This window comes from Lepus europaeus, chromosome 8 (genome assembly GCF_033115175.1).
Source record: "Lepus europaeus isolate LE1 chromosome 8, mLepTim1.pri, whole genome shotgun sequence".
NCBI classification, from domain to species: domain Eukaryota; kingdom Metazoa; phylum Chordata; class Mammalia; order Lagomorpha; family Leporidae; genus Lepus; species Lepus europaeus.
This window is the reverse complement of record NC_084834.1, coordinates 91,287,407-91,431,585: the sequence shown is the minus strand read 5'-3', so window position 1 is coordinate 91,431,585 and position 144,179 is coordinate 91,287,407.

The window sequence follows — 144,179 nt, the reverse complement described above, 5'->3', positions numbered from 1 at the left end:
TGAAAGAACTCAGTAGAAGCCCAACAATTCAACTAATTGCCAACCAAGCACTCTAACTTTGAATTTTAGGTAAAACTAACTCCAACTCAATACCACAGTCTATACAAGTCCTGGTGCTCTGGCTCTGAGCTCCTTACCTAGGTACCCTCTAGGTTTAGCTCTGCCACAGCAAGACCAAAGCCTTCTTCTATAAAAAATTTCAAGAAGCATACTCATAAACTTTTGGGGTTAATACCTTTACTGAAGATCTGTGGGATTAAGGGAGACACCCTATTGCTATATGACAGTTGTCCACTACTTACTAATTTTTCCACATCATTTTTTTTTGTATTTCAAAAAGTCCGTGCTCCCAACATGTAGTCTCCCTGGCCACTAGCATTCTAGGAGTTCTGACATTCTTCATGCGATTATTGCTATCGGCAAATCACCACCTCCATCAGAATTTCAAAACATTTGAATTTTCTGTTTTATTACCAACAAATCTCTGGGGGAATATGATGTGGTATCTGTCTAGGGCCTGAGTCCAAACTATAGAATAATCACCAAACTACACTAAGATTCTACGGATTGCATACAAGAGTTATGCCCCATCAGACTCTCATAGTTTACTACAAACTTCATATCTGGTCCAAGTGAAGGGTGGTCTCCACATGGTCCAGGCCACCACACATGGAATTCTGTGACTCCATTAGCCTGGAGTAGGCAGCCCTGCAGTGGGGTACAGATGATTGAGTAACTTCCTATTTTTTTAAAGATTTATTTATTATTCAAAAGTCAGAGTTACACAGAGAGAAGAGAGGGAGGGAGAGAGAGAGAGAGAAAGAGAGAGAGAGAGAGTCTTCCACCCGCTGGTTCACGCCCCAATTTGGCCACAACAGCTGGAGCTGAGCCGATCCAAAGCCAGGAGCCAGGAGCTTCTTCCGGGTCTCCCACAGGGGTGCAGGGGATATCTTCTACTGCTTTCCCAGGCCATAGCAGAGAGCTGGATGAGAAGAGGAGCAGTCGGGACTAGAACTGGCACTCATATGGAATGCCGGCGCTTCAGGCCAGGGTGTTAACCCACCAGGCCATAGCACCAGCCCTTGAGTAACTTCCTGATTTGCTTTTCCTTGCACCCATGTCCAATATTCAGATTGTAGGATTACACTAAGAAATGAACAGAGAGAATGCTTTCCCTAACAGTGAATATGAATTGAACTTGATCCAGCCAAATTATCATTTGATCTCTTAAGGCAAAGGGAAAAGATGATGGGAGGGGGGTGGACTAGAAAGAGACCCTGCCATTAAACCAAAGTCCCTCAAATATCCAGAACAGAGTCATCTCCTAATAGTTAATGTAAACAGAAATGACATTATTCAAACTAAAAATTTACTGTCTCTTTTCTGTGAAACTCACCATCATAAGAATGAATTTGTGGAGAATAGGATTTATAATTGAAATTCAAACTTATTACTATTTTGTGGAGCTAAATTGGTCACCGTGGGTCATTTATTAAGTCAATACATTTTCTTAAGAAACTATTGTGCTTAGTAAAATAGCAATTTTATTGAGTGCTTTTCATACACTGGCTGTGTTAAGCATTGGATATATAATTGGTGAAGAAGACAGACATTGTACCTACCAGTCTCATATGTAAATTTCTAAGGAAATAACAAAATAATTCAAAATTGTGAATAAGAGATAGAAGAAGAAAATTAAAAAAAAAAGAAATTGAGATAGGAAGAAAATGGGATATATATATACTTTATAGCTAGAATACAGAGGCCTTTCTAAGGAGGCTTTGAAACTGAGACCCAAAGACTGGGAAGAGACATGCCATGCAGCGAAATGTGGGGTGGCAGTGGCCCTGAAATCATGAAACTGAGAGGCCAAGGAACTGGCTGAAGCAGAGTAAATGGGCCACTGTGGTCAGAGATGAGTGTGGCCAGATGGGGCTTGGGAGGCCATGGGGAGGAGTACTGGGCTGTGTAGAGGGTGAGCAAGAGAGGTACAGGGGTGGAAGTCAGAAAGCCAGTAGGAGCTCTCTAGCTGCTGTGCATAGTTTATCTAGTACAAAGTCTTAATGTTGAATTTTTCACAATCAGCCGCAATTTATTCTTTCTAGATGTCTTTCCTACTTGACTACACTTTTTCAGGTCAAGGACTGTGTGTTAGAATTGACTTAGCAGCTTACAGGGAGACATTTAGTAAATCTTCGTTGACTGTATGGCTGTCTTGCATGTTCATCTAGCATGAGATGTAATTGTTCTGATTCCCTAATACCTAGAGAGTTTCATGCACAGGGTACCTGTGCAGGACTAACTTAGGGGTTTTGCAGAAGGAGCATATAGGAAAGAATATTTCATCTGATATATTCTTTTATTTGAGCATAGAATGTTACCTGAATGGAGTTGGTGGCATTTTTCTATGAATTATTTATTTCGGCACATACCCTGTAAAATATGCAATATTTCTAACCTTTTGGGACCATGGAGCTCCCCCAACCTGTATTGAAAGTGAAATCTCTGTGGTAGCACTTTGCCAATCTATCCCCTCAGCTCTTTTTCAGTTCTTGGCTCATGTGAATAAGGAGGCCAAAATGCTCTTCTGGGAAAGCACAGCATGGATATATATTTTTTACTATCGCAGCAGAATTGTTTTGAATACACTTCGGCCATGAGGTTAAAGCTCTCCACAAGGAATACTCAGCAATAATTCTACTGCCCTCTAGCCGAGCACTGAAATCCCTTTGGAATGCAGGCATTACACTTCAAGAATGGCTCTGAAATGACTTGACTCTCTTCCCGTCCTTTCTGTTCCTATTGAAATTCTTCCAGAATGCTAACAGCAACCTTCAGCCAGATGCCAGGATAACTTTTATGTTCTAGAAAAGGTTTCTGTAACAATTTATTATACAACACAACACAAGCTCTCTTTGCAGAAAAGCTGTCTGATAGGCACAGCTGGTCAGAATTGTCCCCGTAGATGGCCTGTGGCTGGTTGTTTCAGTTTCACTGAGAAGTTGAGAAGTTATTTAAAGGGACTATGAGAGGGCTAGCGTGTATGAAGATGAAAGGATTGGATTTGCTTCTTAGGTTCTGCTCCCACTACTCCCACTGCTGCTATTCCGTTTCTCCCCCAGTTACTATTTTCAGAGAGATTTAACACTGAGATGTGGCGCTCACATTTACATTGAGTCAAAGCCAGTGGACTCTGTCAGAAGCAAAATATATTCTTGTAAACTGGCCTCCAATTTGAACAACACATGAAAATCAAATTATTTTCAAAATTAAAAATAATGGGACTTTGTATGTCTTCTCTACTCATCAATTCATTCATTTATCCTAATGCTATGTCAAGGGCTAGAGACACATTCAATGGACAAGAGAGACATGGAGTTTACAATATAGCAGGGGTTCTATTGTTGTATAGATGCTCCCTGATTTATAATGGTGTTATATCCCAATAAATCTATTGTAAGTTGAAAATCATTCAATATATCTACCCACTGAAAATCATAGATTAGCCTAGCCCACTTTAAACATAGTCGGAACACTTACATTAGTCTGCAACTGGATAAAGCCAGCTAACACAAAGCCAATTTTATCATAAAATGTTGACTATCTCATATATGCACGCAGATAGGTATTTTGTAAACATGAGGAAACACAAAACACAATATCCAAAAACACAACACAACATGGCAACACAGTGCATGGTAGAGTATCAGTTGATTCCTTTGTGATCACAGGACTGAGTGGGGACTACGCTGGCTGCTGCTGCCCAGCACTGAGAGAGAAGATCAGACAGTGATTTCAGTCAGAGAAATTTGCATTTTTTTTGTTCACAAAGAATTTTAAAACATCAGTTGCCAATTATGGAATTAATACTAAAGATGTTGACAAGATAAAATACTAGCAGAACCACACCAAACAGTGTTGTTATCAGTAGTTTCATTTTGTTTTCTTATAAAACTCTCAAAATGTAAACAAATCAGAACTGGACATGGCTGTCATACTGGCCCTACCAGGCATAGCTACATTTGCCAATGACTCATTATCCAGGATTATGTTCAATGAAATTCAAGTAATTGTATTTCCAACTAAAAAGTGTTTTTAAAGTAGTATGTGATATTGTTACATTGAAAATACAGTATACCCTGTAACCTGCAGTTTTGATTTCCACAGTTCATTAAAGCTTGAAAATATTAGATGGAACATTGCAGAAATTCACAAACTTTAAATAACTTATGCTACAGTATATTGGTTATAGTTGTTTATTACTATCCTACTATGTCTAAGACATAAGTTAAACTTATTTTGAGTACATATGTATAGGAAAAAGCAGGGTGTATATGTAGGGCTGTGTCCACAGTTTCATGCACTCATGGAATATCTTGGAATGTATCTCCCAGATAAGGGAAGACTACTCTATTCAAGAAGGTGCTCTTCCTACCCATTTACATAGAAGCACCCAAAGTTTAAATGACTGGCTCTTGCACCCATGGCTTGGTATGGTATACTACAAGCACAAGATAAACAAGAGTTGACATATTACTTTTTGAAAGATGAATTTTACTTTTTTTGAAAGGCAGAAAGGAAGAGGGAGAGACAGAGAGGAGGAAATAGTCCATGCCCTGGGTTACTCCCCAAGTGGAAGCAACAGCTATGCTTATGCCAGTCTGAAACCATGAGCCCAAAACTCCACTGGAGTTTCTTATGTGGGTGTTAGGGGCCCAAATACTTGGGCCATCTTCCACTGATTTCCCAGGTGCATTGACAGGGAGCTGGATCAAAAGTGATTTATCCTGGACTCCAGTATGGGACCCCAGTATCATATGTGGCAGCTTGTCCAGCTGATCCACAATGCTGGCCTCAAGTTGAGTAATTAATTAAAGAGTAGGGTATTCATAAAACTTTAAAAACAATGTATTAAAGAAGTAATCATCATATCATACATATATTTTAACTATAAAAGTAAAATTTTAAAATCCAAACCATATGTACAGACAAAACAATAAAAAGTTACCTTCTTAAAAAAAAAAAAAAGTTACCTTCTCTTGCTCACACACACAAAAAAAGGCCCAAATCAAAATGTAATAATTTAAGTTCTTCAAACATCTTTATGAGTTCTATTTTTCTGCATCTTGACAGTACTATTTTTTTTCAGTGCAGTGCTAAAGTGCTGCCTTTTGCTCACTTTAGTTTGCATTCAGCTGACTAGTGTGAAGATTGCTTTAATGCTGTATCAGTTGCCCATTTGAACTGGTCCATCTCTGATTTGTCTCATTTTGCCCTGTGCCTATTTTTCTACTGGGTTTTAATTTTCTTCTTACTTATGTGCTGGAGTCCTTGTTTATTAGTGAGTATTATACCTGTGCTTGTTTTCTGTTTTGTGTATCTGCCTCCACCCCCAAACTGATCATTTGTTCATTGACTTTGTTCAAAGTTTCTTTTGCCACACAAAAGTGTTACATTTTTCTGTCATCAAATATTTTTGTGTTTTCTTTTATAGCTTCTGGATTTCCAGGCTCAATTAAAGATCTTCCCTGGCTCTACATGGTATGTGTAATATCTTAAATATTTCTTATAAGAATTTCATTTCTTACAGTTATTTGATTTTTCTGTCTGATCATCTTAAGTTAGAATAACAAAGAATTTTTAAATCTTTTGTTTTATTTTGATGTGGTCATTTTCTTAGTTAATCAGCACATAGTTAAAATCCACAATGAATCAGCCTCCTAAGACTATCCAACTCTGGTTTGTTCTCTTTACACAGAGTTCAGTAAATCAGCATAAAATATTACGGAAGAACGTAGTTTTATATTTTGCGTTACAAGGTGTATTCACAATGCTGATCTTAACTAGGAGCTTTACGAAAGTGGTAGTCTCTTGAGGAATCCATTATGCAGTCTATCAAAATATAATAATCTAAAAGGAATTGTTAACATGTCAAATAAAAGAATCATTTTTAAATTCTATGGATAATGACTAGGAATTCCTAAAAGTGTAATTTTATCTTATGATTATTATCATTATTTTTAATCAGTGACAGGAGACAACATTGTTCCATAAATGCGGAAACTGGAAACTGTAAAATGAAGGTTTTGAGCAACATTTAGACCTCTATCACCTTTGAAATGCAATTCTCTTCTTAATGGCAAAAAGCAATATGCTTGAAATAGTTTATATGGCTTATCCTTCCTCTGTACCAAAAAAATAGTCACAGATGATGGCTGAATTAATAAGAAGGGGACGTATATTTATGGCAACTAAGATGAATTGGACAATCTTAATTTTAAATATTTTGACCACTTGTTAAGCCATGTAATAAAATAAAAGTTACAGTTTTGGAAACGTGGTTGTTGGAGCAATAATACAGAAATCACTGGATCAAGACCCTTGGGTTCGGGAGGCAGTCTTTAGTCTTATTTGCTAAATATTTGGAAATAGTTGTGTAATTTGATCACAAAGCATTGCTTTGTGGTCAGTCAGAGCTAGATTCAGAATTTACCTGCTTGACTTTAGAAAAGTACATTTTTTAAAAGTACCTGAACAATTATTCTCTTAACCAAAAGCTTCATGATCTTATGAGATTTAAGGATAAAATGAAATAATAAAGATAAACTATCTGGCCTGGAGCCTGGCATATAGTAAATATTTAATACATCAAGGTTCTATGCTTCAGTTTTTTTTTTCCCCAAACTGTAGCTACAATAGCTGCTGTGCATTGCTATGGCATGATGTTTGAGAACATGAGATATGAGTAGAGAAAACTTGGATCAAAGCCCCAGCTGTGCCACTATACAGCTGTGCGATTGGGGCCAGTTATGTCTGGAAAAGCTGAAGACCAGCTTTGGCCTTGGGATTTATCTTTAGTCTGCTATCTTGTTTCAGTTTTGACCTTAGATTTTGGAAAATTAGCGATTTGTCAATTTCAATGCCCCTTCTCTTATTCTTGCATTTTTACTGGATCAAATAGGTTGCCATTTTATCCAGCTAATGTAACAATCTTATGAACCTAAGAAGGTGTGTCTTTCAGATGCATTGCAAGTTTATGTGACAGTTTGGATTATAATTCAGGAAATTGTTATTTCTCTTCCTTTTCATGTACATGGATTACATTTCTTCTCTATTGATGTTGGGGTAGGCCATGAAAAGTGCTCTGGACCATAGGACATAGGTGTTTTTGATAGAAACAAATGCTTGGAATGTACTTGTGTAATTGGGCCTCCTGTGGTCCAGCTCTGCCTGTGAGCAGCTCTTGCTCCATCAGTCTGGCATCCAGAATGTCCACCTACAGAGTAGACCTGAGTTCAATCTGCAGGAAGGACCCAAGTCCAACTAGTCCTGCAGCTTGAATCAGCCCCATAAGGAAAGAGAAAAGAACTACTGGTGATCACTGGGGAATTGTCATTTCCCTAAATATATCAAGAAGTAGTAACTTTATATATTCCAAGTATTTCCCTAAATATGTCAAGAAGTAGTAACTTCATATATTCCAAGAAGGTGGAATGGATACTGGGCAAAGGTTATGAGTTCACCATTGATTTATGTTATTATTGCTATGAATATTCCTCACTATTTTCTTCTTTATTCTCCACTGCTAGAAGTTTCAAGATTTATACAGAATCCTATCTCTACTAAAGAAAGATATCAGAGCTTATATGAATCAAAGAGTGGGTAGTACTTGGACAGAAGTAGAGATTGTTGTGGAAAAATTTGGCACATCTATTCAGGTAAATAGAACACTAAGAGTTAGGACTAGCTTTCTTAGTAGTTGGTCGATGTATAACCCTAGGTTTCTCTAAGGGAATTTTATGGCTTCCTCTGAGGTCTTTACCCATAGGATGAGAAGATTCTTCTTTATTATTGAGTATAGTCTGTTTCACTAAACATTTTGCCTTGCTCTAGTTAATATCTCCATATTAGTATCTTATTCTTTTTTCTCTATATACTTAAAAAGTACTTTAATTTTCTGATATGTGCTATAATATACTATTTGATATATATATATATATATATACATATATATATATAACATCAATTACTATGTTCCATGTACTTTGGATTAAGACAGAATAGAGAGATGGACATTCTTTGGAGCTTGATAGAGAAAGTAGATTAAACAAATAGTTATTCAAATAATCATAGTTTTGATCAAAGTGCCTTGAAGGAGACATGTAGGGCGTGATGACAGTGTATATATTATGGAGATCTAACTTAAACATGGAGGATCAGGGAAAGCTTCCCTCCAGACCAGAGTTCAGGCTGAGACATAAAGGTTGGGGTTGTTAGGGAAAAGAAAGGGGGAGATGGGGGTGGAGGGGCAGCAGCAAGTATGCAGGCCAAAAGATGGGAGAGCACTCAGCTGCCTGGAGCAATCTTAACAAGACTCTTGGTCATGGATTGCAGTGAGTCTCAGGGAGTACTTCCCTCTCTTTTCCTAGATTAAGGCCAATAGTGTTCAGTATTCGAAGATATTTCATGTCATCAAAGGTGTCAGTCATGACAATATTTTAGGGAGGGGCTGAGGGAGTAAGAGAAATACCAAGTGAAAAAGATGTTGGCTGATTTTGGGGCATACTCCTTCAAAGCGCTGGAAGACCATAATTGTTTCAAATCCGTGTTGTACCTCCTCAACCACAATGACTAATCAGACAGGCAAATAGCATCCAACATTAGAGTCATCCTCACCCCTTTCAAAACCCAGTTGATGACTGATAATTTTTGCTATGTTGGAAGCTTGGAAAATTTTCATAAAAACAAATCAGGCAGAGAAGCAAACCCTGCATGTGTACACATTCCCTCTGGCCTGGTGTTTCCAGTTCAGCGGGCCAACTCTCACTTGTCATATTGAATCCTTTATTACAACAAAATATTATTTTAAAACTGCACTAACAGTAATTAGAAGCAATTGAGTTTTATCAGCTAACACAAACTGTGGGATTTCAAACTTGGATTTTAGCTGGTATTTTAATGAAGTGTGTGTTAACAACCCCAAATCTTCTGTCAGTTGAGCAGCTGAGTTGCATATACAGACCTTTGATGGAGGGACCATGTGTTAACGCTCAGAGGCGTCAGGCTCATGTGCTGGCTCTGCACATCCACACTTCACAGCTCTGTCTCCCAAACCCACTTCATTTTCTGCTTCTCCTAATGAACATTCTGATGGTCCTTGCTTTTATCCTTAAAAAATTTTGGAATTTAACGTGTAATGATAACTTTTACATTTTCTCTTTGCTCAAATGTCTTCTCTCAGCTTGAGATGCTTAAGGGACATGTGATCCAGAGTACTAGAATTAATTTAATAAGAAGTAAATTGGGGAAGAAAATGGAAAAAAAGAATGTAGGATAGAGATATTCCCTAATTTGAAGTGAATGCTTTCAGTGGAATAAATATCCAGAGAAGGCATCATGATTTCTCTTTTGAAAAGAGAGCCTTATAAACATTGGCCAAAGACATTTTTGGTTAAATATTTCCAAAGAATAACCTGCAACTTACTAAAAAAGTTCACATAACCAGTGCTGGGATTGTACCTACCATCATGTCACTGTTAACCAGTTTAAAAGATGAAAGCCAGGCTCCTATGGAGACAAACTTGAACTAGAGAAAAATGGGTCATAAACTTACAGATAAGCTTTATCCAATCAGCCCAGAATTCAGAAGGAAATGTAATACTGTTAACTTTCTTTTTTTTTTTCTTTTCTTTTCTTTTTGACAGGCAGAGTGGACAGTGAGAGAGAGAGAGAAAGAGGGAGACAGAGAGAAAGGTCTTCCTTGTGCCATTGGTTCACCCTCCAATGGCCGCTGTGGCCGGTGCGCTGTGGCCGGCGCATTGTGCTGATCCGAAGGTAGGAGCCAGGTGTGTCTCCTGGTCTCCCATCTGGGTGCAGGGCCCAAGGACTTGGGCCATCCTCCTCTGCACTCCCGGGCCACAGCAGAGAGCTGGCCTGGAAGAGGGGCAACCGGGACAGAATCCGGCACCCAGACCGGGACTAGAACCCGGTGTGCTGGCGCCGCAGGAGAAGGATTAGCCTATTGAGCCGCGGCACCGGTCACTATTAACTTTCTTTTAAAGATCTATTTATTATTTGAAAGACAGAGCCACCAAGAGAGAAAGAGCAACAGAGAGGAAGGGAGGCAGAGAGGGAGGGAGGGAGGGAGCAAGGGAGAGAGAATCTTCCATCTGCAAGTTCTTTTCCCAAATGGCTGCAGTGGCTGGAGCTGGGCTGATCCAGAGCCAGGAGCCAGGCACCTCCTCCAGGTCTCTCACGAGGCTGCAGAGGCCCAAGAACCCAAGCCATCCTCCACTGCTTTCCTAGGCAGATCAGCAAGGCTCTGAATCAGAAGTGGAGCAGCGAGGACTCAAACTGGCCCCCTACTAACTTTCTATAGGACCTTTCCATCTTCACAAAATGTCAGAATTGTATGGTGACCGTACATGGTATTTACCTAAGAAAGGTAATACAGTTATTCAGTTTCTAGTGAATTTTATCCTGACAAGGAAGATTTCCCAGGACTTCTCTAATGCTTTTAAGACTGTGCTCAACACTTAAGCATATAGTCCTGGAAGTATGAGGAGTTTAATGCCATGGGGCTAACCTTAAACATCAGGAAATGGGAATGACAGATATAAACTTCCACCTTTCATCATCTAGGCAACATATTTGAGATGCATTTTAAAGAATTCTTCAGACAGTCTCAGTGAAGTTGAGGACCAGTAGCATGTAGTGGTGGCTAATATAATAATACATCATTGTATGGTCTGTTCCTTCCTTTCCTGTTCATTCACTCTGACACACCTGATAGCCCGAGTCATATTCTTAATGAATGGCCTGTCTCAGCCTCTGCTTTCAGGGAACATCAAGCTAATGTCAGCTGTTTTCCCAGAAAGTAGAAGCTTAGGATGGAATTTTAGAACTGGATCTCCTAAGAATCAGGCTGACTGTGAGTAGAGATAACACAAGCCTTAGCATGCTTTAATGTCATGACTACTTGGACAATCTATAGTGGATTGAGATGAGATGCAGGCTTACATCACCCTGTGGCATTTGAGTGGTATTCTGTCCCAGTTGTTCCTCTTCCAGTCCAGCTCTCTGCTGTGGCCTGGAAGTGCAGTGGAGGATGGCCCAGGTCCTTGGACCCTGCACCCGCAAGGGAGACCAGGAGGAAGCACCTGGCTCCTGCCTTCGGATCAGTGCGGTGTGCCGGCCACAGCGGCCATTGGAGAGTGAACCAATGGAAAAGGAAGACCTTTCTTTCTGTCTCTCTTTCTCACTGTCCACTCTGCCTGTCAAAAAAAAAAAAAAATAGAACCATTATCGTCATTAGTCAATGAACATCACATCCAGGATCTAATTGTAAGGGTAGCTTAGCTGCCAAGAGCATTGAATGCACAGCCTTGACAAGTCATGTGACAATGGCAAGGCCATGATGGTAAGAGTGGAATCTTGAGCCCTGACTTGGGAATATTTGAGTAGCAAAAATGTAAAACCTCCAGATTCTCCTAATTTTCCTTCTTGCAAGAAGTGCCCCCAACTTTTCTTCTAAGAAAAAAATGTCTCCTTGCCTGGAGACCCTGTGAAGAATTTATCTGAGTCAGTCATCTTGCAAGTCGCTGTTGCTCTGCTCATGATCTAACCTTGCCACCGTTCATATTTTTGGGACAGCTTCAGTAGAGAAAAAAATATCCCTTAAACACAAAAAGATCCTCTTGTCTCAGCTAATGTTGATGGGCAGGAATTGGAATAACAAATAACCCTATTGGAGAAGATCTCTTATTGGAGCAGGATGGTGAGGAAGGGGGTTGAATCTACAGGAAAACGTATTGATGTTGGAGTACTCACTCTTGACACAAGGTTCAGGGTACTGCCAAGAATGCCTGGAGCTCGTCCTAACATGATTCTGTGATAGCTCCTTGAACATGGTGATGTTGTTGGAGACACTGACCTGATTCGGCAGTGTTCTGAGAGAGGTCTGAAGTCCCAGAGAGGTGGGAGTATTGGGAGGGATTAATTATGGGAGAACATAGGCCGGCGCCGTGGCTCACTAGGCTAATCCTCCGCCTTGCGGCGCTGGCACATCGGGTTCTAGTCCCGGTCGGGGCACCGATCCTGTCCTGGTTGCCCCTCTTCCAGGCCAGCTCTCTGCTGTGGCCAGGGAGTGCAGTGGAGGATGGTCCAAGTCCTTGGGCCCTGCACCCCATGGGAGACCAGGAGAAGCACCTGGCTCCTGCCATCGGATCAGCGCGGTGCGCCGGCCGCAGCGCGCCTACCGCGGTGGCCATTGGAGGGTGAACCAACGGCAAAGGAAGACCTTTCTCTCTGTCTCTCTCTCTCTCTCTCACTGTCCACTCTGCCTGTTAAAAAATTAAAAAAAAATTATGGGAGAACATAGACCATACTCCTGACTCTGGTCCTGGCAGGCCACAGAGGACACTGCCTTCACTGAGACAGGGTGGAATTCATGGGTGAGAGGGCACCATTGGGAGGCTCAGTGATAGCTTCATTTGCAGGCTATGTGGAAAATCAAGGTTGCTACCATGAACTGGAGTGCCTGGAATAGGTTTCTGTAATGGCACAAACCAGGAGATAACATTTAGTCATTTTAAGCATAGCAAATCATCCTAGTGGATGCTAAAACCTTGAGTGCCTAAGATAGCAGAAACCACAGAGAACTCTTCTGATGGCAGCTATGTCATGGCAGATAAACTCCTGGGTGCTGTAAAAACAGACTTGACTAATCCAAACTAATTGATAACTGGTGATCAAAACCCCCAAGTCAGCCATTACAATGGCAAATTGCAAGCCTCATCATTTCCAGACATAAAACTATGGGCATTTACACTCTGGAAGGTCTCTTGATAACCAATTGGTTTTCCCCTGGAGGCATCCTATCTGGAGCATTTTTTCTTTAAAAGAAAAACCTTAAAGGCAGATGTTTTCTTGGAATACAATAGCTTGAATCTAATTAAAAGGTACTCCCAGCAACCAAACAGAGTATGTCAAAAAGTTAACAGTATAAATGTCTCCTGAGCTTTTATATTTCTAATATAGGCCATACATTAAAACATTTATTTATTTATTTACTTATTTTTGCTTAAAAGGCAGAGAGAAGGAGAGGACAGAAAGAGAAAGAGAGAGAGAGAGAGAGAGATTCTACACGTGGCTCATTCCCCAAATACCCTGATCTTCCCAGGCTGGACCAGAACTCAATCTGGGTCTCCTGATGGAAGAAACTCAAACACTTTTTTTAAATTTTTAGTGTATTTTGTTTATTTTATTTTTATTTTATTTTTATAGAGATTTTATTTAATGAATGCAAATTTCACAGGTACAACTTTTGAAATATAGTGGTTCTTCCCCCCATACCTACCCTCCCACCCCCACTCCCATGCCCCCTTCTTTTCCCCCTCTCATCCTATTATTCACTAAGATTCATTTTTAATTAATTGTATATACAGAAGACTAACTCTATACTAAGTAAAGATTTCAACAATTTGCACCCATACACTCACACAACATATAAAGTACTATTTGAGAACAAGTTTTGCAGTTAATTCTCATAGCACAACTCATTAAGGACAGAAGTCCTACATGGGGAGTAAGTGCACAATGACTTCTGTTGTTAATTTAACAAGTAACATTCTTATTTATGATGTCAGTGATCACCTGAGGCTCTTGCCATGAGCTGCCAAGGCTATGGAAGTGCTTTGTGACCACAAACTGACAAGGCCATAAACAAAGTGGAAGTTCTCTCCTCCCTTCAGAGAAAAGCACCTCCTTCTTTGATGGCCCCTTTTTTTCCACTGGGGTCTCACTCACAGAGATCTATCATGTCGGATATTTTTTGCCACTGTGTGAAACCCAAGCACTTGAGTCATTACCTACCACCTCCTGTGGTGTACATTAGCCAGAAGCTGGAACTGGAAGCAGATCTGAAATCCGATCCAAGGCACTCCACATGCAGGTGTGCCAAGCAGGGTCTTAACTGCTACTCCAAATGGCTGCTCCCTAGAAGCTACATTTTAGAAAGATCCTCCAGATTATTCAAGATTTTGAAGCATTGTTTTGTAGGGTTCAGCTATAGCTAATGGAGTAAGAAAGAGAAAACACACACACACACACACACAGAGAGAGAGAGAGAGAATAACTATGTACATGAAATGAGATGTTTCAGCCCAACTGTAGTATGGGGTGTGAAATGACACTAGGGAGGTCCCACCAATGTATTTCTGAATGATTTGCAACAAGGAATTGAAATAAACCAGACAGCAAAAGGTGAGTACAAGAACAAAATTCACTATTGTACACAGATAAAGAATGGATATGTAAAGGTTTAATATACACAGAAAAAAATTAAAGAACTCCTAATTTAGTATGTAGTGGGACACAATATTTTCAGTTATCAAATAGGCAAAGCTTACCAAAAACTGACTGTGTACAAGGGTTTAGTAAGATGGCCATTCCAACATTGCTGAGGGGCATACATTATTACCACATACATGAAAAAGTTTCAGAGCACGCTTTAAGAAATCCAACAATGTTCAGCTCCTTTGCCCTTTTAAAGTTTTTTAAATTTTGATTTCTAATTATGTTTTAAGATTCAATATAATTTTTAGATACAATTCTAGGAATATAATGATATTCCTTTCCTCCCTCCCTCTCTTATTTCCTCCCTCCCTCCCTCCCTCCCTTTTCCTTTCTTTTTTTTTTTTTTTTAGTTTTATGGTAACGTAGTTTAAATTACATTACAGTAAAAAGGCTAAATACTTCACCAAATAAGAAGTTTAACAAGTAAAAAACTAGAAGAACCTAGTTTAGTGGGAACATAGACAATGGCTATAAATAATAATTGAATGGAAAAATGACAGTTTCACCCATATGCAGTAAAATTTAAAGTAATTGCAGATTATTAAAACTATAGTCTTCCCTAAAGCAATAATGTGAACCAAGAACAATAATTTTTATGCATATTCTTGTCATCAATAACATTTATTGTCTACTCTGTACCAGGCAATGTACTAAACTCTTAACAAGGATTGTTAAATGCGAGCTTCTTTTATTTATTTATTTATTTATTTATTTATTTATTTGGGAGGTGGAGTTACAGACAGTGAGAGGGAGAGATAGAGAGAAAGGTCTTCCCCCCATTGGTTCATTCCCCAACTGGTCACAACCGCTGGAGCTGTGCTGATCCGAAGCTAGGAGCCAGGAGCTTCTTCTGGGTCTCCCCTGCGGATGCAGGGGCCCAAGGACTTGGGCCATCTTCTACTGCTTTCCCAGGCCATAGCAGAGAGCTGAATTGGAAGAGGAGCATCCGGGACTAGAACTGGCACCCATATGGGATGCTGGCACCGCAGGCAGAAGATTAACCTACTGCACCACAGCGCCAACCCCTAATTCAAGCTTTTTAATGTTGAGGCTTTCAAGGTTATATTAATTTTCTAGATTTACAAAGCTAGCAAGTAGCATGACATATACACCCATATAGTTTTCTTAAATATGCTAATAAGGTTGTATTCTACTATTTAAAATAATATTTATGTATTAAATATGTAAAAAGAACACAAAATAAAATATTACCAGGTATGTTAAAAATGCAAATGAAAAATTTGGAGGTTATATGAGATATTATTAACACAGATACTGTTGGTAACAACTGAGTAATTATTTCTTGTCCTTGATGATTTTTTTTGTATTTTTCCTTTTCCCAAAAGTTTGCATTACTTTTTTTTTTTCTTTGACAGGAAGAGTGGACAGTGAGAGAGAGAGAAACAGAGAGAAAGGTCTTCCTTGTGCCATTGGTTCACCCTCCAATGGCCACCGCGGCTGGCACGCTGAGACCGGCACACCGTGCTGATCCGAAGCCAGGAGCCAGGTGCTTCTCCTGGTCTCCCATGGGGTGCAGGGCCCAAGGACTTGGGCCATCCTCCTCTGCACTCCCGGGCCATAGCAGAGAGCTGGCCTGGAAGAGGGACAACCAGGACAAAATCTGGCACCCCGGCCGGGACTAGAACCGAGGGTGCCGTCGCCGCAAGGCGGATGATTAGTCTATTGAGCCACAGCGCAGGCCGCATTACTTTTATGAGGATAAAAACCCTTTAATGAAAACCAGGACCGGCATTGTGGTGCAGCAGGTTAAGTCAATGCTTAGGACAAACACATCCCATATTGTAGTGCCTGGGATCAAGTCCTGTGTTTATTTCTATTCCAGTTTTCTGTGAATGTACACCTGTTAGGACTAAAATACTTCAGTCTTGTGGGAGACTCTGATGGAGCTCCTGGCTCCTGGCGTCAGCTTGGCCCAGCCCTGACTGTTGTAGGCATTTGGGGCATGAACAAACAGATGGAAAAATCAATCAATCTCTCTCTCTCTCTCTCTCTCTCTCTCTCTCCCACACACACACCCACACTTCTTCTCTTTCTCTGACCTTGTATCTCTCTCTGCCTTTCAAATAAATTTAAAAAATTATAATGAAAACTAGATATGGTTGCATATTCCTCTTTTTTCTTCCAAAAGTTGGAGGTATCAGTCAAGAGATTGTGCAACATACAATGACATAGTCGAGATGAAGTTGCTTCTGAGGTCTTCTGAGTTACTTCTGAGCTCAAGCACTTAGATTCAATACATCAGTTTCCACAGCAAGTCTTGATTTATCAAAGAGCTAGGCTAACCCTACTTATAAGAAATCATGCAACCTATTAACATCACAAACAAACCAAAATTCACACCATACGAATGGGGGGTGGATGGATTGTCCAGGACATGGAGCTACTTATAGGTTATATATTTCCTCATGACTTTGAAATTACCCATGCCAGTTTCTGACGTCACTGGTTTTTCCAAGTCCTTAAAAATCTTTTTAATACTTCTTCCTTCTTCCTTCCTTCCTTTCTTCCTTCCTTCCTTCCTTCCTTCCTTCCTTCCTTCCTTCCTTCCTTCCTCCCTCCCTCCCTCCCTCCCTCCCTCCCTCCCTCCCTCCCTCCCTCCCTTCCTTCCTTCCTTCCTTCCTTCCTTCCTTCCTTCCTTCCTTCCATCCTTCCTTCCATTAAGCCTGTGAAATTCTGTTATACAGGTTTCTATCACCATGTTGCATTGCTAAGCTGAAATAAAACTTGAGAAAATTCTGTCAAATAAACTACCTTTTAGAGAAAAAAATCAGACTAAAATAAGGATTTAGAACACAAGAGTCCATGAGATGTCTGCGCTATCACAGGTTATATTATTTAAGCAGGGTGCTTTTCTTTGATGCTGTTTCCAATAACATTATCATAGTCTTTCATGGAGCACTTCAGAGGCCGTTAACTTCTCTCTCATTTACACACAGCTTCTCTCTCTTTCTGGGGTATTTTGCATCACTTAACCCAGTGGAGTGTTTTCAAACAAAGGCTGACTAAAAGCTGGGGCCCACATTGTGCCTCTGTGGCATTCATGGTCAGTATTGTTTTTGAAGACCATCTGCCCATCATTTGTTTGCTGATTGAGTTAGTGCACCTAATAATATTTTTTTTATTGGACTGTGCTAGCCAATGAAAAGGAAATTAGACACTCAACAGATGGGTCACAAACCTTTCTATGCTAGTGCATCTACTCCTCAAGTTAGTTAAGAGCAATTGGGAAAGCAGATTATAAATGGGATAATAGCTTTCTTAGAAATGGTTTTCACAGTGGTTACTGATTTCAGAGACAAATGTGATGGTATCAGGTTTTTCTGCCTTCGTGTATAGGTTTGTCTTGCAATAATAATCTGAACAATGAGGAAGATGGGAATGAAGAGAAGAAAACAGTTGGTGATCAGGAAAGCCAGAATGGCTCCATACAACATGTGTCCATCTTACAGTGGAGGAAGTAACAAGCCTACTTGGTGGTTTCGCTTTGCCTTGTGAGTAGAGAAACTAAGGGTAGCAAGGCTGTTATAAAAGAAGCCTCAAGTATTCTTAGTGTATGCAGGTAGGACGAAGGAGAAACTGGGGCACCATGTGAATTGATGGCAAAACTCAAATATCCTGAACGTGGCGTGGATTCTCTCAGAGATGTTTGTTCCTTTCTGAAGCTAATAGCATCCTCTCGACACTCTTCTTGTTCTTGCACCATGAAAACTCACCTCATTTTTAAAAAAAAGATTAATTAATTAATCAATTTTTTTACTTGAAAGGCAGAGTTATAGAGGAGAAGAAGGGGAAGGAGGGGGTGGGAGGGGGGAGAGAGAGAGAGAGAGAGAGGCCTTCCATCCACTGGTTCACTCCCCAAATGGCAAAAATGGCTGAAGTTGTGCCCAGCCAAAGCCAGGAGCTTGGAGCTTCCTCCAGGTCTTCCCACACGGGTGCAGGAACCCAAGGACTTGGGCCATCTTCTACTGCTTTCCCAGGCCATAGCAGAGAGCTGGGTTGGAAGTGGATCAGCTGGGACTCGAACTGATGGGATGCTGGCACTGCAGGTGGCGACTTTACCAGCTACACCACAGTGCCGGCCCCATGCAGGCAGATGCTTAACCTGCTATGTCACAATGCTGGCCTCTCACTAGCAATCCTCCCTGAACAGGAAGCAATTAAATTAGTCTGAAGCATGTTCACAGCCCACTGCAGCAAGTCTCTTCTGCAAGAATCATGATGCAGAAGATTATTTTATTCGCCTCTGAACAATTAAGTTGCATCTCCTGCTGGGGATGTAAACTACAGTGACAGACTTTTAAGTGTTGCAGAGAATTAATTTTGAACCTTGTTGTATGTGAGAAAGCATGTATTATAAAGAGCTGACTTATTCTTTGGGATCAGATTCCGCTTTCCTGGGCCAAAACCCCAGGAGCACAGTCACTGCTCTGTGAATCACAGTTGAGATTCTTGGGATGCCTGTGGAGAACCAGCGCATCCCTTTTGTTGTGCGGTGGGAGAGGGCAAGGAGTCTTGCCTCGTCCTAACTTCAAACATCAAATGGACTGTTAGCAACATGGTGATTTGATTTTAGTGCAAGAACACCCAGGAGTGTTTGCTGAGGGTGGTGAGGTGAAAGTGATGGTAGTCAGGGTGTGAATGGGAGAAAGTATGGGGAAATAGGGTCACCAGGAGCATGGACAAGAAGACCAGGTGTTGCAGAGAAAGTCTCATCCTTCTAAACCATTGTCTTTGCTATTTTTTCCAGTTGAGCGATGTCCATGGAACATTCAAATTCTGCTCACAGGTTCGTTCAGCATTCTGAGCAGATATTAGTGACTTTCTGGAGCATATCAGATTCTGGGCTTCTCAGGGAATTGTTTCTTCCTTCAGGAGAATCTGGGGCATTCTAAGGAGGTGCCACTGTGATGGGCAACCTAGAACTGTGTCTCTTTTCCTGATGGGGAAGCAGTGAGCATCACGGGATCAGTCCCTGTGATTCTTGGTCACTCTCATTCTCTGGATCAGATGTGCTTTGGTGCAGCCAGATGTTTGGGCAGGTGCAGCTTCACTAAGCAACCTCTGGAGAATCCCGCCAGCCTCCCACTTGTCTCCCTGCTACCACTGGTGTCAGAATCCGAGTATCAGAGGTTTCTTCTCTCACTGGCGTGGTTTTCGGTTCAGATGTGTGTTTCCGGGAGTGTTTTCACATCAAGCTTCTGCGTCTAGATGTAAATGACTTTTGGAAACATCCCTGATTTTTATTAGAGCAACAGATGATTTCATGAGCACTTTGGAAGCCTAAAAACAGAGGAACTGCCCTTAGAAGGGGGAAAGCAATGGAACAGGAATGAAAAAGTATTAAGACTCAGCAGGCATTTTAAAGCCTGCTCTCCAGTTCTTATTAGGACCTTCAAGGGAATTTAATTCTAGTATCATCACTTTCTAGGGACTATTGGCAAGTCAGCCCAGAAGAAAATTTTGACTATGATCCCTTAAAATCCCCAAAGCCATCTGAATTGGTGATGACTTTCTTTCTTCACAAAATCTGCGTCCTGACCTAATTACACTGACAGGTGACAGGCAGACAGATGTGTCCAGAGAGAAACCAAAAACAATGAAACTCCCACCTGCTTCTGCCTTCTCCCCTTAGGTGCCTGCAATCCCATCGGGGCTCCTGGATGCCTCCTCCCATCAAGGCACTCAGCAGTCCTCTCACTGTGCACCATTTCAACAGGACTTAGCAAGTTAGGAACCTGCTTCCCGCTCCATCTCACACCTGGCTCTCCTTTCAGCTTGATGCTGCATGGATTTAATTCTGTGCAGGATTTAAATAAAATAGGAATGTGTCTGTGCCAGAGGAGACGTGCTTGCACAGAAATGGAATTCGTCAGCTGGGTTAGTTGGTTGTTAGCCCCACTTTCTGTCGGTGTTGAGACCTGGGAAATGATATGCTAACTGCCTCCTCAGCAATGGCTCACGCAGTCTCCAGAGTGAAAAGTTGGGGGATTATGAGGGTAGAGTGGAAGGAATAGAGATCCTCTCTGTTTATCAGATTTGAAGACTAAATTTGCTACTTGTGGGTCTTAAAAAACACCTGTACTTCTTAAGTAAAAAAGAAATGTTTCAGGGTTACATTAAAAATGAACACTGGCACATACTTCAGTCAGGGTACAATTGCAAGGAACAAAAGTCTCACACCAAAGAGCTCAGTGAGAAGGGGTTTGTTAAAAGGATATAGGGAAATAGCAGAGACAGTGCAGGTGGAGCTCAGGCAGGCTCTCACTGTGTCTCTCATTCTGCCTGCCAATGCCAGTTCTGCTTTCGTCACTGCCAACTTGCTTCCTTGAAGGTTCTTTTTGTTTTTAAAGATTTTTATTTTATTTATTTGAAGGACAGAGTTACAGAGGGAGGTAGAGACAGAGAGAGAGAGAGGTCTTCCATCTGCTGGTTCACTCCCCAGATGGCCGGAGCTGCGTTGATTCGAAGGCAGGAGCCAGGAGCTTCTTCTGAGTATCCCACATGGGTACAGAGGGTCAAGGACTTGTGGCATCTTCTACTGCTTTCCCAGGCCATAGCAGAGAGCTGGATCTCAAGAGGAGCAGCTGGGACTAGAACCGGCACCCATATGGGATTCTGATGCTTCAGGCCAGGGCTTTAACCCACTGTGCCACAGTGCTGGCCCCCTTGCAGGTTCTTAATTCCAGCTCTCCAGAATTTTGTTTCATGCATGACCTTGGCTTTTCTTGCCGCACACTCTGGAATTGCCACAATGACTCTGTCCTTGACCCAGCAAGGTGCCTGGCTGTAGCCAGGTAATTAATATCCACTAACTAGCAGCTGCATACAACTGCAGTGCAAGCAACTTCTTCCTCTGCAGAAAGGAAGTGGAATCTCTCACTGCATAGGCTGCTCTTTTAGAAGAACCAAAGGACTCTAACTGAACCCTGATTCAAGTACTCCAACAAGGACGCTGGTGGACTCAGGCACCTTTCCGAAAGTAGTGGAAGAGTCCAAGGGTGTGGATAATAACCGTGTTCTTTCAGAAACAAATGACTGAATTCACTCCAATCTTATAACAAGGAGGTGATGGTAAAGTAAACCTCACCCAAACAAAAGAAAACAAAATGTAAATGTCCATAGACATGGACATGAAGCTATGTTCACTTCACAACCGTAGATCCAAGAAACCTGGTACCTCTCACAGTAATGAATGTTTCAACAGAAAGGGCTAAAATAAACATCACTGTACGTGAATCTATTTTTTCCCATAAGAGTAGGAGGAACAAAAGTCAATGAAATGGAAGCAAGAGGACGTTAACAACAATATAAAGATAAATATGAAAAAAAGGAATTCTATTGTTTTTGTTAAAGGGTGAAAGCAAAGAGGGAAGAAAAGTTCTTTCCTGGCCTGAAGCCATGGAACTTGAGATAAAACCTTTCTTTCTTCTGCAGAAAAAGAAATGCTCATTAACAAAGAAAAATGTCACCCAAAGCTGAAGAAAGAGCAGTACGGCCATGTTTATCTTTGGCTTGGGCTGCTGACATCAACAACAGCGTCCGCATGTTAACCCAGTGCCCTTATCAAAATAGAGGACCACTTTAATCACTTTGTTCCCACTTTTATCTTGGATTAACCCCATTTCTTAGCTTTGGTGAACTTGAATTAAAGAAAAATTTAGCAAGAGTTATGAGTACCTTTTACAAGACCAAAATCCATTAGGCAAATCCCGATTTGGGCATCCTGTCAAATATCTTTAGGATTCTAAAACTATTCCAATAGCATCTGTATACTGTGCTTTAAACACTAAAGGGCCCAAGAGGTGATTGAGGGTTAAAAGAAATACTCAAAACAACTCTTAGCTTGTAATATTGTTGTCAACAGCTAACAAAATGCAAATGTTTGCTTGCTTACCCAGAAAACAAATATGAGCCAAACAAACAAATGAACGAATGTTCTTCTCTTGAAACTGTGAGTATGGCTATATGGAAGCTTCAAATATTTTCCCTTTCTTAAGTCTCAGGAGAGTGAATAGTGCTGTAATAAAACCTAACAAATTGGTGTTTTAAGAAACAAGCTGTTGCTGCTAAATGTCCTACTGCTAATTTTACACATTTCAAACTGAAATCAAGACAATATGATTTCTTTTTAAAATTTTAATTCATTTGTTTGAAAATCAGAGTTACAGAGAGGAAGAGATAGAGAGAGAGCGAGAGAGAGAGGAGAGAGAGCGAAAGAGAGAGAGAGGTAGAGACAGAGAGAGAGATTTTCCACCTGTTGGTTCACTCCCACAACGGTCAGATCTGGAGTAGGCTGAAACCAGGATGAGGAGCTTCCTCCAGGTCTCCCACATGGGAGACAGGGACCCAAACACTTGGGTCATCTTACATTGCTTTCCCGAGGCCATTAGCAGGGAACTAACTGGGTGATAAGTGGAGCAGCTGGGACACAAATGGTGCCCAAATAGTGTGCTGGGGTTGTGGGCTAGCTTGACCTGCTTTGCCACAACACCAGCCCTGAGACAATATGCTTTCTTGAGCTGTGCTGATGTGTCTCCTAACATCCCTGTGAATTCTTTTTAGGCTTTACTTAGAAGTTTCTGGAAGAAAGCTGGCTATTGGCTACGTTCATCTACTCACTCTATAAAAAGTCAGATTTTAAAATGCATCAAATGTAACAAGAACTCCTAGATTTATCGCTCAATAAATATCATTGGATAAATAAATGCTAAATCACAGAACACTGAAGGTTTTCAATGAGTTAGCTCTATTTGCCTCACAAATCTTAATAATTTCCAAAAATCTCTTTGTGCAGATAACAGTTTATTCCCTACAGTTCATATAAGCGAGGATGCATGTGTTCAGGCGGCCTGACCAAAAGCACTGAAAGGATACAGCAGAGAAAAGAATTTGACTTCTGGATTCTAGCTGTCTACAACTTCTGTGGCATCGTCTGCCTCCAGCAAGTAGAGAACCCCTCATACACGGTGGCAAAGCATCATGAATGGGATTCAGCTCTAGTCACCCCCTCCAGTACATTGACGCGTGGAGGACACAAGGTCACCTGGAGGAGCTGGGTGGCAGTTTTCTAGCTTGTGTGATCCAACTGAAGGATCAGTTACCATTCAGCACTTGAGCGCATTACTCATTGTTTTCCAGACTGTGTGTTAATTCACATTCAGAGGTCTGTTTTCCTCTAGGTACAAAACAGGGCTGAAAATGATCCTTGCCTTATCTCGTCAGATGGAGAGGGAAAGCCACTGTATCAGTAATTTCCGATTCAGGATCTACTTCTGTGTATACCCAGGAGGTGCACGCACCTCTGATTCAACACCTGCAACTATGGCTTCATCCTTGAAGGAGAGAGAAACCTCAGCAGGGCCCCGTAGCACTGCCTGCAGCTGGTTTGCTATTGTTGCTGATCCTTTGGTCCCTCTGATTACTTACTGACGCCCGTGACACACCAGGTTAGCAGGGCAGGGCCTGCACAGGCCAAAACAGTCTCGACTGCAAAGCACACAGCCACATGTGCTTCTCCTTTTCCCTGGTTCTAGGCAGGAAAGGGCTCTCCTCAAGTCCTGTGTTGATTTAGGCTTCAAGGTGAAAGAAACTTAGCAGCTTGACAAATCTCTAGCCATACCCATGCCAGAGCTGGGAAGGCAGGGAAGGTGCTGGCGAGGAAAGCTCTCAGGAATCAGTGCTAGAAAGAAGGGGCAGCTGCAAGGCCCCTGCATGGATAAGCCTTGGGCTTAGAGGGACAGGGAGTCAGCCTGGAGCTGATCTGACCAGAAAACAGACTCTCAGTGATTTCCTGGAAGTGAACATGTGGGGTAGAAGTGCAGTCATGTTTTCAGTCAGTGCAGCCAGCGCCTTGGAAGTCCCGCACAGGGCAGTAACAGATGGAGGGGTTTCCGCAGCAGTCTGCCTTTATTTACGTATGAAGGCCGCCTCTTGTGTGAGTGTCCACCAGTCATCTCCACTTAAACAATCCCTTTGCAGTGAATGGTTGTACTACACATAACACCTCCTTTGTCTATGAGCCTTGGAAAAGCTCTCTGCCTGTCTGTCGTCTGCCTGTGCGTTTTTATAGTGACGATCGCCACAATTCCAGGCTACAGAGACACCTTCAATTGGCTGAAAGGGTGGCCTTTATCCATTGAAAACTGCATTTTCTTGGGTAACTGAAAACTAAAGAGAATCAGAGGGAATTGTTTCAGCCCTGAACAATGAATTTCATTTATTTATGACTTTAGAGAGTTACAAATTTCCTCAGTATGGTGTTATAAAGTCTTGCTAAGAAAATGAACATAAGAAAAAAGGGAGAATGAAAGAATAAGAGTTTGCATAAAACTCAAGAGGTTCTTTAGATTTGCAATTATTTTTGTATCCAAATTGAACTTTCCCCTCGTGTTCTGTATTGTTTCTCTGGAGTGGTTTGAACATCTCCTGGTACTTTGTCCATTCATGGGGATGCCATCTTAGCAGGTCCTGGATCTTGGGTCAGGGTTTCTGGGGACAGGAGAAATGATGGTTCTGTTGTGTTGGGGTGGCACAGGTGACAGACTGAGGTAAAAGCAGCACCCTCCCCCAACAGTCATAGTCATTCCACTGCTTCAGCCCCCAGCTGCTCTTGGGGGCCCCACACAAGGTATCCCCTACCAGAACATCACACGGAGCCACACATCACGCTCACAAAGGCTGATTCCATCAAAATAGCCTGGTAACAGCTTGGTTTTTAGATTCCAGAGAGAAAGATAGTGAAGGAGGGCCTACTGTCTGTCTATTGAAACCAACATTGTCATCTGAGAGTAAATGAGACAATCCACTCAGTGGCCCGACGCAACAGACGTCCCCCTCCCCGTTTTTATAGGAAACTGAGGCTCAGCTCAGAAGTTCAAGTGCCTGCTCCTACCTGTATAAATGTAATATATTAAATGTCCCCTGGAATCCCAAGTCTGTCCTTTCCACCTTAAATCACTTTTTATATAAACACATCATGAGCAAATGAACAAGCACACATGTTCATAAACAAATACATTTAATTTATTCAATTTGTTTCTGCTTTGTTTTTGTAGTAGATGAAGTCAGGCTAATGTAAACCTTAAATTGAGACTTAAAAAGGCAATTGATTTAAACACTCACTGTCAACCCCCCTCCTGGTTTTATTGAGGAAACTTTACATAGAGGAAAGTTCCGTGACCATTTTCCATTTATTTATAGCATTTCCTCATTCATCTTCGGACCTAGGGTCTTCCCTTACTGCCAGGACTGGGCAATTCCTATTCTGCCTGTTAGAGCTTTAGTTTTGTTACCAATCCTTTTCAATTTTTCTATCTTGCCTCAGGATCTTGGTATGTGCTGTCCCCTCTTTTAAGAAAATGCCCCTTCACCCCCCAGCCTTTCTCCCTCTAGGTAACATTTGCTAATGTTTCATGTTTTAACTTAAATGCCACACCTTCAGAGAAGCCTTCCTTGATCTCCGATCCCTATCATCTTCAAACTAAAAGATTCCTCATACTCCTTTAATTTATTGCACCTATTTCTTTCCTTTCATGTTACATATGACAATGTGTATGTATACTAAGGTTGTATTTATGTGTTGATTATCTGTCTCCACCTTTGTAGTTTTAGGTTACATAAATGTGAGGAAATATCTATTTCACTTATCAATATAGTCTCATTTCATCAATATTATCACTTCACTTATTCATCAGTTATATCTTGAAGCATGGGTTGTGGACCTTTCATATTTTTAAAATGAGGTAATTGAGTGAATGGGTGTATCTATGTAAAAATTCTAAGGCTTTCATAGTACCAAAGGGGGCTCCACCTTCTTGTCCTCTCCAGCTGTTTATGTGAATCCTGGTGCCACTCCAAGATGCAGCTCACAGTCCAAATGCCCTGGGGTGCAGGTCACTTGAGATTTTTAACCAATACAACCAAGAAGGAAAATTATGCCATTATCTAAGATATATGAGCAGTATGTTCATCAAAATTAAACAGTTTACAAAGTGGCAGGATGTGACGCAGGAAGGTAAGGGACAGGCCAGGACCATCTCCTTGATTTTGACTCCTCCTTTTTAGCAGGAGTCTGAGCATGGCTATGGGGAGGGCAGGAGAGGATGAAACAGTGGGAGGCTGTGGCCTATGCTTCTGTGCATGCTGTGAAAAATCACCGGTGATGATGGCAAAGAGGATGGTGCTGATGGAGATGATAGAAGCAGTGCTGGTCTTGGTAGGGCCAGTGATGCACGTATGTACTTGATCAAGTAGCCACTCTTCATGCATGACATCCCATGTGTTTCATCAGCTGTCACACCCCATAAACTGGGTGTTATGACCACCATTTCTCAGGCTCCCATAAAGAATCAGGCTGGTAATAAAGTTGGGGTGACTACCCTGTGACTTCCTGCAGAGAGTTTCTCTCTTTCATTTGGTTTATGACAGTTTGCCCTTTGGTCATGGTCAGAGAATTGGGATCATTGTGTCCATCATCATTATTATTATGATCCAGGAGCTTTTAGGAATCACTGAAGCTGAGTATAAAAGCGGAAGGATGTGGTTGAAGGAAGCATACACATAAAATTATGCACAGAGCAGTAAATCAGCTCAGCAGTGAATTTAGCACTGTAACTCACGTAAGGCCTTTGGTCCTGGAAGAGACTTGAGTCATTGATAACGGACAGCTGGGCCACAGGAGTTAATTTGGTCATGCACTCTGTGAGTTTAACTATGGCTTTGGAGTTTGTGAGCGGTCGTCAGACCCCTGGATGATGGCCCCTTGTGACTCCATTTCCTTCACCTGCCCATTGGAGGTCCCTTCCCTCTGGGTAAGCTATAATGCAGAATTATTATTTTGTCAGTTTGTTACCACTGTTAACCCTCTCCTTTTCTTCTCCACCACATCTAAGACATTTTAGTTGCTAGCAGCTGCCATTCCCATGCTGACCTCATCCAAATTCATGGGTAAAATTCTAGCTACATCCTGATGATTCCAAAATGCAAATCTCTAGCTTAGACCTTGCTTCTGAATACAAAACTTGTGCATCCAACTGCCTCACTGACATTTCCTCATGGATGTTGTAATGGACTGGATGTTCAGGTCCTGCCAAAATACAGCTGTTGAAATCTTAGCCCCCAATGTGAGGGGATTTGCATGTAGGGCCTTTGAAAAGTAATTCAGCCCTCATGAATGGAGTTAATACCCTTCGAAAAGGGCCTCCAGAGAAACCTCTTTCTTTCTTTCTATCATGAGAGGATGACATAAGAAGTCAGCAGTCTGCAGTCCTGATGAAGGCGCTCAGTAGAAAAAAATTAGCTGACACGCTAATGTCAAACTTGCAGCCTCAAGAACTGTGAGTAATAAGCCATCAAGTCTGTGCTTCGTTGTAACACCTTAAATGGACGAGGGCAGATGCCAAAGGATCATTTGAGGCCGAAACCCAAAATTGAGCTGCTGCTGACTGTCCCCAAACCTACAGTCTTCTCCGTTTCAGTTGATGACCACCTGTTTCCCAAGTGCTCAGACCTCAGCTCTTTATCTCACACCACACATTTGATCTATCATTAAATTTGGCTATGTCTACCTTCAAAATATATCCAGAATCTGCATGCTTCCCATCAGTGCACTGCTACTAGCCTTGTAGAATCCACCATAATTTCTCACGTGGTTTATTTTGACAGCTTCAAACATAAATTCTATGTTTATTCTTTTGCCCCTCTAATTTTCAACATAGCATCTAGAATAAACCTGTCAAAATGTAAGCCAGATCACATCACAACTCTTCCTGAGACCCTCTAATTACCTCTCACCTCGGAATGAGAGCCCTGACCTCACAATGATGTGCCTGCAAGCAGGTTGTGCGATGGCCCTTGTTACTTTAAACATAGCTTCTGTCCTCCTTCTCAACCCTCTAGCCTCATGACTCCAGCTTGTGTGGCTTCCTTGCTATTCCTGTACTATTGCTTCTGGGTTTTGTATTTGCTGCTCTTACATCCAAGAATGAGTTTCACTCAGATATCTCTTGCTTGCTGGGGGCAGCACCTTTGGTATACAATATGTATTTGTTTTAGATGAGGAGGCTAAATGACAAGGGACTAAATGGAGATAAAAAGGATGCTCAATCCCAGTGGAAAGAACAGATCATCAAAGAAGGAGGTACCTTTCTCTGAAGGGAGGAGAGAACTTCCACTTTGACTATGACCTTGTCTAAATAAGATCAGAGTCAGCGAACTCAAAAGGCCTCCATAGCCTTAGCAACTCATGACAAGAGCCTAGGATGATTACTGATGCCATAAACAAGAGTGTCAATTTGTTAAGTCAACAATAGGAGTCACTGTGTACTTACTCCTCATGTAGGATCTCTGTCCTTAATGTGCTGTACATTGTGATTTAATGCTATAGCTAGTACTAAAACAGTATTTTTCACTTTGTGTTTCTGTGTGGGTGCAAACTGTTGAAATCTTTACTTAGTATATACTAAACTGATCTTCTGTATATAAAGAGAATTGAAAATGAATCTTGATGTGAATGGAAGGGGAGAGGGAGCAGGAAAGGGGAGGGTTGCAGGTGGGAGGGAAGTTATGGGGGGGAAGCCATTGTAATCCATAAGCTGTACTTTGGAAATTTATATTCATTAAATAAAAGTTAAAAAAATTTTTTAAAAAAAGGATGCTCAAAGAGTATAGCCAGTGCCAAGGTCCTGAGTTTAGATCATGCTTGATTCGTTCATAGAAGAGCAAGTTGACTGCTGTGGCACAGGAGAAACTGGCCGAAGGTGAAGTCAGAGTTGGTAAGGCCAATTCATGTAGCACACAGGAAGACTACATGATGGAAAGCCATTGAGGCTTATTGAACTGGTGAATGACTTGGCTTGCCTTATTTTTTAGGAGGATCCCATCAGCTTCTCTGTGTAGAATAAACTATAGGGTCAATACTGGAAACAGAGAGATCAAACAAGACAGTTAATATAGTCCAACAGAGAAATTATGGTGGCTTAGATCACAGTGTAACATTAGGGTTGGTAAATGGGTTCATTTAGACTCAACCAAAGGGTTGCCTAATGGACTAGATGTAGTATGTGAAAGAAATAGGTTATATAAAGAGGATATGGTATTTACACCATGTCATCCTTCAGTCTTCCACCTGTGTCTACTCTTTGACCCTCACCAATCTGTTCTTCACACTCCAGTAGAATGATCATTCCAAAGCACAAAACTCATCAGTAAATTACTTCTTACCTTAGGAAAAAGAACATTCTCTTTTCTTAAAAGATTAACTCATTTATTTGAAAGGCAGAATGACAGAGAGGGAGAGAGAGAGGTCTTCCATCGTGCTGATTCACTCCACAAATGGGTGCAATGACTGGGGCTATGGCCAGGCTGAGGTCTCCCACATGGATGGCAGGGGCCCAAATACTTAGGCCATCACCTATCGCTTCCCAGAATCATTAGTAAGGAGCTCAATTAGAAGCTGGAGTAGCAAGGACTGGAACCAGCACTCTGATATGGGATGGAGACATCCAAAGTGGCAGCTTAACCTTTGCACCACAACACCTACTCTGACAGCACTCTCTTACATGGTCCATGCAATTGAGGACTCCCTTCCCTCTCTGGTATCATTTTGTGCCTCCTCTCCTCTGCTCATTCTCCACACTCTAAGCATGGTGGATTTTGTGTATTGAATTGCCATGATTCCTCCTACTGAAAGATCTTTGTTCATAAGTTTCTCCTGCCTTCTATGTCCTTTTCTTTCTTCTTCACTGAATTAATTCTTACATATGCTTCCTATCTTTGTTAATCATCATTTCCTCAAGGAAACTACCTCTGACCTCCATGCTAAGATCGAATTCCTTCTCTCAGGGAACCATGTTCTTCTCCTTGGTAGAAATGTTCATAGTTGAATTTTCCTGTGATTTATTTATCCTCTTCTCTAGACTCTAAACTCAGAGAGGAGAGACCATATGTATTTTTTCTTACCACTGAGTACCATACTGATATCACCTAGCATTATGACTAGGATGTGGGAAGTTTATCTAATGACTGCATGAATGAATATTTTTCTGTGCTGATCAGGATATTTCTTTTTGATCTTTTCCTGAACATTGATCCTCTTGCTCTCGTATTTCTTTTCTTTAAGATTTATTTATTTTAAATGCAGTGTGTGTGTGTTTGTGTGTGTGTGTGTGTGTGTGAGAGAGAGAGAGAGAGAGAGAGAGAGAGAGAGAGAGAGAGATCTTCCATCCATTGGGTCATTTCCCAGATGGCTACAATGGCCAATGGCTCGGACTAGGCCAGGCTGAAGTCAGGAGCCAGGAACTCCATACAGGTTCCCCACCTGGTGGCAGGGGCCCAGGCACTTAGGCTATTTTGCACTGCTTCCCAGCAGGAAAGCTGGATCAGAAGTGGAGCAGCCAGGACTCAAACTGACACTCAGATATAGGATGCTGGCATTGCAGGTAGATGCTTAACCTGCTGAACCACAATGTCAGCCTGCTGTCATATTTCTTTACCCACAGTTAATTGTACTGTTCAAGCTTCCAATTCTCATGTACAGTAGCCCCGTCCTGCTATTTTTGCTATTTTGTGAGAGCTCCCAGTTGTGCTGAGCATATGAGCAGATGTATAACTATGGGATAGTGAGAAGAACCTTTTGGCAATAAAAGTTTGGTGAGTCTTGAAGAGACCATACAACGATTTACATTTTCCAAAGAATTTCCTTAAATTAATCCTTCAGCAATTCTTTTTTTTTTAAATTTTAATTTTTTATTTTTGACAGGCAGACTGGACAGTGAGAGAGAGAGACAGAGAGAAAGGTCTTCCTTTGCCGTTGGTTCACCCTCCAATGGCCGCCCCGGCCAGCGCGCTGCGGCCAGCGCGCCGCACTGATCCAATGGCAGGAGCCAGGTGCTTCTCCTGGTCTCCCATGGGGTGCAGGGCCCAAGCACTTGGGCCATCCTCCACTGCACTCCCTGGCCACGCAGAGAGCTGGCCTGGAAGAGGGGCAACCGGGACAGGATCGGTGCCCCGACCGGGACTAGAACCCGGTGTGCCGGCACCGCAAGGCGGAGGATTAGCCTGTTGAGCCACGGCGCCGGCCATCCTTCAGCAATTCTATGGAGCAGGAAGAAAGGACCTATACTCATGTCATCAAAAGAAAATATTTGAGTTAAGACATTTTTGTTGAGGAATATCAGAAACTACTTAGCTTTGAGCCAGGAAAGAAAAAAATGTTTCATGAGAAACATAAAGCATTCCTTTCAGCATTATCCAACATAGTGCCCATATGTGGCTGCTTAGCACTTGTTAGTATGAAAAAAACCCACAATGAACTAAGCATAGAATTTTTTTAAAAAAGAATTTATATATTTATTTGAAAATCTGAATTAGAGAGAGAGAGAGAGAGAGAGATTGAGAGAGAATTTCCATCCACCGGTTCAATCCCCAAATAGCTGCAATGGCCAGTGCTGAGCTGTGCCAAAGCCAGGAGTCAGGAGCTTCTTCCAGCTCTTCCACGTGTGTGGCAGGGGCCCAAACATGTGGGCCATCTTCTACTGCTTTTCCAGGTTGTTAGCAGGGAGTTGGATTGGAAGTACAGAAACCTGGGACATGAACTGCCACGCCCACAGCTGTGATACCCGCGTGGCAAGATGTTGCTACGTCGGGGGTCTAAAGCTGCAGGGTTTTGGGGTGCGCGCTCTGTTGGAGTTTAGCCTCAGGCGATTCCTGTGCAGTCCGCGGTTGTAATGACCCCCGACTCACAGTAATGGAAGCCAAGACTGTCCTTGCTAAATTCTGGGGGACACCGTGTCTCTGCTCTGCTGATGATCTCATTATGCATTATCTACCAGCTGTGTTTACACTTTACTGCTTACCCTCATAATTCTCAAAAACTAAAAAATCAAAAAAAAGAAGTTTCCCGTAAGCCAGGAATACAAGTCAAAACATATCATTAGGTTCCCATTGTAGTAACAGAAAAATGTTAAGGTTACTCAGAGGTTATCTCCAGGTACCTAGAGGGCAAGCAAAACCTTGGACAGTTATTCCCCTAAACAGTTCAGTAAATGAAACTAAGTCAAAGGTCAATTCTCATCCTCAGTAACTGAAACTAAGTCAAAGGTCAATTCTCATCCTCAGTAAACGGAACTAAGCCAAAGGTCAATTCTCATCCTCCGTAAATTGTCTAAAAACAATGTCCCCACTAAACCACTCATATGACATCATTGTTTTAACTCATTTTGTCAACCTTTGTGATAAAAGTTTTACATTTGCCTGCAGCATTGTTCTTTACTATATAAACCCAAGCCTTACTACAATAAATCGCAGCAGTAACATACACATAACGTGTGTGTGTCTGTCTGTCATTTCCCCGCCGATTTCTGACTCTCCTGGCTCTTCGTTCCCTCGTTCTCCCTCGGTCTGAGACTCCGCGAGAGCCGGTCCGCGGCAATGAACCAGCCCCTATATGGGATGTCAATGTTGTAGATGGCAGCTTCACCCACTATGCCACTATGTTGGTCCCTAGTGTGGAATATAGATTACATATTGAAATGATAACATTCTGGATGTATTGAGTTAAGCAATGTGTTATTCATAGTAGGTTGAGTAATGGTTCTAATAGATATCAGGTCCTCATCATTGAAACCTGTAACTGTTTCCTTACTTGGAAAAGATTCTTCACAGATGTGATCCAGTCAAGGATCTCAAGATGGGGGTATTATCTTGGATTATCTAGTTGGAGTATAATTGTAATCACATATATCCTTATCAGAGAAAAGTAGAGAGAGTTAGACCTACACACAAAGGAGAAATCAACAGGAAGATGGTGGCAGAGACTGCACTGATGTGGCCACAAGTCAAGGGATGCCAGCATCCACCAAAAGCTGGAAGAGGCAAGGAGTCACTCTCTCTAGAGCCTCCGGAGGGAGCATAGCATTACTGATTTTGGACTTCTGGCTCCCAGAACTCCACAAGGATAAATGTGTTGTGTTAAATCATGAAGCTTTTTTTGTGATTTGTTACAGTAACCACAGGAAATTAATATATTACTAAAATTAATTCCACCTGTTTCATTTACTTTTTAAAAATGTGAGTACCAGTTAATTTAAAATTATATATGTTCTTGCTTTATATTTCTCTTGGACAGTACTGCCTCAGAGCATATGAAGGATAATTAGAAAGATGGCAATGACCAGCTGTTCTCTAAATCTGTAGTGGACAGAATAAAAGCTAACGAGTTTAGCATGCAAAGAGAGTTTGAATATATGAAAAAGAATAAACTAGGTTTAATGGCTATTAAATATTGATACTGGCAAAGAGTGGCCCTGGAATGTGTCTGCCTACCATTCTTAGATAATCAATCGGCAGCCATAAGTCAGTCAGCCTTTCAGTAGAACTCTCTAGAAGATGGAAGAGGGATCAGATGAGTGCTTGAAACCCTGTCTACACCTTAAATCATGCTAAATTGTAGAAATTATAAACTAAAGCATTTTCAGTGGTCAAATTTAAATTCTACCATTTCTACTTCTCTTTGGAACTGTCTTGCTCCTCAATGATGCTGAAAAGGCAGATCAAGGATATTGAAGCCAAGAGCAAATCAAAGCTCATTAAAGGCATGATGTGAACTGAAAAAGGAGTGGAAAAAGATAGAACTAGGGTATTTCAAATTATGAAGCGATAGTGAGACTTTGAGTGAATAACTTGATCTCCTCATGCCTCATAGATATAATAATATCTACCTCAAAATTGTACTAAGCATTAGAATAAAACATGTAAAGAATATGAAGTAATAAAAGTATACTAAATGATCATTTTTATTTATAGTTTTTATTGGGGCTTTTCACATTGATATCAGTCAACAAATAGAGGTAACGATTTCACACCAGATTTTCTCAAAATGTTATCATGTTATCTAGTGTGGTCACAGAAGTAAACATATGGCTTGGAAAAAGTTATAAATTGGAAAGTTTCTGGACTTATAATAGACCAACATTGCAGCTAGACCTGACAATTATAGGTATTTTACTTGTGGAATTTTAATTCTTCCTGCAGTAGATCATGTTCCAGAGGAGAGAAGGTTTAATCTATTTAGGAAAACAAGATAATAGATAAAATTTATTAGAATCTATTATTAATGCACTTTTCTAAACACTTTTAATGAACAGATCAGTTCATTTAACCCATATAGTAGCTCCATGTGATGGATACTTCTATTATCACTTATATTGAACAAAAGAAGAAATCAAGAAAAAAAGTACTTTGACTAGTACAAGCAGTTATTAAAGACTGGTAAGGGGATTTGAATTCAGGCCTACTTGTTTTAATAGCCTAGTTCTTATACCATTATGCTGTACATATGGTCTTTCACAGAATATGGATGTTTCTGGACATTTCAAAATATTTGCAAATGCTCTTGCTGATGCTTGAGCTCATCCATATATTAACAAGGCATTCAGAACACATTCATTGGGCACCTATTTTTTGCAACATATAGTGCAAGAGTTTAAAGGAATATAGACAAGTAAGACAGCAACCATCCTCAAGGCATTCATAAGTTACCAAAGAAAATGATTACACTATAAGGAAAAAAAGGTTGAAGTCCCTGTAAATCAGAGGCATAAGCAAGTGCTATTGGGGAATAGTGTCTTCTCAGAGCTCCCAATTTTTTGTTCCATGTATGTATGTTGTTTGAATGAAAATATCCATTTGGTACTGGAAAATTAGCTATGGGTCTTTTCATTAAACTGTGATGATGGTGACTATGTCTTATTCATTTTTATCTACTAGGAATCTATCAATTCCCTGGCATTTAGCAAATTATTAATAATTATTTATGGAATGCATGAATAAATAGAAAATGGATGCAGAGAAAAAGTAGATTAAATTTGAGTGGAAGCAGAGCAAAGCTTGAATATAACATTGACTTCTGAATCAGTTCTTAAAAGACAAGGAGGATTTTTGATGGGAGAAAATGTGAGATGGGGGTGCATTAAAATGTAGGATGGATCAGAGAGAAGGAACAATATAAACAGAAGCTTGGAGTGTAAGTGGTTCATTGAACTAGTATATTCTTCGGTGAGAAAAGCCTAAGGCTGTGTTGACCCATGGCAGAACTGGTTCAGTTCCCCAGATAATTCAGGCAACTTGGCATGAAGAAAAATTCCACGAGAACTGGAATTGTTCTGAACAATAAACAACTATCATTTATTGAGTCCTTGTTCCATGTACAATGTTGCTTAGACATTAGTTCATGCCCACAGTACCATGCATTTGCCTACTTTACACATGAGAACATTCAGTACTGGTAAGTGACTTGCTCACAGAGCTCATAAGACATAGATTCAGGATTTGAACACAAGTTCTTATCAGTCCAAGGTCTTTGTTTTCTTTATCATGCAGTCCATGTACATTCATCAAACGTGAGTATTTGCCTTATCTGGCATTTTTTTTTTCTTTCACAGGTATCTAAATTCTGCATTGGTTAGTAAAGGATTAAAATGCTTGAAGTTGTATCAGGGAGGCAAGCTTTTTTGGTATCCCTTCAGCACAGCAGGAGCCTGCAGCTCATTGGAACTCATCTTCCTATATACTCAAGTGCCTCCAGAGAATTCTGAAAGCTGGGCATGAATATGTAGACATGCAAGAAATGAGCAAGGCAGATGTTATGCTGATCTCTGCTGGGCCATTTTACATCATAGTAGCTAATATACAGCACCTTTTTTGGCTGCCAACATTTTTTTTGTTCCCGTTTATTAACCTCCTTTCCTTCCTCTCCCACTGCCAGACCCCTGCATTTACATATTTCTCTCTGACATCAGAAAAAGCATACTTCTGATTTTTATTTTATTCGTGTATTTTGCAGAGCAGGTTCATTCAAGACTGTCCAAGGAATGAATCTAGTTGACAGAAGAACTCACTGGGTTTTAAATTTCAGGAGCAAGTGAACGCTCAGCTCTCCCTGCCCTCACCCATTACTATTTCTATCGACCCTGAGGTGTTTCCTTTGCAGCTTGTACAATGCCAGGGAAGTGCCAGTGTGTGGTGGCTTTGCCTTCATTTTCTCTTCAGAGCTGAGGAACATCTACCCTACAGGCTGTATGAAGCCCACTTAATCTTTTGGTCTGGCCCTGCTATGGCTACCACAGGCAGCTCTCAAAATTCAATAAATCTATAGCAGTCTAATTTTTAATTTAGTAATTTTGTATGGCCCTTGAATGATGTGATAAATATCCAAATGTCCCTTGGTAGTGTCCCCACCCTTGCGTGACACCACAGAACTAGTGCCAGAAGGTCAGGTTCCCACACTTTTCTTCAACAATAATGATGAGTCACACATCCAAGGTGTGTATTTGAATCCTTTCATTATTCAAATATTTATTGAATGCTACCTATGTGCAAGACATTGTATACAGCTGGTGTCTTATTAAATGAACAACTTATTTGAATGTCTCCTTTTTCTTCTAAGCTACCCAAATAATGCCAGCAACAGTCCTAAAGTGTGTATCAAGTACCTAGACCTGATTCCCATGGATCAGAGACTACCAGTTGTTCACCAAAAATCAGATCTGATTTGGGCACAGAACTGGATTTTATTTCCCAGCCTCCTGGCAGTTGCTTGTGGGTCCATTTTCCCCTAGAAGAATGTGAGTGGAAGTGATGTGTGCTTTTCCCATGTGTTCCTCTCCATGTACTACTTTGCCCATGTGTCCCTCCATGTTTTTTCTCCTTTAGGATTGTTTAAAATGAGGCCCCCTAGGATGAAGTCAGAAGTTGAAAACAGCAAATCAGCCATAATTTGGGGTCCTGAATGACTTCATGGAGGAGCAGCTGCTGTACTGAGAATTCCACTAACCAGGAACAGTCATGGAAACAAGAAGGTAAAATAGTGATAGACAGTAACTGGGCTGCTTGAATTAGATGCTCATGGAGGGCCTTTGTGGTGAATCCCAAGAAGAAGCCAAACATGCAAAGGGCTGGATAGGACACATTGTAGTCAGAAAGAGAATTTATGCAAAGGCTTTAAGGTGGGAAGGAGTTTGGTGTGTTGAATATAACAGGAGGCCAGAGTGGCTGGAACATGTAAGGCAAAGATAGTGAAATAGGCTATAGTGAGAGAGGTACGAGGAACTCAAGTCATGAACCTTTGATTTTAGTCTAAGTTTGAAAGCAGTTTTGTCTGTTAATTTGTTCATTATTTTACATGGTGTTCACGGCTATTTGGCTGTTGGGAAATAAATTGTTGTGGGATCAAAGAGGCCAGTGGTCTCATTAGGAGTCTGAATAGTTGGCCAGGGGACTACTGATGGTGGTATATTCTGGCTGGTAGTCATCAAGGTAGAGAGGAGTGGTGACTGGCATTGTGGACTGTGGCACCAACATCCTGTATCAGAGTGCTGGTTGGAGTCATGGCTGCTCTGCTTCCAAGCCTACTCCCTGCTACAGTGCCTTGGAAAGCAGCAGAAGATGGCCCAAGTACTCGAGCCTTTGACTCCCACATGGGGGACCTGGATGGATTTCCAGGCACCTTACTTTGGCCTAGCCCTGGCTGTTGCTGTCATTTGGGGAAGTGAACCAGTGAGTGGAAGATCTCTTTCTCTATCTCTCTCATTCACTGTCGTGCTGTTTTTCAAATAAATAAAATAAATATTTAAATAAAAGGTGGAGAAAAGTGAAGAAATTTGCAACATGCTTTGGAAGAGATGTGAACAGGACATGTAGATTAGGAAGCTTTAGGAGAAGGAACTGTTGATGTGGCACATGCATTGTTGTGGTCCACAGGGTCACACACAGAATAGAGTTCTGCAGGTTTTATTTAGAATTTCACAAGGGAGGTTTTATCTATTCTGCTCCATTTGTTTATTTATTTTGTCATTTATAATAGCATATACTCATGGATATTTCTTTTATATTTTGGGTTATATTACAATGGAACATTATTCCAGCTTTGGCTCCTGAGAATTCTTTCAGTTGGCTTCTGTGTCCATCAAAATATCCCTATCATGAGGGTCTCATGTGAGTTGTGTGTGTTTTTAGCATTTCCAAAATTTATTGGACTCCAGGATAATCTTGAATATGTCATGCCATTGTTCTACAATCAGCCATTTTTCCAAGGAACCCTCATTCCTTTTATTGGAGATTCATATTGGAAACCCATGTCTGCATTTGAGAGGTACTTGTTGCTATCGAGGTATCATTACTTCTGAGCCCTCAATGGCCTTTTACCTAATTCACAATTCAACACTCCCACCATGTGAGCTGGGCTCAGCTCGGTGGTTCTCCTGGTCTGGATTGAATGTAATTGATTTCAGCTGGGCTTGCTCATACATCTAAAGCCATCTGATGCATTGTCACATGGCTTTATAATAGCTTCAGCTGGGATAATAGGGGTGGCTCTGATCTTTTCTATATGGCTTTCATCCTCCACAACTCTAATTTCATTACATGAAAGCAGGATTTGATAGTAACAAGAGCAAAAACATACAAAATATTTTGGATCCTAGGGTGGAAACTCACTCAGTAATGCTTTTTCTGTATTCTGTTAGCTAAGGCCAACCCTGAAGATCAGTCCAGATTCAAGGGATAAAGAAAAAGATTTCAACCCTTGATAGAAGGATATGCAAAGAATTATGGTTATACAAGGGGTTTTCAAAAAGTTTATGAAAATGAACATATGAAAAACTATGCATAAATTTCAATTTTTGGCACCAAAATAAACTTCATTCTAGTTTTCAATGAACCCCTTGGAATGTCCTCACATTTAGAATTTTTTACATAGGAGTTACATATGTGAATGGTAAACACTGGAAAAACCAGTCCTAGGATCAAAGATGAAATATGATCAGAATGGAAGTTTTGTGATATCACTGCCATATGGAATAAAGCAGGACTTCCAACATTGAAGACTCCAGCACTGAGCATTATTCCTGATAACATTAAAATGATATTGGCTGCTTTTTAAGCTTTCCAACTTAATGTGGGCTGAAAATTCAAATTTATAGATGGGAAGAAGAGAAGTAAAAAAAGAGGTGGGAATGACCCTTTAACAATCTGAAATGCTAGAAAGGATATCATTCAGTCATGTGAAGAAATGATCAAGATTGGCAAAATGAAGGAGGAAGGGAAAAAGAACTTGATATATATTTCTGGTCCATGGGGCCATTTCAATATTTTCAAGATTTTTTTTGTAGAATTATTTGAAGAATTATCTCTCTTCTTGGATGACAATCTAATTTTCACACTTTTTTTTTTCACATTTCATTGCAAAGGTTTTACAAGGTAGCTTATGATACACTTGGTCATATTTATGTCAACAAGAAAGCAATCTGAAATGTAAGTACACTGTCTATCTGCAGGCCCCCGACTCTGATGTGAATTGTCATTTAATATTTGATGCATGTAACATTAACTTAATGCTTGCTTCTAAATAAGACTTGCTTCTAAACAGATGACCTGGCATACTCAAATCATTATTAAACCTTCCTACCCCTCCTTCTCATTATTTTTTTCCTAAAGAAACTGTATTTCAAGGAGAATTTGTCCTTGAGATCTCATTGAACCTACCATTATGTAATTACTCCTAAGAGAATACATTATAGATGATTATTTGTGGTGCATATTGCTCCTATGGAAAACCAATTGTAAGGTTTTACCAGTGGTGTTTTTAGTATTACCGCTGAAGATGTACTTGAATCTCAGATATTTGAACACACTCAGCCATAAGCCACTAGAAACCCTTAATTGCCAACATTTGAGTTGGAACAACATGAACTCTGGTTGTCTTTGTGTGAATTCAGTGAATTTCAGGCATCCTGGGGCCTCAAAGATAATAAGTATCTAACCAAAATACCAACCATATTTTTGTTGTATTAAGAGCCATTCTGCATAATTACATGTTTATTTGAAAGACTCAATAATCAAACAAGACCAGTCCAGAGATCCTCTATATCTCCTGTACTGCCTTAATCATCCCTACTATTCAATTTTCTTTAAAACATATGATTCTAACTGAATTTAAATTTGAAATCTTCAAATTTTACAACAAAGTATAACCAATTTAAAAAAAAATACTCTTAGAGGAGAAAAATGAACGCACATTTGCATTGTTAGATTTCTGGATTAACATAACAATAGACAACTAGATTAAATTCTGCCTCCCAAATCCAAATAAATGATAGTAGAAAAGTCATTAAAAAGAGGACATGAGAGGAGCCGGTGCTGTGGTGTAGCCGATAAGCTGCTGCCTGCAGTGCTGGCATCCCATATGGGCATTGCTTCGAGACCCGGATGCTCCACTTCCGATCCAGCTCTCTGTTATGGCCTGAGAAAGCAGTGGCAGATGGCCCAAGCCCTTGGGCCCCTGTACCCGCATGGGAGACCTGGAGGTAGCTCCTGCCTCCTGGCTTCAGATCAGTGCAGCTCCAGCCATTGCGGCCATTTGGGGAGTGAACCAGGCGGATGGAAGACTTCTCTCTCTGCCTCTCCTTCTCTCTCTGTGTAATTCTGCCTTTCAAATAAATAAATGAATATTTTTTTAGAAAAAGAGGACCTGAGAAAACTAGAGCTGAAAACAAAATTTTAAAAGATGTAAACTCAATAAAGTGGAAATTATGTTACTTTTCTCAGTTATTTATTTTAACATTGCAAACTATAAATCCAAAGACTAGAAAGTGATTAGAATTATGATTTTTTATTAGAAACCCAAATGTGTAAAATTACCTATAATATAAATAAGAAAATTGAGGCACAAAGAGAATAAGGATTTATAATTATAGCATACAAAAAGTATAAGACAATTACATAAGTAAGATATTCAATATCTGCATTTTTTACTAATGTTTATATGTAGACATTGAGTAGGTATGGGCATAATTAGAACTAGGATTCAAGTTTAACTATCAAAAGCCATAAAGAGAATATCTAAGTGAGTTATTATGTGGTTGAGAGGTTAAACTTTATATTTGTAGTGATATTAACTACTAATTTAACATTAAGAAGAACTTTTTAACCACTGGAGTGGCCACGTTTTGGAATAGTAAGCACCTAACCACTGGTCAGGACTGCATGACCCACAATACCCTTTACAAGTTCTTTAATATGTAATTCTAATTTAAGTACTCTCACCACGAACAGAGAGCCAGTTGTGTCAAAACAAGTAGACAAATTTAGAGGTTCTAACTTCTATTTTAGGGCTTTTCTGTTACATCATTCTGTCTCATGCTTAACCATGTGGTTCAGTTAAGAATGCTAAGAATTGTGGTGTGGAACGTATTCTCCCAGCCTTCTGTATCTGTGTTATGATGTGATACTCCAGACTGTGTTCTTCTGCATATTTTCTTCTTCCATCCATCTCCAATCCCAGAAGTTCAGAACAGAGACCTGTGAGATGCTCTTGATTCTTCCATTTGCCTCATTCTACATCAATCCATAAGTATTAGCTATTTTTCTTACTTCTAAATTAGATTTCAAATCCATTTACTTATTTCCATCTCTATTCAAATTGCCATCAGCACTACTAAAATGGTTTTCTGACTCTCTTTATTTTAACTTTCCTGCTATATAGTGTATTCTCCATATAGAAGAAAAGTGATCTTGTGATAGCATCAATATGCTCATCTCCTCCAACTCCTGGATTCCAATCAATTTGACAAAAATCCAGTTTACAAAGTTGTGTTTGAACTTGCTCTTACCTTCCTCAACATCCTTCACTCATGATGTGCTCCCTATTGGGCCTCGGCTTGGGTCACATGGCCCTCCTTTCAGTTTTTCTAAACCTTCCCCATCTCTTGGCCTTTGCTGGCCTTAGCATCTTCTCTTCCATCTGTCTGTGACAAATCACTGCTCCCTCTCCCTTATACTCCTCCCACCTCTCCACATACTTGATCATTCTCATTCTTCATCATTTCTTCCCCATCTTAACTCAAATGTCTCCTCTTCTGAGAAGTCTTCCTTCATCGCCTGTCATAACCTCCTTTAGTTATTCTACTTCATCATTTGATTCATTTCCATCCTGAGGAAATATATGCATATGGTTGTCCATTTATGTGCATATTTGACTAATTTTCTCTATCACTTGAATGTGATTTTAGGAAAACAGTGATCTTGTCACTGTACAATTCCTTTGTTTCAGTCTAATTGCTTAATTCTTGATTTAGCAAAGTTCCTGATATATAATAATCACAGAAATACTCATTTATGATGTTTATATGTAGGCGAGATAATTTACTAAATTTAACTTTGTAGTCCATGCCTGGCCTTCAACTAATAGTGATACATTTCTGAAGAATTCTCTACTATCTTCCAAAAAATGACACTTCCAAATTCAACCTTGATGATTATCAGATTCATTTGAACTGGGTAAGAGAAGAGAGAATGAAAATAAAGAAAAAGGCTGTCGGCCCATATGATCTACATGTTGGTAATAACCACACAGCTGAACTATCAGTCATTCTAAAGATCTTGGATCCACAGATGCTCCCTCTCTGTATTGTATTCTTCAGTATTCTTTCCAGCCTGATTGATTTCACCCTGATTGCTTAATTTTCATCATTATCGTTACTTGTTGTCTTTGGACAGAGAATGGTATCAGCACAGCAGTTTGTACAAGCTGCTGTCTACTGTCAAATTTGTTAATGTTGTTATTAGAGGCAAATAAAAACTTTCTTCTCTGCCGAGCTATCAAAAGCCTACTATCTGTCAACATGTCATCCAGCACAAAGTGGCAGTCTTCATTCTTGTCTTGCAATTTGAAAAGTCATTTAGTATTGAACAACCCACTTGGCCTGTATGCTTTGTTTAAAATCTTATTTTTTGCTCTTTTTTTATGCACATTCCCAGCTTATAGATATAAGGAAACTTCAGTAAGTTCCCCAAGGACAAGATGCAAGGGAAATTAATGCCAATAAACTCTCCTTCCATTTGTTTAAGAATTCCTCTAGAGATTTTGATTTACTAATGATTTCTGTCATTATATATAGATAATGCAAATGTAAACTTCAACCCAGTCTCTGTGCAAATAATCTAACAATGCATTTTGCTGGGTTACAATTTGATGAAGTTTCACAAATATACTCAGGAGAAATGGATATTCTAAACATAGGCCTTTGTGGTCCTTTAGCATTTTTTTTTTTTAGGTGAATGCACTTCATATATCTGAGCAACTCCCAATAAAAGGAAATCTTGAGATCTTGAGTCCTTTCAGGGAGGGAATTATGTCATTACATTACATTGTTTCCTTTAGCTTGTAGAGAGTTTGCCTAACTATGCATGTTATATGTTTTAATGTTAATTTAAGTTTATCACGTTACAAAACATATTAAATATTTTGTAAAATGGAACACACTGAATGTATATTCACTTTTATTTGTGATTTGGAATCATCTTATCATTGATGCATAAATTTCTTACAGCACAATGCTACTTTTAGGAGCCACTAGTGAATTTAGGGATATTCAACTTGATAGTGAATAGGTATTGGGGTATTTCTGAGTTTCTCTGTGATTTGTTATTTCTTTGCATTCACTATGGTTGGACTGCATCTTCCATTGCTGTCATTACGATTTTTAGTAGTAGAATTCTTCTTCATTCTGTTAATTGGTGATCTGTTTCTGTTTCTAAGAGCTTAGACACTTGATAGCAAAGGAGTCAAACTGAATTCCCAGAGGAATCTGAGGCAGTGCATGAGGACCTCGCCTGAAACAATAGCATGTAAACATGAGTAGAATGTGCTGATGAAGTGAAATACTGGCTGTGAAGTGCTCTCCCATAGACAGTACTCAGTAACTGTATGATGTTTGATGTTTCTTCCCTGCCTTTACCTCTACTTCCTTAACTCTGTTTGCGCTGTATCTTTTTTTTTTTTTTTGGACAGGCAGAGTGGACAGTGAGAGAGAGAGAGACAGAGAGAAAGGTCTTCCTTTTTGCCATTGGTTCACCCTCCAATGACCACCGTGGCTGGCGCGCTGCGGCCAGTGCATCTCACTGATCCGAAGGCAGGAGCCAGGTGCTTCTCCTGGTCTCCCATGCGGGTGCAGGGCCCAAGGACTTGAGCCATCCTCCACTGCCTTCCCGGGGCCATAGCAGAGAGCTGGCCTGGAAGAGGGGCAACCGGGACAGAATCCGGCACCCCCACTGGGACTAGAACCCGGTGTGCCGGCGCCGCAGGTGGAGGATTAGCCTATTGAGCTGTGGCACCGGCCTGCATTGTATCTTAAGCCCTTATTGAGGCCACTGAACAAAACTAAAATGAGAGGCTGTTGCTTCAAGTGTAGTACAAATTGTCTCCATTCTGTTGACATCAGTTGGTATAGAGATGTGAGTCTGGCCTTTCTGCTCTCCCAGAGAACTTGCCCAATTATCAGCTTTATAATTTAGTCCAATTATCAGCTTTATCCAGAAGCAGATTGGGATAAAGGAGAAAGAAGGGTAATAGCTTGTTCTGGTCTTAGGCATTTCCACACTTTCTGTGTTAATGGAAAAGATAATGTTGTTCCTTGACAAGGTGCTGGTATATTTTTAATGCTTATACATTATGATCATTGTTCATTGCACTGTGAAAATGCAGCACGTAGACTCTTCTTAAACATTTATTTACCTATGAGTTCAGTAAATTCTAAGTGCCAGGTGCTGAGCAATAGCCACCATGTACAGGGAGATAAGACACAGTCCATGTCCTCTTTTTTTTTTTAAGATTTATTTATTTATTTGAAAGTCAGAGTTACTCAGAGAGAGGAAAGGCAGAGAGACAGAGAGAGGTTTTCCATCAGATGTAAAAAGTAAAACTCCCCAATTAGCCGCAATGGCTGGAGCTGCGCCGATCTGAAGCCAGGAGCCAGGAGCTTCTTCCGAGTCTCTCATGTGGGTGCAGGGGCCCAAGGACTTGGGCCATATTCTACTGCTTTTGCAGGCCATAGCAGAGAGCTGAATTGGAAGTGGAACAGCCGGGTCTCGAACCAGTGCCCACATGGGATTCCAGCGCTTCAGGCCAGGGTGTTAACCTGCTGCGCCACAGCACCAGCCCTTCCATTTCCTCTTTGATTCATGTTAAAATGGGAGAGACATAAAAACTTTGTGGAAAATTATAAAAAAAATTTCATACGAAAAATATGCATGGATTTCAAAAATTTTAGCACAAAAATAAAAGTATCCTTTAATGACATTTTCCATGAGCTTCTAGAATTCCCCTCATATAAATCAACATTTACAAGTGTTGGAATATGGGGAGGTAGAATTTGTTATGGGAACCCAAAGGAGGGTTACTTGAACCAGACCATACAGTGGTGAGATATGTGTATGTGTGTGTGCATGCATGTGCACACGTGTGTGTGTGTGTGTGTGTTGAGTCAATTAGGAGCATGACTTGACCTGAATATTAAATGATGAGTAGGAATTATTTGGACAAAAGAGAGATTATAGAAACATTCTGCCTTATGTTCAGAGTAGATTTAAGAAGTTCTCACGTTGGGCCGGCGCCGTGGCTTAACAGGCTAATCCTCCGCCTTGCGGCACCGGCACACCGGGTTCTAGTCCCGGTCGGGGCACCGATCCTGTCCCGGTTACCCCTCTTCCAGTCCAGCTCTCTGCTGTGGCCAGGGAGTGCAGTGGAGGATGGCCCAAGTTCTTGGGCCCTGCACCCCATGGGAGACCAGGATAAGCACCTGGCTCCTGCCATCGGAATGGCGCAGTGCGCCGGCCGCAGCGCGCCTACCGCGGCGGCCATTGGAGGGTGAACCAATGGCAAAAAGGAAGACCTTTCTCTCTGTCTCCCTCTACTGTCCACTCTGCCTGTCAAAAATAAAAAAAAAAAAGTTCTCATATTGAACATATGATCTTTTGATACACTTTGCATTTTGTTTGCTTGTTTAAATCTTCCTGTGTCTTTGAGTTCTTCCTTCCTTGTTTTTGTTTATTTCATTTTTAAGTTTCTTAAGAAGATGCTAGATTTTCTTAGTTGTGCTTGGAGAAAATTTTTAAAATTAAAAATCAAGGGAGATGAATCCACCTTTACTATAGAGGCAACCCAAGTGAGAGATACTTATGAGGCAGAAATACTTGGCAGCCCTAATACAGAGTCCATTTTTACATTTGTAAAGGAATAAGGGGTTAGGTTTTGTAGACAGACTCATTGGTTTTAACTCTAGCAGCATGTCTGATCTTTGGAACATTACTTAGCACTTTGCTTCTGTTTCCTTACCTATAAAACAGGAACAAAAGCCTAAATAAATTTTATAAAATTTATCATAAGAGTTAGATGAGCCAATATTTGTCTCTCAAAAAATAAAAGAATTCAGTTATTATTGGGTATTATTATGCTCAGTGTGAATTTAAAAAATGGCTAAATGGCTAATGTATGTAAAGAACACATCTAGTTGCTAGGACAAAGTTATGTCTTGGCAAATTGTCTTTCCTCTTCACTTTTTCTTCTGTATTTCTGATTATTATCCTCCTTCTAATGGGTATTTTCAGACAGTATCTTGTCCTGCTTTTTTGGAAAGGAACCATAATCATGAGTCAACATTTAGTTAAATAACAAATTGTTCTCTGTTTCTTTGTTGTGCTTCTGTGTCTGCCTCCTCACAAGAAGTCACTTGAGGATAGGAATTGGGCTTAGTACCTACAGTATAACACTGAGAACATATCAGATGCTCTTGTAAATATTTGTTGAATGGATTATCAAATAGTTGGTAGTGATCAAATTCTCTTGATTGTTCAAGAATGGGAAAGTAATCTGTCATTGATGAAGGTTCTTTAATATTTTATGTGCTAACTGAATACTTATCTGAGAGTTAAGAATGTTTTAGGACTTGATGGAAGATTTCCAAGGTGATAGCTTTAGTTTTTATCTGAACCTGACGGAAATATTGGTCTTACCTCTAAAATGTTTCCATCCATTCCTAATAGTCTTATTTAGGAAGTAGATATTAACCTTCTTCATCTGAATCTTTGATCATGTTTCAGATACTAGGCTCTTAGGAAACATTTAAATTAATGTACATGTTTCAGTGTATTTTTTTAAAGGATTTATTTATTTATTTGAGAGGCAGAGTTATAGAGTTACAGAGTTTCTGACAGAGAAAGTGAGAGAGAGGTCTTCCATCCTCTGGTTCACTCCCCAAATGGACGTAATAGCTGGAGCCGGGCTAATCCAAAGCCAGGAACCAGGAGCTTCTTCCGGGTCTCCCACGTAGGTGCAGGGGTCCAAGAACTTGGGCCATCTTCTGCTGCTTTTCCAGGCCATTAGAAGAGAACTGGATTGGAAGAGGAGCAGCTGGGACATGAATTGGTGCCCATATGGAATGTCAGCACTGTAGGTAGAGGCTTAGCCTAGTATGCCAAAGCGCCAGCCCCGTGTTTCAGTGCATTCTTATTTTGTGTGTTGTTAATACTACTAAGTTTATGTGATATACAACTTCTTCTCTACCAGTCAGTACTTTCTCCTCCTCCTTATTCTTATTTTGAATTCAGAATTACAGAGAGGGGAAGACACACACACACAGAGAGAGAGAGAGAGAGAGATCTTCCATCCACTGGTTCACACCCCAAATGACCATAATGGTCAGGGCTGGGCCAGGCCCAAACAAGGAACCAGGAGCTTCATCCGGCTCTCCCATGTGGATGCAAGGGCCCAAGCACTTGGGTCATTTTCTGCTGCTTTCCCAGGTGTATTTGCAGGTAGCTGGGTCTGAAATGGATCACCTGGGACAGGAACCGGAGCCTGTATGGGATGCAGTAGATGGTGGCTTAATCTACTGTACCACAGTGCCAGCCCCAGGTACTTTCCTCTTGTAAAATACAGCTCTGTCATAAGAAGTATCTGTAACTACTTTCCACATTCATCTGCATGATTCCTCATGAATTAAGACAGCACTAACCATTCCTACTTCAATTTTCATATGATAACCAGAAAGCATGATTGACATGGAAAAATTGCAGTGTTAGGTGCTAAATGTTTTCTTATTCAATAGCAATTTGCGGCCGGTGCCGTGGCTCAACAGGCTAATCCTCTACCTTGCGGTGCCGGCACACTGGGTTCTAGTCCCGGTCAGGGCGCCGGATCTATCCCGGTTGCCCGTCTTCCAGGCCAGCTCTCTGCTATGGCCCGGGAAGGCAGTGGAGGATGGCCCAAGTCCTTGGGCCCTGCACCCGCATGGGAGACCAGGAGAAGCACCTGGCTCCTGCCTTCGGATCAGCACAATGCGCCAGCCACAGTGCACCGGCCGCGGCGGCCATTGGAGGGTGAACCAATGGCAAAAGGCAAGACCTTTCTCTCTGTCTCTCTCTCTCTCAGTATCCACTCTGCCTGTCAAAAAAAATCAATTTGCCTTTGTTACCAGATTTGTGAACTTAGACTTAGCTTTGATGGTTTGCATTTTCATTACTTCCAGATAATCATTCTGATTAACTTGGATTTGGTGGTTGACTTTTCTTCCTATGAGCTTTTATTTTATTGTAGGAGAAGAAAGATTGCTTCCAGGTGATTCAAGCATTACATCCCTCAGATCTTGCCAAAAAATTACTCAGTTGTGCCTTGCCCTCATTCATTCAATACAACTGAACCATCCCCCCAGATACGCAAAAGTCAGCCAAGGGACATGTTTCCAACGCAGTATCCCAGGTCCAGTCTTTGCTTCTTCACAGCCTCATAAGGATCATCCTTGTTATCTTTTCTTCGGCTTCAAGGTTTGGCTTCCAATTTTTGTTTGGAATCTTCTCTTGAGTACCTTTGTATACTTTTCACTGCTTTCGATTTGGTTTCCTTTATCTCTTCACATTTGGCTCTTGTCTTTGTGTTCTTCTTAGGATTTTGATTGTCTGCAACTTTAAAAAGAAATGTCCTCTCCCAAGCTCTTCCCAGGTGACATTACCTGCACTTTCAACCATTGATTAACTCTTCTTACCCTCTTTAGAAGGGGGGATTTTGACACATACTTTATTTTTCCTAATTGGGTTTCAGAGTAGGTAAATGTGAAACACCATCAAATAGTCATAATCCTTTTAGACTTAGCTGAAAAGTTTCTTTATAATTTATTTTATTTTCTAATTATTTTCTTTATATATTGACTAAAAACTATGTCCACATATACAAATAGTTTAAGTGGTTTGGTAAGTCGGTAAAATCACGCAAATCAGGAAAGCGATACTCATATTGGTTCTATGATATTAAAATGATAAAACAACCGACATTTTACTTATTAAAAAAATAGCTTGGTGAGACAGCCATCAGTATTTATGTTGGATTCCATCAGCTAACAATACAACTTTTTGGGGGCTGTGTTAACAATAGCTTGTGAGATTCCAAGACAGCAGAATAGGGAGGGAGCTTACTGCTGTAGTCTAGGGTGAGCTAGTTTCAAAATTGTGGAGAGAGTGCAATCTCAGGGAAGAGTTAGGGAGAAAACTGTAAAGGAAACCCCATGCAGATTAGAGAGACACTGTGGACCTACATGGAGGGTGTGGATGTGCACAAATCAGGACCCCAGCAGCTGATAGCCTCAGCACCAGCTTTGGAAAGTGAGGTGAGACCATACTGCAGCAGCCCAAGGCATTGGCAATCAATCTGTGGGAAGAAACTGGCTTGAGTCCAGCTTGGAGCCCTGGGGGACAGTGTATCTCCCAACCTGGAAGACAAAAAAGGGGGGACATGATTCTCTCTTCCTGACCACTTGACACCAATGTCCTATAACTAGCTGAGAGAGGGCAGGTGCCATGTTAGACATACATGTTAGACACCATTATGTCTGCATGTCCAGCAACCAGCTGAGAGGAGAATTGACAGGGGGCTGGGCACTCATGACCATGGAACTTTGTATGCTGGCATGGACTGTGAAAACATTGTGGCTGCATGGGAGGGTGCAAGGTGTGGCTGGATCTCTGAGCAGTTACTGTTGGTGGCTCTGTACACTCAGGGCTCCCTGATTGCCTGGTGAGAATCATTGCTACGGGATCCATGCTCACACTGAGGACTGCATGGATCCTTAGTGTTGTTCTTGTGGCAGTGCAGGTGAATACTGCACCTCCTGGGGATAGCGCCCAGGCATTGTCTCCTTGGAGGAGAGGAGGTGAGCAAGATAGTAAGCCAACAGAGCTGATCAAACTCTCCCTTCTGATAAAAAAATTTGAGGAGATTTACCACAGCCAACTTGTGTGCCATCTTGTGCACTCTGCTAACCCTGGAACACTGGATAGAGCCCTGAGGCCACACCGAGCTCATGCCTCTGGGTATTCATTGAAAGAGTAGATCCTCCATTAAGCCACAGAGGCATAGTCCAAAGATAAAAGCCATCACAGGAAAAAAAAAAAAGAAACAAAAAATAACTTCACAAATGCCAAAAATAAGCACAGAAATTCAAGAAACAAGAATAAGGAAGACATAACAATGTCCCCAAAGCTACACAACAACTCTTCAATACTAGAATGTGAAAATGAAAAGATTAAAGAAATGCTGGAAATGAAATTCGAAAAATTGATCATAGAATTACTTAGACGTGATCACAATTGATCACACTGATAGATCTAAGAGTCAAAGGGATCACACAAACAAGACTAATGTCTGCTAATACTAAATGATAAAACCAAAAAAGGGAGAGAAGGATCCTACATGGGAAGGGGGAGAAACAGCAGACTCATAGAATGGCAGATGTCCTAAACAGCACTCTGGCCTCAGAATCAGCCCTTAAGGCATTTGGATCTGGCTGAAGAGCCTATGAAAGTATTTTAGGCATGGAAAGCCAAGACACTCTGGCAAAAAAAAAAAAAAAAAGAAAAAAAAAAAAGAAGAAGAAGAAGAAGACGACGACCTAAATGAGACCTAAATGAAGGATCTTAGCGAGTGTGATCCCAGTGGAAAGAACGGGGCCATCAAGGTAGGAGGTACCTTTCTCTGAAGGGAGGAGAGAACTTCCACTTTGACTATGACCCTGTCGGAATAAGATCGAAGTCGGCGAACACTAAAGGCTTTCATAGCCTCGGCAACTCATGACTAGAGCCTAGGGAGATTATTGATGCCATAAGCAAGAGTGTTAAATTGTTAAATCAACATCAAGAGTCACTGTGTACTTACATCCCATGTGGGATCTGTCCTTAATGGGTTGTCCAATGTGAAGTAATGATATAGCTAGTACTGAAACAGTATTTTTACACTTTGTGGTTATGTGTGGGTGCAAACTGATGAAATCTTTACTTAGTATATACTGAAGCGATCTACTGTATATAAAGATAATTGAAAATGAAAAAAAAACTTGGTGTTAATTTGGAAATTACATAGAAAATTAATCAATCTTTAAAAAAACTATCATGCAGGATCTCTGTCATTAATGTGCTGTACACTGTTATTTAATGCTATAACTAGTACTCCAACAGTATTTTTTCACTTTGTGTTGCTATGTGAGAGCAAACTGTTGAAATCTTTATATATACTAAACTGATTTTCTGTATATAAAGAGAATTGAAAATGAATCTTGATGTGATTGGATGGGCAGAGGGAGTGGGAAAGGGGAGGGTTGCGGGTGGGAAGGAAGTTATGGGGGGGGAAGCCATTGTAATCCATAAGCTGTACTTTGGAAATCTATATCCATTAAATAAAAAAAAGAAAACTATGTCCAAAAAGAACCAAAGGAAAAAAAAAAGAATTACTTAGAGGTAATAAGAAGCAAATCCAGAATTAAAGAAATTCACACATGATATGAATGAAAATTTTTCCCATGAAATAGAGATTTTTATTTTTATTTTTTTAACTTTTATTTAATAAATATAATTTTCCAAAGTGCAGGTTTTGGATTACAGTGGATTTTTCCCCCCATAACCTCCCTCCCACCTGAAACCATCTCACCTCCCAATCCCTCTCCCGTACCATTCACATCAAGATTCATTTTCAATTATCTTTTTATACAGAAGATCAGCTTAGTATATACTAAGGTAAGATTTCAACAGTTTGCACCCCCACAGAAACACAAAGTGGAAAGTACTGTTTGAGTACTAGTTATAGCATTAATTCACATTATACAACACATTAAGGGCAGAGATCCTACATGGGCAGTAAGTGCACAGTGACTCCTGTTGTTGATTTAACAATTAAAACTCTTATTTATGGCGTCAGTAATCACCTGAGGCTTTTGTCATGAGCTGCCAAGGTTATGGAAGCCTTTAATAGAGATTTTTAAAGAGAAATAAAAATGAAATATTCGAAATGAAGAATTCAACAGATCAAATAAAAAATGTAGTGGAAAGCCTTAACAACAGACTCAGTGAGGCAGAAGAAAGAACATCCAAGTTTGAAGACAAATTTCTGGAAATTTTACAGTCAGAACAAAAAAAAATGAAAAGAAGAAGAAATTAGAAAACTAAAAGAGGAAAACAATAACATTTCAATATTAGAATATAAAACAAAAAGATTGATAAAATGCCTGAAGTGGAATACAAAAGATTAATCATAGGATTAATCAAAGGCAATTAGAAGCAAACTAATGACTTAAAGAAATCCAGAAATGACATGGATGAAAATTTTCCCATGAAATAGTGATTTTAAAAAGAAATCAACCTGAAATATTAGAAATAAAGAATTGAATATGGCAAACTAAAGATACAGTGGAAAGCCTAAACAGCAGACTTGGTGAGACAGAAGAAAGAATATCTGATCTTGAAGACAAATCTTTGGAAATATCTCAGATTAAAAAATAAAGTGAGAGAGAAGAACGAGACATTATTTTCTTTTTTCCCAGAAACCTTTTTTTTAAAGAATACAGACTTCATCCATTTCATAAGTACAACTTTAGGAATACAGTGATTCTTCCTACCATACCTACCCTCCCACTCACACTCCCACCCCTTTTCCTCCTCCCTCTCCTATTCCATTACTTATTTTTTACCAAGATCTATTTTCAGTTAGCTTTATACACGTACTATTAACTCTGTACTAACTAAAGAGTTCAACAAACAGTATGAAAAAAAAAAAAACCAAACTGTTCCTCACCAGTTGAGACAAAGACTGTTCAAAGTCATTGCATTTCAAAGCATCATTTTCACTTCTATAAATTACTTTTTAGGTTCTCTATTAATTATCACAGATAAGGGAGAACATAGGGTATTTGTCTTTTTGGGACTGGCTTATTTCACTAAGCATAATGTTTTCCAGTTTCATCCATTTAGATGCAAATGACAAAATTTCATTTTGTTTTACCACTATGTACTATTCTGTGGTGTACATATCCAATAATTTCTTCATCCAGTCTTCAGCGGACAGACATTTGAGTTGATTCCATATCTTAGTTATTGGGAATTGAGTGGCAATAAACATCGTGGTACAGATAACTCTTTCATATGCTGATTTCATTTCCTTTAGGTAAATTTCCAGGAGTGGGATGGCTGTGTCATATAGTAGGTCCATATTAAGATTTCTGAGGTAACACCATACTATCTTCCACAGTGGCTGTACCAGTTTAAATTCCTACCAACAGTGGAATAGAGTACCATTTTTTTCCATATCATTGCCAGCATTTGTTATTTGTTGATTTCTGCATGAAAACCATTCTAATGGGGGTGAGGTAAAACCTCATTGTGGTTTGATTTACATTATGCTTGATGGCTAGTGATCCTGAGGATTTTTTCATGTTTCCATATGAATTTCAGCTTTATTTTTTCTATATTTGAGAAGACTGTCCTTGGTCTTTTCATTGGTATCCACTGAATCTGTAAATTGCTTCAGGTAATATGGATATTTTGATGACATTGATTCTTTCAATCCAGGAACATGCAAGGTTTTTCCATTTTTTTGTGTTTTCCTCTATTTCTTTCTATAATGTTAATTAATTTTCATTGTAGAGATTTTGATTTCCTTGGTTAAATTTATTCCAACATATTTAATTTTTTGAAGCTATTGTGAATGGGATTGATCTCAGAAGTTCTTTCTCAGCCATGGCATTATCTGTATAAACAAAGGCTACTGGTTTTTGTGTTTTGACTATATATCCTGCCACTTTACCAAACTCTTTTATGAGTTCCAATAGCCTCTTAGTGGAGTCTTTTGGATTCCCTAATGTAGAATCATGTCATCTGCAAATAGGGAGAGTTTGACTTCCTCCTTCCCAATTTGTATCACTTTCATTGCTTTTTATTGCCTAATGGTGCTGGCTAAAACTTCCAGGATGATATTGAATAGCAATGGTCAGAGTAGGCTTCCTTATCTGGGTCTGAATCTTAGTGGGAATGCTTCCAACTTGTCCCCATTCATTAGGGTATTGCCTATGGTTTGTCATAAATTGCTTTGATTGTCTTGAGGAATGTTCCTTCTGTACCCAATTTACCCAATTTGCTTAGTGTTTTCATCATGAAATGATGCTGTATTTTATCAAATTCTTTCTTTGCATCTATTGAGAGAATCATACGGTTTTTGTTCCTCAGTTTATTAATGTGATATATCACATTGATTGATTTGTGGATATTGAACTATCCCTGCATGCCAGGGAGAAATCCTATTTGGTCTGGATGAATGATCTTTCTGCTGTGTTGTTGGATTCGATTGGCTAGTATTTTGTTGAGGATTTTTGGATCTATGTTCATGATGGTAATTGGTCTGTAGTTCTCTTTGTCTGTTGGATCTTTGTAATGTTTAGGAATTAAGGTGATGCTGGTTTCATAGAAGTTTGGGAGGATTCCTTCCCTTTCAATTGTATTGAATAGCTTGAGCAGAATTGGAGTTAGTTCTTTTTAAATGTCTGGTAGAATTCAGCAATGAAGCCATCTGGTCCTGGGATTTTCTGAGTTTTGAGGGTCTTTATGAATGATTCAATCATTTTCTTGGTTATTGGTCTGCTTAGTGTTTTTTTTTTTTTGTCTTCATGGTTCAATTTTGGTAGGTTGTATGTGTTCAGGAATCTATCCATTTTTCTAGGATTTGTTGGTATACAACTCTTTGCAGTAATTTTTGATGATTCTTTTTAGTTCTGTGGTAAATGTTGTTACATTTCCTTTTTCATCTCTACTTTTATTTAGTTGGGTCTTTTTTGGTTAGTTGGGCCAATGGGATGTCAATTTTCTTTATTTTTTAAAAAAACAGCTCTATTTTTCACTTTTGTACTTTTTTTGATTCCAATTTTGTTTTTCTTTCTTCAATTTTAATTATTTCTTTCCTCATACCAATTTTGGATATGGTCTGCTGTTTTTTCTAATCCTTTAAATGTGCTGATAGCTCCTTTATTAGGTGCCTTTACAATTTCTTGATGTAGGCACCAATTGCTGTAAACTTTCCTCTTTCCTCTTAGCACTGCTATTGCTGTATCACATAAATTTTGATATGGTGTATTGTCATCTTCATTAGTTTCCAAAAATATTTTGATTTCTCTTTTCACTTCTTGTATGACCCACTGTTCATTCAGGAGCAGGTTTTCCAGTCTCTATATGTTTGCATATATTCTAGAAATTCTTTTGTTGTTGATTTTCATCTTCTATGTTCTGTGTTCATCTTCATGTTCTATTGTGGTCAGAGAAGATGCAAGGTATGATTTGATTTTTTGAATTTGCTGAGAGTTACTTAATGGCATAACATGTGGTCTATCCTACAGAAAATTCCATGCACTGATGAGAAGAATGTGTATTTTGCAACTGTAGGATGAAGAGTTCTGTGGATATCTGTTAGGTCTATTTAGTCTATAGTATCGATTAATTCTGTTGTTTCCTTGCTGATTTTCTGTCTGGGTGATCAGTCCATTGCTGAAAGTGGGATACTGAAGTCTCTCATTACCATTTTATTGGAGTCTATGTCTCCCTTTAGATCCATTAACATTTCTTTTAATTAGCCCCGTGCTCTGAAATTAGGTGCATATATGTTTATAATAGTCACATCTTCCTGTTGAATTGATTCGTTAATCATCACATACTTCCCTTCTTAGTCTCTTTTAACAGCTTTTGAATTAAAGTCTATTTTGTCTGTTATTAGGATGGCCACACTAGCTCATTTTTCAATTCTGTTAGTGTGGAAATATTTTTCCATTCTTTCACTTTCAGCATGCATGTATCTTTCTTGGTGAGATGTGTTACTTGTAGGCAGCAAATAGAAAGGTCTTTTTTTTTTTAATCCATTCAGCCAGTTTGTATCTTTTAATTGGAGAGTTGAGGGCATTTACATTCAAGGTGCCTATTAATAAATAATGATCTGGACTGTCATTTTCCACAAATATTCCTATTGTTTACTTTGGATTTCCTTTGTACTTTTACAAGTAGATTTTTTGCCTTCACCTTCTTTCATAGTAAGGACGATGTTCATGTGTTTCTATTTGTAGCATATCCTTAAGCATCTTTTGTAAGGCTGTAGGAGTGGTGACAAATTCTTTCTATTTCTGTTTGTTATGGAAGGTCTTCATTTCACCTTCATTCATAAGTGAGAGGTTTGCAGGGTACAGTATTATGTCTGACAATTTTCTTAAGATTTGTAGTATATCTGCCATTCTCTCCCAGCCTGTTGGATTTCTGATGAGAAATCTGCTGTCAGCCTAACTGGAGATCCCCTAAGGTAATATGACATTTCTCTCATGCACATTTTAGAATCTTTTCTGTTTGTTTTACTGTTGAAAGTTTGACTACAAGGTGTCATGGTGAAGATCTTTTCTGATCATGTCTTTTAGGAGTCCTATGTGCTTTCTGTACCTAGATATCCCTTTCTTTCTCAAAATTAGGAAGCTTTCAATTACTATTTCACTGAATAGGTTTTTCTTTCTTTCTAACCTTTGGGAAATCCCAAGATCATATATTGGGTCATTTGATAGTATCTCATAAATCTCAAAAACTGTTTAATTTTTCAAATACCTTGTTTAGGACATTATTCTCAGATATATAACAAATTATGCTGAAAATCATATGGAAACACAGGAGACTCAAAACAGCTAAAGCAAATAAAAACAAAGCCAGAGGCATCAAACTATCAGATTTAAAGACATACTACAGGACAGTTATAGTCAAAACAGACTGTTACTGCACAAAAACAGATGGATAGACAAAGAGAATATGACAGAAATGCCAGAGATCACCACACACACCTACAACCAACTTATCTTTGACAAAGGAGCTAAAACCAATCCCTGGAGCAAGGAGAGCCTCTTCAATAAATGGTGCTGGGAAAACTGGATTACCACATGAAGAAGTATGAAGCAAGACCTCTACCTTACACCTTACCCAAAAATCCACTCAAAATGGACTAAAGGCCTAAATCTATGGCTGGATACCTTCAAATTATTAGAGACCATTGGGGGAAACCCTGAAAGCCATTGGCATAGGCAAAGAATTCTTGGAAAAGACTTATGAGCCACAGGCAGTCAAAGCCAAAATTGACAACTGAGATTAAATCAAATTGAGCAGCTTCGACACTGCAAAAGAAACACTCAGCAAAGTGAAGAGGCAACCCACAGAATGGCAGAAATGATTTGCAATCTATGCAACTGATAAAAGACTAACAGCCAGAATATATAAAGTGATCAAGAAAATCAACAACAGCAAAACAAACAATCCAGTTAAGGAATGGGCAAAGAACTTAAACGGGCCTTTTTCAAACGAGAAAATCCAAATAGCTAACAGACACATGAAAAAATGCTCTGGATCAAGAGCCATCAGGGAAATGCAATGAATAAATTATTTATACCTTAAATAAAAGGTTTCTGGGGGAAAAAAGCATCAGAAGATGGCACAAATCTTGGGCCCCTGCACCCACTTGGGAGACCAGATTAAGCTCCTGGCTACTGCCTGGCCCAGCTCTGGCCATTATGGACAGGTGGGGAGTGAACAAACAGATGGAAGATGTCTCCCTCTGTATCTCCTTCTCTCTGTCTCTGTAACTCTGCCTTTTAGATAAATAAATAAATATTTTCTAAAAAAAACCCCACAATAGCTTTTTAACCTTAGAATTGGAAATAAATTTAGTATTTATGCTTTTAATAGAAGAGGGCTGAATATTATTTGAAATTTATTGTACCATACAGAATAGTAAACCATTCAAGGTAAACAGTGGCATATTTTTTTTAAAACTTTTATTTAATGAATATAAATTTCCAATGTACAGCTTATGGATTACAATGGCTTCCCCCCATAACTTCCCTCCCACCCGCAACCCTCCCCTCTCCTGCTCCCTCTCCCCTTCCATTCACATCAAGGTTCATTTTCAATTCTCTTTATATACAGAAGATCAGTTTAGTATATATTAAGTAAAGCTTTCAACAGTTTGCACCCACACAGAAACACAAAGTGAAACATACTGTTTGAGTACTAGTTATAGCATTAACTCACAATGAACAGCACATTAAGGACAGAGATCCCACATGAGGAGCAAGTGCACAGTGACTCCTGTTGTTGACCCAACAAATTGACACTCTAGTTTATGGTGCCAGTAACCACCCTAGGCTCTCGTCATGAGTTACCAAGGCTATGGAAGCCTTCCAAGTTCGCTGACTCTGATCATATTTAGACAAGGTCATAAAAGACAGAGTGAGGATAGTAACCAATGATCCTAAGAGTGGCATTAACCAGGTCTGAACAATTATACAGCATTAAGTGGGGAAGAGGACCATCAGTACACACAGGTTGGGAGTAGAGCCATTGGTGGTAGAGTAGAGGTTATGATTATGAAGGAATGAGGCCCAAGTGTGCTAGACAGGGTCTAGAACAAAGGACAGAGTCATTATTAGAGGAGCTAAGAAAGATGCTGTCTAAGCTACAATTAGGTTTTCTGATTGAGAGGCAAATAGAACCTGACAGAAGGGGCTTGATACTAATCTGTTGGGCTTTAGGCCTTCTAAGTTAAGAGGCCCAGACCTATCTATCTCTTCACATGGGGTATATCCTAAGGGAGGTGTGAACCTCCTAGGGGAAGGCACTCTGTTGACTTTCATTACTTGGCTGGCCTGGGAGGAGAGCTGGCCAGGTAAAGGCAGGGGGCATCTATAACAAGAAATTTACAGTTCTGCCTGCAATGTTGCTGACCCTACTTGACCATCCCCTCAGCTGCAGTGGTCACTTTGGAAGTTGGGCTGAGTGAAGGGCTTTTCAGCTTAGAGCCAATAAGATCTGTGGCTCTGACCTGGGCATCCTTCGACTCCAGAGCAGGTCCATTTCCAGTGATCCAAGAGCTGTCAGGGCTCTTCACAAGCTGACTTCTGCTGGAGCCCAGGCTTACCACATTGAAAGCCACTGCAGTGGACTGGCCTGTTGGGTCTCCTTGAGGGCAGATCACTGTACAGATCAGCCATTAACAGGCCTGCCACTCATTGCTTCTGATGCCTAGCTTTCTTTTCCTCCTGGTTTTTGTTGAAGCAGACCAGAGGATGCAAGTCAAGGGAGTGCTCAAGTCCCATCTCCAATCTTCGGTGGCCTGAACTACAAGTCTATAGTCACAGGCATGTTCTGTAGTAGTTTTTCTAAGGTAGAGAATGCCCATGAGGAAAATTATATTCTCACTTTAAAACTTTCTTTCCCTTTGGTCTGAAAGGGAGGTTTTTTCTACTTACTGCTTACTTCGATGATGGCAAAGTAAATCTAGCTATGAGATTATAATTTAAGCTCTTATTTTGGCTATGCTATTACAGAAAAATGTTAGCCATCTCTTTTATAACGTCTAAAGATTAAATTGTGTGTCCTACAGATTCCTTCTTAATAGAATTAGTTTCCTACCTTGAAGAGAATAGAGAAATGAAAGAACAAGTTGGGCTTAGAATAGAGAAATGAGGGAGCAAGTCCTAGATCGCTAGCTGACAATAGCAATATTACATGAATACTTAGCAAACCGTTTCAACCACTAGATAACAACTTAAGAAAACATTTACCAGAAGGTCCAATGCCTTCTATAAATTTTAAGAATCATGTATTTGGAAACACCTCTTAAATATCTAATATGGTGTAGTTTGTTTAACACATATAACATAACATAATAGACCAATATAGCAATTTTAATAATAGCTTTTAAAATCTTTAACTCTTTTTGTAGATTGCCAATTGATTTGAATTTCTTTTTGTTTTTAGTAACCTCAGTTAACCATACTTTCTCTCCGTTGGTACTGTTAATACATTATTGGCTTCATCTGTTTACAGAGCCGTCCCAAAGTACTGAATACAATAGAATTGGCTGGAAAAAGTCCATAGGAACCTATAGGAGGACAGCTAAACACAGAACCAACAACGCTTAATTTTATGAGCAGCAAATCATATATAACTGTGGATGACAGTATTTTTGAAAGCACCTGTAGGATTTTACGAGTATGTAACCCTTTAGGCCTCTGGGGCTTTCTCATTAAGATAACTATCATGTCTAGTAACACAAGATCATTAGACTTCTTAATTCTCAAACATTTGTATTAATAACATTTTCCATTATAGAAACTTAAAATTTAGTACCACGTCACATCTTGACAGTACTTCTAATATAATCCAAATAGCCTGATTAGTTGGTGTCTCTATAAGATGAGAGACATAGGTCCTTCGATTTTTTCAGTTGGGCCCAAACTGGAAAAACCAAAGTCCAAGATTTACTGGAAATTTTAGAGTCCAGATTGTTTGAAACTTTGATTTTTTGAATGCCTGTCAAGAATGCCAAGAAGGCTCAAAATCCAAAATATCTGTGTGAAATAAGATTCCTTAAAATCATAATATAACATAGACCAAATTTGATCGTTATTACAAGGCGATTATTCAAATCTTTGAAAATATGCACATATTTAAATAACCCATAGCTCTTAATAAAAATTCAGCTGTTTTTGAACAATTAGAATTTAACAAACATTGAGAGAACATAATAGATTACTTTAACACATTGCTTTAACAGAGCATCAGATTTTAATTCTATGTCAAAGAGAAATTGAGCTTCCTGTGATCTTTTGCTGTGAGGTTTCCTTCCTTTACCTTATTTCATATTGATGACCATGTTTCTGTGTGTAACACATCTTTAAGCATCTTTTGCAGGGCACGACGAGTGGCAACAAATTCTTTCAATTTCTGTTTGCTGTGAAAGGTCTTAATTTCACCTTCATTCACAAATGAGAGCTTTGCAGGATATAATATTCTGGGCTGGCAGTTTTTCTCTCTTAGTACCTGGGCTATGTCTCGCCATTCCCTTCTAGCTTGTAGGGTTTCTGATGAGAAGTCTGCTGTGAGTCTAACTGGAGATCCTCTGAGAGTAATCTGACGTTTCTCTCTTGCACATTTTAGAATCTTTTCTTTATGTTTCACTGTGGTGAGTTTGATTACAATGTGTCGTGGTCATGTTTATTAGGGGTTCTATAAGCTTCCTGTACTAGGATATCTCTGTCCTTCTCCAGACCCAGGAAGTTGTCTGCAAGTATATCACTAAAAAGGCCTTCTAATCCTTTCTCCCTCTCCATGCCTTCAGGAACTCCTAGAACCCGAATGTTGGGTTTTTTAAATAGAATCCTGTAGATTCTCGACAATATTTTTTGGATTTCTAATTTCCTCTTCTTTTCTTTGGTCTGACTGTATACGTTCCTGTGCTCTGTCTTCTAAGTCCAATATTCTCTCTTCTGCTTCACCCATTCTGTCTTTAAGGCTCTCTAATGTGTTTGTCATTTGATCTATTGAGTTCTTCATTTCGTTATGATTTCTCATCACTATCACAATTTCATGTTCTACTAGTTGTTTCATTTCATTTTGATTCCTTCTTAATATTTCATTTTTGTGAGAGAGATTTTCTATCTTGTCCATTAAGGATTTCTGTAGTTCAAGAATTTGTTTTTGAGAACTTCTTAATGTTCTTATCAACCTTTTGAGATCCGCTCTTGCATTTCTCCTATCTCATCATCTTCATAATCTTGATTTGGGGTGTCTTTTTCATTTGGGGGCGTCATAGTGTCTTCCTTGTTCTTGTTACCTTGGTTTTTGCGTTTGTTGTTTGGCATGTTGGAGATATTTGGTTTCTTCACAGTGGTATTTTTTCTTGTCATAGTATGAGTTTAGATTAAGTGGACTGTCTGCTTTTGATGGAACCTTAGAGGCTTGAGATGGGTGTGGCCTGAGAGCTCTGTTTGGTTCCTCAGGGTTGAGGGTGTGCCAAAGGTGACACTCCCAGGTTAGGCGTGGTAAATCTCTCTCTCTCTCTCTCTCTCTCTCTCTCTCTCTCTCTCTTTTTGATTCAATAGGGAAGTAATTCCACACAGCTGAATGTAATTGGAGGTAGTTAGCAGGCAAATGATATACCCACAGGAGCCAGCGATCAGAAGCTCTTTCCCAAGGACCACACAGGGAATTTGTGCTGCCCTCAGTGTGGGCTCAAATTCTCCTGCAGTCTCCCACTGGGTTGAACAGTGGCATATTTTAAAAGAATATTTATTTAAGTTGACAAAATAGTTGAAGAGTTAGGAAGATATATACTAATATTTTTATTCTTAATAACAGGGGAATATGTTCTTTTGTGACATACATTTAAAGTGGCATTCTTTTTATATATAGATTCTAGATAAATATATAGTAACTGGGCTTTTTCCCCCCTTGCTTGACTAATTCACATCAGATAATAATTCCAGAAGCTAGCATTTTGTAACTCATTTATCTTATTAAGAAAACATAATCTAATTGTTAATGCAGATGCTGTATTTTTCCTGAATGAGAAGGAAGAAGTGACATCCATTGAGATTTACTACCAACGGGAACTTAGAGAATTGCTTTATCTTTTGATAGAAAACTAAAGGAAAAATCAAAATATCATATAATACCTGAGCTGAAATGGGCCCCAAAAGATCTTTTAGTTTAAATTCTTAACCATATTTATTGTTTTAAAAAATATATTTTCCAGGCAGAGAGACAGAGACAAAGAAAGAAATAAAGAACTCTCACCCACTGGTTCACTCCTCAAATGCAATGGCCAAAATTGGGCTGGGGCTGAAGCCAGGAGCCTGAAATAAAATCCAGGTCTCCTACATCAATGGCAGAATCTCAGTTATGTGAGCCAGCACTGCTGCCCCCAGTGTCTGCACTAACAGGAAACTGCAGTCAAGAATTGAAACTTTGAATTGTACTCACGCACTACAGTGTAGAATGTAGACATCTTAAACAGCATCTTAACAACTAGGCTAAATACCTACCCCTCTTAACCTCCTTTAGATGGAGTTTTTTGTAGTTAAATGTGTATACCTTTCACATACATAATCATATATGGAGATATTTATAGATGCATGCATATGTGAGTTACTATAAGTGTATATATTTCCTTTGTCAGATGAGATAGACTAAAGGAAGTGACATTTCAATAGCAATTAGCACATTTGGTACCCAAATCTTGGTTTCTAAGAACATTCTCCAATAAAAGTAATCAGGGTTCCTTGGAGAAATGACTGGTTCTAGGACTCTGTGAGAAATATATCACATTCTCCTGTAGCATCTAGTGGTGCCATAAAGTAAGGAAGTGATTGAGAGAGAGAGACTACACATTGATGGGGGTACAATTAATGCACAGGAATGAACTGAATGAGCACACAGGAGCTAAAGCTCAAACAAAACAATCTGGGCAGCAAAATAAATAATGTGGTATTGAATTATAACCCAAAGTGTAAAATATACATCTACATATTCATGCTGATAAAAACAAATTATCAAGGATTAATTACCAGCATTATGGGTTAATGTTAAAGCTGCTGCCTGGGATGCTGACATTCATATAGGTGCTGGTTTATGTCCCAGCTGCTCCACTTCTAATCCAGCTTCCTGCCTGGATAAAGTAGAGGAAGATAGCCCAAGTGTTTGGATTCCTGACACCCATGTAGGAGACCTGGATGAAGCTTCCGGCTCCTGGCTTCAATCTAGCCATCTGGGGAGTGAACCAGCAGAAGGAAGATCTCTCTGTAACTCTGACATTCAAATAAGCATTTTTTTAAAAAAATAAATGATCAAATACATTATCAAATGTAAAAGAAGAGACAAATTTTTCATGAATAATTCCAAAATTATATCTCTCTTTGTATCTATTCATCTCTCAAATAACTAAATAAACAAATTTTAAAAGAAAATGGGAGTGGGCATTTAGCCCAGTGGTTATGATACTTGTATTCTTTATTGGAGCACCTTCCTCCCATTGGAGACATGCACCCATGTGGGAGACCTGAGTTGAGTTCCCAGCTCCCAAAGCTTCAGGCTGGCTTAGCACTAGCTATTGTGGGCATCTGGAGATGTGAACCAGAGGATGCGAGTTCTCTATCTCTCCGCTTCCCAAATAAATAATCTTTGTGTGGATACTCAATCCTCTAGAAGAGGAAGCAAAACTCACCCTTCCTTCAGAATGGGTTGCACATAGTGACTTCCTTCTATAGTGTACAATATGAGAAGGAAGAAAAGAGTAACTTTACACTGGAAAAAGCTAAAAAAGTTTCCCTCAGCAAGGTGATCAAGGCCAACATCTCCAGTCATCAACCATGCTGATACCATGTATCTTTGATATTACGTGAGAATAGCACCATCCTTCTTCTATTTTTGTCTTTCTCTCAATAACCCATAACATCAGTCTTATAACTAAAAAAAATTAGACAGGGGCCGGTGCTGTGGCTCACTTTGGTTAGTCCTCCGCCTGCAGTGCCAGCATCCCATATGGGCGCCAGGTTCTAGTCCCGGTTGCTCCTCTTCAAGTCCAGCTCTCTGCTGTGGCCCAGGAGGGCAGTGGAGGATGGCCCAAGTATTTGGGCTCCTGCACCTCCATGGGAGACCAGGAAGAAGCACCTGGCTCCTGGCTTCAGATCGGCGCAGCGCTGGTCGTAGCGGCCATTTGAGGAGTGAACCAATGGAAGACTTTTCTCTCTCTGTTTCTCTCTCTCACTGTCTATAACTCTATATGTCAAATTAAAAAAATCAGACAAATTCCAGTAGTGGGGCTCCTTACCAAATATCTGACTTGTACTCCTCAAAAAGAAGCAGGGGCAGAGAAAATGGCACAGCCGACTGAGGCGTGAGATGTGATAATGAAGTACAAGGAATGCCCTGGATGGGACATTAGGTAAACACTAAAGAAATCTAAATAAGCAAAAAGTTTTAGTTAATAGCTGTATATCAATATTGATTCACTAACTATAACAAATGTATCAACAAGTAACCAGATAATTGATAGATTTCTCTTTCATTTTGTGCATTCTTTTTTTTGTAAAATTATTTTTTAAAGCTTTATTTATTTATTTGAAAGGCAAAGTTACAGAGAGAGGTGGAGAGACATAGAGAGAGAGGTCTTCCATGTGGTGGTTCACTATCCAAATGGCTGCAATGGCCAAGACTGGTCCAGATTTGAAGCCAGGAGCCAGGAGCTTCATCCAGATCTCCCACAGGGGTGGCAAAAGCCCAAGAACTTGGAGCATCTTCTGCTGCTTTCAGAGATGCTTTGGCAGGGAGCTGGATAGGAAGTGGAGCAGCAAGGTCTTGAACCTGTGCTCATAGGGGATGCCAGCCTCACAGGCAGCAGCTTAACCCACAATGCCACAATGCTAGCCCCCATTTTGTCCATTCTTAACAGTCTTGAGACTTGTTTTTACCAAGATGAGAACATCCATGAAACCTGGAGTATTCAGTCACATTTCACACTATATTTCTTAAACAATGTACTGATAACGATATCTGGAAATATTTAGATGAATGAGCTTTTCTACTTTAATTCACTTGGCATTCTAGAGTTACAGGTTATGTGTACCGGAGGAAATTTCCCTTCTCTGTTATACATTGCTCTCTAGATATGTTCCCTTCTTTTCCAGTGCTGCTGTCCACAGAAATTTTTTATTGGCCAAAATTCTAAGGCCTTTCTCTTGCTTAGGTTCTTTTTCAAATGTCCTCAATGTTCAATTTTGGCTAGCCCAGGCTAGGACAGATGCTCTCATGGATAGAAAGAGGCAAGGTCAGGCAGAGCTTCTGCAATGTCCTTTCTTTCTGCCAGGAGAATAACAGAAAATCCCTGAACTCTCATCTGCGCTACTCAGTTAGAATGAGACCTCTTGATACTATTAACGCCTTAAAAATGATGTGACCTGGAAAGCAAACAAAGAATCAAAGCTAACAATGGTTTGAGGAGAAACTAAAGGGAAAATATTGGTTTTTAAACACAATCTCATTCAGTCAGAGGAGAAGTTGGGCAAGCCAAAATAGATCTCTCTCTTCCTTATGCCTCTCATTGGTAGAGTCTACTCACCCATAAATATCACAGGGACTCTTGTGACACAGTGTCTCAGCAGTCCTGTAATGAGATGACCCTCATAAGCTGGCTTTAATTAGAAGATAAAGTAGGATAATATTTGAGAAACATCTTGTTCAAAAGTAGGAAGAGAGTATATTTTGTTACGAACTCTAATGTTATGACTGGTGGTGGTACATACAGTTGTCATCAGAAAGTAGACTTGTTGGACTGCTGACACTCTGGTAGATTCCTTGGACGGAATTTGACAGTTTTGTAGCATTAAAATATGCTCATTTGCATCTTCCTCAGGAACATCTGGAGAGGGAAAAAAAGTGGCTTTGGAAAGCTGTTCAGCTCACAGAAAACTGAGTCAGAGCAAACATTCCAGCTTTCCCTCGCTGGCCATCACTCACCGAAAATGTATTTATTCGCTTTCCCTGACAAGAGAGCAGCATTTGGAATAGTTCAAACTGCAGAGTTTATCATTGAGATGCCATGGGGATGTTTTAAGCTGTGAACCTACCCAGTTCTTGTGATTTGGAATCCACACAGCCACCAGGCAGAGTAAGGCCAACACTGCAGATTATCCAATGTGGGTAAGAGGACAGGTTTGCCATTATTTAAATTTCCTGCCTCCATTTAGAGAATCAATGCGATGGGCAGGAACTTGCTAGTATTTAGTCGCTGGCTTTGACATAGTTTCATCCCAAGAAGATTCTTAGCTAACATGGTTCCACAAGATTCCTCTTCTCTGCCTTTTATTTCACTGTGCAGTTGTACTTTGATTTCTTGTCCACTGGGATGCAGAAGCTGGCTTTTAATCTGCTGTTCCCAAGTTGGGGTAGAGCCTCTTGAAGTTACTCTCTAGACTCAAAATTGCCCCCATCCTTCCAGACACCTACCCAAATGCTCTGACATCAGTAGCACTTCACCTCCAAAGAAATCTAAACTCTCATATGGTCCCAGGTGAATATAGGATTGATGTCTGATACTCTAAAGAAATATATACCTTTGATTTGCTGCACAGCAGCAGTCATTGCAAATTTATTACATACAAGCGTACTTAAAAAGGTTTGTGGAAAGTGTGTATTATGGAAAACCTGAGCATGGAACACAAAATTTTTTGCACCAACATAAACTTATCTTATGATTCCATTTCCATGCATATATTGATATGTTGTCATATTTACACTTATCTAGAAAATAAAATTCAAATTAAAATATAGGGCATGAGCAGGTAAGTAAAGTCAGCATTGTCAGCAAAGTCTAAAAGATAGTGTAGATGGGGTAAATCAAATAAGATGCTTATTTGCACTAAGTTGACTGGAAAGTTATCATAACCCTATCAGGAAGCTAAGAAATAAAAAATCTAGGTACGAGTAGGAAAAACACATTGCATGTTGTATGGTTGGGACATATGTTAAGTGCATGCCTTTGCACTTTAGATCGTAAAGCAGAATGACAGTAATAGCAATAATACCGATTGGGGCTGTGATTTGAAACAAACTCCATTTATCATGGGGGCAATTATTGATAGAAATGAATGTCAGCACTTCCAAAAGGTCTTGGTAGACTTCAAATAGCATAGCTTGAAGTCCATGTGTGGGGGACCTGAGTTATCCACCTAGTTGCTTTCACTTTGATGAGACAAAAATTAGCCTATGTTTCTACCAACAGAGGGTGGTCAGGAAGACCAAGATAGCTGGAGTGTCACAAAAAGAGGGAAAGGGTTTATTTCTACTTTTCATTTCTTGGGGCAATGATATTATAAAACGTCCCTTGAAGTATTTTAAGAAAATCTCAAAAGTATTTTGCTTTTCTCTTGTTTATTTGATATCTCAGTTTCTATGATTATCTCAGATTTCTCCTATTAAGACACTGATGCTTCATGTATTAGAATTAGAGTATTAGAATGTATAAAGCTGTGCTGGCCTTTTGCTTTTAAAAAATGGTTTTTCCTGTTTGGTTCATCTCAGTTAACTGAAAAGGTCCTCACCTAATCATGTCCTCTTGTCATTGAAAGGCAGGAAAGAAACTAACACTGCAGAGGAGACTATTTTCAAAATCAATCCCTCATATTTAAAAGAGAGCTCCATGCTCTCCAGGAGGTACGAGCGGTGTCATTAGAACTGAGACCCCCATCTTCTCAAGTGCCCTTCCATTTTTTCCTACTGAGAGGAGCTTTCAGGTGCCTGCTGGGCTAACATAAATAAATGACTTTTTTCCTTTAATGGGGTTCAGTTTGATTTTCTGTCATTGTGGTCAATGACACAAGACCTGTTCCACAGTCTGAATGCGAGAGGGACATCATTTTCCCTCCTAACATTTGAGCTGCATTATTTTCACTCACCTGTCAGCTCAGCATCCTTCTTTGGAACTATTCTTTGATCCTGGTCCTAACCCGATACTTCTCCTCATGGGATCCAGGAGGTAGAGGTATTTCTCATTTCTGAAACTCTTCTAAACTGTAAAAGAGAACTGTGAATCTATTTATTTGCTTATATTTTTGATTATTTATTTATGTATTGGAGAATGGAGAAACAGAGAGACAGACAGGCAGAGAGAAATGAAACCTCCATACACAAGAGTGAAATCATGAAGTATTTGTCTTTCTGTGCCGGGGTCATTTCACTTAGCATAATGTTACATCCATTCTGTTGCAAATGACAGAATATTCTTCCTTTTTTTGAAGATTATATAGCATTCAATTGTATATATATATATATACATATATATATATGTGTGTGTGTGTATATATATAAAATCACATTTTTTAAAATAATCAACTGTTGATGGACAGGTTGATTTCATATCTTGGCTATCATGAGTAGTGCTGCAGTAAACTTGGGAGTGCAAATGTTTCTCCAACATAACTGACTTCCTTTCTGTTGGATGACATGGCAGTTCTAGTTATAGTTCTTAAGAAGTTACAGGTTTTTAAGAACCTGTAACTAGAACCTGCAACTAGAACATGTAACTCTTTTTTACATAACATCTGAACTAATTTACATTTCCACCTGCAGTGTGCAAGAATTCTTTCTCTGCATCCTTAAGAGCATTTTTTTATCTTTTAGATTATAGCCATTCTAAGTGGAATGAGATGATATCTTTGCCAGACTGAACATTTGAATTGTTCATTCTCCATCTTAAAAGAAAATTTCCACACTGCCCAGAATTTTCAAGCAGCACACAACCATCCTTAGAAATGGTAACAGCTGTGAATCAGATGCAACTCTTGAGCTTACCAAATGAAATAACTCAAGACAGGTGCCTTACAGATACACAGCAATTGAAACCACACTCACAAAATCATAGCCTCTACATCCATAGTAGCTCATGTGCCATGTACTGAGCATGAAGCTAAGTGTTTCACATAGTTTTGTTCCACTTTAGCCTCACAATAAAGCAAGGTGCAACCATGTTTTAAAGCTTGCTTTATGGAAGAGAACATTGAGACTCAATTGGGGGATAACAGTAGCCGCAGACCTGGTTTTAAACTGACAATTTCTGACTCCAAAGCCAATGCTCTTATGCGATCTAACAGGCCACACTCCTTCCTCCTCTACCCATGTCCTACAGATAGGAATGAGGCTTGACTAGTGAGGGATTTGAATATTGAATGCTTGGGAGAAAAGCATATAGTTTAGATTCTGATTTTTTACTTACTTATTTATTTTTTATTTATTTGAATGCAGAGAGAGAGAGAGAGAGAGAGAGAGAGAGAGAGAGAGAGAGAGAGAAATCCATCTGCTGGTTTACTCCTTAAATGTCTGCAGCAACCAGGTTTAGGCCAAGCCAGAGCCAGGCGCTGAGAACTCAGTCCTGGCCTTCTATGTTTGCAGCAGAAGTCCAACTACTTGAGTCATCACCTGCTACACCCCAAGGCATGGGTTAGCGGGGAGACAGAACCAGGACTTGAACCCAGGCACTCTGATACAGGATATGCGTACCCAAGCAGCAACTGAACCTGTTGAACTAATTTTTCACCCTGGTCGATGATTTCAGTTTGCTTTTTTTTTTTTTTTTTTTTACAGGCAGAGTGGATAGTGAGAGAGAGAGACATAGAGAAAGGTCTTCCTTTTTGCCGTTGGTTCACCCTCCAATGGCCGCTGCAGCCAGCTCATTGCGCTGATCCGAAGCCAGGAGCCAGGTGCTTCTCCTGGTCTCCCATGCGGGTGCAGGGCCCAAGCACTTGGGCCATCCTCCTCCAGTTTGCTTTTAAAACAGGGTGAAAGAGAAGAGAAAGGGAAGAAACAGCTACTTTCTCTCAACTCTCTAGGAAATCACTAAGCAAATGTTCAAATATCCTCTAGGAGTATTTGACCTCAACCTTTACAAAGAAGAATCTGTTCACTAAGTCTCTGGTGCTGTCAGTGTTTTGAATCAAGCTTGTAACCTTTATGTCACAACATCAAGAGTATGGGGATCCTATTCATCATGTGTCTCCCTCGAGTCTCTTCCATGGGTGCATATGCCTGCTGGCTAGGTGCAGCAGGCATCTTTGCTTTTTAAATGATTCTGAGTAATGTTGCCAAGAAGAACACTTATGTTATTTAAAGACCTTTTAAAAGAGAACCCTCCCCCTCTAGCACACTCTTGGCTGGTAAGCCCCATTGAACAGTCTGCTGCTATATTTCTTGGAGACATTATTTAAAATCCTTTTAAAGTGCAGTTCTTCCTACTTCCCGACGATTGATACCTGTGAGGGGCTTAATAGTATTGAGGAGGGAATGGGGAGGATGACTGCTACTTAAAAGGATTTAAAAGAATGTTGCAGCTATATTTCATACGCATGATGCCTAAAAGCGCACAGTAAGGTGGAAAAAGAGCTGCTGCTTCCTTTTCTGGGCATAAATTGGAATACATTCTTCCTGAGTTTTACTTCACCTGGTTGAAGAACCATCAAAATAACTGAACACAAGATCTCTCTCTCTCTCTTTCTCATTCACACACACATACTATACTATATATATACACACATATATTTACACACTTTACATATACATATACTATATGCATGCATGCACACTACAAATATATAACATAATAGCACATTAAAAAGTTCATGGACATGGAATTAAATAAGTTTATTTTGGTGCAAACATTTTTGAAATTTTGCATATTTTTTCATAATCTGCATTTATTTCCCATGAATTTTTTGAACATTCATTGTATGCATGGATTTCAAAATTTTTTGCACCAAAATAATCTTATCTTTACATTCCATTTCCACAAACTTTTTGAAGTGCATTCATTTGTACACATGCACATGTGTACTTACATTTATATAAATATACACATACCTAGCTTTTGATAGCTTAAAAAAGTGATACGTATGGGGATGGGTATGTGGTACAGCAGCCACCTTGTTGCTTGGGATACTCACATCCCATCTTAGAGGGCCTTCTTTGGGTCCTAGCTATTCTGTTTCCAATCTGGCTTCCTGCTAATATGCACCATCTAGGCAGCTGATGATGACCCAAGTGTTACGGTCCTTGCCACACACATGGGAAACCCCAGTGGAATTCTGGGCTTCTAACCTCTACCTGACCCAGCCCTGGCTTATGTGGCCATTTGGAGAGTGAACCAGTGCATGGAAATTCTCTTTCTCTCTTTATCTCTTCTTTTCAAATAAAATGAAAATAAGCACTGTTTTTTGAGTACTGTGTCCAGGCAGTCTTCCTAAGTTTTGTGTGTAGTCTGTAATTTAAGGCATCAATAATATGAAGTCTATACTTTCAGTGTCCTCCTTTTATAAATGAGAAAACAGAATCACTGAAAGACCAGTCACTTAGTGAAGGGGAGAGCCAGAATTCCTACCTGAGCATCTTTCTGGGTTTTCATTCTAGGACAGACATTTTTTTTTTTTTTTTTTGACAGGCAGAGTGTACAGTGTGACAGAGAGACAGAGAGAAAGGTCTTCCTTTACCGTTGGTTCACCCTCCAATGCCTGCCGCGGCCGGCGCGCTGATCCGAAGCCAGGAGCCAGGTGCTTCTCCTGGTCTCCCATGCAGGTGCAGGGCCCAAGCACTTGGGCCATCCTCCACTGCACACCCGGGCCACAGCAGAGAGCTGGCCTGGAAGAGGGGCAACTGGGACAGAATCCGGAGCCCCAACCAAGACTAGAACGTGGTGTGCCGGCTCCGCAGGCGGAGGATTAGCCTATTTATTGAGCAGTGGCACCTGCCAAGGACAGACATTCTAAAACATTACATTATTCTGAGTGCCCAGCCATCCGTTGTTAGAGTTACAAGGCAGCCCATGTAGGAATTGGTAAGTGAGCTACTATCCTCTTGATTTCCCTTCCTGCCATGATTTGTTTCTATTGTTATCTTTGCTACTCACCAGCATCTTACAACCTCAACATACTAACATGAAGCACTTATAAGAATGGATTTGGGGTTTTGGTTGTTTTTGTCATAGTATTGTTTATTTGCCCAGTTGCTGCAAATGTCATCTGGCCTTCCAATATTAAAGATTCTTGAGAAATTTACAGCTTGAAAGACATGTATGAGTTGTCTAGTAAAGGGACTTTATCTTACAGATGAGAATATTAAGACCCATAGAGAGTAAGTGGCATGCCTAAACTATACTTTTGGCAGCAAATGCAATACTGAAATCCAGATATGTTAGTTGCTACTCTTGCAAAATTCTCCTTGCCCCCATCTCTGATTCTATGTCCTATGGTACAAATTTACAATTGTTTCAGAGCAGACAGACCATACTTCCAGTGTTGGGCTTAGCCAAGTGACTTACATTGGCCAATGAGATATTAGCATATAGGTTCTATGTAGAGTTATGGAAAGCATTTGCATCATGGAGCTTATTGGCTCTTGTACCTATGCCATTTCCATGGTAAGGAAAGGCTGAGAGAAACATGGATTGAAATCTATTTAGATAAACCCAGTTTAGATCTGTTAGCTTTTCACTGATCCAAAGACTCATGAGAGATAAATTATTGCTGTTTCAAGACACTGAATTATGATGGCTAATTATGGTTCAGTAGATAAAATTAGGTTGTTTTGTTGCTGTTAAGGTTAATGGAATATTTTAGGAAATAAGCATGGGAGCTTTAAATGATAAAGACTCACTTTTTTCTTCTAAAATGTTGTACATTAATAGCTGAAGTCAACAAAGCAAAACTGACATTGAAAGACATTGCCTTGTTATTTGGGTATCAGATCATATATTTCCTTCTAAGAGAGGCCTCCCCTTGATACCTAAATAAAATGCCTCTCATCTGCCTAATTACTCTAGCACATAATTATGTATACGTATTTGAAGTTACCTATTTTTCAATTATTTAATTTCTCCAGCTCAATCAAACTTTCATAAAGTCACCTTATTTGTCTTGCCCCTTCTGTATTCCTAGCCTGATGTAGTTGGCTTTCACTGTTTTTTGAGGAAAAAATTATAACATATTTTCAATTTGTTAGATGTTTTTAGGTCTAAGAGCTGCTTGAATAAATAATTGTTGTAAGTAATTATGGAAGGCTTCAGAGAGGAGGTTGCACTGGTCTGAGTCTGAGAGCTAGTATTTCACCAGGAGAAGGTATGGGATGACTGAATGCAATGGCATTCCCAAATTTACAAAAAGAACACAAAAGCATGAACATTCTCAAAATAACTAAATAAGCTTGGCTAGATCTTAGACTCTCAGATGTATAGTAAGAAGGGGAAAGATGAGCCTAAAGTTCCTTGACTTCTTGGTTCCAAATTTGAAAATGTCTTGATTATCACTCTAAGGATTTCATACTCTGTTTTTTATATCAGGAGGTTTTAAACAACAGAGTATTTTGAGAGAGGACTTCTGCTGGTAGTGTGTAAAGTGAAGGAGGTAAGACAGTTGAAGACACAAGATTATGTAGAATTCATTGTGAATAATTCAGGAGAGAAATGATGACTAGTATAGCAATGACAGTGGAAACAATGAGAGATAAAGGCTTTTACAGGCCTGTAATGGAGAGAATTGATTTTTGTTGACCAACTTGGTTATAGGTAAACAGTCAAAGAAAAACTTGAATTCTGCAGCTTATGGACACAATGGATACAATGCCAAGCTGGAGAGGACAAAAGAGAAGGAAGTTTACAAGAAGATAATGAATTGAAGACATGTTGAACTTGAGATATTGAAGACTTCACTTCAAAGATCCATTATAGTTAAGGTTTATATCTGGAACGATCCCTCCAAATATGCAGTAGATGTGAATCTTTGGAATGGTCATTTGTGCCCTTTATTTTGTAAATATCTTTTTATGCCTGTGTACTATCTACAAATGAACACCATCGTAAGTTAAAATAAGCATTCTTCCACTGGTTCTCCTGCTTACACTGTAAGGGAAAACTGGCCAGTGACAGGATTCAAAATACTCTGCATTTAAGTTTTTGACAGTGGAGGGAGATGAAAAGAAATGGATCTACTTTCTGGTTGTTTTACCACTCAGCATTCTTGAACCAAATCATTAAGAGTCATACAAAATGAGCTGATTGGTGATGAACACAAGATGTGAAGATAAACTTGGGCCTATAATGTTAAGGGTCCCCAGAGAAGAGACAAGAGGATGTTGACTTTTGCAGATACCAGATGGACTGAGAGGTGGGATGTCAGGAGCATATGATCTATGGCAGAGTTTACAGCAAGCGACAGAGCTACCTGGCTGGAATGGTGTTCCTTGACCTGACTCTGTTGGAATATTCAGACAGAATTGATTTATATACTTAGAGCCATATGCAATTTAAAAAAATATTTAAATGCCCACACATTTATAACCCCACTTGATAATCTATGTCATTATGTTATAATCCTGAACTATCAAGAAGTTCACTTGGGAATCTAATCTTATTTTTTAGGCTCTGACCCACCCAATCTAAGTTATGTGCTGCTTCCCTCCCCCAGAGCTTTTAAATAGTTCTAACTTGGTTAAGTTTATCTTTTCTTCCTTTCAGTAAGCTACAATTTTCATAGTTAATGCACATTTTATGTTAATTGGCACATAATTATTGTTCATAATTATGATGTACACTGTGATGATCCATATATATAGTATGCTATGATCAAGTCAAGAGAACTGGCATATCCGTCACATCAAGCATTTGCCATTTCTTTGTGTTGGGGACATTCAAAATCTTTCCTACTAGCTATTTTGAACTGTACAATTGTTGTTTACCACAGTTACTGTAATATGCTATATATAGAACATTAGAAGTTATCCCTCCTCTCCAGCTGCACTCCTGTATTAATTAATCATCCTGTCTTCATCTCTACCCTTGTTTTGGAGGATCTGGGTTCGATTTTCTATTTTAGTCTTTATTTCTATGAAATCAACTTTTTTGTTTTTTATAGAAAACTTTTATTTAATAAATATAAATTTTGAAAGTACAACTTTTGAATTATAGCAGTTCTTCCCCCCATAACCATGCTCCCACCCATAAACCATCCTATATCCTACTCCCTCTCCCAGCCCATTCTTCATTAAGATTCATTTTTAATTTTTTTATTATTTTTAACTTTAAATATAAATTTCCGAAGTACAGCCTTTGGATTACAGTGGCTTTTTCCCCCCTATAACTTCCCTCCAACCTGCAACCCTCTCATCTCCTGCTCCCTCTCCCATTCCATTTTTAATTATTTTTATATACAGAATATCAACTCTATACTAAGTAAAGATTTCTACAGTTTGCACCAACACATACACATGAAGTATAAGGTACTGTTTGAAGACTAGTTTTACTGTTAATTCTCACAGTATAACATATAACGATAGAGGTCCTACATGGGGAGCAAGTGCACAGTGACTCCTGTTGTTGATTTAACAATTGATATTCTTATTTATGACGTCAGTAATCACCCCAGGCTCTTGTCATGAGTTGCCAAGGCTATGGAAGTCTCTTGAATTCACAAACTCCGACCTTATTTAGAGAAGGCCATAATCAAAGTGTAAGTTCTCTCCTCCCTTCAGAAAACGGTACTGCCTTCTATGATGGTCCGTTCTTTCTGCTGGGATCTTACTCACAGAGATCTTTCATTTAAGTCATTTTTTGCCAGTTTCTTGGCTTTCTATGCCTGAAATAGTCTCATGGGCTTTTTAGCCAGATCCTAATGCCTTAAGGGCTGATTCTGAGGCCAGAGTGCTGTTTGGGCATTAGTGATTCTATGAGTATGCTGCGTATCCTGCTTCACATGTTGGAACATTCTCTCCTTTTTAATTCTATCAATTATTATTAGCAGACAGTGGTCTTATGTATGTGATCCCTTTGACACTTAATCCTATCTTTATGATCAGTTATGAACTTAAACTGATCACTTTAACTAGTGAGATGGCATGCAATCAACTTTTTAAAACTTCCTCATTTAAGTGAAAATGTGCTGTGTTTGTCTTTTTGATTAGTTATGAGCTTCTTAACGGCAAGGACAATAACTTTGGTATACTTACATCAGAGTGTTCACCACTGAGGGGTCCTCAACAAATTCTGATTCCAGAATGATAAGTGTTAGTCTCTTGTGGTTGCTGTTATGGCTCTTCATATGAGCAAAGGTAGTCATAAATCATTTCTAATTTACATCTAGGTATTTTTTTCAATTCTTAAATATTTTTTTTTTTATTTGAGAGGCAGAGAGAAGCAGCAGCATGCTCCCATCTGCTGGTTCACTACCCAAATACTTGTAACACCTGGAGTCGGACCAGGTGAAAGCTGGGAGCTGGGAACCTGATCTGATTCTCCCACAGGGACTTGAGCCAACATCTGCTGATCCCCCCAAATCTAGAGTGTGCTCCAACAGAAAACTGGAGTCAGAAGTTGGAGCCAGACAGTGAACCAAGGTACTCAAATGGGATGTGTGTATCTTAATTAGCAGCTTAACCACTAGATCAAATGTCCTTTGCTATAAATTTCAGAATTTCATTCACTTTAGTGGAAATGTAAAGGCATGCTTCTCAACATAGTGCAGGATGGAGAAGGAGTTGTGAGAGGAAAGTTTTGTTACTTACAAATTTATTGTGAAAAAGACTATGTTAATAAAAATGTCATCTATTTTCTTTAGCATGAAAGAAAAAAGTCATCTCAGTATAAAAAATAGAGAAGTACATGTAATGAGATAGAGGTTTTCCTTAGGGTGAACATGTTTGAACTTCTATTGAGTGTAGATTTGTCAAAGTAACATGAAAGGTTTACTTACAACAACAAATCATATCCACTCTGTGCCAACAACCATTCATTGAGGCCTGCTCTTCATGCCAAGACGAGATCCCTATGGGATAAACTCAGGAGGAACAAAATCAGCAAAAGTTTCTTCTGAATGATGGAAAACAAAAAGAGTAGTCTAATCTTTATTTCCTTAGACCTTTATTTGTCATCTTCTTGAAGCACAAATGCCTTGCATGAAATATGTTTATAGTGTATCACATCTTAAAGTCTTCATAACAAAGGTACAGAGAGGCCCACAAAATGTTTTCACAAAACTGTCATTCTATACACAAATCTTAAGCCCACACCCTCCCAAATGGCTTAGCTTGTTTTCATTTCTCAAAAAAAATCTAATAAATACTGCTCATATGACATAATAAAGACTTCATTGAAACTAATGATTTAGTGCATGTGAGCATATATTTTTAGTTAAACTTAGGCTTTATAATTATTTTATAATCATTCATAACTCAGTATAATGCAAGCAATGCCACAGATCAAGATACAAAGGGTTCTTAAAATGCATATTTAATATTTTGATTAGCAACAGTTCTCTTTTCAAAATTAGATTATTTAAAATTATTTATATGTAATCAATTTAGTTTAACTGCAATATATGCTGTTACAACTAACTATAGCAACTTTTTATAATTAAATTAATAAAATTATAATATTTTATATTAAAAATTTTAGGAATAAAGGCCAGTCTTTTCTTCAGGTACTTTGATTTTAATATTTGTCAGGGTCAGAATGTAAATCTTTAGAAATGGAAGGGTTACTGTCAAGGGGACAGACTCACACCCACCATATGTATTCCATTGTACCTGATGGCTGGTGACCTCAAAGAACATCATTAATGCTTGTTTTCAATAGAACAAGTACAGAAATTTTTTCTCAAAACATGACAGTTTCAATAGCTGCCCTCAAATAGTGGCTTTTTAATGAAAATTGTTTTCAATGGGGGACCTCTTACATAGTGATAAACATTTTATAAATACTCTATATAGCAAACTGCTTCCAATGGTGCCCCAGCTAAAAAAAAAACCTGGTAGCCAGAGTGAACCATAGTGTTCAATAACTATAGATGGATCTTTTTTTGCCCCCTACTCTGTGATTCAGTGTCACTCCCTAGAGAATGGAGAGGAGGCAGTGTTGGCCATAATGTATTTAGCTAGAATTACTGGTAAAGGGCAAAAGGAGGAACAAATCAAGGTGACAGTGGAGCCAGTCTCTGGTATTCTACAAGCTTCTTGGCTCTCATCTACAGTCTGCAGTAGCAACTGGCAAGATTCCCCAGTGTGGGGCTTCTATGATGGAGAAGAGCCTCACCTTCTTTTCATAGTTGAAGTCCCAGACTGCTGCATGATGGATTCTTCCCTAATATCATTAGCTGCACATGCCGCTAATTGTAGTGGCTGCTAATCCATCTGAGCAGCCAAAATGATATTAGCTTTCAATAGGATTTACATATATCCAGGCTTGTTTCTGCATCAGCTAGCAATTAAAGTTTAAACTGTTGAACATGCAGCTTGCTGTAGGCTAAGTAATATTTAATAGCATTAACAATGCATTTCCCTATTTGCCTGCGAATCTCCTTACAGGCTCATCAATGTGCCATTACCTTTGTGTGGCTGGTCCATATTAGCTCTTATCCTAACAACTTCCAGAGGAGGGCACTGTCTTAAGAGACAAGACAATGTGTATATCAGCTGCATAGAGTATTAACACTGCAATTTATGTTTCTATGCCTATCTTCCCTCTTTTACACACACACACACACACACATTGGAGGAGGTAAAGGTATAGTAGTTTGCCTTGTCAGGTTAGGCTTCAAGAAACTGCAAAGTAACTTATTTGGATTCAGGAGTCCATAGAAGATGAATATTAACTGAAGGCTCTTCAATGATTCCCAATAACGTATGGGATCCAATTCATTCAAAGTTTCAGTGTAAACAGGATTAGACTCTCTTGACTGGCTTATTTAGTAAAGATTTGTATAAGATTATGTGAGATCAGTCGAGAACACAACCTCCATCAGTGTAGCTTCTTTTGTCATATTCAAAGCTACATCCTCAAGCATCTAGTGGAATGACTAACACACAAAATGTGCTTAATAAATATCTCTTGGAATGAGGATTGTGGGATATAAATTATAAACAACTGAAACTTTCTGATCTTACTCACTTGTCCCTGATCTATCCTCCTTCATTCACTATTCATACCTATCCACTGCTCACTAACTCCCTGTTTCTAGACCACTAGAACCACTCCCTGTTTCTATCCACTAATAGATGGGCAAGTGAGGAGTGGGAGGCAAGTCAGACTGGGATGGCTAGGAGATGCTGAGGAAGCACTCTGAAAGAAAGCTGTCCCTGTCAGAAACAGGAAACCGATGGCTTAATACAAAGATATTTTTCTGGACTCTGAGTATTCATGCCTGGTATTCCATGTTGGTGTTATAGAGTTGTTAATGTTGTACAACTTCAGGATGAGGGAGTATATTTATATATTGTATCTTAGGGCTGCTAGAACAAAGTGGAAAAAGCTGAATGGCATAAAAAACACAGGATTTATTGTCTCACAGTTCTCGAGCTGGAAGTCTGAATTCAAAGTGTTGGGAACATTGATAGACTAAGGGAAAGTCCTTCATTACCTCTTCAAGCTTCTAGTGTTCGTTGGCAATTCTTGGCATCCTTTGGCTTACAGATTGCATCATTTCAGTCACCTTTCTCTGCCCTGTGTCTTCACACTGTCTTACCTATGCATGTCTATCTCTGTGTCCAATGTCCCCATTTTGGAATGACACAAATCACCTTGGATTAGGGTCCACTCAAATTATCCCATTTTAACTCAACTTCCCCTTTATAGATCTTATTTCCAAATAAGGCTATGTCCTGAGGTACTACACAGGGTGAGGATTGAAGCTTATCTGCTTTGGGGACACAGTTTAATATAATTGGGAATACAGTAAGGGGATATTTCCAGGCCTGAAAAATCTTATTCTCTAGATATAAAAGACAGTGATAATTGGATCAATTTTTGAATTTCTTGAATTCTGCCAACCTGTATTTCTCACCACAGTTGACTTTTTTTAAAAAAGGATTTATTTATTTACTTAAAAGGCAGTGATAGAGAGAGAGAGAGAGAGAGAGAGAGAGAGGTCTTTTATCCGAGGGTTCACTCCCCAAATAGCTGCAACAGCCAGAGCTGGGTTGATCCGAAGCCAGGAGCCAGGAGCTTCCTCTGGGTCTCCTACATGGGTATGGGGCCCCAAGCACTTAGGCAATCTTTTACTGTTTTCCCAGGCACACTAGCAGAAAGCTGGATTGAAAGTGGAGTAGCCAGGACTTGAACAGGTGCCCATATGGGATGCCGACACTGCAGTTGGCGGCTTTATCTGCTAAGCCACAGCATTGGCTCCCACAATTGACGTTTTTTAAAATATTTATTTGTTTATTTGAAAGTCAGAGTTACAAAGAGAGAAGGCAAGGCAGAGAGAGAGAGAGAGAGAGGGAGGAAGGGTGGGAAGGAGAGGTCTTTCATCTGTTGGTTTACTCCCCAAATGGCTGCAATGGCAAGAACTGGGCTGATCCAAAGCCAGGAGCTTCTTCTGGGTCTCCCACGCAGGTGCAGGGGCCCAAGGACCTGAGCCATCTTCTACTGCTATCCCATGCCATTGAAGAGAGCTGGATTGTAAGTGGAGCAGCCAGGACTAGAACCCATGCCCATATGAGATGCTGGCACTGCAGGTGGTGGCTTTACCTGCTAAGCCACAGCACCACTTCCTGCATTATTGGCTTTTTTTTTTTAATGTTTATTTCTTTATTTATTTTTAAAGATTTATGTATTTATTTGAAAGAGTTAAACAGAGAGAGCAGAAGAAAGAGAAGAGAGAGAGAGAGGAGAAGGAGAAGGAGAAGAAGGAGGCGGTCTTTCATCTGCTGGTTCACTCTCCAAATAGTCGCAATGGCCAGAACTGGGCTGATCTGAAGCCAGGAGCCAGGAGATTCTTCAGGGTATCTCATGTGGGTGCAGGGGTCCATGCACTGGGGACATCTTCCACTGTATTTTTAAGCCATAGGAGGAGAGATGGACTGGAAGAGGGGCAGCCAGGACATGAACCGGTGCCCATATGGGATGGCAGTGCTGCAGGTGGAGGCTTAGCCTCCTACGCCACAGTGTAGCCCCCCACACATTGACTTTCAATTTTATAAAGTTCTTCAACTACTTCCCTGATCATTCTTTGTGTTTAGTAATTTCTCCTTCTCATCCATTCCCTCAATGTGGCTGTTGATCAAGATTCTCTAGAGAAACAGAATAAGAAAAAGAGAGAAGGAGAGAGAGAAAGAAGTGTATTTATTATGAGATATCATACAATTATAGATGCTGACAAGTCCCATAATCTGCTATTTGAAAGCAGGAAGATGGTGGTATAGTTTTAGTGGAAACTGAAGTCTGAAACCTAGGAGAGTCAAAGGTATAAGTGCCACTGCAAGTCAGGAGAGCCAAGAACCAGGAATGCCAGTATTCAAGGAAAAGATAATAGATGTGTCAAATCAAGCCAAGAACAAACACCCTCCCTTCCTCTGCCTTTTTGTTGTATCTGGGCCCTGCACTGGATTGGGTGATGCCTCCTACATACACTGAGGAAGAGGATCTTTACACAGTCTTCAGATTCAAATGCTAATCTCCTCCAGAAGCTCCCTTATCCAGACTGATCAAAAATGTTTTAGCAGCTATCTATGTATCCCTTAGCCCAGCTAAGGTGACATAGAAAATTAGCCATCACAGTGGCATTTTATCCAAACTGTCAATGGCTCACTAGTCTTTTTGCTGTGTCTGGCTGACGGGCGACTGCTTTAAATTACATTTGCTCTTTGGTCCTATAACATAGGGATGAGTGAGTCTACTTTATGTAAAATTGATCTTGTGAGACAGTCAGGCCAATTCATTTTAAGAGTTAGCTATTTTATTAGGAACAACAAAATCTAAAGGTCATATTAATTTTTGGTTTATTTTATTTCAAAGTAACCTATTGTTTTGGCATTCACATAGAATAAGAAATAAAGGAAACCATAGCTCTTATTTTCATAGACATTGCATATTTTGTTTGCAAACACAAAATCCTGGAAACATTGAGCATTCTGGTGTTGGAGTTTATCTCTAGGATACAGCCAAGGTGGATTGGATTGAGATGAATGAAGACATTTACCTTTTATACCTCATTTCTTCCTCTTTGAACATTATTTAGTGTAACTGTAATAAATTTAGCAATTTTGATGGCTTGCAAAAACATTGGAGTCTCATATTAGAAAAGCAGAATATCCCTTGTAATGATAGAGCGTGTCTCCATGACCTTTTCCAGTATCCATAATTCAACTACACAAGAAACGCAGAAGAAATATTACTGCTGTTGATCAAATTAAAATGTTAAAACCCATAGCTTCTGTTGTTTTGTTTGTTCCAGCATTAAAGAAGAGTCCGCCTATAGATGTGCTCAGGCCTAGAAGAGGAACAGATGAATGGCTTTCTTCTCGCTCCTGGTTGGCTGAATCAGACATGCTCCAGGGTCATGTTAAGCTTGCCATTTTTGTACAAAATCACTTAATAAATTGATTGGCACCTTATCTCTGTGTCAATATCACTCCACTTTTAGGGATGTCCAAACTGTTTAAATATCAAAAACAAACCATGGAGGACAACTTAGTGAGAAAGGGCTTGTGTTAGCTGAAGATCAAAGGAAGCCAGATGACTGCTGTATATATCTGGTGTTCCAAGAGAAGAAGTATGGTGATTTAGTTGGTGCATATGGTCAACGCTCCTCGGCTGGCCTTAGCACACAGTCATGCAACTGGAGAATAAGCCAGGACAAGCATCTACAGACAACCAGAATGACATTTTCTAAGGAAAATAGCATTTTATGCTTTAAGAAGGTATCTATTACAAAGTGGTTTCATGTAAACTATATTTTAGAAAATTAATGAACCTAATTCTGGGTATGCTATAGGAAAAAATAACCCTTTGAAGTTAGATAAATGTTACAAAACACAAAGCAAAATGTCATCGCATTAGCAATATGACACTTTGGGCATAGGCATGAATTTTAAGAAAGCCATCAATAAATTGCCGATTTTGTGGCTGAATTTTAATTTTTGAGTATTTTATTATCTTGGGTTCAGGATCTGAACTCAGCATTAATAGTCAGTTAATGAATGTGTGATGTATTTGGTTGTATAACATGTTGCAAATATGTGTGGAAGATGAGGTAAAGCATTAAAAAGAGGCAATATGAGAAACTATATCCTTATGTGGGTCATTCTCTTGAATGATTTCATTGTAAACCATGGTGCATACAGAGGAAAATTTCATGACAAAAATGGTATTCACACTAAAAAGCAATATTTTAATTTTCAGAAGTTTCTTGATTTTTCCCTTTTGTTTTGCTTTAAATATTTATTTATTTATTTTCATCAATTTGAAATGCAGAGCGACAGAAACAGACAGATAAAGAGAGATCAAGCTCTTCCATCTGCTGGTTCACTCCCCAAACACCCACAACAGCTGGGGCTGGAACAAGCCAAAGTCAGGAGCCTGGAACTTCATCTGACTCTTCCTTGTGGGTGACAGGTACCTTAGCATATGAACCATCATCTGCTGCCTCCTAGGAAGCTGGATCCAAGTATAAAATGAAGCTTTCACTCCAACCTGCACTCCAATATCTGATAGTGACATCCCAAGCATCAGTTCAAGCCACTACAGCACATGCCTACTCCCTACCATCCCCACCTTTTTAGTTTTGTTTGGACACTGCTTGATAAAGTAAGATAACATCATGCAATTTCTCTCTCTCTCTGCTTTCTCTCTCTCTCTGCTTTCTCTCTCTCTCTTCTTTCTCTCCCTCCCTCCTTTCCCTTTCTCCTTCGTTCCTTCGTTCCTTCGTTCCTTCCTTCCTCCCTCCCTCCCTCCCTCCTTCCTTCTTCCTTCCTTCCTCCCTCCCTCCCTCTTTTCCTCCCTCCCTCCCTCCTTCCTTCCTTCCTTCCTTCCTTCCTTCCTTCCTTCCTTCCTTCCTTCCTTCCTTCCTTCCTTCCTCTTTAAAGCAGTCACTTTAAAAGCATAAGGCACCTGTTGCGAGAAACTCAGTTGTAAAAGTAGAGATCGGGCAGTTAACTTCACAGCAGGCTATACCCATGCTTGTCTAAAGAGGATGATTGGGGCCTTGGTTAGGGAAAACTGGAAGTCATATTCTTTGTTCCCAAAGTTATTGTGTGTTTGATTTTGACTTTCATGTTCATGAACTCCCAGGATTCATTTGCAAAATAGCAAGCCAGTTTTGTGTTTTAAATAGAACAAAGCATTGAAAGAAAAGAATCTTTAAAAGTAGCATGACGAGGAGCCAGCCTTGTGGTACAGCAGGTGAAAGCCTCAGCCTGCAGCGCTGGCTTCCATTATGCCCAGGGTTTGAGTCCTGGCTGCTCTACTTCCAATCCAGTGCCCTGCTAATGCTTCTGGGAAAGCAGTCCTTGGGTCCCTGCACCCATGTGGGGAGACCCAGAAGAATCACCTGGCTTTTGGCTTTGGATTGGCTCAGCTCTGGCCACTGCAGCCATTTGAGGAGTGGACCAGCAGATGGAAGACCTCTCTCTCTTTCACTGTAACTCTGTCTTTCAAATAAATACAATAAATCTTAAAAAAAGAAACAATAGCATGACATTATATGCTATATGATCTCAAAAACAGAAAATGCTTATGTATATATTATCCTGTACACCATTTAACTTAAAATAATTCTTTTAATGATATTGTTATTCTTCAACAGCTATAAGGGCAAGAACTCTGTCTTATTTACTGTAGCCTCTAATGCAGTGTCTGGTACACAACAGGTGTTCAAATCACACTTTGAATATTCCTCTTATCAATAATTATAAGTCAAGATGGTGTTAGCGTTTGAGCTAATTGATTTCTTTCCCTTTAAATCTATTTTTCTGATCATTCTTGTCTTAGTAAATGGTTACACTGATTACCAACTGCAAAATCCAGAAGCTCGGGTGCTCTTCGTGAATCTTTTCTCTCATGCCTCATGTTTAACAAGCCCTGTTGGTCACAGATCTGTCCTCTACTCTTCATCAGTGTCACCACTGTACAAGTCTCATTCTCATTGTTGCTTGCTGGACTCTACAGTGGCCTCTCAGCTCATTTCTTTGTTTTCATTCTTGCCTTTCTTTAATCTGTTCTCTTGACAGTGGCCAGAATGATATAAAAGCCCAAATGAATCATGACATCCTACTTATTAAGCCCTGTAATGGCTTTGCTTATTCTTCAAAGAAAACCCACTTCCTTACCATGGTCTACATATCTGGTTCTTGCCTGTCTAATTTTGGTTTCTCTTCCATTCATTCATTATGATCCAGCTATGTTTGTTTTCCTTCCTTTCCTAGAAAAGGCCATATTTTCCCAACTCTTGGCTAATGTTGCAATTTCCTGTCTGGAATGAATCCCTCCTGACCATTGCATGGCTAGCATCATCTCACCTTTCTAGACTTGTTAGCCCTCTGAGAAACTTTCCTAGACCCCTCTACTTTATAGGTTTCCTTCATAACTCTTCCTTGAATGTTCCAACCACTTTGCTTGTTTTCATAGTCCCATGACAATTTTTTTTGACAGGCAGAGTTAGACAATGAGATAGAGAGACAGAGAGAAAGGTCTTCCTTCCATTGGTTCACCCCCGAAATGATTTCTATGGGTGGAGCTACACCGATCCAAAGCCAGGAGCCAGGTGCTTCCTTCTGATCTCCCATGCGGGTGCAGGGCCCAAGGACTTGGGCCATCCTCCACTGCCTTCATGGGCCACAGTAGAGAACTGGACTGGAAGAGGAGCGACCAGGACAGAACCAGCACCCCAACGGGGACTAGAAACTGGAGCACCAGCACCGCAGGCAGAGGATTAGCCTAGTGAGCCGCAGCGCTGGCTGTCCCATGACAATTTACAAAGAGTAAATTTGCTCATTCTCCCTCTTTCCTAGTACTTTGGAATGTCTATTATCTTTACTATGTCAGCCAGTACAATATCTGACATATACAAATAGTATTGCTCAGTAAATATTAAAATATTGATTTACTGAGTGATAGAATTTCTAAATATTGTGCATATATATGTGCATAAGGAAGGTAAATGGGACAGCTTCAATTTGACTTAATCACAATTTTTTTTTTCCTTTAAACTATTCATTTACTTACTTATTTTGTACCACATACGTGAAAGTTGTTCTGGAATTGTCTTGAATTCAAAGAAAGAGACCTGGTTCCCATCCTCCTGCACTTTTACCATGGGAAAGAAGATTAACGTGTATACCAGTAACTACAAGTATAACTCAAGAGATGATTGATAAAAGAGGTGTTCTGGAGCTTTTGCGTTTATGTACTATTTATATTCATCCCACTTAAAAAAAGAATTTGCACTGGACTATAATTGGGATTTCAAGGAGAAAAATGACTTCTCTCCAGTTAAATCATGGAAGGCTTCATGAAGGACCAAATGTTTGACTTCAACTTGGAGAAGTATAGAATTTGGAGGTGTAGCATAGTAGGAAAGAGAAGATCTGTATATGAATAAAGCACGAAAGTGCATAGCTGAAGCAGAACAGTTACAAGGGGTCAAATCTTCATGAAGAATGGAGGGGATATGTTTGGAAAGTGAAGTCAGGCTGGTGGTGCTTGCAACTGCCTGGATAAAGAATTTGAATATTGTTTGAATATGAAAAGTGATGCCCCTAAAAATTTTGGAGCTGTAATTAGCACATTGTATGAGAGGAGCCATCTGGAAGATTCTTGTAGGATAGATTAGAATAGAAGAAATGGAATTAAGTGCTCCAGGTGGGAAGTTTCCAGTCCTAAGACAGAGACAGACATGATCTATAAGGTCATTGTGGGCCTGAAGTGGAGGGGTGAGTTGGGGAGGTCCTGTGGAGGAGATTTCCTATTTGTTCTGAAAACTCAGCAACAGGTTCAAGGTATGGGCAGGAGAGAAAAAGGTAGCTGTGGAAATAATGATGATAGAATGGAGAATAAGAGAAGAGCTTGATTTTGTACAGTAATTGGGAGAGGAAAATTGAGAAGATGTGTTCAGTTTGAATGAACCGAGCTTGACATGAGGGATTGAACTTGGGGTTAGGGTTGTGATGGTGAGATTTTAAACTTAATGTCCTGTCTTTGTCATTGCACAAAGGAAGGGGTATCTCCTAATTCACTCCCCTTCAACGGTATTGTGAGAAGTAGCCTGGGCTGTCACTGACTTCTGATTTCTGTTTAAGCCTGAGCGAGGTAAAGAGAGTGATTTTTGATATTGAGTCGGGTGACTTAGGGCAGACTCCAGACTTACTGTCCACTGGCTTGTTCTTCTGCAAGCATGCCAACTTTCTAACTGACTTCACATGGTTTGTAAACCCTTTTGTGGAGGAAGAATTGGCAAGGAAACTCTGGAAATGTGTCTTTGATGGGTGTTGAATGTTGAAAATTGGATATAGCATGTATCAAAATATTGCCTTAAGGTAATATTTGCCATTTTTGTTGCTTTTATAGTGTTATTGTCCCTGATCAAACATTTGCACTGTTATTTTAACTTTCCCCCCTGTTTTTGGTTTGTGTTTTGATCAGGTAACGTGATCTTTGTCTTTAAAATTTTCTAGTTTGGGCCAGAATGTTGGCACAGTGGTTAGGACACCATTTGCAATGCCTACATCCCTATTGGAGTGTCTGATTTTGAGTCCCATCTTGGCTTCTGATCCAGCTTCCCGCTAATGTGCACCAGGCAAGGCAGCAGGTGATGGCTCAAGTACTTGGGATCCTGTCACCCACATTGGAGACCTGGATGGAACTGCTGGCTGCAGGCTTTGGCCTTGCCCAACCCTGGCTGCTGTGGACATTTGGGGAGTTAACCAGGGAACAGAAAGGCAAGCTCTCTCTCTCTCTCCTTCCCTCTGCCTTTCAAGTAAAGACAAGTAAATTAAAACATTTTTTTCATCACCTAGCTTTTAATCAGTGCTTTAAAAATATAAAAATAAAATTCTAGTGATGCAACAAGCACCTGGGGGACTTGAGAACTTGATGGGTAGCTGAGGCAAGTCATCTCAGCAGCCTGCCTGCCTGCTGCTGTGCTGTGAAGCCAAGCTTTCCCACACTGCCTCCTTGTGTCCATCGAGGGAAGCGCCTGTGAGAGTTCACTTAGCAAAGGCGCAGTCCCTGCTCAGTTTGCATTTACAGACCTCTAGGGACACTGACCAGGGGATGGACTTTGGATACTGGCATCCAAATTTCACACAGTTCCAGAAACCGATGTTGCTTCTTACAGAGAACTACAAGACTGCTGGCAAAACCACCTTAAAGCTCTGGCAGAGCATGGGGGTTATTTTATTAAGAGAAAAAAAAAAAACAGAGCATTAAGTAAACAGCCTATTTCTAAACATATTTTACCATCACAAGAAATTTAACTTCTTTTGAAGTGCAAGCATTCCAACATGAGAGATGTGAAGTGTTATTGCAACCAATAACTATGTAGCAGTCCCCTTAAAACAAATAAGCACCATGTCCACTCCCAAATAAATGACTTTTGTTTGAGTATTGGATGGGTTTGATAAGGCTGGTGTTGCAACATTTAATGAGGTGTAAAGGAAAAATGGGTTTCATAAGTTCACATGGCTGTCATGACATTCTCCTCTGTTTTCCCTCTCCCCATAACTCCATCTTTACAAACTCATTTCCCGATCCTTTGACATCCACCACAGTAGAAGACAGGGGATGTGCTGCCAGCAGCCTGCGAATCTACTTGTACACCCCAAGACAGCAACAAGCAAGGAGGCAGGGGAAGGACAAGGAGGCATTTGGACTGTTCTTGTTAGCACACTGCAGCCTGCTCGAGTCCATACAGATTCTTTTGAATCAACTGAACATTAAGACAGGCATGCACGCACGCACACTCACGGGGGTGGGGGGAGAGTTCCTAGAACCATGATCTCTCTCTCTATCTATTTCTTTGATTCTCAACTCATGTAGATATTAGGGCTTGGTCATCTTTTTTAGATCAATAATCATCCTGTTAATTTCTTTTTGCTTTTTAGGTCAACGCCTTCTGTGGCAACATTAGTGACACACATTCCCAATTCTGTTTTGCTCATTAGTATTAGTATAATGCAGTAATAATCATTGCCTTCCTTGGCTCCTTAGACTTGCTCCAATATTTACACATTGGCTGAAGCTGATTGAGCAGGAATAATGAGCCTTTGACACCCTGCACTGCCCTGGGTGGGAGGAGGACTTGTTTCCACAGGGCGGAGTTCATGAGGAATAAATCATAGGCCATATAATTATTAATTAAAAAAACAGACAGTGTCCCCTTGACTTGCAACATTTGCCTAGCACTGTGTGGTGGTTACAGCATTACCCTGGCGTCTGATTCCCTGCCTCTCGTGTGAGCATGAGAAATGGAGTGGCCCCTTAGCCTTCTCTAGCCTTCCCCTGAATGAGTATTTCATTCTTTTTAAGGAAAAGGGCTGTCTTTGGGCAGAAGGCTTTCATGCAGGCTTGTCAGATTGGGAGACCTTTTATTCCTCCTTTGCACTTCATGAAAGTACAGCTCTAAAGGTAGAAGCTTCTTTTTTTCCTACATACTTTCTGGTAAAGTAAACAAATCAACTTCCCTGTTGTCATCAATGCAACTGTCATATTGAAGCACTTTCTAGCTATTTGGTGGGGAGCTGAGCATGTCCAACAAATTATATCATTCCAGAATAACATTAAAATAAAACATTAAAATAAATAGGTGCTGTGGGCAGAGTTTTAAAGCATGGGGAAATTTTAGATAGCACGCATATAAGAATTTGCTTGACTTAATTTCAGAGAAAGAGAAAAATTAAAATCTCTTTTTATCTCTGACAGTATCTTTGTCTGCTAAGCCAAATCACTGAAATTTGCTGAAAACACAGACTCATTTCTGTGACAATGAGAGCTCCTTTGGACTAATATTTGCCCCCTACGGGTAGGATGCTTGTATATTTAGACATCTGTGCTTCCTGTCACAGAACAGCTCAAAGCTTTTTCTCTTGCTCCAGGTTTTGAAGATGTGTTGTTTTCCCTTGACAGTTGTCTCCTTTAGCATTGGACCTTCAGAGAGTGGGGGTGGGGGTGGGGGTGTCTCCTTGCTGTGAATTCAAAATGTTTCCCTGCCACACAGCACCATTTCCCAACATGGTATGCAGCCTCATGAAGTCTTGAGGATACATCTATTTTCAGGGGTGATTGTTGTGAATCCTGCATTTGTTACCTGACTCTGGCTACAGCTCTTGCCTATTTTTGTTTGTCAGCAGTGCAGAAAAGGAAGTTTCCGGAGTTAGGATAAATATCACTTATCAAACATGGAATGGACAAGGAGAGGGAGAGCTTCCAGCTGATGATGCCGAGCCAGAGGAGCAAAGGGATTGGTGAAGCAGTTTTGGTCACAGAACTGGAACAGGGCAGATATGAAAAGATGGGAGTGGCGGGGGTAGGAACGGTGAGAAACCAAGCAAAAGTTCTGTGGGATTCCCAACACCAGAGTTAGGGGACCGGGACCCATGGTAAGAAGCGATGGAAGAGCTCTGCTGGGCTCCCCAGAGGGAGAGCAATGGAGCTCTGCACAGCTCTTCTCAGTACCCTAATATTTTAGCTTCCAGATGATGACTCAGTAGAATAATCATAAAACTTTAAAATTAGAAGAGATACTAATAACTGTCCATGTAAACCATGTTCTTTTTTGAAAGCTAAGACTAGAAGGACCTAAAAAGGTTCACAAAATGTGCAATTTTGCAATGCAAACAGAAGAACTGGATCCTCATCTCTCAAGTCAGGGCAAGTTAACTGTTGGAGCCAAATCATGGATGCAGGCTTCTGTGAGGTAGGTGAATAACCTGGTAGCTTGCAGAGGAGCTCCAGGAGTAAAACTTCTGAGTACAATCCTACTTCCTGGACTAAGGTGCAGACCATGATCAGAATAAACATGAATCATGAGTACAAACAGAAAAGAGTTGTCTTGAATATCTTCTTCAATGTTCTCAAATTTCTGGCACTACCTTTACTAGGGACATGAGAAGGTGAGCTTTTATGTTTTCCTGAGAGAATAAAAACTCTTCTCTGGTCTTTGGGAAACACAATTAGCCACCTTGACTGATAGTATTTATTCAGTCATTAGTTACATATTTATGGAATCTTTGCTTTTGTTGAAGTTCTTCTATGATAGAAATCTATTCTTTACAAATGTCATAATTTCAACATAAAATGTATTCTCAAACAAATGCGGTTCATGAATTTCCATGATGAAGTTGAAACTGGCCTATGAGTCACATTCTTCATTTTAAGTAGCTTAGCCCATAAAATGTTTTCATTATTTTTTAAAAGGAGAGGGGTTTGGGGGCCAGCGCTGTGGTGTAGTAGATAAAACTGCCGCCTGCAGTGCCAGCATTCCATATGGACGGCGGTTCAAGTCCCGGCTGCTCCTCTTCCAATCCAGCTCTCTGCTATGGCCTGGGAAAGCAGTAGAAGATGGCCCAAGTCCTTGGGCCTCTGCACCCGTGTGGGAAACCTGGAAGAAGCTACTGGCTCCTGACTTCGGATCGGTGCGTCTCCAGCTGTTGCAGCCAATTGAGGAGTGAATAGTGGATGGAAGACCTCTCTCTTTTTCTCTCTGCCTTTCCTCTCTCTGTGTAACTCTGACTTTCAAATAAATAAATAAATATTTTAAAAAAGAGAGGGGGTTAGAAATCTCCTGCCTCCCCTTCCAGAATGTCTTAGTGGAGAAGGTTCCTGCTTATAGATGATGTAGTATTTATTGAGCACCCATTGTGAGCTAGGGAACATGTGAAGGAACATGTTATTTCATTTAATTACTCTCATTGTCCTCCAAGTTGCTCTATCCCATTTTAGTGATAAGTAAATGAAAGAATTGAGTAATTTTCTCATGGCCTTTGACTTCAAATGGCAGAGTCAGAATTCTGGTCTAACAGTCGCCACTTTCTTTGTCCAGCACTAGATCTTGGGGGTAGGTTGACTGGTGTCCTGTTGGCTCCATGAATTAGGTGGGGATTGTTGTTTTTCCACTTGATGGGCTAGGAATATTTTGGGAAATAAAAAATTGCCTAAAATTAGTTTTTTCCTTCTATGTATTTACTCAATAATTAACTGCCTAAATTATGCCATTCCTATAATATGGATTAATAATTCAAAGGAAAATAAGTTTTTCTTTTTTTTCTTAGAGGCTATGGTGCAAATACATGCATCATGGGGCCGGCTCACTTGGTTAATCCTCCGCACGTGGCTCCAGCATCTCATATAGGTGCCGGGTTCTAGTCCTGATTGCTCTTCTTCCAGTCCAGCTCTTTGCTGTGGCCCGAGAAGGCAGTGGAGAATGGCCCAAGTGCTTGGCCCCTTGCACCCACATGGGAGACCAGGAGGGTGCACTTGGTTCCTGGCTTTGGATCGGCATAGCTCCAGCCGTAGAAGTCATTTCGGGGGTGAACCAACGGACGGAAGACCTTTCTCTCTGTCTCTCTTTCTCACTGTCTAACTCTATATGTCAAATAAATTTAAAAAAATACGTGCAACATGTGTCCTGCAACTCTGTGATAAATCAATGTGAATGGCATGGTGGGTGATCCAGGGGGGCACTTGTCAATTCTGCTAGGGAGTGAAGGAGGGTACAAGGATGATTTTTATCGAAGCACTTGAAAATGTGATGAGACATTTGAAAGTACCATTGACAGTCCCTAGCCCATAAGTGCCTACATTCATCACTTTTGTTGTGATAATCAGAAAGGATGGAAAAATATATATTACATTTATCTTATTCTGCTGCTTAACTTTCGTTAGTTCTGCTCCCTAATTTTTGTCTTGGCTTATACTTGTTTCTATTTGAAACCATGGAGATGTGTTGTAGGTCTTTTTTGCTGGACACCATTATCCTCTTCCAACAACTTAGGCATCAGAGGAAACAGAAAGCACCAATCTTTCCCTGAATTTGAATTTTGGAAGTCTCCTCTCCTTCTCTCTTGCTTTAACTAATCAGCAATCTCCTCTGTATGTTTTATAACCTCTCCCTCAACCACAACTACATGAGATTCTTGGAGAAGAAAGCAGGTTTCTAAAGACAGAGAAAGGACAAGCGTAGTAGAACTGCACTAGTGACAAGCTCCAAGTGTGGGTATGTGTGTGGCTTCTTTAAGTTACTGGGAAAGTTTTTAGTGCTCCTAGGAGTCAAACAGGCCTGGAGAGTTACAGAAAACCCCAGCGGTCACCAGCTGACACTTGAAAGGAACTGAAGCTATATATCCACCTCAAAACGAGATGGGGAAAGGAAAACAGCAGGGGGGCAGCTGCACTGGGTATTTTTTGTTTTTGTTGTTTCTTCCTCTAAAAAAGTACATGTCATAGACGCATCCTCATCAATCATCCTCAAAACACAGTGACACAGGCATGTTGGTAGCTTGCATCGATATTTTCACATACATTTCTCATGAGATCTCTCTCTCTCTCTCCCCCTCCTCAATTTCTCTCCATTTACTCAGTCACTGCCAACTTTCTTAACTTTCCTTATGAGACTCCCTGTCCTTTAACAATTACTTAAAGCCATTGCAACATAAAAGCAGAAGCGTCACCATTGTCAGGTGCTGCAGGCATCTTGGGATGCAATTCAAGACTGAATCCACTCTGGGAAACACAAATCTTGGACATCATTTGTCACAAAAGATCTCCTCTGTGGAAATCAAAGTGGGAATGAAAAACGTGCTGTTTAAGGGCACAGAGACCCAGTCTAAAGGGTGTCTGGTAGAGGATGATATACATATCTGTACATATGTGTGTTTATTCAGACAACTCAAAACACACACTTTTATTTCCTTCTTATTTATTTTGCACAAGGTTAATAAAATAATCCCATTTGGTTTTCAGAAGGTAGATGATTATCTACATTTGAAATTTCTGCTCTTTGTTAAAAAATACCATCTTGGATAGAACTTCTGGGTCCCAATTCCAGATTCTTTTTTTTATTTTGATAGGCAGAATTAGACAATGAGAGAGAGAGACAGAGAGAAAGGTCTTCCTTCCACTAGTTCACCCCAAAATGGCTGCTATGGCCAGCACGCTGCGCCCATCTGAAGCCAGGAGCCAGGTGCTTCCTCCTGGTCTCCCATGCAGGTGCAGGGCCCAAGGACTTGGGCCATCCTCCACTGCCTTCCTGGGCCACAGCAGAGAGCTAGACTGGAAGAGGAGCAACTGGGACAGAACCGAAGCCCCAACCAGAACTAGAACCCAGAGTACCGGCACCGCAGGCAGAGGATTAGCCTAGTGAACCATGGTGCCAGCCCACCAATTCCAGATTCTTATGGGATAAAATGAGAAAATTTTTGCCCAGGTTATTCTGATAGCCTTCTTTCTCCCACTCCGCTATGGCCAGAGGATTGGGCTGATAAGGAAGAAGGATAGATGTCAAGTACACAGCTTTGTACATTGAGGATGAAGGAAGTTCCTAATGGGTGGCAGTTCTTTGAAACACAACCAAAAGGCATATGCTACAGGTGCATAAAAAGAGCATCTTGCATCCATTGCTGTGGCTTAGTGGTTAAAGCTGCTTTCTGCAATGCCAGCATCCCATGAGGGAGCCAGTTTGTGCCCCTGCTGTTCCACTTCTGATATATTTGTGACCAATGGCCTGGAAATAGCAGCTGGTATTGCCTAAGTGTTTGGAGTCCTGTGCCCACATGGGAGGCCTGGATGAAGTTCCTGGCTCCTGGCTTCAGCCTGGTCAGCCCTGGACATTGTGACCATCTGGGGTGTGAACCAGCAGATGGAAAAACTCTCCTTCTCTCCCTGTAACTCTCCCAGTGAAGAAACTCTTAAAAAAGGTGTAAACCAACTTTGTTCAAAATAACCTAAGACCCTCTTGTAATTCATTATTTTTTTCTATGCATTATTTCTCTATATTCATAGCAAGAACTTGAAGATATTTAAAATACTTTTTGCTACAATTAGTTATGAACATGTGTTTTGATATTTTATTATAATTGCTCTTTTTCTGTTGTTACTGTGATTTCTGGTTAAACAAATCAAACTAAATCCCAGAGCTTACCTCAGAAAACTCCTAAGCTGCTAGGAAAATGATAATGAAGAAAAACAAATGTGTAAGTTCACAAGAATTAACCAACAACAACATTAGAAAGGAAAACAAGTGAGAGATGCTAACAAAACTCTAGAAGCTGGAACGCTGATGGATAATTGGTTTGCACAGCAGAAGACACTACCTCAGCCCAAAGAGAGAGGCCAACAAGAAGGTAGGCAATCTGGCAATCTATTCACAGCATACCCTGACATCTCAGGAATTACAGGCACTATTTAACTATAAAGAAGAGAGTGCATATAAAGGTTGAATATATGAACAATGGTTGAAAATCTTTAGACTGAGTAGTGAGACCCAAGTGTCTTATCATTATGAATTTGCTTTTAAAAAGTTCTTTATTCTCTGATTATTAGAATTAAATAGGAAAATTATTGAAACTTGTGTATTTAGTTTGCAACATACCATTTTGCTGAATTATTTCTTTTTTTTCTTTTTTTGTTTAAACTTTTATTTAGTAAATATAATTTTCCAAAGTACAGTTTATGGATTACAATGGCTCCCCCCCCCATAACTTCCCTCCCACCTGCACCCCTCCCATCTCCCGCTCCCTCTCCCATTCCATTCACATCAAGATTTATTTTCAATTATCTTTATATACTGAAGATTGATTTAGTATATATTAAGTAAAGATTTCATCAGTTTGCACCCAACAGAACATAAAGTGCAAAATACTGTGTCAGTACTACTTATAACATCACTTCACATTGGACAACACATTAAGGACAGAGATCTCACATGAGAAGTAAGTACACAATGACTCCTGTTGTTGACTTAACAATTTGACACTCTTGTTTATGGTGTCAGTAATCTCCCTAGGCTCTAGTCATGAGTTGCCAAGCTATGGAAGCCTTTTGAGTTCGCCAACTTCGATCTCATTTAGACAAGGTCATAGTCAAAGTGGGAGTTCTCTCCTCCCTTCAGAGAAAGGTACCTCCTTCTTTGATGGCCCTGTTCTTTCTACTGGGATCTCACTCACAGAGATCTTTCATTTAGGTTTTGTTTGTTAGTTTGTTTGTTTTGCTAGAGTGTCCTGGCTTTCCGTGCCTAAAATACTGTCATGGGTTCTTCAGCCAGATCCGAATGCCTTAAGGGCTGATTCTGAGGCCAGAGTGCTGTTTAGGACATATGCCATTCTATGAGTCTGCTGTGTATCCCACTTCCCACGTTGGATCGTTCTCTCCCTTTTTGATTCTATCAGTTAGTATTAGCAGACACTAGTCTTGTTTGTGTGATCCCTTTGACTCTTAGACCTATCAGTGTGATCAATTGTGAACTGAGATTGATCACTTGGATTAGTGAGATGGCATTGGTACATGCCACCTTGATGGGATTGTATTGGAATCCCCTGGCACGTTTCTAACTCCACCATTGGGGCAAGTCCGATTGAGCATGTCCCAGACTGTACATCTCCTCCTTCTCTTATTCCCACTCTTATGTTTAACAGGGATCACTTTAGACAGTGAGAGGGAGAGAGACAGAGAGAAAGGTCTTCCTTTTTCCATTGGTTCACCCCCCAAGTGGCCACTCTGGCCAGTGCGTTGTGGCTGGCGCACTGCACCAATCTGAAGCCAGGAGCCAGGTGCTTCCTCCTGGTCTCCCATGCGGGTGCAGGGCCCAAGGACCTGGGTCATCCTCCACTGCACTCCCGGGCCACAGCAGAGAGCTGGACTGGAAGAGGAACAACCGGGACAGAATCCAGCCCCCCAACCAGGACTAGAACCTGGGGTGCTGGCGCTGCAGGCAGAGGATTAGCCTAGTGAGTTGCGGCGCCGGCCTGAATTATTTCTAATATTGTTTTGATTGGGTTACCCAGGCATATGATTGTATGATATCCATATGATCACAAATGTGTCTTTGCCTTTTGATATATATTTATTTAATTTGTTTTTATCTCTTGGTAAAAACACTCAGAATAATGTTGGACACTAATAGTGACAGGGACATTTAACTCCAGACTGTAATGGCATTGCCTTTATAGAATGGATAGGCATCCAAATGCTGACAAAAACTTGGCAAGAAGTTAAGGGAGGGCTCGTGTTCTGGTGCAGTAGGCTAAGCTTCCTCTTGCGATCCATAGCCCTGTATTGAAGTGCCAGTCAGAGCTCTGGCTGCTCATTTCCCCTCTAGCTCACGGCTAATGTGCCCAGGGAAGGCAGCAGGTAATAGCCCAAGTCTTGGGACCCTGCCACTCAAGTGAGAAACCTGGATGGAGTTTCAGGCTTGCAGCTTCAGCCTGGCAATCTGAAGAGTGATTCATCAAGTGGAATATCTCTGTCTGTTCTCTCTCTACCTTTCAAATAAATAAATAAATAAATCTTGAAAAAATCAGCAAAGGGAGTATTGACAAATCTGAGTGTGCTGGGCCTATCTGTGGGATTCAATTTAGCTCTGGGTACTTGTTGTCATGGGCAACAAAAACAAAAAAGCAAACATCTGGAAGTTCACCTCAAATATGATTTTTGAATGTTGGCAACTAGAGCAAATTAAAAATAAAGCAACAGGAGCCAGCTTTGTGGCACAGAGGGTTAAGCCACTTCCTGTGTCATTTACATCCCACACTTGAACATGTGCTGGTTCAAAACTTGGCTGCTCCACTTCTGATCCAGCTCCCTGCTAATGTGCCTGAGAAAGCATCAGAGGATGGCCTAAGTATTTGGGCCCCTGCACCCATGTGGGAGACTCAGGTAGAGTTCCTGGCTCCTGGCTTCTACCTTGTCCAGCAGTGGATGGTAGCCATTTGGGGAGTAAACTAATGGATAAGAAGAGATTCTCTCTCTCTCTCTCTCTCTCTCTCTCTCTCTCTCTCTCCCCCCACACACACACACATACACTCTTTCTGTAACCATGCCTTTCAAATAAATAAATAAATAAATAAATCTTTTAAAAAACACAACAAATTAGCTAAAGCAAACCTATTTGTAGGTTGCTTCTGGTCACTGGGCAGAGAGTTTGTGACCAGTTCTATGATCTCAGTTCTGCTAATGATTAGCATATTGGCTGTTGATTCCAGACAAATTTAATTTTTATATGGAGGAAGTATATTTTTAATTTATCCTTTACTAAGAAATTATATCAGCCATGGATGCTTCCCTTTCAGGAATGAATACTATGTCAGTGTTAAGGGAATTTACACTTTTCACACTCCCAGAAAATTGTGTATCCATTGAAAGTTTGGAGCTATCTATATTTTGTTATTATCTTCGTGATAATCTCTGTATTGAAGTTAATTTTATTTCCTTATTAATGTTGCATTGGTCTGTTAGGGATGCCACGACAAAATAATGGTAGACTGAGTGGTTTACACAAATGAAATTCATTGTTCACAGTTCTGAGGGTGGTTTCTCCCCAGGCCTCTCTTCTTGGTCTGAACAAAGCTGTCTTCTCTCTGTCTGCATATTGTTTTTTTCTCTATGTATGCTAAATTCTCTTCCTCTTCTCATAAGGAATTTGTCCTATAGAATGGCAGCCTCACTGTTAACCTCAGTTAACAATAAACACCTCTGCAAAAGCCCCATCTCCAAATTGCAGTCCCATTGGGAGGTAGAGCTCAATACATGAATTTTGGAGGCTACACTTCAGTCTATAACAAATATATAGGATGTATATATATTTGTGTTATATAGGATGTATATATACATGTATATATGTATATATACATCCTATATAACTGTGTGTGTGTGTGTGTATCTTCACATTCACCAGAACTTTCTTTTTTATTTTTATTTTTCCCAAGAATGAGTTTTTGGTCCCATGCAATCCTAGGCATCAGCTGTATTTTCCTACCTGGGCTCTTAACTTGTGCTCAGTAGAGTTGATAAAAACAAACAAAAGTAGGTAAGTGGGATCACATAGATGAAAGAGTCTAATTTTGGGAATCTGGGCATGCAGTACTTCGACAGAGGGCAACCCTGGGGAGAGGAGTTAAACTTTCTCACATCTTGGTTAAGAGGACAGACTCTGGACACAGACTGCCTGAATTCCATTCCATGTCTCCCCCCGGGCTAGTTGTGTTGACTTCAAACAAACTCCTTAACTTCTTTGTAGCTTAGTTTTCTCACCTCTGAAATCGAGCGAGTAATAGTACTTACTGAACAGGGTTGTTATGAGGCCTAAATATGTTAATATTTGTAAAATGCTGAGAAGATTGCTTGGCACATGATAGTTGCCACGGTTTAGTCAGTAAGCCACGGTGCAGGGCTCATGGCACTGGACGTGAACACACCTGAGTGTAGAGAAACTATTGTCAGTAGTGTCGCTACAGGGGAGTGCCCCAGAAGTGCGCTAATAATGTTGAAACTTCATGCAATTCCCTGCTATTTTTCCTGGGTCACTTGCTAACAGGTCTGGCCCTTTGAACTAAATGAAACTCTTCAATTCCTAGGTTAAGAGCCTATGATTATTGTGACAATACTTATATCATGTTTTGTGTGTGTGTGTGTGTGTGTGACAATTCATTCACATACTCATATAGCACTTACCTGTTCTAATTATAATGGGACATTTACATGGTGGTTTCAGCTGTTACATGATAAGACACTCAATGGTGTGGACTATACCTTATACCTCTCTGAATCTATGTCTTCCCTGCAGTCAGTGGTCCAACAACCTCACTGAAAAATGCTGAATTCAATGGCTGCCAACAAATTGCAAAATATTTTATATATTTACTTAGAAATTTATTTAGAAACTATTTTATATACATTGATTCATTTGATTATATATATTACTAATTTCAGCAGGAAAAGAAATCACCATCAACATATCTGCCTTTGAAGATAATTTCAATTAAAGATGAAAGTTAGACGTGTTATTTTTGTAGCAACAGATGAGGTTTCCTTCACCAGAAAATGTGATTTATGGAGGAGGAATAAGATATACTTGGCGAAATATTGAGGAATAACTTGCAATGTGCAAGGCAAAAATTGGCCATTGGAATCTGATCTCATTGTTTACAAGATATTAAAAATGTTCATAAATTGGGATATAATCTATGCTCCTTATAATAATATATATAAAAGTATACTTCAAAAGGAAACAATCAACCCAGGCCAAAGAGAAACTCCCACAAGCATTACTTGTGAGCATTATAGCAAATCCATGTGACTACTTTCATGGTGAGTACAGGTAACTAATTCTCACTCCAGTACCAAGACAGAAGACTGAAATGAAAATAGTGGTGAGTGATGTGGCATTGTTTGCCCTTCTTTTGCTAGAGACATGTGAATATAAAAGAAAACTATTTTAAAAGAAGTGAAGTGATGATATCTTTAGTTTGTGAAAAATTCCACATGCCCCTACTCATTCTTCTATACTGGGGTGAGGAGCCTTTTTTCTCTCAAGGGTCATTTGGATGTTTACAAAATCATTTGTAGGTCATACAAAATTATCAACTTAAAAATTAGCCTCCTACATATTTTTTGAATTTTGAGTCCTGACTGCAGTTGCCCGAGCAGGGCCAACTAAATGAATTCAATGTTCTCCATCCCTCTTCTATACCAAAAATTGCCATTGTTATGATGCTCTAGACAGGCTAAACACATGACCATAAAAAAAGGCAAACAGTGAAAAGTAAGGGACCATAGTGTCATCATTGCTGATAACAAATCAGAAGTGAAAGTCACAGGACCCATTGAGGATAATATTACACTACAGGAGATATTTTAGGAAGATAAATTTAGTTGTACTTTTCAATATGGATTGAAAAGGGTTGAAAGGGATTCTAACCAAAATATGCTAAAGGTACATGCTATTAAGTTCTGAGTTCAGAGAGTGGCACTTTGAATGGAAAGAAAGCAAAGGCAATGAGAATACAACAAAGCAAGAAATGATAGGGCTCACGGATCACAGAGAAATAAGTGTGTGGGGGAGGGAAAAAGTACTATGCCTCCTCCTACACATAGAATGGTTTGGTTTTCACCATTAGATGGTCATTTTGTTAGACAAATTACTCAAAAACAAGACTTTGGTTTAAAAAGAAAGTGAGAAAACATTATATTTATTTTTCTCCTGAATTGGTAGTTATTCCCTTACTCATGATCTTTCATCATTAAGAATAAGTAATTAATAGACACAGTAAAATATCGTGTACCCAGCAAGGAATCTTGTTGGGAGTGCCCACCTCCAGTTCCAGTTCTGCCCTGAGGAACTCTGTGACTTACCCTTTCAAAACCTGAGTGTCCACAGCACCAAATGGAGTTGGGCTGGATCTCTAAGGCCCCTTTCATTTCTAACTTTCTATATTGACTTCTCTACAAGTTTTACTAGTTCCTTCAGACACAAAATATAATGAAAATATGGCATTTCTATGGAGGGTCTTACCTCCTTAGTGTGCACACAGTTTCCTTTGACCTTTATCATTTCAGTGGCATCTACCTTTATCAGAAAACCTTTTTAGATTTAAAGACTTCTATAAATTGCAGTTTGTGAACCCAGGGAAATGGAAAGATCAGAAGAATAATTTAATGCTGTTGCAGGCAGTTGAGCAGGCCAGAAAAACAGAAAATGAAACTAAGTCAACAAGCAAAATGATGGATGTAGCACAAGCTAGAGGGTGTTTTAGGAGGGGCAGAAATGCCACTGTGCCAGACCATATGGGGCATTAAAACCAGAGAGGACATCAGCACAGGCCGTGAATATGGGAGAAATTCATCTCATTCCTCTTTAATCCTCTGGCAAAATCCCCATTTGTCAAACTGAACTAACATTGAAGCAATAACAAGGTGAATAATAAGAGAAGGAAAAATAACACTTGCCTTGACGAATTAGACTGAAACTACAGTAGGTTACAAAAAAACCATCTTGAAGTGTTTTCATGTGTGCAACCACAAGAAGACAGATTTTTGAGACTTCAGGAAGATTCTTTTCTGTCTGGTTTCTATTCATTTCTCTCTTAGAATCATCATTAGTTAAATATTTATTCTTGAAAATAAACCATTTTTCCTCAATTAAGGATAACATTCAGAACAGAAATAATTCCTGGGGATTCTGACATATTGACTTCAATTCACACCAAGCTGTGAGTGAATGATAGTAGTTTTGCCTGAGAGTAGGTGGAGCACAGAACACAAAAGCATTATGTTTTTGAAATCAGGAATTCCACATGGAAAAGGGTCCAGTACAGAGAGGATATTGGAGACCTTGAGAAACCAAGTGGCTTGCTTTGTATTTCTCAAAAAATAACTTATTGTTACTCAAATTAGTGTTTCTAAGTTGTTTTGGGAGTCTTTTTTTTTTTTTTTTTGCACTTATGGTCTCTATGAGTGCAAAACTCTTCTAGGTGGTTGCTTTTCTTTTTTTTTTTTTTAGGATTTATTTATTTGAAAGACAGAGTTATAGAGAGATGTAGAGCCAGAGAGAGAGAGAGAGAGAGAGAGGTCTTCCATTCCACTGGTTCACTCCCCAAATGACAGCAACGGCCAGAGCTGCGCCAATCTGAAGCCAGGAACCAGGCGCTTCTTCTGGGTCACCCACATGGCTGCAGGGGCCCAGGGAATTGGGCTATCTTCAACTGCTTTCCCAAGCCATAGCAGAGAGCTGGATCGGAAGTGGGGCAGCCAGGACTCGAACCGGCACCCATATCAGATGCATGCACTGCAGGTGGCAAGCTTTACCCGCTAAGCCCAAGGTAGTTTCCTACTTACTGAATCCTTCTTCCCAATCCATCTATCTTGGTTCACCTGTGCTGGTAGAAGCTGGATGAATGAAATGACTACTAGAAGAATACAAGGAGAAGCAAACCAAGGTGCACTTCAGCAGTAAGCATATGTGGTCTTTCCAGCCTGGGCCTGCTGGGTGAAGCCTAACTGGTAAGAAATGTTTCCAGGTAAGATTCACCCATGAGTCAAGATCACAGCAAAGCAAACCAACAAATGTACTCAATTTCTGGAGGTATAAATGCATGCTTTTGTTAAGCATCAGAAACAACTTGGTCACTGACCTTAAAGACTCGCATAGAAAGTAGTCAGTTAAGGCTTCTGAACACCACACATAGCTCTTTATTATCATTGCTAATTGAAAATCCATAATGTGAACCAAGCACATTTTTAGTAAAGGAGAAAAAGATGAGTTCAGTAAGTGTGGTTTGGACAACAGCCCGCTGTTGCTTTCTTAAGATGCCTTAATGCAAAATTATCAATAGAAGTGAGAAACGAGCATATTTGCACCCTGCATTTAAAGAAATGCAGAGTCAAGAGTACAGGGCTTGAATGAATGGGGTCTTCATTTCTGAACTTTAGCAGACTTTACTGATATTTTTAGCTGTCCTTAAACAGTTATGAGAATTAGCTCAGCGTGTGAAAGAAATTAGGTCAAAGTTTTAGGGAAAACAGGATGAGGGGAAAATTGTTTACACGGAAAGCCTGAGCAATGGCACAAGTCCTGCCCTTCTCTTGACTGCCAGTCACAGTGATGGTGTGGAGGTGGGGAGTGGAGAAAACGGGTCAGCAGGATTCAGGATGCTGCCTTAGCCCCTCAGCAATGTGCCCCACTGCAAACCATTTTATGGCTTACCCTGAAGATGAGGCGTTGGGGTATTAATTTCTGTTTCCAAAACTTCACACGTTTGGTGAGAAGAAATAAAATAGTTGGATTTTAAAAATGTTTATTATGAAATACTTTTAGATTCACAGAGGAGTTGAAAAGTCGGTGTAGAGAGTTCCCACATACCTTTGCCTCAGGTCTTCTGGTGTTAACATTACACATAGGCATGGTACATCTGTCAAAAACTAAGAAAGTCACATTGGTATAACACTACTAATGAAACAGCAGACATTATTTGGATTTCCACTGATATCTTGTTTCTTTTCTAGGATTCAGTCCAGGACCCAGCATTGCATGTAGTCATTAAATCTTTTTCTCCTCCATTCGTTGACAGTTTCTCAGTCTTTTGCTTTATTTCATGGTCGTGAAGAGCAGTGGTCAGGTATTTTTGCAGAATGTTCCTCAACCTGGAATTGTCTTACATCTTCTGATGATCAGAATGATGCTATGAGGAGTTTAGCGGATGATAAATGCCCTTCTCAGTGCACCACGTCGTATCGGGGTACATGATATCAAAAGGACTCACAACTGAGGTTAACATTAACAGCTGGTTAAAATGGTGTCTGCCATTTTTCTCCACTGTAAAGTTCTTATTTTTACTCTTCATTCTCTAGTCATCACAAGTGAATCACTAAATCTAGGCCACACTCAAAGGGAGGGAAGTTTAGTTCCACCTCTTAAGAAAAGAGTATCAAAGAATTTTTGAACATACGTTAAAGCCCCAAGTGATTAATAAATATTTTGGGAAAGGTACTTGGAGGTTCTCCAAAATGTTTTGCCTATGAGTTTTAGCCTTCACCAGTGAATCTTCCTGTAGCAATTACTACGTGATATTCTAACAGCAATTTTCTTCAATCCTTCTATATTTATTCATTGTAATTAGTCTGCAATGATGATTTGTGTCTTCTCTCCCATTGTTGACCTGTAGATGTGTATTTTTTATTTAGAGGATTATAAACCAATATTATTATTTATTTAGTTGCTCAGATTCCTCCAGTTGGGGCCACTGGAAATGCTTTTAGGTTGCCATGGCCTAATTTAAATCATTTTTCCTTACTTTCTGATTCTTGAAGTGACCCTGGCTCATTTTGTATTTTTTTTAATTTTTTAAAAATTTTTTTATTTTTTATTTTTTTAATTAAACTTTTATTTAATGAATATAAATTTCCAAAGTACAGCTTATGGGTTACAATGGCTTCCCCCTCCCAAAATTTCCCTCCCACCCACAACCCTCCCCTTTCCCACTCCCTCTCCCCTTCCAATCACGTTATGATTCATTTTCAATTCTCTTTATATACAGAAGATCAGTTTAGTATATATTTTTTCTGCTCCAATCTTAGAATCATCATTTCTCCAAGGAGTCCTCATTCCTTTCTTTATTGGATACTGGCACTTTAGTGTTAGGTGTGCTCATTGCTCCTAAAGTCCCATTGTTTGTAGTCCCTCTCATTGACAGGACTAAGAAATGCATGTATGGATATGTCCATGGCTACACACAAACCATGTGTTATTCATACACATCACATTTCTACTGCTGTTTTTGTGTGTATGCATACAAGTGAACATGAGTTCATATTGATATCCCTGTAATTAAGCACTGGATTTATTTTAGCAACATCTCCTTTTTCTATCTGTAACTTCTTTCTCTGACAGTGAGGTACAATTTCAGAATTGCTAAATGTACTTCTATGAGAAACAAATTTACCAACTAAAGTACGGTATCTGCAACTTCTGATTTTAGCTTTACAGTATCTAGACAAAATGTTATTTTCTGAAATTATTTAGATATGCTCATTTCTTTCATAGCCCATCTGCTGAGGTTCTCTCTTACATTATGGTATAGTTCAATCCGTTTATTACAGTCCGTTCTTAATCCTGAGTTCACCACCCTGCTGGTTGATTGTGTGTGTGTATGTGTGTACATGCATACAAAAAATAAAAATTTTACTTCATGGTAAACCCATCTCTGGGAACTGACAAACATAGAGCTTTGTATCTACCTCCAAGGCACACAGAACAGTGCCATCCACCTAACATTGCCCTGATGCAGCAGCTCTGTACCTTTATATTCAGTCCCTCCACTTCCTCCAAAGATGGATCTATTTCATTCCTATAAAATTTGAATCATACAACATGGAGACTTTTGATTCAAGCTTATTTCACATTGCAAAATCCATTTAAGAAACATCCATGTTGTATGAATCAATGGATTTTTGTATTGCTGAATAGTATTCTATTGTATAGGATGTACCATGATGTGTTTGTACGCTCACCTGCTGAAGGATATCTGGATTATTTCTAGTTTGTGGTCATTACAAATTTTGTTGCTGTTAAGACTTATTTTACTTGAATAAATGCCTAGGAAGGGGATTTATAGGCTTAATTGTTAGTGTATGGCTAACTTTGTAAGAAATGCCTGGAGGATTTTTCAGAGTGGCTTTTCATATTGCATTATTTTTATCTTTTAATTTTTGATTAGAATATTATCTTTGTAGGTTTCTGAGGCACGGTAATATTTCAACACACACACATATGGAATTGGGTAATTACTATTTCCATTTCCTTAGCTTTCCTTTATGTTCAGTGTCCATGAGCTCTTTTCTACTAATTCATCATACAACTTATAATGCAGCATTATGAACTACAGTCATCGCACTGTGTTGTGAAACACTAGAACTTGTGACTTCTGTGTTGTGGTACCCATTAACTAGCCTCCCTTTGTCCCCTTTCCCCTGCTTCCCACCCTCTAGTAATCACTATTCTAAGCTGAGGTGGATTTTGTTTTAACTCCTGACTTTGAGAGAAAATGTGTGCTATTTGTGTCTCTGTGGATGCTTTCTTTCACTTACCATAAAACTGCATCCTTATCAGTAATGATTGAGTAATCCAATTTCTCTGCAATCCTCTCAGACATTTGGTATTGCCAACCTTTTTGAAAGATTTGATTTTATAATAGCAGTTTTAAGTTCACAGAAAAGTTGAGAGGAAGGTAGACATTTTCCATCTAACCCTTGCCTCCACAAAACTCAACCCCACTTATCAGAGTCCCCCAGCAGGGTGGTCCACCTGTTACAACTGAAGAATCTACATTGATGCATTATCACCCAGCATCCGTAGTTTACATTAGGTTCCCTCTTGGGTTTTGTACATTCTATGGGGTTGGACGAATGCATAGTGACATGAATCCAGCATTGTGGTAGCCTAGAAAGCATTTTCATTGCTCTAAAAAGCCCTCGTGCTCCACATATTTATCTTCTCCAGCATGCTGGTAACACTGACATTTCCAGAGTTTTGCCTTTTACAGAATATCAATGGTTGGAATCATACAGTAGGTAACCTTAGATGGGCTACTTTCATCAACATTTTAAAGCCATTCTCATAAGTGTTTAATGACACATTGTTTTAATTTATATTTCTTTAGTGACCAATGATGTCACAAATATTTTTTGTACCTATTTGTCATCCATATATCTTCTTTGGTGAAGTGTCTTTTTAAGTCTTTCATTCATTCATTCTAACTCAGTTGTACATTCTGATTATTGAATTTTAAGGATTCTTTAAGTATCTGTATATAGGTCCTTTATCTAATATATGATTTGAAAATACTTTCTCTCAGTCTGCTTATCTTCATTTTCTTAATAGTATCCCTTACACAGCAAAATTTTGAATTTTTATAAGTAGATGTTTTCCATTATCCTGTCTTGAATCTTGCTTTTGATTATAATCTGAAACTTTTTTACCAAACCAAAGGACATTCACATTCACTGCTGTATTTTCCTCTGGAAGTTTTACTTATTTTTTGAGTAGGAGAGAGGGAGGGAAGGAGGGAGGAAGGAAGGGAGGGGGAGGGAGAGAGAGAGGGAGAAAGAGAAAGAGAGAGAGAGAGAGAGAGAGAGAGAGAGAGAGAGAGAGAGAGAAAAGAGAGACTATTAGCTGACTACCCCCTATATACCTGCAATGGCCAGGGCTATACTGGAGCTTAAACCAGGAACCAGGACCACAGTCCAGGTCTCCCACATGGTGGCAGGAACCCAACTCCCTGAGCCATCATGTGTTGCCTCCCAGAGTTTGCATTAGCAAGAAGCTAGAGTTGGGAGAGAGACAGGGAGAGAGCATATCAGATGCTCTGATATGGGATGCAGATGCCTTAACCAGCATCTTAACAGCTAAGCCAAATGTCTGCATCTAAAGTAGTTTTATTAAAACATTTATTTATTTATTTGAAAAGGAGAGAGAGAGAGAGAAAGAGAGAGAGAGAGAGAGAGAGAGAGAGAGAGAGAATCTTCCATCCATTTGTTCACTACCCAAATGTCCAGGAACTCTATCCTGGTCCCCAACATTGGTAGCAGGAACCCATGTAGTTAGGTCATCGTCTGCTACCTCCCAGGTACATAAGCAAGAAGCTGCATCATAAACAGAGGCAACTCTCGATCCCAGGCACTCTGAAATGGGATGCCCACATCCAATGTGGCAACTTAAACCACTGCACTACACCATTCCCCGCTGCAACCAAAGTTTTATGTTTCAAAGCCAGGTATCTTACACATTTTAGGTTGCATTTTGTATAATATATAAAGCATTTGTTATGGTTCATTTCCTCTCCCCTGTGGATATGCAAATGTTCCAGCACCATTTGGTGAAATAACTGCTATTTTCCCTTGAATAATTTTTGCATTTTTGTTCCCCCTCCAACAAAGAAAAACAGATGATCATATTTGTGTGAGTCTATTTCTGGCCTCTCCACTCTGTTCTAAGATCAGTGTATACCCCATCATGAATAGAATACTGTTTTGATTATTATAGTTTTATCGTAGGACTTGAAATCAGGATGTAAAAATCCTTCAAGAGTGCTCTTCTTTTCCAGAATTATCTTGGTTCTTTTAATTCTTTCCTTCTCTATATAAACTTTAGCATGAGCTTTTCAAAGCCACAAAGAAGCTTTTAGAGATTTTGATTGGAAATACATTGGTTCTGTATAGCTATATACTTAACAATATTAAGTCTTAAAATGCATAAACACATCTTATTTCTCCACTTATTTAATTTTTCTTGTACTTTTTTCCATTGTGGTTTGTATTTGTCAACATATAGAAACTACACACTTTCTTTTATTTATACCTAAGTACTTAATAGTTTAGGTCCTATTTTAAATTATACTATCTCTTAAATTTCAAATTTCAGTTTATAATTTCTAATCAAAAGAATACAATTGATTTTTGTATATTGACTTTGTGGCTGTGCTTTTATTAACAACTCACTTATTATTTCTAGGCACATTTTTGCAGTCTTTGTGGTTTCCTATGTAGACAATCCTGCTGTCTGTAAACAGAGACATATTTCTTTTTTTTTTTTAATAGGCAGAGTTAGACAGTGAGAGAGAGAGAGAGAGAGAGACAGAGAGAAAGGTCTTCCTTTTCCGTTGGTTCACTCCCCAAATGGCTGCTACGGCTGGCACATTGCGCTGATCCGAAGCCAGGAGCCAGGAGCCAGGTGCTTCCTCCTGGTCTCCCATGCGGGTTGCAGGACACAAGCACTTGGGCCATCCTCCACTGCCTTCCCGGGCCACAGCAGAGAGCTGGACTGGACAAGGAACAACCGGGACAGAATCTGGCACCCCAACCGGGACTAGAACCCAGGGTGCCGGCGTCGCAGGTGGAGGATTAGCCAAGTGAGCCACGGAGCCAGCCTATTTCTTCTTTTCTAATTCAATCTTATTGCATAGGGTAGGGCTTCCAGCATGATGCTGGATTGAAGCTGTAGTGTCAGAATATATTCTTGCCTTCTTTCTAGTCTTACAGGAAAAGCATTCAGTCTCTCATCATTGAGTTTGCTATTAGCTGAAGGTTTTTTGTAGTTTTTTTAAAAGGCTTCATTATTTATTTGAAAGGCAGGATTACAGAGAGAGAGGGAGAGAGATCTTCCATCTGCTGGTTCACTCCTCAAAAGGCTGCTATGGCCAGGGCTGGGCCAGGCTGAAGACCGGAGACCGGAGCCAGGAGGCAGGAGCTTCATCCAGGTTTCTACGTGGATGCAGGAGCCCAGATACTTGGGCCATCCTCTGCTGCTTTCCCTGATACAATAGCGGAAAGCAGGATTGGAAGTGGAACAGCAGGACTTGAACTGATGCCTATATGAGACTCTGGCTTTGCAGGCGGCAGTTTTACCCACTATCCCACAGTGTCAGCCCCTGTAGTTTTCTTATAATAGGTTAAGGAAGTTCCTTTTTATTCTTACTCTACTGAGATGTATTTTACTGAAAAAAAAATCAAGAATGAAATTTTAAATTCTTTCAAGTGCTTTTTATGCACCAAATATTATTATCACATGGGTTTTCTTATTTAGTCTATTAATAAATTGGATTGCAATGATTGATTATTGAATGTCGAGCCATCTTTGCATTCCTGGAATGAGTCCTGCTTGATCATGATGTATTATTATCCTTTTGGTATATACTTTCATTGAATTTCTGATATTTTGGTGAGGATTTTTGCATCTAAGTTATGAGAAATGTTGATTTGCATTTTTTCTGACTAAATTATTTTAAAAATTCTATTGTTTGAATATAAAGTGTCTTGGTGTGTTTGTTTTTATGTATTTATCTTGCTTCTTGGATTTGGTTTTTTGGTTTAGTCATCAACTGCAGAAAACTTATTTTATCTCTTCAGGTATTCCTTCCACCTCATTCTCTTTCTCATCTCTACCTGGGATTCCAGTTATGTGTCTTGTAGATTATTAGATATTTTCATACATCTCTTGAATGCCCTGTTCTGCTTTTTAACTTTTTATTTGGATTTGAAATAATCCTATCAACCTATCTTCAAGTTTCCAGATTACTTTCTCAGTTGTGTTGAGTCTTCCGTTGAACTTGTTGAAAGCATTCCTCCTGTGTATTATACCTTTTGATTTCTGGCATTGCCAGCTTCCTTGCTGAAATGAACTATCAGATATTACCTGTTGTCTATGTTTTCCTTTAATGTCTATAATGTCACATCCTTCATAGTTGCTGAATATACTAATTATTTCTGCATTTGTTGAGACAGTAAGTTGACTTTTAATGTATTAAATTACTTATTAGAGTTCTAAATGTCAAATTAGTATTTCCATCTCAGAATAAGATTTTTGTTACAATTAATTTTAAAAACGCATTATGAAAATAGTTAACTAATATAGTATCTAGGGTATTTCCAACTTGTACATTTTCTTTTTTATATTCTTTAATCCAGTTTATTTCATGAAGTATTTGAGTATAGAAACTTTTATAATATTTGAGTTTTGGGGCCAGCGCTGTGGCAAAGTGGGTAAAAGCCCTGGCCTGAAGCCCCGGCGTCCATATGGATGCCTGTTCTAATCCCAGCTGCTCCTCTTCCTATCTAGCTCTCTGCTATGGCCTGGGAAAGCAGTAGAAGGTGGCCCAAGTCCTTGAGCCCCTGAACCCACGTGGGAGACTCAGAAGAAGCTCCTGGCTCCTGACTTTGGATCGGCGCAGCTCTGGCTGTTGCAGCCATCTAGGGAGTGAACCAGTGGATGGAAGACCTCTCTCTCTGTCTCAACCTCTCTCTATAACTCTTTCAAATAAATAAAAATAAATCTTTAAAAAAATAAAAGTTGAGTTTTTTCTTTTTTCTCATGTACAAACCAATTTAAATAAGATATTTTTCACTTAAAGGCTTCCTAAATCTGTGAATGTGTTTGATCTTTTGCTTCTGTTTGAGGTGAAATTCTGAAGATTGATTAGATTTCTTAAATGGTTGTAGGTCTAGTCAGTATTTTACTTTCTTCTCTGATAAATTTTTTAATATACTTTTTCCACAAATTTATCCATATAATCCATATTTCAACATGCTAGCATAAAATTATCCCTAATAAACACTTTATTATAGTTTTCAATAAATTTGATTATTTATATTAAAATATTCATGTGTTTTATATATGGTTTAAAAACATTACAATACTTACCATCCTCCCTTTCCCCTTCCCACCGTCTTTGTTTCTTCTTTTTATTCTCTTAATATTTATGAAAAGATACTTTCAATTTACTTTATAATCACAAGTATGATCTTCCAATAAAAAAAAGAATTCAACAAGTAGAAATACCAATTTTCCTCAGGATTATAGACAAGAGCTATAAACAATAATCAAATCTCAAAATTTTAATTTCACTCTATGTATTAGCTTACCAAAAATCAGAAAAACATATAATATTGCCTTTTTGGAATTGGTTTATATCTCTGACCATAATGGGCTCCAAATGCATCTGTTTTTCTGTAAATGATAGGATTTCATTCTTTTTTATAAGTAGTTGTTTTTTTTAAAGACTTATTTTATTTATTTGAAAAACAGAGTTATAGAGAGAGGTAGAGACAGAGAGAGAGAGAGGTCTTCCATCCTCTGGTTCACTCCCCAGATGGCCACAACGGCCAGAGCAGTGCCGATCCGAAGCCAGGAGCCAGGAGCTTCTTCTGGGTCTCCCACGTGGGTGCAGGAGCCCAAGGACTTGGGCCACCTTCTACTGCTTTCCCAGGCCATAGCAGAGAGCTGGATCAGAAGAAGAGCAGCCGGGACTAGAACCAGCGCCCATATAGGATGCTGGCACTTCAGGCCAGGGCTTTAACCCGCTGCGCCACAGTGCCGGCCCCAAGTAGTTGTTTATAAGTAGGTATGGCCTCCTTCCTGTCTAATATTGGCTTTCCCCCTATTCTATTTAAAGTTGGGCTTTTTGCCTTCTAAATAATTGGCTTTCGATTTGGTTGTTTCTTTTAAATGCTTCTTCTTTACACTCATTTCTGCTTTTTATTAATGTGTTGTATAGTTTCCTTTTTAAAAAACTAGAAGTTTAGATTTTAGGTGATTCTACCATAAAGAACTGTTTGGTGTTGGATGAGATAGATATAGTTACCCTGATTGGACACTATGCAATATATATACACATGGCAAAAAACCACATATTACCAAACAAACATGTACAATTTATATATATTGGTTAAATTTTTTAAATGTTAAAAATTATTTTATTTTGATAATTTTTCTTATATACTTTTTAAAAAGATTAATTTATTTATTTGAATATCAGAGTTACAGAAAAACAGGGAGAGAGAGAGAGAGAAGCAGACAGACAGACAGATCTTCCATCTGCTGGTTCACTCCCCAGATGGCTACAATGACCCAGGTTGGGTCAGGCCAAAGCCAGGAGCTTCTCAGGGTTTCCCACATGGGCTTCAGGGGCTTAAGCACTTGGACCATCTTCTGCTTTTCCCAGGTCATTAGCAGGTCATTAATTACAATGAAGGCCCCCTTACATACATTCTTCAGATTCACTTTCTGTGAATCTCTTGTTAAATATGTGCTTCACTGATTAATTTTTAATCTTTCTTCTTTTCCAATGTACATTTACAGTTATAAGTTTATTATTTAAATATTGTTTTAGGTGCATTTCATAAATTTTGATATAGAATATATCCAATTATTCAATTGTTGCTATTTGATTGAATTTATTCTTTGATACATAAATTATTGGCATTTTCTTTTTATTAATTTTTTAATTTAATTGCATTATAGTAAAAGAAAACTGTTCAGAATTATATTAATTATCTGGTACTTTTGAGACTTCCTTAGTGGTTTAGGAAGATTTGGAGGGACGTTTTCTATATGTGGGTTTATATATGACCTTTCTTTTTTTAAGATTTATTTATGTATTTGAGAGGAAGAGTTACAGACAGAGAGAGACAGAGACAGGCCTCCCATCCACTGGGTCACTCCCCAAATGGCTGCAAGGGCTGGAGCTAGGAACCTCTTTTGAGTTTCCCATGTGGCTGCAGGGGTCTAAGCACTTGGGTCATTTAGTGCTGTTTAAGAGGGATCTGGATTGGAATTGGAGCAGCCGGGACTTGAAAATTGGTGCCCATATAGGATGCCAGTGCCACAGGTTGAGGCTTAACCTATTATGTCACAGAGCTGGCCCTATATATGTCTTTTCATATAATCTTTCGAGATAAATGTGGTTTTTTTTGTTCTGTATGCTATTTGAATCTCATGTACTTTGCTGCTTTTTGGTTGCTATTTTTTTTTATTTCGGGGAGATACATGTTCAAATCTCCTAACATCTTTGTGTATTTGTTTCTACTTGTGATCATCCTGATATTTTGTTGACTATATTTCAAGGATATAGTGTTAGGTACAGACAGGTTCTGGCTCTTTATGTCTCCCTTGTAACTTACTCTTTTTATCATGAGATTGGACTCTTTTTATCCCTAGTAATGCTTTCGCTTTACCTAATGATTTTTTAGTATTAATGTGACTATATCATCTTTCTCTTTTATTTTCTCCTGATAATTCTACTTACATATTTTCATTTTCAAAGCTTCAGTATCAACCTGTCTTATAACAACATATTTTTGAATTTTTTTCTCTTGAAAAACCTAGTGTCACTGATAAGTAGCATTAATGTATTACCAGATTAAAACTTGCATTTGGAGTCTCTCTCTCTCTCTCTCTCTCTCTCTCTTACTGAACTTAAATTACTTACATGTATTATGACTAAGGATCTATTAGGCTTTATTGCTGTTATCTATTTTGTATTTTCTAAACATACTTTTTTTCTTTTTCTTTTTAAAATTTTCATTATTTATTTAATTCATTTATTTTTAAAAGCTCCTTTTCCATTCTTTACTGATTTGGAAATTCTACCATATATTTCTGTTCTTTTCATGGTTTTACCTAAAATTTTACCATACTTTTTTGTCTTAACAAAATCTACTGTTAACATCTAGTGGCTTGCGCTGTGGTGTTAGTAGGTTAAGCTGCTGTCTGCAGTGCCAGCATCCCATATGGACGCCAGCTTGAGTCCCAAGTTTCCACTTCTGATCCAATTCCCTGCTAATGTGTCTGGGAAAGCAGTGGATAATGGCACACCTGCTTGGGCCCCTGCACCCATGTGGGAGACTTTCCTGGCCCCTGGCTTTGGCCTGGCCAGCCCTGGCAGTTGCAGCCATTTGGGGAGTGAAACAGTGGATGGATGATCTCTCTCTCTCTCTCTCTCTGTAATTCTGACTCAAATAAATAAATTTTTTTTTAAGTTAACATCTAAATAACACTCCTTTCAAACAATAGGAGGTCCTTCTATTGCTTAGATTTTACCATCCTATATTTTGTTATCATTTTGTAGCATTTTTATCCTTCCTTGTTTAAACATCCTTCCAATTTTATCTTTATTCATTTATTTCAAGTTAATGCTTAATTTTGATTTTTAAAACCATCCTTGTTTATTATCTTGTTTACAGAGCTTTGCATAGTCCACTCTTCCCTCTTAGATTTAATTTCTTTTTATAAACATGCAACCTTTGGTCGTTCTTATAGTATCTATGTATTCTTTCAGTTTGTATCTAAAGATATATTTATTCTCTCCTGTTTTTTAATTGATATTTAATGTGTGGAAGAGTGTATTTCATTGATCTTTGGCTTCTAATATTCCTGTTGAGATGTTTAGTTGCTTGCTTAGCTTTTAGTAATCTGTCATTTCTTTCTGGATTTTTTTGTTTTTAAAATTGTATTTACAATTTTTACTAATATAAAGAGAAAAGATTTCATGTCATTGATATATATAATTCTAAGAATATAATGACTTCCCTCACTCTCCTGGCTTTATTTCTTTTTTTATTTTATTTTTAAATTTTTATTGATTTTTTTTTTTATTTTTGACAGGCAGAGTGGACAGTGAGAGAGAGAGAGACAGAGAGAAAGGTCTTCCTTTGCCGTTGGTTCACCCTCCAATGGCCGCTGCGGCCTGCGCGCTGTAGCCTGCGCACCGCGCTGATCCGAAGGCAGGAGCCAGGTGCTTCTCCTGGTCTCCCATCTGGGTGCAGGGCCCAAGCACTTGGGCCATCCTCCACTGCACTCCCAGGCCACAGCAGAGAGCTGGACTGGAAGAGGGGCAACCGGGACAGAATCCAGCGCCCCGACTGGGACTAGAACCTGGTGTGTTGGCACCGCTAGACGGAGGATTAGCCTGTTGAGCCACGGCGCCGGCCTATTTCTTTTTTTAATTTTTGTGACAATACATTTTTAATTTACTTTATAATTGATGGCTTAATCCTACACTAATAGTTCAACAAGTCAAAAGGAAAAAAAATACTGTTCAGCTGGAATATAGACAAAGTTTTTAAATTTCTGGTTTTAATATTTTTCATGCCCTCTGCCTCTTTGGATGTATTTCCATTCGTTTTTCTCTGAACTTCCTGTGCTTCTATAATCTGGACATGCATGTCTTTCATCAATTATTAAACATTCTAGGCCATTATCTCTCTTTGAATATGGAAAAACATGGTAGGGGCCAAATAATGAGCACAGAGTGGAGCATCTTTCCATTTAGCCTTGAAGAGCTGATTCATTAACATTTGACAATATCCAGACTATATCAGGTTGGAGGCAAGGGTCAAGAAAAAACATGGGCTAGTCAAAGCTCAGCCACTGAGATGAGTCATAATTATAATTTCCAATTCCATGCTCTAGCAAATCAGGACATAGTGAAAGAATTTTAGTTGATTGGTAAGGAAGAAGGTTAGAGGGCATATAATATATTCATTGATGGACCACTCATTCATTTATTAAATGTTGAATAATTATTTTCTGAGTGCCAGGAAGTGAGTTATACTTTTGAGATTTGGAAATGACTAATATTTATGTCCCATAGTTAACTTAGAGCCAGAATCAACTGACTATTTATCATTCAAAAAAGACAAAGCCATTTTCAAACAATTTTTTCTCAGTTATACTTGGATTTTTTATGATGGTTTTGGAAACTCTTCTTGAGTACATGTCAGCACATTTCTTCATTTATATATATATATATCCCAATATGTTGTTTAGCACAGCCCATAAGACTGGGAGATTGGCTTTAAATGACAGGGCTTACTCAAGTTAAGCTGCTTTATTTGTGGAAGTGAAACTCTGTGTGGGGTAGTGAAAATATCATCTTTGGAAGAATGCCTTTTCACACCTTCCCAAGGGTCAGCCTCTTTAATGAGGGCCTCACTGACCTTGAAAAGTTTCTCTGGGGAGCAGACTTGAAATTTTCCCAGTTAAAGGAAAAATCTGAAATTTTAGATGTTATCACTAATGAATGTGAAAACTAATGGGATTTTCATTGTTTTAATTTTGTGTCCAGGGAATAAGTTGGATGGCCATAAAGAGAAAGTAGGATCAAATTTGGATTAAAAAGTTGTGTGTTTTTTTGTGGAGTAATGCAAATATTTCAACTTTGAACATGTTTTGGATGGGGGAGGGTATTAGAGAAAGAACTTCTGAAATCAAATTTGCATTAGTCCTGAGCTCTCTGTTTTTCTAATCTAATAAAAATACATGGTAAAAGACTGTGTCTTAGCATAAAGTCAATATGAATGCAAATCTCAATGCAAGCCAAGAAAGTCAGCACATCAGAATTTTGTTTTTGAAATCGAAATTGCTAAGAGTTAAACATGCTGTCTTCTCAGCTCCTGGTTTCTCATTGGCCAAGTCTCAGCCATTGCAAACATTTGGGGAGGGAATTGGTGGATGGGAACTTTCTCTGTTTCTCTACCTCTCAAATAAATAAATTTTAAAAACTGATAATGCCATCATTATTTCTGATGCACTTCTGTCCACCCATTCCTGCAAACCCCAAACGCATGCCAACTTTCCCCAAGATTCTGGTATGACTAAGGTGGTAAGCATACCTCTCAGTTGAGGCCATGGGGCTAGGATTTGTTTATCTCTACCAGATGAAGAATTTGGGTTGAGTTTTCTTTTCCTTTTTTTGTATTTTAATTATAAAAGTAATCACTTTATTCTTTCCCCATATGCCAAAGTATATAAAATCTTCCTTATTAAGTAGCATATATATTCCACAGGGATTCTGTTGTGCCCCTTAGTTAATCTCTATAGATGGTATCTAATGAGGCATGTATCTAAGTATTCACAGCCTTGTATAGTTTTCTCAAATATCACATCTCGACACACAGGTGGCTCACTAACATCTGTTTTTGGAAGCCCTAGAAGAAGTCTATATACCTTGCTAAAGAAGTCACACAAAGAGGGAATGGAGGAAATTCCAACTATCTCAATGTATCAGTTGAATCTAGGTAGAAGTAACTTTAGCCTCAGTCATAATTTTCAGCTGTGTCACAATCTATCTGAGTGGCCCCAAATGAGATGTAAAGAGCAACCCCACCAAGCCCAGTCAACCCATGAATCATGTTTGCAAGGTGTCCGGTGTGTAACAAATCTTCCCAGCCAGATGAATCAATTCACAGGCTTTTATTGGGATTCCACTCCCGGACGAGGTTCCTGGTCCCAACAGGGTGGGGACGGGGAAGTCAGGCATCAGAGGTTGGGAGGGCTCCTTTTAAAGATACAGGGATGGGGGTTAAAGGTTGAGGCATGCATGATCCTCATTGGTTGACCTTTAGGTGCCCGCAGGGACCTTGCAAGGAGTTTTCATTCCCGGAAGTGCGGGTAGGGACTCTCCATTCCTGGAAGTGTGGGCCTTCTCTCCTGCAGATCCCGAAGCTACCAATGTTGTTTAAAAATGCTAAGTTCCAGAGTGATTTGTTATGTAGCAATGGGTAACCAGAAATGACCCTCACTGGGTGCTGTTACTCCTACCTCTTCTCTTACTTTCCATTGTTACTGAAAATTAATTGATGTTCAGGGGAAGAAGGCGGGATGAATACTGTCTTGATTGAAAAGTCATTCTAGGGATGATTTTCTTTAAAATATCATTTTCAAGGCATTGTACCCTAAAGAATCAATATTATACTTCATTTTTTGATCCTCATGTTCCTATTATATGTATGTGTAAGTTTATATCTCCAGCTGAGGGAAGGAATCAGGGAAATCAGGTAGCCAGCATTAGGGATAATTGAAGTAAGAAGCCAATGGAATTGCTTCTGGATTTTTGTCCTCAGATGCAAAATTCTACCCTCTACCTGCTTTCCTTTCTACTTTCATCAGTTCCTTAAAAAGATGTGGCACAGAACCTATGACAGGAGTCTAACCCTGAATCCTTAAAACAGGACTTCTATGGATGATAAGTGATACAGCAAATACAAAGTTTTTAACTAACTCTGGTCATCATTAGGTTATTGCCAAATACTATCAGATATCCATAGTTGTTCGCTGTAAATGAGTTATGGGAACAAATACATCCCATTCTTGACTCTTTTTCAGAATTTGTTCTTTCTTTTAAAAATTGTTAGATAGGGGCTGGTGCTGTGGTGTAGTGGGTAAAACTGCCTCCTGCAGTGTCTGCATCCCATATGGGCGCCCGTTGGAGTCCTGGCTGCACCATTTCCAATCCAGCTCTCTGCTATGGCCTGGGAAAGCAACAGAAGATGGCCCAAGTTCTTGGGCCCCTGCACCCATGTGGGAGACCTGGAAGAAGCTCCTGGCTTTGGATCAGCACAGCTCCTGCCATGGCAGCCGGCTGGGGAGTGAACTAACGGATGGAAGATCTCTCTCAATCTCTCTCTCTCTCTCTGCCTCTCCTTCTCTCTGTGTAACTCTGACTTTCAAATAAATAAATAAATCTTAAAAAAAGAAAAAAATTGTTACTTAATATGATGAAGTAGAATTTAGAAGAAAAGGAATCCTGAGTTCTAGTTCAGATAGCTATGTGACTGGTTAAGTTACTTAGATCTTCACACTTCAGTTTCCTTGGCTGTAAATTGATTTTAGTTTATTTTTAAGGTACCTTCTGTATCTAAAATTCCATATTACAGACTCAGATATTTATTCTACAGATGCGTGCCTACACACACCACAAAAACATCCAAACATACATATACACGAGACTATTTAGAAGAGAAAGTCCTATTATTACTGTAATTCTAAATACAAAATTCTAATATTTAGAGTCTTTTAATGTGATACCATGTCGTAAGTGGTTAGGACATGATTGATATTTCCAATATTAAAGTTTGAAGATGTTGTCCAAGATGCATTTTTTTAAAATATGTTATTTATTTGAAAGGCAGAAAATGCAGTTATACACACACACACACACACATATACACACACACAGATCTCTCTTCCACAAAGGGATATTATGGTTGGGGGTGGGTCAGATCAAAGCCTGGAACCTGGAAGTCCCACTCATGTCTTTTATGTGGGTGGCAGGGATCCAAGTACTTGGTTGATCGACCCTTCACTACTTTCCGAGGTGCATTAGCAGGGAGCTGAATCAGAAGCAGAGGAAAGGGACTCAAACTGGTACTCAAACTCCTCCCTATGTTTTAGCAGTAAATTCACAGGCCATTTTGAGCTAAACTATGCAAATTATAGTAATATATTTCTGCTCACAGTATTAAGTGCCAAAATCCTGTTGTAATGTGTGGTATAAGAATAAAATCATATCTTTTAAAGCAAGAAGCATTGAATTACAGTGTTCTGTGACTTTTTGAGAAAAAGACATATACTTATTTATTTAAAAGGCAAAGTGACAGAAAGAGAAAGAGATCTTCCATTGGCTGGCTCATTCTCCAAAAGGCCAGCACAACAGGTGCTGGGCCAGGCAAAGTTAGGACCCAGGAACTCCATCTGGGTCTTCCACACAGGTTACAAAGGCCCAAGTTCTTGGACCATCTTTGCCGCCATCCCAAGCACATGAACAGAAAACAGTAGCCATGATTCTATCACACATTTCAATAAGAGATGTTGGTGTCTCCGGGTGCAGCTTAACCTGTTGTGCCAATGTGACAGCCCCTATTCTGTGATTTTTAAGGCTGTCCTTTGATTCTTCATACAAGATAAAGTATATGAGCCAACATGTTCCTTCCTAGTTCTCTCTTTTTGAAAATACATCTTCCAAGGCCAGCAACGTGGCACACTATGTTAATCTTCCACCTGCAGCGCCGGCATCCCACATGGGTGCCGGGTTCTAGTCCCAGCTGCTCCTTTTCCAGTCTGGCACTCTGCTGTGGCCTGGGAGGGCAGTGGAGGATGGCCCAGGTGCTTGGGCCCCTGCACCCTCATGGGAGACCAGGAGGAAGCACCTGGCTCCTGGCTTCGGATTGGCGTAGCTCCGGCCATTGCGGCCATTTAGGAAGTGAATAACAGAAGGAAGACCTTTCTCTCTGTCTTTCTCTCTATCACTGTCTGTTACTCTACCTGTCAAATAAATAAATAAAAAAGTCTTTAAAATACATCTTCCTTCTGTTCAGAAGCAGGCAATCTGCAATTTCTTTATTTGCTCAAGGGTTATGGTCTCCCTGACATATTTTTTATCACCTCTCAAGAATTAGAAATGTTTTCATCAACAACAAGTCATTTTAAGGAAAAAATTTAAATCTAGTCATTTTTCTTTCAAAGGAAATATAAGAAGTATTAGTATGAAAAAGATTACTCAGTACTTGGCTAAAATCTTTTATATGATATACCTCAAAGGAGAATATTGCATGGTAAATTGCATTGTGAAATAGAATACATTTTAAATAAGAACAATATGCAAAGGAATCCTCAAGGAGGCTCTACTTTTTACAGTCTGTCTCAGAATGATTGAATTTTTAAAGAATTATTTTATTTATTTGAAAGACAGCATTACAGAGTAAGGTAGAATAAGATCGAGATCAAGAGAGAGAGAAAGAAAGAGATCTTCCATTCCACTGGTTCACTCCCAAATCACCACAATGGAAAAGCTGAGCTGACCCAAAGCCAGGAGCCAGGAGCTTCTTCCAGGTCTCCCAGGCAGATGCAGGGGCCCAAGGACCTAGCCATCTTTTACTGGTTTCCTAGGCCATAGCAGAGAGCTGGGTCAGAAAAGGAGCAGTTAGGACTTGAACCAGCACACAAATGGGGTGCTGGTGCTGCAGGATGGGGCTTTAACCCACTCTGCTACAGTGCCAGCCCCAGTATGATTGAATTTTTAACATTCATTTCTTTCTATCAGGAGATAGTCTTAGGAGTATTGAGTTTCTGAGGGACTGAGTGTGGGATACAGTGCTGAAGAGGTAGTGTTTTTGTTGGCGTTGGTTAGAAGTACAGGATACATTACTACCTAAGCTATTGGCCAAGCAATGAGCTATAAATGAATTGGGAAAAACTGCTTGAGTCCTAGAAAGGAGTGACTGCTGTGAGCAGGACAACTGAGATGCAATTCTGGAGGCTTTGTAGAGCTGGAAGATCCTGAATCCCAGCCAATGTCAAAGACCTTGATAAACACCTCAAACACTCAGTGAGACTCTAGAAAGACCACACATTAAATAAGGATCATGAACTACAATAATGGACACCTCCTAGGACTAAATACCAAAATTAAGTAGAGCCTAACATACAAATCATAAAACCACACCTCATATAATGAGTAGAATATATGAGTCATTTTAGCTGCCTGGTTAAAGAACAAAACTCAATGTGCTTTAAACAAATCCAACCTCAATCACTGTAACATCCTCAGTGAGCTATATTCAATCAAAGCTTACTAACTTATAAAAAAAGGAAAATTTCAGCTAGAAGCAAGAAAAATCTATGAATGTAAAAAGACCATGTGATGATCTAAATGCTGGAATTAGCAGTCAAGGATTTTAAGAGTTATGCTAAATCTGTAGAGAGTGAAAGGAAAAGATGACTATAGTGAAATGACAGAGAAAATCTCAGCAGAGAAATGGAAACTATAAAAATTGAAATTAAATAACTGAGAAGTACAATTCTGAATTGGAAGGTCCATTGTGTGGGCTTACCAGCATATTGGATATTTTAAAAGAAAAGCTAGATGAGATGAAAGACACATCAATAGAAATAATTCAAGCTAGAAAACATCAAAAGAGTAAAAAAATGAGAACTCCAACGACCTGTGTGACAATATAAAGTGGTCTAAAACATGTATAATTAGATTGTCTGTAGGAGAGAAAAGAGAGAACAGAACAAAAAATATGAAGAAATTATTGTAAAAATTTTTCTGAAATTTAGTGAAAAAACATTAAATTTTAGACATAAGAAGCACAGTGACCTGAAGATAGGATAAATGTGAATAAAATAGCACCAATGTATGTATGTCCTACATGCAGAACCAAAACAAAAATAACTGCCATCATTAAAGTGATGTAGAAATCACACTATAAAAAGGGACACTAACCCACTGTTGGTGGGAATGCAAACTGGTTAAGCCACTATGGAAGTCTGTCTGGAGATTCCTCAGAAACCTGAACATAACCCTACCATACAACCCAGCCATCCCACTCCTTGGGATTTACCCAAAGGAAATTAATTTGGCAAATAAAAAAGCCATCTGCACATTAATGTTTATTGCAGCCCAATTCACAATAGCTAAGACCTGGAACCAACCCAAATGCCCATCAACAGTAGACTGGATAAAGAAATTATGGGACATGTACTCCATAGAATACTATACAGCAGTAAGAAACAATGAAACCCAGTCATTTGCAACAAGATGGAGCAATCTGGAAAACATCATGCTGAGTGAATTAAGCCAGTCCCAAAGAGAAAAATATCATTTGTTTTCCCTGATCGGTGACAACTGAGCGCCAAAGGGGAAACCTGTTGAAGTGAAATGGACACTATAAGCAACAATGAACTGATCAGCTCCTGTCCTGACTTTAGATGTACAATGTAATACTTTATCCTTTTTAGTATTTGTTGTTGTTGTTGTTGTTCTAGTACTATTGGTTGAACTCAATAATTAACACACAATTATTCTTAGGAGTTTAAATTTTAACTGAAAAGTGATCCCTGTTAAATCTAAGAGTGGAAAAAGAGAGGGAGGAGATGAACAATTTGGAACATGCTCAATCGGACTGGCCGCAAATGGTGGAGTTAGAAATATGCCAGGGGATTCCAACACAATCCCATCAAGATGGCATGTACCAATGCCATCGCACTAGTCCAAGTGATCAATTTCAGCTCACAATTGATAGCTCTGATAGGTCTAAGAGTCAAAGAGATCACACAAACAAGACAAGTATCTGCTAATACTAACTGATAGAATCAAAAAGGGAGAGAAAGATCCAACATGGGAAGTGGGATACACAGCAGACTCATAGAATGGCAGATGTCCTAAACAACACTCTGGCCTCAGAATCAGCACTCAAGGCATTCGGATCTGGCTGAAGAGCCCATGAGAGTATAGCAGGCATGGAAAGCCAAGATATCATGGAAAAAAAAAAAAGACCTAAATGAATGATCTCTGTGAGTGAGATCCCAGTGGAAAGAATGGGGCCATCAAAGAAGGAGGTACCCTTCTCCGAAGGGAGGAGAGAACTTCCACTTTGACTATAACCCTATCGGAATAAGATCAAAGTCAGCGAACTCTAAAGGCTTCCATAGCCCTGGCAACTCATGACTAGAGCCTAGGGAGATTACTGACGCCATGAACAGGAGTGTCAAATTGTTAAGTCAGCAACAGGAGTCACTGTGTACTTACACCCCATGTGGGATCTGTCCCTAATGTGTCGTCTAAAGCGAAGTGATGCTATAACTAGTACTGAAACAGTATTTTTATACTTTGCGTTTCTGTGTGGGCACAAACTGATGAGGTCTTTACTAATTACATACTGAAGTGATCTTCTGTATATAAAGAGAATTGGAAATGAAAAAAACAACCTGGTGTTAAAATGGAAATGGCATAGAAAATTAATTAATTTGAAAAAAAATTATGTAGGATCTCTGTCTTTAATGTGCTGTACATTGCTATTTAATGCTATAATTAGTAATCCAATGTAGTTTTTTCACTTTATGTTGCTATATGGGCAAAATGTTGAAATCTTTACCTAATATATACTAAACTGATCTTCTGTATACAAAGAGAATTGAAAATGAATCTTTACATGAATGGAAGGGGAAAGGGAGCGGGAAAGGGGAGGGTTGCGGGTGGGAGGGAAGTTATGGGAGGGGGGAAGCCATTGTAACCCATAAGCTATACTTTGGAAATTTATATTCATTAAATAAAAGTTTAATAAAAAGCCGGCGCCGTGGCTCAACAGGCTAATCCTCCGCCTTGCGGCGCCGGCACACCGGGTTCTAGTCCCGGTCAGGGCACCGATCCTGTCCCGGTTGCCCCTCTTCCAGGCCAGCTCTCTGCTGTGGCCAGGGAGTGCAGTGGAGGATGGCCCAAGTGTTTGGGCTCTGCACCCCATGGGAGACCAGGAGAAGCACCTGGCTCCTGCCATCGGAACAGCGCGGTGCGCCGGCCGCAGCGCGCTACCGCGGCGGCCATTAGAGGGTGAACCAACGGCAAAGGAAGACCTTTCTCTCTGTCTCTCTCTCTCACTGTCCACTCTGCCTGTCAAAAATAAAAAAAAAAAAAAAAAAAAAAAAAGTTTAATAAAAAAAAAGAAAAAAAAAAGAAAACCATGAAAACAGAAAAAAAAAAGAACAAAGAGTATTAAAGATAAACAGAAGAAATTTGACAGAAAAAACACAAGACTAAGCATTATTCCCTAATAATAACTTTGACAGTATATGTACTGAATTCTTTACTTAGAAGATACAGACTGGCTGAATTTTTTTTAAAAAAGACAATTATATGCTATCTACAAGAAATTTACTTCACTAGATATCAAAGATGGTTGAATAGAAAGAAGACAAGGGAGAAGACACATTGATTTTAACCATGGAAAGATACCAGAAAACAAAGGAAGAACGCGTGTTTCTAGGGAACAGTTGGAGAGAAATTTTCAGAGGAAAACTTACAGAATAGAAAGTTCACAGAAAAACAAGGACAGTGTACAAACACATGGTATCCAGCAGCACATTACCAGCAACTTCTATAGCTGGCCGCTGGTGGAGAAATGCCATCTTCCAGAGCAAGGTAGAGGAGGTTGCAGTGGCTCAGGTACTGCCACTGATGATTATATCAGAGAGAGACCTCTGTGGCTCCCACGGACTTTGATTCTGGAGCTATGGCAGGGAACGAGATGTCCACCTAGCTTTGTGAAGAGAGGCCAGGTTGCTTCCCTATCCTCCCCATACCAAAGTGTCAGACTCAGCTTGCTGATGCAGAGCTCCAACTGACCTCTGCTGGGCTTCTCAGTCTAGGAATGGGGCAGCTCACAAAGTAGAGAACAGATCCCCTACATCTTGTGACTTTGTGAGTCCTGCACCCTATGCCTGCCTGTGACAGTGCAAGTTCTGCATAGGCTGAGGAACTGAGAAGGGTGTGAGATGTGGATAGTTTTCTATATACTCATCTAGTCTGACTTCAGAAGCCCAGAACTCCCTGCGTGTTAATGAGGGCCCTTGCAGGGGGCTTGGTGTTCACACTACAGATAGCATGGATGCTAAAGCAGTTAGTAACCTGAATGGGTGTGGTGTGCAGGCACCATGAGCTCACTCTAGGTAGTGAATCAATTGGTATACCTTGGCACAGAGAAGGGCTGAGGCTGTGAACATGCCAGCCAGTGCCATCATCCCCTCTCCCGACTGTCAGAGATCTACCATGCCCAAATTCAGTGTCACTATGGATTCCTGCTCCACTCAAAAACACTGGCCAGAGCTACTTGTCTCCATCCATCACACACCTCTGGATGTCCACTGTAAGCAACAGGCATTCTGCAAAGCTGCAGAGGCACATTTCCAAAAACAAAGCTTTAAGAGGAGATACCAAAAATTAATATCCAGATTCATAAAAATAGGTGTATAAATACAAGCAACAAGAACAAGGAAGATGGTATGATCCCCCAGAAGGAACACAATAATATTCCAATATTAGATTGTGAAAAGAGGAGATTGATGAAATGGCTTAAAAGGAATTCAAGTCTACTGTTGATGGGCAAGGTGGCATGTACCAATGCCATCTCACTAATCCAAGTGATCAATTTCAGTTCACAATCGATGGCTCTGATAGGTCTAAGAATCAAAGGGATCCCACAAACAAGACAAATGTCTGCTAATACTAACTGATAGAATCAAAAAGGGAGAGAACGATCCAACATGGGAAGTGGGATACACAGCAGACTCATAGAATGGCAGACATCCTAAACAACGCTCTGGCCTCAGAATCAGCCCTTAAGGCATTCGGATCTGGCTGAAGAGCCCATGAGAGTATTGTAGGCATGGAAAGCCAAGATACCATGGAATAGAAAAAAAAAAAAAGAAGAAGACCTAAATGAAATATCTCTGTGAGTGAGATCCCAGTAGAAAGAACGGGGCCATCAAAGAAGGAGGTACATTTCTCTGAAGGGAGGAGAGAACTTCCACTTTTACTATGACCCTATTGGAATAAGATCAAAGTCAGCGAACTCTAAAGGCTTCCATAGCCCTGACAACTCATGATTAGAGCCTAGGGAGATTACTGACACCATGAACAGGAATGTGAAATTGTTAAGTCAGCAACAGAAGTCACTGTGTACTTACATCCCATGTGGGATCTGTCCTTAATGTGTTGTCTAATGTGCAGTGATGCTATGACTGGTACTGAAACAGTATTTTTACACTTTGTGTTTCTGCGTGGGTACAAACTGATGTGATCTTTACTAATTATATACTGAATCGATCTTCTGTATATAAAGATAATTGGAAATGAAAAAAAAAACCCTTGTGTTAAATTGGAATTGGCAGAGAAAATTAATTAATTTAAAAAAAATTATGTAGGATCTCTGTCTTTAATGTGCTGTACACTCTTATTTAATGCTATAACTAGTACTCCAACAGTATTTTTTTTTTCACTTTGTGTTGCTATATGGGGGCAAACTGTTGAAATCGTTAACTAATATATACTAAACTGAGCTTCTGTATATAAAGAGAATTGAAAATGAATCATGATGTGATTGGAAGGGGAGAGGGAGCGGGAAAGGGGAGGGTTGTGGGTGGGAGGGAAGTTTTGGGAGGGGGAAGCCATTGTAATCCATGGGCTGTGCTTTGGAAATTTATATTCATTAAATAAAAGTTTAATAAAAAAAAGGAATTCAAAAGAATGATTACAAGATTATTCAAAAGCCCAGAGAAGCAGTTACATGAAATAAAGAAACCCATACATAACATGGATGAGAAATTCTGTAGGGAGATATAGATATTAAAGAAGCATCCCACTGAAATGTTAGAAATGAAAAGTTTAATGTATTAAGTAAAAAAGTGCATTAGAAAGCCTTAAAAACAGACTTGATGAGGCAGAATAAAAAATATCTGAGATAGAAGACAATTATTTTGAAATACCTCAGTCAAATTAAAAGAGAAAAAGAAAGAAACTGAAGAGCCAAAAACAGTGCTTGGTATTTGGAGATAACATTAAATGACCAAATATATGTGTTTTAGGTGTTCTTCCTAAAGAAATGGAAAAACAGAATGGCTTAGAAAACTTATTCAGTGAAATAATAGCAGGCAATTTCCCAAATTTGAAGAAAGACATGGACATCCAAGTACAGTCAGTGTTTAGAACCCCAAATGGCATGATCAGAAAATATCTTCACCATATTACAGTCAAACTTTGCAAAGTAAAACAAAGAAAATACCTAAAATGTGCAAGAGAGAAACACCCGATTATCTTTACAGGGTCTCCAGTTAGGACAGCAGATTTTTCAACATAAGCCCTACAGGTGAGCAGATAATTGAGAGATATTGTACAAGTCCTAAAAGAAAATGACTCTCAACTCAGACTATTGTACCCAGCAAAGCTTTCATTTATAAATGAGAGTGAAAAAAAGACCTTCCGAGACAAACAAAAAATGAGATTTTTTTCAACACCCAGACAGCCTTACAAATGGTACTTAAGGATGTACCATACAGAGAAACAAGAAAGAAAATCAGTATCATGGACAAATGTGAAGGCAGAAAACCTCCTGGTAAAAGAACAAAGGATATCCAAATAAACAATAGGAATATTTATGGAAAAATGGAAAAACCAAGTCATTACTTATCAATAATAACCTTGAATGTAAATGTAGTAAATTATCCAATTAAAACATAGAGACTAGCTGAATGGATTAAAAAACAAAACCCATATATATGCTGTCTACAAGAAAGACACCTCACCAACACAGATATACACCGAGGTTTAAAGTGAAAGGATGGAAAAAGATATTCCATGCAAATGGAAATCAAAAATGATCTGGAGTAGCTATATTCACATTAGACAAACTAGACTTTAAGGCAAACCCTCTTAATTAACAAAGAATGTCATTATATAATGATTAAGGGAGAAATTAAACAGAAGATGTGACTATAGTAAATGTATAAGCATCCAATGTTAGGGTATCCAGCTATATTACACAAATGTTAATAGATCTAATGGGAGACATATGCTCCAATAACAATAATAATGAGTGACTTCAATACTTACTTTCAAAATGGACATGTAAACCAGACAAAAAATCAACAAAGAAACAACAGAGCTAACCTACTAAAATGGACTTAATTGATTTCTATAGCACATTTCATCCCACAGCTGCAGAATACACATTCTTTTCATCAGTATATGAACATTCTCAATGACAGACTATATAATAGGCCATAAAACATGACTCAAAAATTTTTTAAATGAAATAATACCATGTAACTTTTCTGACCACAATGGAAGAATTAGGAAATTAATAACATAAGAAACTTTAGAACATACATAAACATGTAGAGACTGTAGAACATGCTCTTGATTGAACAGTGGGTCATAGAATAAATCAAAAGGAAATTTAAAAATTCCCATGAAACAATTGAAAATGACAATGCAACATACCACAACTTAGGATACACAGCAAAAGCATTTTTAAGAGGAAAGTTATAGCAATTAGTGCCTAAATCAAGAAATCCAAAAGGTATGATAAATTATCTAATAATTTACCTCAACCTCCCCCCAAAAAAGAACAAAGCAAATCCAAAATTAGTAGGAGGGAAGAAATAATAAAAATAAGAGAAGAAATAAACAAAATTGAAATAAAAAAGTACAAAAGATCAGTGAAATAAAGAGCTGGTTCTTAGAAAAAAACAAAAACATTGGTCCAACTAAGAAAAAAAGAAAGCTGCAGGTGGAATACCCAAATTAATAAAATCAGAGGTGAAAAAAGAGATGTTATAACTGATACAACAGGAATAAAAAGATTCATCAGGAATTATTATAAAATAGATTACTGGACACATAAAATTTACCAAAATTGAAACATGAAGATTCAGAAAACCTGAATAGACCAATAATCAAGACAGACAATGAATCAGTAATAAAGACCCTCCCAAAAAAGAAAAGCCCAGGACTGGATGGCTTCACTGTTGAATTCTACCAATCTTTTAAATCAGAAATCATCCCAATTCTTCTTAAGCATCTCAAAATAATTGAAAGGGAGGCAATCCTCCCAAACTCCTTCCATGAGGCCAGCAAACTTAATTCCAAACCAGATAAAGATACAACAAAAAAAGAGAACCATAGATCAATATCCCTGATTAACAGAGATGCAGAAATCTTCAACAAAATGCTAACTAATACAATCTAACAATATATCAAAGAGATCATCAATCTAGACCAAGTGAGATTTATCTCAGTGATGCATGGATGTTTCAACATATGCAAACCATAAATGTTATACATCACATTAACAAATTAAAGAATAAAAATCATCTGATTATCTAAATGGATGCAGGAAAACATTTGATAAAATTCAAAATCTTTTTATGGTAAAAACCTTAAAAAATTTGGTATGGAAGGAATATACATCCCCATAAGCAAGGCAATATACTCAGTCAGCATCATATTAAATGAAGAAAAGCTGGAAGAATTTTCATTAAGACTCAGATCCGGATAAGGATGCACATTGTCACCATTGCTACTCAATATAGTTCTGGAAGTTTTAGCCAGAGACATTAGGCAAGAAAGAGAAATCAAAAAGACAAATTAGAAAGCAGGAAGTCAAATCATCCCTGCTTACAGTGACATGATCCTATATACATGGGAACCAAAACACTCAACTATGAGATTATTGGAACTCATAAGATAATTCGGCAATGCTACAAGATATAAAATCAACACACAACACATCAGTCACATTCACAACAGCTACAAAAGATAAATTTGACCAAGGATGTGAAAGTTCTCTACAATGAAAATGAAAATACATTAAGGAAAGAAATAGAAGAAGACACAAAGAAATGGAAAAATCTTCCATGTTTGTGGATTGGAATAATTACGTCACCAAAATGTCCATACTACCCAAAGCAATTTACAAATTCAATGCAATATCAATAAAAATGCCAAGGAAATTCTTCTCAAATCTATAAAAAGCAATCTTGCAAACTATGCAACAGATAAAGGGTTAATAACCAGAATCGACAAAGAGATCAAGAAACTCCACAACAACAAAACAAACAACCCACTTAAGAGAAGGGCCGAGGACCTCAATAGACATTTTTCAAAAGGGGAAATCCAAATGGCAAACAGACATATGAAAAAATATTCAGGATCACTAGCCATCAGGGAAATGTAAATCAAAACCACAATGAGGTTTCACCTCACACTGGTTAGAAAGGCTCACATTCAGAAATCCACCATCAACAGATGTTGGTGAAGATGTGAGGAAAAATGGACACTAACCCACTGTTGGTGGGAATGCAAACTGGTTAAGCCACTATGGAAGTCAGTCTGGAGATTCCTCAGAAATCTCAATATATAACCCTACCATTCAACCCAGCCATACCACTCCTTGGAATTTACCCAAAGGAAATTAAATTGGCAAACAAAAAAGCTGTCTGCACCTTAATGTTTATTGCAGCTCAATTCACAATAGCTAAGACATGGAATCAACCCAAGTGCCCATCAACAGTAGACTGGATAAAGAAATTATGGGACATGTACTCCATAGAATACTACACAGCAGTCAAAAACAATGAAATCCAGTCATTTGCAACAAGATGGAGGAATCTGGAAAACATCATGCTGTGTGAGTTAAGCCAGTCCCAAAGGGACAAATATCATATGTTCTCTTTGATCGGTGACAACTAACCAAGCACCAAAAAGAAAAACCTGTTGAAGTGAAAGGGACACTATGAGAAACAGTGACTTGTTCAGCCCTTGTCCTGACTGTTGATGTACAATTTAATACTTTATCCCTTTTAGAATTTTTTTTTGTTCTAGTTAATGCTATTGGTTGAACTCTGTAATGAACACACGATTATTCTTAGGTGTTTAAATTTAACTAAAAAGTGATCCTTGTTAAATATAAGAGTGGGAAAAAGAGAGGGAGGAGATGTACAGTTTGGCACATGCTCAATCAGACTTGCCCCAAATGGTGGAGTTAGAAATGTGCCAGGGGATTCCAATACAATCCTATCAAGGTGGTATGTACCAATGCCATCTCACTAATCCAAGTGATCAATTTCTGTTCACAATTGATCATACTGATGGGTCTAAGAGTCAAAGGGATCACACAAACAAAAACTAGTGTCTGCTAATACTAACTGATAGAATCAAAAAGGGAGAGAACGATCCAATATGGGAAGTGGGATACACAGCAGACTCATAGAATGGCAGATGTCCTAAACAACACTCTGGCCTCAGAATCATCCCTTAAGGCATTCGGATCTGGCTGAAGAGCCCATGAGAGTATTGTAGGCATGGAAAGCCAAGAAACTCTGGCAAAGAAAAAAAAAACTAAATGAAAGATCTCTGCCAGTGAGAACCCAGTAGAAAAAAGAATGGGCCATCAAAGAAGGAGGTACCTTTCTCTGAAGGGAGGAGAGAACTTCCACTTTGACTATGACCTTGTCTAAATGAGATCGAAGTTGGCAAACTCAAAAGACTTCCATAATCTTGGCAACTCATGACTAGAGCCTTGGGAGATTACTGACGCCATAAACAAGAGTGTCAAATTGTTAAGTCAACAACAGGAGTCACTGTGTACTTACTCCTCATGTGGGATCTCTGTCCTTAATGTGTTGTCCAATGTGACGTGATGCTATAACTAGTACTGAAACAGTATTTTACACTTTATGTTCTGTTTGGGTGCAAACTGATGAAATCTTTACTTAATATATACTAAATCGATCTTCTGTATATAAAGATAATTGAAAATGAATCTTGATGTGAATGGAATGGGAGAGTGAGCAGGAGATGGGAGGTATGCGAGTGGGAGGGAAGTTATGGGGGGGAGCCATTGTAATCCATAAACTGTACTTTGGAAATTTATATTTACTAAATAAAAGTTTTTTAAAAAAAGTAATGTTAAAATTCATTCAGAAACACAAGAGACCCTGAAGGGCTAAAGCAATCTTAAACAATAAAAAAAGCCAGAAGAATCACAATATCAGATTTCAAGATAATTACAAGGTTATTACAAGCAAAACAACCTGGTGATGGCACAAAAATAGACATGTGAATCAATGGAACATAATAGAAACTCCAGAAATTAGTTCACATTTCTAAAACCAATTAATCACTGAAAAATGAGCCAAATTCACACCCTGGAGAAAAGAGTCTCTTCAACTAATAGTGTTGGAAAAATTGGATCTCTGCATGCAGAAGAATGGAACAAGACCCCAGTTTTATATTCTATATGAAAAGACATTCCAAATAGATCAAGGATCTGAACCTAAGATCTGAAACCATCAAGTTACTACAGGAAAACATGGGAGAAATCCTGTAAGACATTGGCATAGGCAGACTTCTTGGATAAGACACCCAGAAGCACAGGCAAAAAAGGCAAAAATAGAGAAATGGGATTACATCAAACTAAAAAGATTTTGCACAGCAAAGAAAACACTCAACAAAGTAAAGAGGCAATCAACGGAATGAGAAGAAATATTTGCAAATTATGCATCTGATAAACGACTAATATCTAGAATATATAAAGACCTCAAGACACTCCATAGCAAAACAAACAACTCAGTTAACAAATGGGCAAAGGACATAAACAGGCATTTTTCTTTGTCTTTTTTTGACAGATAATGGAAATTTTTTATTAATCTCACAGAAGTGTGAATATCTTAGTTTTTTCCATGGAAACATAGGTTTTTGAAGTCCTTGACTATCTAACAACATACCTAAATTGTGGGGTAAGCCTTTCTCTGTAAATTCATTCTTGAAGTTTTCAGAAGCTAAATAAAACACAAATGACCCATAGACACATGAAAAAATGCTCAGGATCACCAGATATCAGGAAAATCCAAAAAACACAATTAGGTTTCACCTCACCCCAGTCAGAATGGCCATTACCCAAAAATCAAAAAATAAAAATGCTGGTGAGGATGTGGAAAAAATGTACCCTAATACACTGCTGGTGGGAATGTAAATTTCTTTAGAAATTGAAAAATAGATCTACCATATGAATGAGTCATCTCAATCCTGGGAATATCCCCAAAGAAATGAAATCAACATATGAAATAGTTACTTGAACCCCCCATGTTTATAGTAGCTCAATTCAAAACAGCTAAGATATGGAATCAACCCAGATGTCTATCAGTTAATGACTGTGTAAAGGAAATGTGGCATATATACACAATGGAATACTCCTGAGCTTTAAAACAAATGAAATCCCATCTTCTGCAGCAACATGGATATAGCTTGAGAACATGATGCTTAGTGAAATAAGCCAGATCCAAAAAAAAAAAACAAACTCATATGTTTTCTCTTGTTTGTGGTAGCTAATACTTAGAGCACAAACAGGCAACCTAAAATGTATGAGTGAAATTCACATATTGCGATTCGTTTTTTGTTTATAGTCCTTTTCTATATTTCTTCTTTTTGCTTGTTGAACTCTTTATTTAGTGGAACAATGAGCTTATGGTTATGGGGTAAATTGAGAGAATGTTATTGCAAATATTGGAGAGGAGGGGAGCACCAAGGGAGATGAAAATGGGGGGAGAGAAAAGAAAGTGTCATTAATTTCTTAGAGTTGTTTCTGTGAAGTGCTTGGGATCTGATCTCTTTATATTGATAAAACAATAAATATTATACTTAAAAAAAAAGAAATTTACTTCACCTTGTAGAGACACAGATAAAGTAAAAGAATTCAAAATGATATTCCATACAGACAACAAATGCAAGTAGGAGTGGCTAAACTTACATCTAAATAGAAATAGAAATTAGGGATAAAACACGACCAAGAAGGTCACTATACAATGATCAAGTGATCAATTTAACAAAAACCTATGAGAATTGTAAATATGTATGCACTAATGTCAAAACATTCGATTTTTTAAAAGAAGCATTATTAGATGTGAAGGGAGAAATAAACTCCTATACAGTAGTAAGGGGGGAGGCATCCAGTACCCTACTTTTGTCAATGGAAAGATGATTCATGTAAAAAATAAAAAAGAAACATAAGAGTTAAACAGAACTAAAGACCAAAATGATTTGACAGATATTCACAGAACATTGTATCCAACAGCTAGAGTATATATTCTTTTCATCAGCACATGGAACATTCTCTAGGATAGATAATTTATGAGGCCACAAAACAAACCTCAATAAATTCAAAATAATAAATATCACAATGTTCATCTTTTCTGAGGACAGTGGAATAAAATTAGCAACAAAAGGAACAAAAAATTACCCAACTATATGGGGACTGAACAACATATGCTGAATGAACAAGCAGGTCACTGAAAAAATCAAAAGTGAAATTTTTAAAATTCTTTAAGACTAATGAAAATGGAAACACAGCAAACTAAAACTTACTGAATATAGCTAAAGCAGTACTAAAAGGAAAGATAATAGCAACAAGTACCTTTATAAATATGTAGAAATATATCAAACAACTAACATTGTATCTCAATGATTTATATAAACAAGAGCAAACCAAGCTAAAAATCAGTGGAATGAAGGAATTAATAAAGATCAGAGCAGAGAAAAATGAGATGGAAACAAAATAAACAATACAAGTGATCAATGAAATAAAGAGCTGTGTTTTGAAAAGATAAATGGAATCAATAAACTTTTAGCTAAACCAAGGAAAAAAGAGAGAAGACTTAAGTAAATAAAAATCAGTGAAGAAAAATGACACTAGGTACTTTTATGTATGACTGTATGATAACAAAATGGAAAACACATATGGAATGAATATATGAATTCATATAACCTACTAAAATTGAATCATGAAGACAGAGAAAACAATTAGACCAATGATAAGTAATGACATTGAATCAGTAGTCAAAAAGATGAGATGGCTTCATTGCTGAATTCTACCAAACTTTTAAAGAACTAACACCAACTCTTCTCCAACTGTTGCAGGAGTCTCGTTACAGTCATTCAGAGCCATGCCCTGTGACCAAGAAGAATGAGGAGCATGGACAAAGGAAGCTGAGCAGGAAGGAAGGTTTATTAAGTGAAAAGAGGAAATGAAGTTTTATAGAAGCAAAGAAAGCTTCCGTCGTGGGAGGGGTTCCTGAATAGGCATCTGGTAGGGGAAGTTGCCTCAGGGTCTATATGCTTTAGGTTAGGGGAAGTTTGTACAGGGTACTGCAATCCTATCAGTTAGGCATTGATGATTTTCTCATTGCTGGGGAGTCGATATCTGATGATGGACAAGCTGTAACCACATGCTGTTTTGTTTTTAGTTCCTGTCTTGTTTGTGAGTAGTAGCTCATTTTAGTCGGCCTTGAATGTCAGGCTTGAGTTTTCTTCTGTACATCAGACTTGAATCTTCCTCTACATATCAGATTTGAGTCACTTGAACCCTTTGTCCCTGGTTACCTACCTCAGACATCAGCTAATTGTCTCACAACTATTCCAAGAGATTGAAATGGATAGAACCTTTCCAATCTCATTCTATGATGCCAGCAATATCTTGATTTTTTTATTATTTTTATTTATTTATTTATTTATTTTGACAGGCAGAGTGGACAGTGAGAGAGAGAGACAGACAGAGAGAAAGGTCCTCCCTTACCGTTGGTTCACCCTCCAATGGCCGCTGCGGTCAGTGGGCTGCGGCCAGCGCACCACACTGATCTGAAGCCAGGAGCCAGGTGCCTTCTCCCGGTCTCCCACGCGGGTGCAGGGCTCAAGCACTTGGGCCATCCTCCACTGCACTCCCAGGCCACAGCAGAGATCTGGACTGGAAGAGGGCAACTGGGACACAATCCGGCGCCCCGACCGGGACTAGAATCCCACAACAACACATCCCAAAAAAGAATTCACATTAAGTGGAATTTATCCCAGGGAGATGGGAATGGCTCAATATGCACAAATCAATAAGTGTACTACATCACATTAATAGAATGAAGAATAAAAAGCATAAGAACATCCTAAAAAATGCAGAAAAAGCACTTGATAAAATCAGCATTCATTCATGCTAAAAACCTTGAAAAAAATTAAGTGCAGGAAAAACAAACCTCAATATAATAAATGCTCTCTCCTTCTTTCTCTCTGTTTCTGTCTCTCCCTTTCTCTCTCTGCACACACACACATACACACACACGAACCTACAGAATATCATATTGAATGGGGAAGAGCCGCAAGCACTTCCTTTAAGATATGGAACCAGACAAGAATGTCTACTCTAACTGTTCTTACTCAATAGAATACTAGAAATTTTAGCCAGAGTAACTACAAAAGAGAAAGAAATAAAAGGCACATGGAGGCCGGCTCAATAGGCTAATCCTCCACCTTGCGGTGCCGGCACACCGGGTTCTAGTCTCGGTCGGGGTGCCGGCTTCTGTCCCGGTTGCCCCTCTTCCAGGCCAGCTCTTTGCTATGGCCCGGGAAGGCAGTGGAGGATGGCCCAAGTCCTTGGGCTCTGCATCCGCATGGGAGACCAAGAGAAGCACCTGGCTCCTGGCTTCAGATCAGCGCGGTGTGCTGGCCACAGCGGCCATTGGAGGGTGAACCAATGGCAAAGGAAGACCTTTCTCTCTGTCTCTCTCTTTCACTGTCCACTCTTCCTGTCAAAAAAAAAAAAAAAAAAAGGCACATGGATATGAAAGGAAGAAGTCAAAGTATCCCTGTTTGCAGGTGGTGAGATTATATTTACAGAGAAACTAAAAGACTTCCTTAAAAGTCTTTTAAAACTGATAAAATTCTTCAAAGTTAGAAGACACAAAATTGACACACCAACCTCTGTAGATTTTCTATACTCAATAGGTTTACTGAGGAAAAATTATGAGTAATCATATTTACAATAGCCACAATAGCCACAAAAATACCTTGGAATAAATGTAATCAAGGATATAAAAGATCTCTATGATAGAAATTATAAAACACAAAACACAGATGAAATAAGTTTAAAAATATATAAAAAATGAAATGGAGCACAGCATTGTGGTGCAAGGAGTTAAACTGCCACCTGTAACACCACACCCTATACCGGAGCACCTGTTCAAATCCAGGCCTTTCTAATTTCCATCTGGATCCCTGCTACAGTGCCAGAGAAGGAAGTGAACATGGCCCAAGGACTTGGTCCCAAGCCACCCACATGGGAGAACCAGACAGCGTTCTGGGCACAGGGCTTTGGCTTGGCTTAGCCCCAGCCACTGTGGCCATTTGGGGAGTGAACTAGTAGATGGAAGATCTCTCTTCTCTTTCCCTCTCCTTCTCTCTCTTCCAATCTGTCATTCCACTTTTCTAAATAAATTTTCATGGTTCAGAATAATCATCTTGTTAAAATGTCCATAATACTCAAACTGATTTACATATTCAATGCAATTTCCATCAAAATGCCAATTATATTCTACATAGAACTAGAAAAAATAATTTTGTAAGTTATATGGAAGCACAAAAGATCCTGAATATCCAAAACAATTTTGAACAAAAAGAACAAAGCTACAGGCATCACAATACCTGACTTCAAGGCACACTGGAGAACTATTGTAACCAAAACTGCATTGCACCAGCATGAAAACAAACACATAGATCCCTGGAACAAAACAGAGATTCCAGACATTAATCCACACATCTATAGCCAACTGATCTTTGACAAAGATACCAAAAGCATACCCTGGAGAAAGGAAGGTCTTTTCAATAAATGGTGATGGAAGTCTAAATATCCATATGCAGAAAATTCAAACTGGACTCCCTTCTGTTCTGACCCTATAGAAAAATAAACAGTTACCCCATGGAAACACAGGGCAACACTTCAAGAGATTCACATCACAATGATTTTTGTGTGTGTGTGTGTGTAAGACCAACAGTTCAGGCAACAAAAGCAAAAATATACTAATGGGATTATAGGAAATTAAGAAGCTTCTACACAGCAAAAGAAACAATGTGCAGAACGAAGCCATAAACAACAGCATGGGAAGACTGGATTATATACTTACAAACTATACATCAGACAAAAGTTAATATTTATAATATATATGGCACTCGAAAAATTCAACAACAAAAAAGCCAAACAATTTGGTTAAGAAATGCAAATGGCTAGGAAATATATTGAAAATGGCCATTAGCTATCAGAGAAAAGCAAATCAAGACAATTATGAAGTGTCATCTCTCTCCTGTTAGAATGGTTTTATCAATAAGACAAAAAATAACAATTGTTGAAGAAGATGTGGAAAAAAGGGAACCCTTACATATGGTTGTAAATAGGTGGACTGCTATAAATATGTATAACCATTATGAAGAAAAGTATGGACGTTTCTCAAAAACTAAAAATTTACTATGTGACACAGCTATCCCACTTCTGAATATATATCTAAAGAAAATGAAAACAGCATATGAAAGTGATACTTGTAACCCCATATTTATTCCAGCACTATTCACAATAGCCAAGATACGGAATCAATCTAGATATCCATCAATTGGTGAATGAACAAAGAAACTGTCATACATACATAATGGAATATTATTCAGCTATGAAAAGAATGAAATACTAATATTTTCAGCAAAACTGATGGAGCTGAAGATCATTGTGTAAAGTGAGATAAGCCAGACACATCAAGACAAATATTGTGTGCCCTTTCTCAAATGTGGAAGTTAAAAAAAAATAAGTCAATCTGAACTTGGAGTTGTGATTACTGAGAGGTTAGGAAAGGTGAAAGAAAGAGAGGAGACAGAGGTTAGATAATGGATACCAAAATACAGACAGAAGTAACAAGTTCTGGTCAATCACATAATGGAATGACTATAGGTCTCAATGCTCTGTTACATGCTGTATACAGTACTGGGAGAAAAAAATCAGAAGGCTCAGAACACAAAGAAAAGATAAAGAAATGGGAAGGCTAGCTGTTTCATTTGATTGATTTACATTGTGTATAGATTTTTTTAAAACAAAATAATTATTTTAAAGATACAGTAATTGAGACAGTATAGTACTGGTGAGAAAATAGACTTATAAGCCATTAAAACAGATAACAGTACAGACATAGACCTCCACAATTATGAAAACTATATCTATGATAGAAACTACTGCATAGAAGTGTATAAATATGGTCTTTTCAGTAGATAGTGCTGGATCAACTGGATATCTATATGTGAACAAATGAATCTTGACCCTACTATATCCAAAACTTAATTCAAACTGAATTGAAGTCCTAAATGTGAAATGTAAAACAATGAAATTTCTAGCACTAATAAAGGCCAACATCTTTATGAACTCTGGTTGAGGCACTATTTCTTGAACAGGACAAAAAGTTAATCAGGAAAATAAAAAAATCCAGAGTGAAAATGCAAATCACAGAATGGGAGAAGATATTTGAAACATACATTTCTGAAAAAATGATTCATCTATTAAGAATTCAGACAAATCAATTAGAACTGATGGACAATCCAATTTTTAAAAATGTAAAAATCTGGAATAGGCACTTTACAGGAGAAAGGTATTCAAACATCCTATAAACAAGTGAAGAGTTGTTCTTCCTTATTAACAGAAAAACACAAAAGTCATACTATCACTGCACATCAATTCGTAGTACTGTTTCACAACAGTAATACCCATACATACATACATATATGTGTCATATATATAATACATACACACATGTATCTTCTGTATTCCAAAACATCATACAATTTACGGTTATCAATACCTGAAAAATACAGTCATAGAATTTTAAAAGTTTGATCCTCATGGGGTCATCTAAATGATATCTTTATTCCTATCCAGTTAACAGAAAAGAAATATAGATTTTTTTCAACACATGTCAAGGCCATAGTTCTGTGGAGTAAATTTTATATGCACAGAATAGCTTATGTGAGGCATGCTTAGCATCAAGTCTCAGAAAAGCTGTGTTTACTCAAGGATATTTTTTTCCTCCTTTTTTTCTAAAGCCTTTAACTTTTGAAAGTTTGTGGAATGGCTTCATTTCATAGAAAATGTGCTGTGAATATACATCATTAACAGATGTTATAGGGTGAGGGAGTGGGTGAAAGACAGAGAGCTGTGAGTTTCAGTTCTGAAAGACCAGCTACCTCAGCAATAAAGACACATAAGCCGCAGTTACCCTTGGCCATGGTTAGTGTGGAAACTGCAGCCAGCAGTGCCGTAGTAACAGAAAGATCTCATACTGTTCTCCAAATACATGGGGAAGCCTTTGATGTTGATTTGCAGATGGATACCCTGGACTTTTAGTTTTGCTTATGTCAACAAAGCAAGGCAATTTTGGTTTCCTTGGCAAATGCTGTCAGATGTTTTACATTCAGCCACAAAAATTGAGTGAAATTTTTCTTGCTCAAAATTATGCTACTGACCATCAATTTGAACACATATAAATATATGTGTAATCACCCAAGATTATTACATGTGAGAAAAAGTCTACAGAACTAGTATCAGTACAAAATGTTCCTAAAAAATTAAACTCAATGAAAGAACTCTTTCCTGAATCTGTGTCATCATTTTAAAAATCATATATTCACATGTATATCCCAAAGTCAAGTTAAAAAAACAAACTTCTTCTTAGGGCTGGTGCTGCGGCATAGCGGGTAAAGCCGCTGCCTACATTGCCAGAATCCCATATGGGTGCCAGTTCAAGTCCCAGCTGCTCCACTTCCTATCTAGCTCTCTGCTATGGCCTGGAGGGCAGTGGAAGATGGCCCAAGTCCTTGGGACCCTGCTCTCGTGTAGGAGACCCAAAGGTGGCTCCTGGCTCCTGACTTTTGCCTTCAAATCAGTGCAACTCTGTCTATTGCGGCCATCTGGGGAGTGAACCAGGGGGTTGAGGACCTCTTTCTCTCTCTCTCTGTCTCTCTCTGACTCTGCCTCCCTGTAACTCTGCCTTTCAAATAAACAAATGTATCTTTAAAAAAAAAAGGCTCAGTTAAAAAACAGACTTCTTTCCAAAATAGTGTAGCTATCATTTTGGAATAATTATTATCAATGTTCAAATAAATTACTCTTCAGATTCAAAATCTTTCAGTAGCTTAACTCTGGTTAGAATAGAAAACTCGCACTTTATAGCTTTGAACTTAAACAAAATCCAAATATCATACATGGTCACTGTGTATCTTGAGATCTTGATAACATTGACTCATAACCTGCTCCACAACTTTTAAAAAGTTTACTAACCCCTTTGTATCCAGGATATGAAGGAAGAAAAGAGGGAGAATGAATAGGCTTCTGCTCTCATGGTGCTTCCCAGCTTTGAGATTCTTTCCAATGGACTTGTTTGTGAATTTTCTTGGCATCTCACATTAAGACTCCCTACTCTAAGCTTCTACCCCAAAGTGGGAATATAATACTTTTCTATTACTGCAGAAACTATCTACTTTTTCTCTACGTAGAGAGAAATAGATAGATAGAAGTGGAGATATATACAATTACAAAGAAAATATCAGATATCCTACCCCTAAAATATCTTTTGTCTGACCTACCTCTAGCCAGGCAATCCTGAAAGGCATCTTGGCTACTCACTTTTCCTTTTTCTACTTCCCTTATATCCTACCTCTTAGCTGCCCATAGAATTCTATTTTCTTATCACCCTATTATGAATACAACTCTAGCTCTTCCCAGATCTTCCAGCTCCTTTTCATAACAACAATCTATCATAGTGCTCAGGTAAATGATAGGACTCAACTCCCTTAGGAGCACAAAGCACGAGTAGTTTCCTCTTGATTTTTCTCAAACCAGATCACCTCCTAAGAAGGAATGAGTGGGCTGGTGTTGTGGCGTAGCGGGTAAAGCCGCTGCCTGCAGTGCCAGCATCCCATATGAGTGCCGGTTCGAGTCCCAGCTGCTCCACTTCCGATCCAGTTCTCTGCTATGGCCTGGGAAAGCAGTAGAAGATGGCCCAAGTCCTTGGGCCCCTGCACCTTCGTGGGAGAACTGGAAGAGGCTCCTGGCTCCTGGCTTTGGATTGGCGCAGCTCTGGCCCTTGCAGTCATCTGGGGAGTGAACCAGTGAATGGAAGCTCTCTCTCTAACTCTCTCTCTCTCTCTGCCTCTGCCTCTATGTAGCTCTGCCTTTCAAATGAATAAATCAATCTTAAAAAAGAAAAAAAAAGAAGGAATGAGTGGACTTCAAAAGTAGTTGTTTGCCACTCTATTCAGTTACATGCAGTCATGCCTTTTCAACTACCTTGCCAATCTCTATCTAAAAATGGCCTCTGTCAGCCTGAGAAGAAGGAAAGCAAGGACATCCTGCTTGTCCTTCTGTACCCTGCTCCAGGGTCAAGTAAATGTTAAATAAACATACTCCTCCATGGACCAGGAGCTGTCAGAGGGTAGGGAGTATGGCTGTGTATATCTTCAATAAGGCTTTCCCAGGCACATTAGCATGGAGCTAGATTGGAAGTGGACCAGCTGGGACTTGAGTGAGCACGCTGATATGGGATGCCAGGGTCACAAGTGGTGGCTTGAGCCACAATTCAGGGAGATGCTAGACATGCTGGCTTATGAATCTGTATTTTTTCAGCTCTAGCTTTCTTCTGTAATTTTTTGAAACTAACAGTTGAAATTAGAGTGAGACACTGGCTCACTCTCCACAAGTTTTATGAGCTCAGAACCTCAAAATACAAGAAGTAGGAAAAGGATTCACAGCGGGAGAAAGA